Consider the following 134,227-nt stretch of genomic DNA (forward strand, 5'->3'; position numbering starts at 1 on the left):
AGTCATTCCTGCCGTCCGCCATCAGACTCTATAATTCATCCAAACCCTGTCAATAACAATAATTGTGTAATGTTTATGTTGTAATTTTATTTCTATTTTATTCTATATTTATGTATACATGCTTATAATGCTTATAATATGTATATATTATATATATATGCTTATAATATATGCTGTATATATGCTTATAACGTTCTAATCTGTATTTATTCTGTTTCTATACTTTGTATAGGTTGCTACTACAATTCAATTTCCTCACGGGGATGAATAAAGTACTTCTTAATCTAAGCATTTTTTTTAGCTTCAAGTCAAACTTTGCGTTTGTCCTTTGGTGTTCATTTAGTCCATTTTGCTCTAATGTGGACAAAGTAGAACTTTCCATAACATTGGCTTCAATTTGAAATGACCATGCGGTTGAGTATATGACGTCATGGTTGTCTGCTTTTCCTGCGAGTCAGAGATGAGGGAATTCGGCTCCGCGGTGCTTAAATATGACGCAGCACGCTGGCGCAGTGCATTGTGGTCCCAGTGCGTCTGTCTGCACGGAAACACGACTGGATCGAGTCTGTCTCCGCGGTAGTTCCCGCAAAACCCTACAGGTAAGTTGGTTTTTATAGTAGATTAAACACTGCGACCGGTGATTCGGCCTCGGTTTATCAGTACTCATTTAGCATTGTACGGAAACTTTAGTTTAAATACGTAAACAACATTTGGAGCTATGCTAGCTAATGTTGTTTTTATCTGTATTTAATCTTAACCAACGGTGTTGATGATATATCCCAGCATCGCGATGCCAGATAAGTTTCATGTGTACAACTCGGCATTCATTTTAAATCAGACACAAAATGAAATACGGCAAATCGATGTTAATGTAAACGCTAGTCATGCTAATGGATGTTTAGCTTGCGCTAAGTAGCGCTCAAGTGTTCCGCGCGCATTTCAAGTCCGATCAGCGCCGCGTCCGTTTTTCAAAGGTTCTACGAACAATCTAACTTCATTTATTTTGCTTCTCTTCCTTGGAATGCACCTTGCTTATGTCTCCTCGGCACCTGTGCATTTTCAATAATGTCTACTCGCGATTGTTTGGTCATCTGCGGTTATTTTTAGACCAAAAATACCGTCCATTGACCGGACACGCGGACGTCTAACAAGTTGAAACTTTTAGATTCAAAAGTAACAAACTGTTGAAAGAAATCCATTCGCATCATGTTCATATTTGCAAAATATTCTCTTGATCTCTTCTGCAGCAGTGGTTATTATTTTATACAACACGTGAGAAATGGCTACAGGTGAAGGTCCAACAGCACCACCCAGTGGTGTAAAGAGAACCGCAATTAAAGCAACCTTCTATATTATAAAATCTTATATCACTACTACCCTGTCCTATACACTATACCACTGGAACTGATTAACTTGTCACTTTTAAATTCAACAGCCTCCACTGAAACAACAACTCCAGGATCTTGAATGTCTCATCGGAATTGTACTCCATAATCTGCCAGATCAGTCAGCAATCTTTCCCCCCCCCGAGGCTCACCCTTGAACAAAACTGTGCTTATTTCATTTCAGAAAGTGATTTAAAGCAGTCCCTAAAGCAGCCATGTCGTCAACATCCCAGAAACATAAAGATTTTGTGGCTGAGCCCATGGGTGAAAAACCTGTCAATGCTCTTGCAGGCATCGGAGAAGTTCTTGGCAAAAGGCTGGAGGAGAAGGGTTTTGACAAGGTGACTAGATGACACACACTGTTAAAAAGAAAATCTATGTGTCTTCGCCTCATGGCCGAGGAAAATCCATCTTTCTGCATTGATTTCAGTTTCTTTTTATCATTTATCTCCAGGCCTACGTCGTGCTCGGGCAGTTTCTGGTGCTAAAGAAGGACGAGGAGCTCTTCCGGGACTGGCTGAAGGACACTTGCGGGGCTAATGTCAAACAACAAGGTGACTGCTTTGGCTGTCTGAAAGAGTGGTGTGACGCCTTCCTATAAAGCGCCCGGTTATCATTTCACACTTATCACACTCAAGCTTTACATTGCTTTAATTCACGTTCACTAACTAAGTTGACACCATACAAACTGAAATTCAATGTGTTTTTAAATGATACAATAAGATGTTAGAATATTTTGTTGAAATATGGACATTTTGACTTGCCAATATAGTGTGTACACAGTGAGATGAGGTAACTTCAGTGTGGACATTTGCTGCGACCTGTACAGTCACATGACTGCTACAGGTAAATGCAAACACCCATGGTCATGGTTTAAGACCGAATGTGTAATAACTCGTTTCTGGAAGGCATCATTTACAGCCAAGAGCTATATATATATATGTTTGTTTTTTTAATTATTGGAATATTGCTGAAGTGAGGTTTTAATCGGTTCTCATGACTCTTCTAAACGGTTCAGTGTTTCTTGGCCTTTTCTTTCTCAGCTGCCTGATTTTAAACATTTGAGATTTTGCTGACTTTGTAAAAAAAGAAAAAGAAAAAAAAAACCCCAGACCTCACCATAGAATATGAGAATGGTTCTTGCTGCAAAGTTTTTCATCTTTTAAACGACAGAACAACGTTTTACTGTGTGGTTGTATTAATGAAGGCAGTACAGCTGGATGATGTCTGCGCTGCTGAACACTTGTTTGAACCTGAAGTTGGAAGTTGATATCAATAAAGATTCCAATGCAGAACGACTCCTATTGCCTTAAACTTGTCGGTCTATTGTTATTAAATAGGATGCAAGATTTACACTGGATGGGAAGAATGGATGGAGGGAAGGCTGGATTACTAACGGAATAAAAAACAATACTTTACGAGCCGCAACTCATATGAAGCTTAAACCAACTAAACAATGGAGTAGCACATTTTTACTGCAGTGGTTGTTGAAGCTAATGGAAAAATCTGTATATTCATGATTGAAAAGGGATATTCTTATTAAAACATCAGGTTAATGTAAAAAATGCAAACATTTTACCTGCTTTTTATACTCCCCCCCCCCCCCCTTATTAATTGGATAAAACGAGACAGACCTATTGATAAGAGGAGCTTTTATTTCAATGTGTTACGTTTCACAGTAACTGGAATCTCCGACATGGACAGTGTTGAGTTACTGAAATGGACATCTGGAAAAATACATCAGTCAGATTCCAAAAACCATCCCGGGCAGGAAGTTTTTCATGGCACTAATGCCTGACCTTTGTGTGGAGCGATTCAAACTAAAACACTGAATAAAAAGGCTGGTCCTTAGGTCGCGTTAAGTGGATCTGGACCCCTCTGTGCTGGAGAACCTCACACCTGATTGGTCGAAACAACACTTGTTAAAAGCGACAGACGGGGAAACACAGACTATCAGATCTGACACCGATGGCTTACATATTCGACGTCTGGATATAAAACTGATTTAACAGTGATCACATGGTCAGTTGCTTAAAATTCACTGTAGCACCTATGCACACACACACACACACACACACACACACACTCCCTCATTCACAACACAGCAGGCTTATAAGTGAGCGAAATGCTTAAATCTTGAAACATTGAGATAAACACAGGTTTGACCTCCAACTGGCTGCTCCGTACACGCCTGCCGAAACTGAAATGCTTATGAGTACAAAATAGAACAATAATAAATATGACCTGTGAATAAAGAACCCTCCTCCAGCCATTTAGAAGCATATACATATATATATGTAGATTCACCTCCAATAAACAGGAGCTAACTGCTAAAAGATCTCAACTAGTTGAAATGTTACTCTTCTGACGCTCACACTGTTTCCTGTTGACATGTAAATGGGTGATGAAATGTTCCTGTTCTGATATCAGATTCTGCTCAAAATCTTGATCTCTTCACACCGAGACAGACCATAATAGTCAGAAGTTTAGCTGTGACTGGTTGACTAAGGACTGTACATTGGCAGCTTTTTTTTTGTTGTTTTTAAGGTAACTATAGTACACAGATGTCTTGGATTAGAAGTACATGTACACATCTGTACACACATGTACACATCTGTACAGCTGTACTCTCCGATGACGTGGATCCCTGACTGCTCTCAGAGTAGAGCGCAGAAGAACTTCTTCTCCCTGAACGGGTTCTCTGAGGTGGGCACCGGGGTGATGAGGGGGTCGTCGCAGGAGTGTGCGTCACAGTACGCCATCAGGTCGGCTGCTGCCTTCGATACCTGCAGATTGGGGAGGATTTGCCTCAGATTAGATTAGATTACACTCTTCTCTTTGGATGCAGAGGTTGTGGTGCGTTTAGGGACCGTAGGTAATGAAAAACCCGGCCAGCAATGTTATCTCAAAGAAGTCTAGATAATGAGAACATGACACACTTTGTGTGTTTGTTGTTTGCCTCACGTGTCCTGGGACGTGTCCTCACCTTTTAGAGTCTGGTAAATGAGAGGTAACGCTAAAAATACACAATATTTCCTCATAGATTAACTTGAAGAGATAATTAGGAGATCATGTTGTTTGTCTGATGAACTCCTGGACCAAGCAAAGGAACCATCTGGACATTTATATTGAAAATGTCCTATAAATGTAGTTCAATGTAATAGAGGGCTGAAAAATATTGATCAACTGACGTTTGCATCAGCAATAGTGATTACACGACCTGGATATTTAACCAATGACACATTTTTAGGGTTTATCTTGAAAAATCTGGTTAAAATGAGTGAACTTAATGCCCGTTTAAGATGACTGTACGAATTCTATACTGGTTTTCGCACATTCCAGCCTCACAACTTTCCGTTTCCCCCCTTAATTTGGTCATTATGATGGCGTGAAACGCCTTTACCCCGTCTGAATGTGAGGCGAGCGGCTGTGTGTTTCACCTTTATCCTGCAGAAACTGGCCTCTATCTTCAGCTGCTCCACCAGCTTCCTGGCTTGGCCGACGCTCATGGTGCTGTTCACTGGGGTGTCTCCTTTCATCCTGTCCACAACGGCAACGTGTCACAGGTCATTTCACCGTCTGCCTTTCAGGCCGCACAGCCCATCATAATCAGCATGCTGCAATGAGTTACGGCTGATATGGTTCAAGCTGCAGTTATTAAGAAAAAATTAGCTTTCAAAATCAAATACGTGACAGTTAAATCTGATCAAATCAACCAAAATGTCTGAACCAGGTAATATAAAGCCGAGCTGTTTGATATTTGCTCATTTATAGGCTCAGACTGATTTTATTTCTTTACCTTTAGATTTAAGCAGTTGTGGCTACAGTAAATATCTCCATAATTATTATTTATCTGCTACACCAGGTCGGCCTGTGTGACAACATCCAACATCCTGTATAGATTCTATCGAATGTAAACAACTGGCCAAATGTTGGTTTTATTCATCGTGGCCTACAATGAACGAGAGCAGCCACACAAATGTCAAAGGCAGGAAAAAAAGAACCCCCCCCCCCCCCATCACACATATAATTATGAATTTACAGGCGAATAACAAGCACATCAAAGAGACGCGAGGAAAATGGATAAAGACCGACGGAGAACGGCAGAAGAGTGAATCTATTTGGACCCTTTTAGACCTTTTAGCATCGTCTTCTTCCTTCTTCCTCCATCTACCCCCTTCTCTCCTTACCCGTATTACGTTCCACTTCAGGTGCGGTCTTTCCCCCCTCTTCTTGCTCTGTTCTGCCCCTCGTTTCTTTCTGCCCCTCTCTGTTCCCTTATGTCAGCTTGTGTGGTGTCGGTGTAGCTGGACCCCACCCCTCACAGACAACAGCCGTGATGGTACCCTGCTCTGTACAGCCCAGTGCACTGTGATTCTGCCACAGTGAGCACCAGATTTGTGGTGGATGGAGAGGACCCCCCCCTCACTCCACACTGGAGTGGTAATTCCCAGATGGAGGAGGGGGGGAGCTATGAGTGAAGGTGTTCTTAACAGGGTGGACTGTACCATGTGAGGACATGGGAAATTAGGATAATCTGGAATATTTTTCACTCTGTCAGGGCAGAAGATGGTGCATTGTTTTAGATTGTGCTACAGGAAATCCACATTTATATTTCAATCTGGACTCCTCATGGCGGTTTTTGTTAAGCATCCCTGTGTCTTTGTGATTCTATCCTCTCCTCTGTTGCTATGGGGACTGCTGCAGTCCTCTGTAGTGGTTGGCATCACGCTGACAGGGGTTATTGTGCGTTTCCTTTCAAAATTAACTGCATGCTCAGGGTAAATAGAATCCAAAAAAATGCTTCAGTTGTAAAATCAGGGCGGTTGGATTTTTGCCCTTGAATGAAAGGATCCAGAGATGAGATCTCTGTTGGCGTAATGTGACGCGTTAAAGCAATTAAGAGAGAGTGCGCGAAGAGGCAGCTATTTTTATACAGTTGAACTGATAAAGATAAGCAGGTTATCTGTCACCTCAGCCTTATGTCAGCACCGGAGAGACTGGCTAGAAACTAGTAAATGAAGTAAATGCCAGACGCCATATTCGGTGCGTTGATACAGAGGTTGATCAGTCGTGCCGACGACCAATCCGATTGTTTTCTTTTAATAAAACCTTATTTCAAAAATAAAAGCAGATTATTTATTATGCATTTAATAGATACTGTTTCCTTCTCTTTTTTTTATTTTCCAAGCAATGCTTTTGATGTTTCCTTTTAGCAGGTGACGTTCGGCCAAGATGCAAAGCTTTTATTTTAATTACTCTTAAATTAAACTAAAGGAAGTAGTATATTTACCTAAGATCAAATACGGTTTATAATTCTTTGCAAGAACTCAGAATTTGAACGTCTTCATCTTGCAAAGACGGTCGGGACGAGACTCGAGATTTTATTTTGAAAGTCAAAACCTTCTTCCGGGAGACCTTTTTGATCCTTCTTACTTGCCGTCGTTGGCGGACTCAGTACAAGGAATATAATTAATTATATTTATTTACAAAAATAAACATTTAACCAAATATTTGTTTCATGACAAAAAGAATTAAAATAAGATTTTACAATCTATACAACTGAACCTTTTTGGACCCTGAATGCTGGGATAAACCAAGAAATTTACATAAAAATCAAGAGACATATATACAGACCTGCACAAATGACCTCCAAAATATTACTCCAATAGTTTTGTCATTTTATATAAACAGCTACTTTTACAAATATTTTTTAAAAGTACCCTTTAATGCAGCTGCTTGTATGAAATAATACCCCAAAACTATTATTGTCCCAAACCTCCACTTGGCATGGATACCGGGCAGGACAATTTAATCTTTTTATTACTATTTTGGTAGAAACTCCAAAAAGCTGAGACAGCAGGTGGAAACTAGTACAAGAGCGGAAGCAAGAGGAGCAGATGGTCCCTGAGAGCTCCTGATTCACCTCTGCCGCTCGTGCTCGGTTATGATCAGTAGGGGCTCATGGTGCAGCGCAAACATGTCATTTACTGCATTGTTTCTAATTATGTAGTTATTTATTGTACTAAAATTGTCCTGTTATTTCAAAAGTATATTTCCATGTCTAGATATTTAAAGCTCTGACCATACTCCTTTGCATAATTACAGTTATTCTAATTAAGCTGATCTTGATTACTGTGGTGCTTTCTCTCTGGAGCTCTCACAGATCTCACTCATTATGCTGATTTTAGCGCTGCGTTCCTATTTTTCCCTGTACACTCAATGACCCAGTCAATGCTGACATTTGTTTTAAATCCGCACAGCAGACAGTTCCAATCCCTGCCCCAAGGTTCAGCTCAATAAATATTGAAACAATGTTGGTAAATGATTTTTCATTTTAGGCCATTTGGGCCATCGATTCCCACAAATGCCGAGAAGTGTTTCAAGCTGAACTGTATGGCAATAACACTGAAAAACCCCGGATGCTCAACGTCTGTCACCTGTCATCTGTTGAGGTAAATAGGACATTAAAGACATTCATACTGTACAGTTTCCCCAGTATAAGGGAAAAAGGAGGTTGGATATATGTTCGAAATATTGGAAAATGAGGATAAACTGCTCACTGTGTTGAATATGAGGAAGATATTTGCACTGATATGGCTCTGCACTCAACTAAAGATTGTTTTTTCTGCCATGTTTCTCAGCGTTTCTGTCTAATTAGAAGGTCCGACAACAGTTCTCTGCTGCTGAAATTCTCTTGGAAGCCTTTGAAAAGATAAATTTAGTTCCCTGGCAACCACCTTTTCTCTGCCAGAGGACTTTGGACAGGTCAAAGCAGAGTTAAGCGTCGTTTATAAATCAAGTCTGTTTGACAGATTGTGACCTGATGGGGGCGCTGATGTCGAAAAAGAATCGAAAGGTGGGAAATAAATTCGTCCTGAAGGTGGCATTAATGTCAGCACCGCAGTTTGAGGGAGATTTTGGGAACATTTTTAGCAATAGAAGAAAAAGTGTCAAATATAAATCAGCTGCACAAGTCAAGTCATGAAGAACGATGCAGAGCTGGTGCCCAGAGTTGGATGCAGCCAGTGCAGCACTGACCCACCCTCATCTTCAAGCAGAAAGGCAGTGAGCTTTACCCTTTGTCACTGATTGATCGGCCTCGGGGGGCTCGCAGAGCTGTGAGATCAGCTCTTATGCAATGATGAGTAAAGCTGGTCTGGGTGGATCATCGTCCGCCTGACTTATCAATCGCAACCGGCCGCTTGCCTGGATAATAATGTAACTGCTCGATACTTTCCAAACGGACACTTCTGGCTTCGTTCAGAGGGCGGTCACACACGCTCCATGTTCGAGCCGGAGGTTTTTCCTCTTGAAAACTTTCCCCGAACATTTTGTTTCCTTTAAAATAACAGCTACTTCACCTTTAAGCAAAAGTCTTTCTGTTAACACCCGACCTGTCTCAAAAATATTAACTTGACTAAATTGTCCTTGTTAGCGACAGCGTCTCAGAAATCATTTGTATAGGTTTTTTTGTTTGTTTTAACTAAAAATTGACTGGACCCCAGAACCCGTGCACCCCAGAACATCATTTTACATTTGTAGTAATAAGAGCTGTTATTTACAGTACATTTGCCTTTTATTAAAATGTCTGTCCGGTTCTTTTAGGATTAAATACGACTTACACGTTGTCATGCTGACAACACGCGTGTCTGTGCATGCTAAGGAAAAATGAGCCTGTAATATATCTATATAAATAATATCAGCTTCATTTGCTAACAGCCGTGCGGAATATTGTGGAACATAATAAGTCAAATTAGTTGTATGTGTAAAGCAGAACAGAGAACCCGTCAACATTTGTAACGTTGCAATAAAAATCACAGTTTTATTGAACCACAGTGAGAGATGAGATGGGCTTAAATATCTGCAGGTTAGCACGACTGATTTCAGGCATAGGGTATAGTTTCTTATATAACTTTAAATGCAGCTCCTTGCATTTTCTAAGCTGATATTTTCTCGCATTGTTGTGTTCGCTTGTCTCCTTTCTATTTTTTTTTCTTTTGAAAGGAAGACCAGCAGGAAACGGCTACAGATCTGACTGTTGTGCACACTGACATAAACAACGCCGAGCGCGTCTGGTCGCTTGCCAGCGTCGCCGAACGTGGCGACTGAGAGAGAAGTCTTGATAATAGCAGCATTGCAGTATTAGTCACAGTGCATGAAGGTAAAAGGTTGTCTACATACCCGGAGCAGTCACTACAATATGAAAATATTATACTTTTCCAAGGGAGAAAATTCTTTAGGGAGAGGAGGAGGACGAGGGGAAGCATGGATGGATATTCAGAGTCTCTGGAAGAGTCGAGAGGATACAGCACAGCACCAGTGTGTTGTACCTGAAGAGTTCTGACCTCCGTCAGGAAGGGAGGGGGTGATCTAGTTTAGTTCTGTCACTGTCCCATCATCATCATCATCATCATCATCATCAGCATCAGCATCATCATCACTGTTATGAGTCCTTGAATCAATATTGGGTAACAATAAAAAGGTGAACAATTGGCAGTAAATCACAAAAGGGAAGGTGGGGGTGGCGGATTCCCACAAATAAGCAGTGCACAGATACACAAGGTCGTCCAGAGGTTACCACACACACACACATACACTGGCCCTTTATTATTTTTTTATGACTGAAAGAGGAAAGTTCTTTCGTGATGTCTCTCCAGTACAAGCAGTTAAGGACGACATTGACTCTACTATCCACGTAGAATTAGAGAACCTGCAAACACCGACAGGCGCGTTTCAGAGATTAAGACTACACCTACTGAGCTAATCTAAACCAAGTAAACCAGTCAGTCATGCTGAAGTGAAAGGTAAGAAAGGGACGCCGAACCACTGAGGGAAGCCGTAGAACTGCACGCCGGATATTCCTCCCCTGTCCAGGCAGAGATGGAGGACGTCTGACTGTCAGAATGGCTTTTTCATACCAAACAAAAATGTGGTGAAGAGTTTTGACTGTAGAAAAATATATAGCTATCAAAAATCCATTCGCCAGAAAATAAATCCATCACGTTGAGCCAGTTCTGATCTTTTTTGGTTTGTTTTTCCTTTTGTACAAAGTTGACAACAGGAGAGGACCAGATTAAAGGCAATTAGGTTGAGGAAAGAACTGTGACAGGTCGTTTTCTTAATTTGTGGAAAATCTGAAAAACAGGGTGGTTAAAACAGTAAAAATAAAGGAAACAATAAAGGAAAACTCATATGTTTGCTATCGAATTTTAACATCTAATGACTGCAAACAAATGTAAGAAAATATACTGAATTGTTAGGCTGTTTTGGAAATGAGTAAATATCATTTTTCCAGTCGGCCATCGCTGGTTCTAAATTTGAACTTGGCGTTGTGATTCTTTTAATACCTTTGAGTCACGTCTGATTATCTGAATATGTCATCAAAATCCATTTGTAGCCCAAAAACCCATGACCTGCTCAGCACAGAAGGCAATTAAGAAACGATTCATCAGCCGCTCGGGGGGAACATTTTGAACCCGCGTCACAAAAACGTGACCGATTTGTCATTTCCCATATATCTGCTTGCGTTTGCAGCTAAATTTAAAGCATCGGTTTGGTGACCTGGGATTGTAGTTCATGGTGTTCTCATGGCTCCAGACTTCTGTAGTTCAGTCATCAACCTCTCATAATAAGCCCTCATAGGAAAAAGGATGCATAGTCGGAAGGAACAAAGTCAAGGAGGATAATAAGATTAAAAAAAATACATGCCGTTTTTTTTTAACAGGGCAGGATGGTAATTTTGCTTCTTTACTCTTAATGAAGTCTCCAGTCCATCAAATGACATGTATGTGCTCTCTTTAGAAAAAAATGTAGTTAGCATGTCTGCCGGCTCCATGCTAAGCACCTGACAAACATTTTTCATGTGTTAGAATTACAAATTAAAGCTGAAAGGTTATTAAAAAAACCCACAAACAAAAAAACGAAAAACCCCACGACATTATAACAACAGGATATTACCGTCAACCCACACTTCCTGTCAAATACACTGTAATTTAACTGTGAGTGTTTTAGCACTGTCGGTTGGGTTTCCACAAGCTTTAAAATCAGCTTATTTCTGTGCACAGACCGGCACATTTAATTGGAGTTCCATTTTAGTGTAAACAATTTGTAATCATCCTGAAATAAAAGATGACTGCACAGTGTCCTGGTGATAGAAAACCGGTTCCTACACACCAAATGTGGTCAGGTTGAAGGACTGAATTATGGGGCCAAGCAACTCAAACAGGAAGAGCAACTGTTTCCCAGCAACTGTCCAAAGATAAGACAAGACTCTAGGGAAAAACTCCTGAAAATTGAATTGAATGAACTAAAAGCAGGACGTTTGCTTCCCCTGTTTAGTGGGAGATGATGTGTTGAGCATTTGTAAATGGTCTAATATTGTTTGTCCACCAGTTCACATCAAATTGTACTGATTGTGGAGTCCAGTGAGGGTGAACATGAAAGCTCTGAACAGATCAGACCCGTGAATCAGGTGTTTGGGTGCAGGACATATGAATGCAGAGGACAAGCGTCACTGAAAATAAACTATTATTACGCATTTCCAACTTCCTGCTGTGGCTTTCGTGACGTCTCGTGGGTGAAAGTTTGCAGTTTAATGCTACTAAGTGCTGCTCACTAGGTCCAAATGTTGGAAGGTCCACAGTTCTGATCCTTCAAACTAAAAACAGTGGCTGAGGTCTGTTATATTGGTATATATGAACGAAAGGTGAAGTGCTTTGTAATAACCTGTGCTTTGACAACTGTGATCCAGTTGAAGGTGATCATTAGCAAAGAACTCTCTCCCATGGTTTCCACTCTACACAGTTGGCTGTGTTTCCATGTGTGCCTGAACATAAACAGGAGGACCAGTCAAATAAAAAAGAATGATGGTAGGCCTGTACAAAATATTGGCACGTTATTTTTTTACTGGACGACGATCACGTTGCCTAAATAGATGAAGCATCCAGTCTCCCGGTCGCGTTTCACAGTGTGGAAAGTGCACTAATGCCCAACGCACCACCATTGTGTCTCTGCACGCCGCTTTCTCATCCACTCCTCTCGTCCGTTCTCAAACTTGTGTCTCCACACCGTTAAGTTTAGGCATCAGGATACGAGGAGTCACTCCAGAGTTGAGGTCCCTCTCAAACTCCAAAAGCTGGCCCATGAAGTTCAGGTTCGGGGACACCACTGGACGACGGCTCCGCACGTACTTGTAGGCATCCGTCATTGTCATGAGGGTGTGCTTCATAAGGTAGGCGATGACGATGGTTGCGGAACGTGACACCCCTGCCTGGCAGTGCACCAACACTCCCCGTCCACTCTGATATGCCTCTTCTGCAGAAAGGCAGACAGCAAAAAGCTTTAACTAATAATAAACTCTTAGGAACTTCCTGTCTAAGCGTGATTACCATCTTCTAATGCCAGCTAAAATACATTGAACCTGACTAAACTGTTGGAAACACTCACCCAATGCCAGTTTTAAGCTCATGTTAGAAAATAAAACGCAGTGAAAACATTTAGAAAGACAATGAGCTAGCGCGTATGCTGCAGTATCTTCTTAGTATCTTCAGAATACTGAAGGGGATCAGACTTCCACATTGCTCGTCTTGTAGCAAAACACGTCTGCCAAATAAAATGATTAAAACAAAGATTCTTGCCTCAGAGGGATTAGAACCTGCAACCTTCTTGCTGTGAGGTGACAGACCACAGTGCCACTGTGAATTAAATCAATTAAATCATGTGTCAATGACTGTTCTGTTTCTGTAGGGTATGTGCTGCCCTTAAATTAGTATCGGGCTTGTCGTTTGTGCTAATTAGCCAAAGAGTTCTTCTCATATATCGACCTGCAAACCTCTTTATTTCTTGCCTTAGCAGCAGCAGAGGCATGTGACAAAAGCGTCCCCTTTCCCTCGTTCTGCTTCGATTGTCACACTTGTCTTTCCTCCAGATAATCAGCAACCATTAAACATATACACTTACCTATAAACTCAAACACTTCCTCAAAATACTGCCGAAGGTTCTGCTTGCTGTTGTCCGTAGCCGGCAGCCTTTTGTACCGCAGGCCGGAGTTGACGTGGTACAGGGGTAAGTGTGTGGTGACGTTGACCACGTAGCCAATGTTGAGGTGCCGCAGCAGGTCCAGGTCTTGGGCGTCTCTCTCGTTCCCCAAATACAGAAAGGGAAGGATGGGGCTGACCACAGCATTCTCTGCATCGGGAGTCATCACGCTCTCGTCAGACAGGGACGCGGGCAGCGAAGAGGAGAGCGGCAGGGAAAGACGCACTGCAAGGAGACGGAAATTTGGACAGACGTCATCTACAGCGCGTGAGAACGTCGATCTGCTGCGGACACACATTCCCATCAGTGGAGATGTGATAGGTTAGCACAGTTACAAGGGGAACTATGGATTATTCTTACTTCTACTGTTCTCCTCATCTTGCTCTGCATTCAGGGAGTTCAGGTCCAGGTGAAGTGAACGAGCCGACGGCAGAGAATGACCTCCGTCCCTGTCTCTCTGTCTGGGTTTGGGTTTGATGAGCGTGCTGGGCGCAGACGGTGGGGGTGAAAAGGACACGGGCGACGGCGGGGACGTGGAGCGCGGAGAGGGGGAATGCGGATATGCGGTGTCTCCGTCTTGCTCGCGACAGTCTTCCATTCCCACGTCCTCTGTATTCAACAGCCTCTTCAGTGAGTTTTGACCTTCATCATACCCGGATCCGGAGCCGCGACCCATAAAATCGAGGGCAGCCATTTTTCCTTGCTGGAGCCGCCGTCGCCCGGTGTGGTCTGCCATCTGAGCACGACTGTATCCCTGGAGGGTTTGACAGTCCAGAGGGACCAGGTCGGCCTTATTACTGCCGCTGGGGGCAATCCTGCCACAGTAATTTTTTGCGGCTTTAGTATGGGTCATCCTGTCCACTACCTCTTCTGGCCAGATAGTGCGAACACTGTAGTCATCCTCCTCTGTTTGGTACATACCCATGGGATGTGCTGCCCTGATGCTTCTTCCTGGGGGTTTCCCCCGCCGGGGATTGAATGTCACCACTATGGGATCGCTGCTGCAGTAGCTACAGCTGGAGCTGCCTGTTTGCGAGGCCTTGGGGTTGCAGCCAGTGACACAGCTCTGTATCGCTCGGAAAGGGGCGGAGGAGGACAGCGGGGCACAGGGGAGGCATCCCCCGGCAAGTTTTTTGCGAAAGATAGCGGGGCTTTCAAGATTTCCAGCCTCGCCAGAGCAGGAGGCACAACGGAGGGGTTTGAACAGGTTTGCTCGGCAGTCAGACACAGTGCTGTTGGAGGAGGAGGTGTTGGAGGTGGAGGTGGTGGAGAGGCACCCACCGAGATTTCTCAGGCCCATTTCTTTGCTCCTTTTCTTTACTCCAGCATTGTGGGCACCAGAAACTGAGGTGGAGGAGCTTCCTCCACCACCCGGGCAGCTGGCAGCGTGCTCCTTAAAGAATCGACATCTCACCAACCTCCAGCAGCCACAAGTAAATGGGTGGGTGCAGTCAATGGTGCAGGTGTGGTCAGGGCTGGGGAAGCCTCCAGGGCGGGAGGAACAGGGGGAGAGAGGTAGACCATGAAGAATATGGGGGCGGTGATCCCTGCTGAGGTGGGACGCTTTGAACTGCTGAAAGGAGGCTGGGACATGGGCAGGTTGGGAAGGAGGGGAAGAGGAATAGGTGGAGTTCAGGATGGCAGCATGGGGTACAGGAACAGAGCCGTGATGGCGGGGAAGGCTGTGATCGTTATGGGCTTGATGAACAGTTCCCAGTTTGGAATTCTGTCTGCGACCTACACAGGAATACTCGTGGTCATTTAAACTGGCGTTTTCTTTCTCCCTTTCGCTACGGAATTTAAGCTGCTGCGCCTGCGAGGGGATAAACTGCAGGATGCCTCCAGGAGACGTCGACAGCTGATTGTAGCGACTATGTTCAGCTCCGACCTGTCTCCCCGCGCTTCCATTTTTTCTCTCCCATTGTCCTTGATCAAACTGTGAGGAGGCACATTTCCCTTTGCCACCTTTAACACTTTCACTGCGCCCTAATGAGTTGCTAGAGGCCCCTCGCCGCCCTCCTTTGTCCACTGTCACTCTGATATCAATAGTATGTGTGTGGGAGGGCAGCCGTGGGCCAAGAGTTACTGTGCCATTGCTGTGGCAGTGGCTCGGGGTGTGTCTGCCCCCTGACGAGACAACGGGCTGCTCGGCCTTGAATTTCTGTGCCCGGGTGGATCTGCGCTTACATTCCAGAGTCAGAGATTTAGCGTGGGGGGAGTAGAAATGGGACTGAGAAGGGGGGAGATGCGGATGGTGAGCGACTTGTCCATTGGAGGAGCCTGATATCTGAGAAGAATGCTGCTGGAGGTTCTGTGGGGAAGACTGACAAAGGTCTAGGTTTTTGGGCCGCTGGATGACCACTATGCGCTCATCAAGAGGCAGGGGAGGCATCTGGGTTCACGCAAAGCTGCCATGAAAAGGGAGAGAAGAAGAGAGAGAAGTCAGGATGTGCAACTCAGAAAGAGAAGAAAAGTGGGGTGTCCATTACATTCCATCAAATTAGGTAAAAGAGTAGAAGCAGATCCATGATTACGTAACCAATTATTTATATAATACACCCAGCAGTTCTATTCTGTTCTTGTATTAGAATGAAAATATTGGATTTAAAGTTATGTGTGGAATGTAAAGTAAACCCCAACCCCAAAGTATGACATTCAACATTTAAAATTGTATCTTTTGCAGGGTTTTAGGGTATCTTTTTTTTGTTTACCCCAAACAAAAAAATCACAGCTAACCAACAATTTTGTATCCCAGCAATGACCACAAACACATCACACACGGGAATTTCCTTTTACATTCGCTGCAAATGAAAGGAGAATTCAGAGGATACCCGTTCTGGTGCACGCTCGATCGTATTGGAAAACACTCCACCACTTTCCAAATCCATGTCAACATGCACACACGGCCTTTGACCTGCTTATACCAGAGCTCTTGAAGGGAATGCTCATGTTTGTTTATGCAAGCTCGATATCAAACTGTTAACGTGTAACAGAATCCCGATGACCACGGTACATGTGTGCCTGTTAGCTATGTGTGCTAATCCTGATGGTGGTGGGGCCACAGGAGGCAGCGGGCTCCATCCTTCTGATGAGTCCTTGTTCTTAACAAGACGTGTTCAGTCATGTAAAATGATAGGAAAGGTCATGTCAAGGCAAATGTAGGTGAATACACTGTAAAAAATAAAAAAATTAAACCAAAAAAGAAAAATGACAGCGAATGTTCACAGATGTCATTAAAGAATGAAGAAATACAGTATGATGTCAAAGCTTAGAATTTGATTAATGTTAAAAAATGGATTTAAATAAAATGGTTGCCTGTAAAGGGCACACATTTGGCTAGTAAAAGATGGTGGTGGCACAAAGGGATTCTTCATTTTGTTGAAACATTTCCTGCTTCCAGCTACAGTATCTGGCTCTTCATTTAGCCCCCAGAATAAACTTAACTGGATGAATCCTCTGGGCCGAGTAGAAATGAGCACTTGTCCAGGCCATGGTATAAACATGAGGTCACCCCCCCCCCCCCCACACACACATACACAGTCATAATCGAGACTCTTACATTGTCTTTATGATTAATGTTACTAATAACAGGCTATTAGAGTTATTATGGAACATTTTCTGTGGTATTTAATTATTCATTAAAATGCTGCTTTTGTTGTTAAAATAATAATCCATCCTCTGACCCAAAGACATTTGCTTCATAATGCACATGAGGCATTGTGTCCACGACAGATTACATGGAGATTGGTTTTCTGTCTAGGTTTGGTGATTCAGAAGCATACTTGTGTGGTTTTTTTCTGGTAATATGCGTGATTAATTTCTTGAAGGACATTAATATAATGTCATTGTTGGAGAGCCTGTTTGATTAGCTAGTCCTGATAAATGAATACCCACAACTGTCTGCATCACAGCACTTTAGTGGAGATGTTAGCACGCTACGGAAGCAAAGCGGGCGAAAACAGGGCTCTTTTTGATATCTTGACCGTTTTCATCTCCCATCAGGACTGAGGTGGATTCTCATTTTAACCTGGAGCATTTCGGGACATATTCCTTAAATATTTTGGAAGCAGAAAGAGAAAACAAGACTCAAAGGAAAGAACAGGAGTAAAAGGGGGTTTGAGAAAAAATACGGGGGACGGTTCACCGCGAGACACCATCGATCACAGACGACGGGGAAGGAAGGAGCACGTCACAATCATCTGGGCTCGTCTTGCTCCAACACGATACAGATACCGACCCGTAGAGAGAGCAACCCACGCTCCAGCGTCCCCATGCTTATATCCTTGCACACAGTCTGGTGACGGCATCCTCATCCCTCTCCCTCTTTTTTTTCCTTTTTCAGCCTTGCCTGTAGTGGAGGGGGGTGGGGTGGGGGGGTTACATTGACCCAGTTTTGTCATGGTAGAAGTCACTATCGCTCTAATCACTTTTCTCTCACACACTGTAAACTGCAGGCTGGCTAGTGGCCTTTTCACTCACTCGCGTGGTCGTTTTAAAGCAGACAGGGAGCCGCTGAGATGATCATGTAGTCACACTACTTCACAGTTATAAACGCTTCAGTGAAATATTATGGCGACTAGTTAAACTGGCAAACATCCATGACACTGGGTAAGGCTGCACCATACACCCAGTTAGTTCGCTGACACTGTATTACAAAATAAATACTGTATATTAGTTATAGTTACAATGAAATACCAGACCTGACTTGTATACATGCACACGCACTTTATCCCTTCAATGTTGAACTTAAATCTGACGATCGGCACCAGCAAACACCGGCCAAGTTCCGAAATAGCGGCTCAGAAACATGTATTTTGGGCAATCCCAATGTAATTAGCATTATGCTCCTTCACTTGTTCCGTTGAGCGGCCGGCTGGTGTGTGAGGACTCTTCCCGAGGGAGGTGGAGCAAGAGTGCATCAGTGATGCACCACCAGCCCTAAAACAGGTCTCCATTTAATCTAAACCTCCCCCTTCCTGTTCCTGAACACATCTTCCTCTTCGGTAATTCAGTACAAATGTGTCAAATGTGGAAACATGAAGGCTTTTATGTTCCCTATCACTGTGACATTCCTTTTGTATAAAGCGGTATCACACATCCCTTTGGGAGATTAAAGTTTCCCACGTGCACCGCTCAGCCTGTGAGACTGCCTCTCTCTACACACCTGCAAGGATGAAGGTAACATGCATTTAGAATATGAGTCCTTTACTCGAGGAAGAACTCTAAAGACATTTAACGTATTTAAACAACCTTTTAAATAGGCTGTAATAAGGCGGATGGGTGACGGGGTATGATTAAATATGGTTTCATATTTAAGAAATGCACACTAAGCTCTGCAGTCGCTGTAGCAACCTCAGAATACAAGAACGCCCTTGGCTGTGTGCTGGTGCTACCCTGAGCATTTGTAATAATGTTAGCAGCTGCAGAGGTTAAGATTTTCAGCTGTTTGGAGGGTCGTTGTTTGTTTTTGGAAGCATCTTTAACCCAGCTTCTTTATCAAATAGCACCTGAGAGCCAAACCCCAACACGCACAGTAGACAACACAGCAAATGGCAAACACAGATGCTAAATATTGCCATTAAAACCGCTTCATTTTCTGTAAAATAAAGGACTTAAAAAAAAAAGTCGAGAAAATTAGTCATTTGAGTCCCTTGTTTCCGGAGGGTGATGAGCAGGCTGTTTCCATCAGAGGACAATCCACTCGCGCACTTGTGTTTCACTCCGAGTTTCCTCAAAATGACACGAGGCGGTAGTCTTCCCGCTCTGTCCCGTCGTCCTCGCACACAACTAAGGCGACAGATGGAGGGACGGAGCTACAGGCGGCGGGCAAAAGACGGGAGGTTATTCTCCATCGCAGCTAACGGGAGGACTGAACCGTTTCTCAGCTGGTGCTCTTTGTGATCGCTCTGAGCTGAACAGTTTTGAGTTTATGATTAAAAAACTTTAAAATGCTCTCGACTGTAATGAACCCGGCACGCATCGTTGGGTACGCTCGATAATTGTAAGAGAGCAAATATGCGCGTCACCTGAACACTTTAATGAGATATCGAGTTCAAATAAGTGCAAAACTTTGTGATACATGAAAAACACAAAGTGGGACTCAAACTTTTTTGTTAAGGAAAATATAGTGGTAACATAAACATGCAAATATTATGGGATTACTTATTAGATTGCTGTTATTAGCAAAAGGCCAGATATGGTTTCAGCCACACTCTGAATATTTCTGCTGTCTTGCCTGAGCTCACATCGAAACAAAAGACTGGGAGGGAAATCAAAACGATTACATCATCTAACCTCCGCAGCCGGTGGACGAAATGCGGTGGAAGCGACTGCACAATCTGTCCAATGGTGGACGAGCGTGACAGTGAGCGTTCACGGTTCACCACGCCGGTCAATCAAAGTCAACACAGATACGTGTATTTACTGCAGCGTCACAGATGTTTTTGATTGAGTCAAACTGGCAGTTTTCTGGATTCCTGGTTCTCCTCTGTGTTAGACGTGACGGTCATCGAGGCTGTAGGAGAACAAAGCTACTGCTGATCAGTTCTGACCTCTCAAAGTACTAAATATATATATAAAAAAAGTTCTGACTCTTAAAATACAGTGCTATGAATAGAAAGTGAAAAAGCAGCTTTGCCAGGAGGGTTTTATGGATGGGATTTGAGCCCTCTGTCATATTAAGATAAGAGGAACCGTAATACCCTTTGAAAAAGCTCTTTGAAGGATAACGTCCTTAAGAAAGCACACTGTCATTGTTAGGGATTGCTCTGAATGTGCCAGTCAGCCAACTTCAGCAGATCTCAGATACCAACGCTACCGAAATGTGGCCTTGACTTTGAAATGGACCGGATCTGGCCGAGTCACTGGGAGATACCGACGTGTATTAGGTGCAGGGCGAGTGTGCCCTGTGAGAGTATTTGATGGATGTTTGTTCCACGGTGTTTATTGATCTGAAGCTACATCCCGGCAAGACCTTAGATACACAGGAGCTCTTAATGAGGTCTACAAACCATCTGTCTCCTGCAGCATCTAATTCTTTATTCTATCCAGAGGAACATCCATAACTCTGAGCTGCAGTGTGGTCCACAGCACTCTCACATTAATGTGAAGCCATCTTTTCTTCCTCATATCCTCTGAGAAATACAGTGCGCATCAAAACAACAACACAAAACACCTGAAGGCCATCAGAGCTCCTTGCTGGGCGCCAAAGTCAGCCCGCAGCGTCAATATTCAGGAGTGATGGTTTATGAATTGATCATTAATGCTGGGGGTGATGGATGCTTTGATTGGACAATTCCATTATTTTGCTCTGCTGCATCAGCAGCTCTGAATCAGACTTCCTTTATTACGCTGTTTCATGTTTTTCCTGCACTGCGGAGGCTGTTAGAGGGACTTTTAGGAACACACAAAGGCTCAGATCTGCAAGCTGCATCCATTCTTTTGTTTCTGTAAATGTCCTCAGGCCAACTTTTGAAACAGCCAAATTAGCCGAAGACATAAAACTGAGCACTGTTCCTGCATGCAAACTGAGATGCTGCTGTTTCTTTTGACCTCTTGGTAGTGTGTACTTAAAAAAGACTCCCTCTTAGAATTTAAAGACCCCGTGAAGCCTTTATTCACCGGGAAGGGAGTGTGCAGCTAGTTTTGCTGCTAAAGCTTACATATGAGGAGAATAAATCCCAGAAATCCAACAATCGTAGTTCCACAGCACTTTAAACTGATAGTTGCTTCATTACGGACTGACAAATGCGAATAACCCAGAGCACCAAGTATCAAGTAAAAGATTCTTTTTGTAATCTGGTTTCAGATAAAGTAAATTTCCTTTCATTCTGACAACAGTGGCTGTTGTGTGCACCACACTAAAGAATCATCCTCTACTTGTTCAGTCCTATTTAGTCTTGAGAGAAAATCTCAGCATGCACTCCAAACCAGGCAGGGGAACAGAACAGGTCACCGCACGACAACACAAGCAAACAGTCGCATCTTTATGCAGATCCGAGTTTTTAAACTTCTGGATTTCTGCTTGTTTCCTCAGCTTTGATTCCTTGAGTTTGTGTGTTCCCTTTTAATGTCCTCTTCTTGTACAGTACATTTGTTTATCTGTAAACGGAGTCAAATGGCATTGGTGCAGTCATGCACGAGGTAAAATGATACACAACATCCGACTCTCTGGAGATTCAAAATCAATCTCATTATCATTAAAGTGAAACATCACATGTCACCAGTAAAGGCAGCTTGTGTTTGAGGGGAACATTGAGGCACAAATTCAGATCTCTGCACTGCTATAGTACCTGCAGGGTTAGTATAGGGTTAGTATATGTGTCTGACATCCCATTAATCTCTGTGGTGCTGCTGTTCTATTGCCATTTAAGCCCCTGTCTCTCCTGAATGTGGGCAAAACTGCCATGCAAACAAAGACTCGTGGTTTGGTTACAAAATGTGTCAATAAATCACTGAGGATTGTGTGAAGCAGATCTCCAGTGCATCAGCAGGAGGGAAAAAACATGTCTTAATATACGTTTCTTCTGTTGCTGCTCTGCAAAAAAAAACAGCTGTTAAAAAACCACAATAGTTTGTATCTGCACGGCCGCTAGGCGGCGCACCGCTTTGAATTTAGTGTTTTAATCGCGAATTCGTTGCAATGGCTTTAATCATAAAGGTGAAGATAATGAGAGGTTCCACCTATTCGGCCCCTTCCAAGTGATGAGCGCGGATGTGTTTAATTAGGGCTACTTTGACTCCTTCACATGTGCACTTGATGTCCATAAATAATACAGGCCGCTGCTTGTGGCAACAATCAATTACTGACCCGCTTTGGACAGCCGAGTACAACGCTGCTTATTTTGGAGGATGTTGACTGTGAAACCAGACGTGCGGTGGCCAGAATAACAGCGTTCCTTTCAATTGTTACTATTCCTTATTTTCTCCTCTTTTCGGTGACCGAGGCGCACAGCTGTGACAGCGCAGCGGTGGCAGCGAGGCGACAGGCCGAGCGCGACAAAGAAAAGTACCGTCAGGGAAAACAAACGCACTCACGTCAACACGCGCAGACCTGGGCTGCTCGCGCTCGTCACGCGAGTGCAGCGGGGTGACGAGTCCTCATGTCTGCAGCGGCGCCGCCGGACGCGTCGCGATGCGGTAGTGGCTCATCCAGATGTGGGAGACCTTCCTGCCGGCCCATGTAGTCGTTAAAAATGCCACCGTTTCAGAAATAACCTGGCCGGGCTCGGACGGACGCGCGGCTCGCAAGCGCGTGAAAACAGATAGAAAAGAGTGGAGAGCGCGTGGCCAACTCAGCTGCCGTCAGCGTGTGTCACTCCGAGCTGCGCTGCGCGTGAGGGCACACCGAAAAGGGGGGGTGGGGGGTGGACTCTATTGTCTTCGCTGCGGGTGACGTCATTCTGAACCAATGGCGAGTCACACGAGACGAAGGACTCAGGCGCGAGCACGTTTGCACGTGCACACTGAAGAAGCTTGAGGATGGAGCGCGAGGAGGAGGAAGAAGGGGGGCTGAGGTTAATGAGAGAAAGAAGAGAAGAAGATCGGTTTAAATCGAATTTCAAACTGGCTTTATTAGCTTTAAATACAACAGAGTGAGTACCAGATGTGATAAGTAGTAGATTAAATCAATAACAAGGAAGCTACAAACTCGGCATATTATCTTATATTTGCAGGGGTAGTGCGCTTCTTATTTCTTTACAATCAGGCCTGTATACCACCATTAAGTCTAATGAAGGAACTTTATTAAATTCTATTTAATTGACTTTTTCCTAACCTTGATGGTTTCACCCACACAAAGTAGCACTTGTTATTATCCCAAAGTCAGGGATAATTATGGGTCAAAGTTGTACTTGCACACGCACACACACACACACACACACACACACACACACACACACACACACACACACACAACACACACACACACACACACACACACACACACTTTTAAATATGCTTTTCTGGTAAAGAGCTGTCTTGACTCTTCACTTTTCTCACCTCACATTCTGAAACGATGATGGATAATTTTCTTCTCTGAGATCATCAGTGTGATGTGAGCTGTCAGTTCCCGACTAATTTGAGCTGTTAGCAAAATTGTGGCTGTCATGAAAGTTCTTGTGCAAAACTTTTATTCTGGGTATTTTTTAACAGGGTAAAGTAGTCCAGTTTGACTCCTGTGGCCTTCAAAGAAACCTTGGCCATTATGTCCCTCTGCCTCCAGTACCGGCACCCGTGTTTCCACCAGAAGACAGGAAATAACCCTTATATGACATAAAATTGACAATCCTCATAGTTTAAGGTTTCATTATTTTTTTAAATTTAGAGATGGAGATTTGGTTTTGGCAAAATGAAAAAGTCTGCTTTTCTGAAGAGTTGATGCAAAATCTCGGCAGCCGCAACCCAGTTACACAAAAACTGGATGCCTCTATCATTCAAGATGACGTGCTGCTCTGTCTCCAGACGTTTATGTGTTTGTGTAATGTGTAAAATATGAGTGTCATTATGACTCACATGGGCTTGACCACATGTATTAGCATGACATTCAAATCAAATCTTTTCCCCGAAGACATGAGTAATCTCTCTCACATGTGCAATTACAATGTTTTTTTCATTATTTTCTGGCTGTTGAGGAGACAGCCCTCTGCTGATTTCCCAGATGTTACACCTCAGCTTTATTTCAGACTCCAGCTGTGACTGTAATCTATCCAGACGTCCAAATGATACCAGACAATATTGATAATTTAGGCTGAGCAGCTGCTACACTCGGCAACAATCCTGCAATAAAATGCTGCATAATCCAATCCATTAACCCATGTGACACGTTTAGTGTTGAATTCCCCTTCATAACAATCACCCATCTTGCTTCCTCACATATTCCTACTGCTCTGTGTTTTTTCCAATGTTTTACCTTGTCGTAGCACAGCGTGTGCGCCAGAGGTCTCGTTATCACTGGTACATACTGGTGCTCATCCGTCATTTCTCAGCAGCAGGCTTGGAGAGACAAAAGCTGAATTTCAATGGGCTTCTCAAACCTCTGTATCTGATTTGGGGCTTACCTCGCAGTCTGGCTCCAAATGGCTGCTCATTAATCCAACCTCAGGATACAAAAGTGCTCTGTTGCCATTTTACAAACCCACAGGGAGCAAAAATGTTTAGATTTTCTTTTCAAATGAAAGGGAGAGAAGACATCACATGGTGTCATAAATCAGCAACATTTATTTTCACTCTTAGTACATTAAACGTGCATATCAATAAACCCAAATTAATTATAGAAATACCTTTACTGTTACAATAAATATGGCTCTACATTTTCTAGGTTAAATAATAAAAAAACAGACTTCAATATTTACTTTTGTGCACAAAAGAACGACCTCTGGCAGGCATGTACTTCATCACCTCACCTGTCCAATGATTGTACTATAGTTGGGATTTAATATCTGCACTCTGGAAAAATGTGTCTTTCCTTCCCGCTGGGCCTTTTGTGACTTTTACAGTGTCAGAATGACAGATTAAGTCCTGATCTTCCTGTAACTGTGTTCAAATCGACCCGTTTTTTTTTTGTCACAAACAGCTGTAGCAGTGTCAATATTGAGTGTCATATCCAATTTGTGCAGGACAGAATAGTGTTACACACATACACGCACACTCACAGGGACACCCCCCCACCTCCAATACTACGTAGTACAATATTTATTAAGCACTCTGCCTCAGACTTGAGGTCGCCTTTTTTTTTCTTTTTAAAGACGTCTTTAACCCTGGTTATAACCGACATTATGCTGAGTGAGAAAGCAAAATGGAATCAAGATTAAAAGGTTATGATACACCTCATCCACATGTACAGAGACACATCAACACATCAACAACCGTGTCAAAATATCACACACAGCACTTTAAAATAGGTCACCATGAAACTGTTAATTTGATTGCGTGCAAAAATGAACACACCTACTCTTTCACGAAATCCACGCACACGATTGTTCTTTTAAGTCATCTATGTTGAATAATCATTAATGTATAGATTGAATATAAATATGAGCACACTAACACAGTTTTACAGCCCACCTCAGCCTCGCTAACATCTTTCTATGGATGACGACTACAGTCGTGTCCCGTGCAGCAGCTTTATCATCATCAACATCATCGTCATCGTCATCGTCATCATCATCATCATCATCATCATCATCATCATCATCATCATCGTCATCATCATCATCATCATCATCCTGGAAAGCGTCTTGTGCTTTCTTAACACTCAGGAACTAGAAGATCAGTCAGACAGTTGGCCGACTGCAACGAAGAGATAGACGTACAGCTGAAAAGGAAGCGTCGAAAAAGAAGAAACCTGGACTTCCAATTCCGGCGGCTAATTCACAGCTCAGAGAGTGGTAGCAAAATTCTTACTTCTAAATATTCCAAGTGTGTGAGATCTATAATAAATAATGATACAAACGGTTATAAACATTTGTGGAAAATATAGACAAAAACAGAGCGGAAACACATTCTGTAAAAACAAGGAGGGCCTCAGCTTCAGAAGTGGCAGTACGCCTCCAGCGATGCCAGCAGGATGTAGATGAACCACAGCGAGATGAACAGGAAGAAGGTGATGAGCTTGGCTGTCCGTGGTCCCCCCAGCTCTCCGCCAGACACGCTGGGACGCCGGCGGTAGAGCAGCACCAGCACGCACACCACGGCCATGATGGTGAAGACGGTGACGGAGAAGGCCAGGGAGCCCGGGTTCACCTTGAATGGTTTGCCTTTGCTGTGCCAGTAAACGGTGGCGATGGTCCACGCCACGCCGATGCCCAGGAACACGTTCACCGCGTTGCTGCCCGTCACGTTGCCGATGGAGGCGTCGGCGTACTGGTCCTGGATGGCGGCGACCTTGCTGGCGAATGTGTCTGCAGGCAGATGCACAGTGACACAGAAGAGGCATGAATGGAACAGAACAACAGGGCAAAGGTTCCTCTTCAGCTTGGTGGAAACTGATCTAGCTCCCTCTGATTTTCTTTGAATTAAATTCCAGCCTCTGGAAGAGCGTTTGAAGCTCCGTGAATGAAGAACTGGGACACTGATCTTATTCCCGTGTGCCTGTCTGTTGAATATTAAAGACTTGGCAAAATGGGAACAGATGAACACGACCAACGGCAAAAGAAGGCAAACCCTCTGGATTTCTGCCTGAGCAGCTGTATCTGCTGCAGATAAGAAACCCCCACAATAAGCAGAGCTGTGGACACCCACCAGGGACAGAGGTGCCGAGGGCCACGAACACCACGGCGGTGACTGAATCTTTGAGGCCGATGGTGCAGCCGAAATGGGAGGCCAGGTCCCCGGTGACAGCTGTCAGGACGCCAATGAGGGAAATAGACACGAAGAAGCAGGCCCAGCCGTTCCAGTACTCGGTGGGCGGGACGAAAGCGAAAAGGACTTTCCAGAAAACAGTCAGGAAGTGCATGATGTAATCGAAGCAGGACGGCAGGCGCTCTTCGCCGCTCTCCTCCTCATCATCGTCCCCTGAAAAACATAATAGATGGATGACATTTCGTTTTTTAAAAAAATCATGTTTCTTAAAAGAAACAGCCTGCGTGTGAAACTGGATGGAGGCAGCTGGCGGAACCAATCTGTGGGCTGTGTCTCCCCGCCACAGGTGTCCCCAGGGAGGAGGCGGCATCTCAGGGCACCACGGCTCACCTGCGCTGACTGTGACGGCACTGACAAACTGCTCTCGCCAGCTGCTGCTGCCCACCACCAGCGCCAGGTTGGTCTTCTTGATCAGCTTGTCCACCGTGCTCTGCAGACACGAGCACAGGAGGAAAGGTCAGCAGAAGATGCCTCCGAGGGCTCGCGAGTGGGGTGTTAAAACCATCACACGAGACGAGAGATGCTGATGCGGGGAAACAGTGTGCAATTAAGCGTGTCACTTCTCCCATTGTGGCTCACAGTGACTCATCAGAACAGATGCAGGACTGACTACCCCTCAGGAAAACAGGCACAGCACCAGCAGGAAGCTGCTTTGAGTGTGACTGAAACGTCCCACTATAGCCTAAAGTTGGTGTTAACGGAGCACCTGTCTTTCAAGGAGAAACAGCACGAAGAGGAGAGAAAATGCATCACGCCAAGAGCCGACGGCATCCGTCCCCCAAGGCTGCGCATTTTGACCAGCAGACTGCAGAAAGAGTGGACAGAAGCGGGACCGAGGGACTGAAGGGGGGGGCACTTACAGGAGAGGAGTAATTCTCCCCTCATGACAACATGTCCCCCGTCCACAGCGTTTAATGGATGTCCAACCCCTCCCCACTCCGCCCCCCCCAAACTGCATGTCAGCCAGCTACATAACTGATTGAGCACCACTTTAAAAGCTGCATATCGGTTAAATCAAGCAATTTACCCAGAGTGTCTGAGCGCCAATTCCTCAGCTCGGTTCATTCAGGCTGAACGAAACAGCTGCCGAGAGGAGTCATTAGTTAGGTGCACTTTGCAAATATTTCAACATCTACTTCCAGTTAGATTAAATCTTCATTTTCACTCCTTCTACCAAAAAGATTCACATAACTAATAAATGATCGCTAACACCACCGCTTGACCTTACCTGTCCCACAGAAACGTAATCATGAACTGACCTAGTTGATGTCATTTGTTCAAAAAGACATTTATGAGGAAGATTAGCTCTTTCTCTTGAGAGAATTAGGGCAATTCTGACTTTTCCTGACTTATTTTGTGATATTTCTGACTACGAAGAAGAGAAGAAACTGAGTTATTATGTTGAATAGTTTCCCTGCACATTTCTTTTTTAGAGGTTTGCCATCATGTCATAAAACATCTGAAGGTTTGTGTGTGCACGCAGCTGCAAACATCACGATGACAGTAAGAGGCTCTGTTAGAGGGAGATAAAAGGTCATTTATTTTTGCGCTACCTTGAATTCATAGGATTCCTCGATGACCACCTCCAGCTTTGTGTGCTCGCCCAGAGAAGGGCAGCCCATCTTTGACACGTCCTCCGGGCCCACTGTGGCCTTGTTGTCATTAGTGTCTCCTGCAGTGGACACACACACACACACATGGAGAAGTGTTCAGAGGCGTCACACAGGCGTTTTATAACGTGAGACAAAAAGAAGGATGGCTGCACTTCTGCGCCGCTCACCATGTTTCTGTCCCACTTCCAGCAAGATAGGCTCTTCCAACACGATTGTGAACGTTTTATTCTTTTCGTACTCCTCGTCATCAATAATCTTCACATTTAACAGCTTCCTAAGAGAAGGGGAGCCGAGGGGAGAAGATTTTACTGAGCAAATAAGTGCGCCTGTCAGGAAAAACGGCAACGTGCCTTTGCTACCTGTACAAAACGAAACACAGGCAACAGCCGACAAGAGCAGTTTGAGAGAATACAGAATATCTGAAAATAAAAGATACGCTTCCTACACAATGAATCATGAAAGAGTGTTAGATAAGATGCAGACCCGCTTTTTTCCCTCAACCATTTAGTATGCAGCACACAGCAGTGTCTATATATGTGTATGTCTGTGTGTGTGTGTGTGAGAGAGAGAGAGAGAAAGAGAGAGAGAGAGAGAGATTTGCGCCCTCATATCCCACAAGAGGGCAGACTGCTGCTGTCACAACCTTCATTCCATTAGAACGCAAGAGAAATGTAATGAAATGGCCCACACCCCTCCTACACAAAGTTGCATGTCCCGAGAAATTGAATTGTTATCCAGATCTCGGCGGAAATATGCAACACGTATCCGAGGAATCGGAGCGGCTTTATGAAAACTCCATTGCAGATGTCGTCTGCAATGTGCCAGAAAGACATGAGGCTGTGGCATCAAACCATGGCCGGCGTATCTGGCTGCTTCATTCTGCCGTACTGTCACACTGAGTCTTTGTCTCTCCGGCTCCCTAATGATACGTGGGCGGCTGTCTATTTCTGTCTACACTTATACACTCAGGATCCAACATTACACATAAAGAGCTCTTGCTTGCAGAAAGAGAAGATGTTTATTTTAAAAAATGCATCTCACATCAGATGTCTGGGAAAGGCGTTCCTGTGGGGGATGGAGAGCAAGTGCAGCCCCTTCAGCCAGGTCACGGGGGGGTATTTCTTTGCAACTAGTGTGGACTAGAATACAGGAGGTGTTTTTACAGAGTTGGAATTAGACTCAGATTGATCAGTTGTATTTGTGTATTCATAAAGCAGCACTTTTAGAATCCAAGCTGCATCAATAAAGCTAAAAGTGGCTGATCAAAATACATCTAAAGCTCCAGCTAGAGTACAGAGGGGGTCTAGGGATGGAGTAATGCTGGGGTACACGGTCACAACATCAACAAAGCTAACAGTTAGGATACCCAGCTTTACAAGCCCACTTTTCTTTTGTGATGCACTTGATTTCATAAAACAAATTTAAATGTCAAAACGGAACTCAAGTTGCTTCAAATTTGTTTCTAAAAACACAATTAAATCTTTGGATGTCAGAGTGGCTTTAAAAATGTCCCCCTATCCTGCAAAACCATGTCCATGACACTATAATAGCCAACAAACCCTGCACAAACATGAAGACTTTGGCAGTATTAGCTCAAAGCGGTGTAGTATTAAATTGTATTACATGGCTGAAGCTTTGGGCCATCTCATTGTAGAAGCTTCCCTTGCTCCACTTGCTATTGTTCTTATTTCCACTTTTTGTGTATAAATACAGATACAAGAGTCTCCTATCAATATAGCTGCTACTTTTATTTACTGGGCAAACAACGGTAAAATAACCTTACACACCAGGGTGTTGATGCCCCGCCTATCCTCCACATTCTTTATGGCGTGATAAAGATGTTCCATTTTCCTTCTACAGCCATGGAAAAAGGCCACACAGTCAGTCCGGAGGATTCTGGCCTGCCTACAGGTATAAACGTGAGTGATTGTGTGCCTTTATGTGCAGCCCAGAAGAGGATGCTTTGGAAGGATCCAACCTGGTAAAAGTTAATTCGCAGGGGAAAAAAATGCCAACTGGACATATTATAATGGGCTCTATTTCAAATGGAGTCGTATAATTCACATAAGTAATTAGAGATGTGATTTGCATTGTGTTGTTCAGCAACAAAGTGAATTTCAGTACCTGAATGCATCGCAGCAGCAAAATGCTGAAGAGAAATTCCTTTCTCATAACATAGAGTGGACAAAATGTCCACACATTAGTGACCTCATGGTCTTCAAGGGCTGATGTGAGCAGGATCTTTAGATAAAAAACAAAAGATTTTTAACAAAATGAGGTTCTCCTGTCCTGCCAACGCTGATCCAATGTGCGTCTAAACTTTGATTTAGTGCTTCGCCATCATATGTTTTTCTTCTTAAAATGGTGTGAATGGTTCTTTATAGAGGAGCAGGTAATAATGAAATCCATTTCACCATTTCAGTAAAGAAACCAAAAAATGAACTATATTGAGAACACTGATTAGAATAATTACACCTTTAGCTGTCCATGGCTGTAATAATCATACTTTACATAATCACCTGTTCTATTTTTCACTAACCGAAAGGTTTCTACCTGAGATGAACATCAAAACCAAAGAGCTGAAGTTCGGTTCCTCAAAAAAAGAAAAGAAATACCTGTATATAAATAAGCAACAACATTACATGGATGGGTGCACACTGACTCTGTTTTGTTGCTCCCCTTTTTAAAAAACACTGTTTACTGATCAAAACCAGGAAACCTTGCACGAGTTGGTTTAGGGTTGTTTCATTTTGTTCACCATCAATTAAAACCAAAATTGAATTGAGGGGTTATAACTAAAGAAACGTGTGGAAAACACTTGAATAAAAACCATTTCTAGCGCCCGTGGGCCTATTATGATTAATTTAACGGTTTAACCAAGGTGCTGAGTGCCGCGTGTTCAGGCCGCTCTGTTTAGGCCAAAATAGTGGAGGTGCTCTCTAGCAGCATGCACAGCCACCCAATAGTTACAAATATAGACGTAAATATGATCAACAGACGTATCTTCGGGGTGCTTTTACCATGTTATCCTGCACTAACGCTGCAGCTCAGCTGTTGTCCAGTGTCGGTGATCTCGACTACAAGGGGTGTGAGCTGTAACCAGCACAGGATATTGATTTTATCCCTCTGAAGTGATTCCTCAACAGCTCTTTTTATCGTTGCTTATGCAACTGCCCCCATTACCCACCTCAGCCTCAACTAGTGTGGTTAATGCCACTCAGGAGAAAGGAGCACATTCATCATCAAAGGGCTGGTGCGCACTTCTCTGACGAATCCGCGAGCGTTGAAATCTGAAATGCGTCTCTGTGTCAGCCTGTTTACTTTGCCCGTGGTTTGTGTTGGTGTATCATAATCTATTTACTGCAGCAGAATTCTGATGGTACATTTTTATTTGAACCATTCCTCCTTGTCAGAAGCTTACGAACTTGCATTTCGCCTCCTCTGTAGCGGTGATAGGACAAACACACACACACACACACACACACGCGCACACACACACACGCACACACACACACACACGCACACAAAGAGCTGCCAAGTGTCAGCTCTTTGTCCTAAACGCCCAGGGAAACATGCAGACAAGAAAAGCCTGCACCGTTAGAGGGATGAACTTTGGCAGCCTGCTGCGGAGATACACGCTCTCATGTTCAAGCTCCTCCTCAGCTGCTGAGAAGGACGAGCCTGCACGAGCCGGAACGCTTTAGAGACGCAAAGACTGACAAGTGAGGAACCGTAGTTTCACCTCCATCTTTTAACGGGGCCGAGCAAAGACTCCAAATTAAATAACCTCATAAAAAATTCAGTCGAGTCGAGCATCTGAAGAGCATAAGGCAGTAACGGGATCTCATCTTTCGGAAAAGACTTCGGGAATCTCTTTAACAGGGACAATTGTGCTCCATGTCTCCGCACAGACTTTGATAAATAGCTTCATGTAGCAAAGAGAGATGAATGGATTCTTGAAGGAATGACTCTTGATGATACCATCTCCCCAACCTGACAGAAATCATCTTAGATCAAACACCCTGCTAGCTAAGAAGGGGAAAATGCCGCTGTGATTCGAGGGAATTTTGAAAGTTTTACCCAATAACTTTGTGATCAGTGTGCTCCTCTATCATCTCTATCCTTGAATCTTATTACCTGGTTGCACCATAAAGCCTGCTAGAAGAACACACCAGACCACAGAAAGTCTGCAGAACTGTGTGTCACCATCACCGTAAGAGTCGGATGTGGAGCTTCTAGTTACGGAATGCTCTGCCTGTGTTTTAATGCAGATTCAGCCTCCAGCCTCGTCTCTTGCATTGTTGAACATGGCTGCCTAATGAGCTCTCAGCTTTAGTACCTTCCAGCACGAGCTTGGGAGGTTTTAAGACTCCTTCGACCCTTCAGAGATTTTCTTTAATTACACAAGTGCTCAAAACGATCCTTCACTTCCCCTTCGGAGCTGAATTTTGTTAAATGTGGGTGTGGAGCGGGCTTGCTCCCCAGGTTTTAACACGCTATCATAAATGTGCAGATACGTAATGATATGAGCACTGCGAGGGAGAAAAAAAAGAGACAAATCGAAAGATCTGCATCCACCTGCTTCTCCTCCCACTCGTCCATCCTACACAATACACCTCCACACAGACCCTGGAATCCTCTTCACAGACTGATTCATTTGAACATTTTACTCTTTTGTTTTGTTCTGTGGTGAGCTGCAGATCATTTCATGATGAGACTCTGTGGCCGAGGTTATTTTTGCCTCCCGTTTAAAGCAAAATAAAAAATCCCAGCTATGGACAATCGCCAGCTCCTCTTCTCAGCATAGTGAAGCGCCGCAAGTGAAGTCATCATCACAACAAATCTTCACGAGAGGAGCTCAGCTGATCCGTTTTCTAAAAACTGGCTCATTTCTTGGCTGCTTTTGTGCTTTTGTACCATCAAGCCCTGTCACGTGCACGCCCTCCTTCTGCATTAAACACCTGTCTGATTCCTCTCCCTTTGTTTTCTGCAGTGCAGTGTTCAGTGCTTTTCACTGCACTCCCATATAACCTCCAGAGAAATCCCCAAAGACTGCTTGTTAATTCATTCACAGAAAGATCCTTTCAAGCTTCTTCTTCTTCTCTTTTTCCCCCCTTCTTTTACATCAGCCATAAGGTTTCATTAGCTGCCTGACAATTACATCCTTTTACACTCCCACATCAGCTCTGAGAAAGATCTAAACTTTTCTATGACTCATGAAAACAGTCACTTTGTCCTTTATGAGAAGAGACCATTTGCAGTAATCTTACTGCGCAGAAATGTCTGGGCCCTTCAAAGGACCCTCGTTTTAAATTTATAACACTATTATGCACATCAAGGCACAGAGTATCCCGCACATACGTGAAGATTAGTGCTTTTGTCTGCATGTTTCATAAAACTAAACATATCAAGGGCAACTGTGAGGCCAAAAAAAAAACCCAATTCAAATGGGACCTAATGTGAAATATGGATCTAAAGTTGACTTTGAATTCTGAATATTATGGATATCTGTACACATTCTTCAATAAAATTTGCTTCAGCTATAAACTCTTTTACTTGAATTACTAAAAGCAAAATACATAAATAATTATAATTTCCAAATGAAAGTCTCCTGAAAAGATTTATTAGAGTGCGTTCTTAAGTAATGAAATGGGGTGTTTACTTACATGGTTTCATCATTCTGAAACTCCAGTTTCCCCGACACCTCTTCGTAGTCCTCCCCTGCCTTGGCGGTGCCCTCTACTGTGTGGTACGGCACCGCCACCTTCCCCCTCGCCCCAGACGTCCGGTGGACCTTCACCTGCATGTTGCCGATGCTCTCGCTGACCTTCGTGGTGTCACTCTCGAATGTGAAAATGCCAGCGTGGTCGTCGTCGTAGATGGTAACGGTAGCGGTGTGATCTTTTCCCAAGGCTGCCTTGGGGGGGACGTGAGAGGAGGTACCCACCGTGCTGTTGCTGGAGGTGATGGAGTTCGGCTCCAGTACGGAAACCTCAGCTCTGTGGGCAACCCTGGGGTTGCTCAGACGCACGTAAAAGTGCTCATCTTCCTCGAAAATGTCATCGTCGATGATGCCAACGGTGAACTCTTTTGTGGTCTCACCGGGCTTGAACACCAAGGTGCCCTCAGCAAACTCATAGTCGGAGCCGGCGCTGGCAGTGGCGTCCTCTGTGCGGTAATCCACCTGTGGCACAAAGAAAAAGTCTTTAAATATTAATCTGACAAAACAACTATTCTGCGAGATTTAAGGCAGATTTTATATTCAAGAAATGTCCAAATGTTTGTGTGCTGGCTGTTCTCTTCAATATTTACATTCTTGTATCAAAACACTGTTTAGAAAGAGTTTTTTCTCATTTTAAGAAGGGCGGGGCAGAGCTGGGAAAAACACAAACAAACGGGGTTAACGGAGTTTTGGATGGTATTAGGTACGAATGAGTTCGGATTGATTGTGCCAGGATCAATATAGGAAAAACATTGAGCCACACCTGATCCCTGCCTTCACTCCCGACCTCCCACACGCCAGCACATAGACTTGGCACTCATGGATCTGTTGTCTTGCAAACACTCCTTTGTGGAGCGTAAGATAAGGCCCGGGAGATCTATCTGATTCATCAGACAGGAGGTGCAGATAGGCCTTACATAAAGGTCTCACATTTTAAAATAAAACTGACCCAGACGAACCGTAATGATGGAGGTTGCGGCGTGCGGGTACTTTACAGCAAAAGTGCTGAAAAGATCAAACACATTAAGGTTTTTTGTGTTTTCTCTTTAGTGTTTTAGATTGGTTGTTCAAGTCGTGCTTCCACTCAATAACTCCCAAAAATGTGTTTTTAAAACAATCCCACGCTCTTTAAACATTTGATGATTGATGATAATAAAATCCCAGGGAAATCATTCTAACAATAATTCCGTCCTTATTTATTCTAACAATAATTCCGTCCTTATTTATTCTAACAATATTTCCATCCTTATTTACCTTCACTGTGCAGCCACTCTCTCCTCCATGTCTGCTCACCGACAGCTTCAGCGAGCCACAGTTCTCAAAGCACTGGTAGTGAGAGGGATCGAACTGGAGGTAGATCGTGTGGGGATCCTCCTCCTGCCCGGTCGCCTCGTGGCAGCTCACCACCTTCCGGGCCTGGTCGGCGGCGTGCTTCTTCAAGATGTTTCCAGCTCCGATCATCATGCGAGTGGCTTGAATCCGATAGAAGGCCCGACTCTTCTGCTGCTGGATCAGAACTTGGTAGTTGGCCATCTCGATCAGCTGCTCAATGTCCTTCTCTGGGTGCCTCTGTTTTAGCTCTTTCAGAGTGCGAGCCATCTCCCGCCGGGCTTCCTCCTCCTGATCCTGCTCCGAAATCATCCCTGCTCCTTCTTCCAATCCTTCCAGCATCCCGTCCAGAGCCTCTTTTGGGTGCGTGTGGGAGTTTCCACCTTGGCCGTCCATTTCCAAGTCCATTTTAGTGAACATGGCATCTCCCTCTGATTCGATGATGATGCCACGGGTCTTATCAGCGCGGTAACGCTTGTGGACGTACTTGTAGAAGAGCAGACGGCGGTCAGCGATCCAGGCTTGCAGCACGCACAGAGGGAAGAAGCAGAAGGTGAGGACGGCCTCCCATACCTGCACTTCACCAGGGGAGAACACAGACAGGATGAGATACAACCAGATGTAGGCAAAGATGCTCCAGGCGGCCGTGACGAAAAACACCCGCAGGTGCTTTATCTTTCGGGTCTCATTTTCCGGCACCACGTAGACGCAGATCGCAATGATGATGAACATGTTGAATGCAGCGCTGCCCACAATGGTGCTGGGGCCGAGAGAGCCAGCGTCGAAGTTATGGCCGATCACTTCGATGACAGACAGCAAGATCTCCGGCGCTGACGAGCCCAACGCCATCAGGGTGAGGTTGGAAACCGTCTCGTTCCATATGCGCACGGTGGTGGTCGTGGTCTCGCCGTTGGGCTTCTTGATAGTGATCTCCTTCTCCTGAGAGGTGATGACCTCAATAGAAGACATGAAGCGGTCGGCGATGATGGACATGCCCAGAAACATGTATATGAGCGCTGCAAAGTAGACTATGGCGCGCGCCACCTTGTCGCCCACAGCAGGATTTTGTGGGTTCCACAAGGGCAGCACCACGCCCTCTGGGCAGTTGTCTTCAGTGGAGCAGTTACCTGCCGTCCTGCCGGCATCTTCATGACTGACACTACCGTGGGAGAAATGGGTGACTCCTGGGAATAGAATGATAAAGATGGAGATGAGGGTACGCGGCATGATGGACGGGGTAAAATTCAGGACAGGCTTGGGCAGAAACATGGCAGCACGGGAATTCTCAGAGCCTTCTGATGCCGGAATTCAATTCGCGCCACATGTGGAGGTTGACAGAAGCATCTGCAAGACAGAGAAGGATTTGTGTGGAGGATGAGTTTGCCGTCATTCTGACCAAAAATCCTCATCCGGAGTTCTATTTTTACCACAACCTTTACACGCAGAACTTTTGCAACACCAAAGTGCTCACAGTCATGCTCTTTTGTATGCTAATGATGTGGGATAAAACGGTCGGCATGGTCCGAGCTCGGAAAGCCAGAAATATTGGCGCCTACCACTCATTGAGTCATTGCTTCTGAACTACCCTGTCAAACACCTACACACATAATGTGGTCATTTTGTGCGAAGATATTGGAGAAATGTTGCCCTCCAGGCCGGCAGCACTGACAGAAAAAGTGGCCCCGTGTACCGCTACGCTGGGACGAACACCAGGAATATACCTGACTACAATAACAGCAGTTCCAGTTCAGTGAAATGTGATGGAGAAAAAATAGTGTAACTGGAAACGTGTAAGGGACCGACGGTCCCGCACTCTCTGCTGGAAATGTTCCATTGAGCTCCAACTGAAAATTAGATTTGCGGCCTGCAGCAGAATTTGACATCTTGTTGTGTGCAGCACATGTTCTGCTTGTTATGCAGCAGGCGGGGAGGATGCTGTTCTGGCTGTTCCTCTTTTCCATGAAAGTGTAAAAGACGTGATTCAACTCTAAGCTGATTTTGATGAAGCAGCGCTGGCTTTCAAAATGAAGATCTCTTGATTACTGCCCCCCCCTCAGTTCTGAATTAAACTAACACGTGGAACTGTGGAAGTCATAATCTGATTGCTGAACACAAAAATAAGCCATCAGAATAGAATAGAATAGAATAGAATAGAATAGAATAGAATAGAATAGAATAGAATAGAATAGAATAGAATATTTCCTTTGGCACACAAACCTACACTGATTTTGTGTGGGTGATGTTTCTATGGTAAAAGCAGCCTCTCCAACTGGCGTTTCTGAGGCATTTTGGGCAATACTATAGAGGGGAAAAAAGTGTGGGCATATTTACATACTTATTTATTTACATATTTACATGCATATTTCCAATGCTCTAAAGCTGACAGGAAGAAAATTATAAGTAAATGTAATTTCTCTCACAACCTAATTTCTTGGATTGTAACCTCAGCCTGAAATTGATGCTTTTTTTAGGTCAACCAAGACCAATCTTTTCCGTTTCTCAAGGATTGACACATTAAAAATATAATCCGAATCTGATTAAGTTCTCAGATGCATCCCTGTTTGGTAAACAGGGGTCTCACACTTGTATTGCTGTATGAGTCATTCTCGACTGCTGGCACTGGCTTTCTGAGCAACGTTCAAAATAAAAAATAACGGCCATTTCATTTTGGAATAAGAGTCCTTATAAATTACATTTCTGCTGCTGTTTGGGGAATCTAAACTCATAAAACATACAACAGACAGAAATAAATGGCCCATAAATAATGTAATTATCCCCTGACTGATGGGAGAAAGCGTGACTTCTACAAGACTCAAACCTTTATATATATTTATATTTATATATGTATATATTTTTTTGTAAAAGTAAAAGAACGAAGTGCATCACTCACCTGGGTGTAGCAGGAGGTGGCGACCTCAGGAAAGGAACTTATCTTTCATATCACTGTGGGGGAAAATGATACATTAGTAAATGTTACACAGCGCTTTGCCGTCACCATAACCAGCGACGCAGTTATAGCACAGCAGAGTTTGCAAACCAGGTAGGTGGGTCTGTGACAGGTGGGTTGAAAGTAACAACATAATGCATCTTTGTGGCAGACGCGGTGATTCAAAGAGGATAACTTTCAAATGAGCCGACGACATTAAGGAAAAAATCCAGTCAATACGTGGATCGGGCAATTGGTGCGCGTGCCATAGCGGCTCATACTTACGAGAAATCCCCGATTCTCAGCTGGACCCCCTCGCAGTGTGGCTCCCCTGCACCAGATCCACGATAGACCGCAACCCTTGTGCCATCCACACCGCACGCTGGTGTAATGGTGTTGGCTGTTGCGCTGTCTTGGGAATGACGCGTGTAGCTTCCAGCCGAGCTGCCTCGCAATAATTCTGACAGGTACCTCGGAAAACTTAACACTGCGGGGTGGGTGACTCTGTTTTAGATTCACTCCCACAAGGCTAAGTGGGTTTTTTTTTTGTTTTACTCAAAACACCACAATGCGTTTCTGCTGTCTTGGTGATGCGTAAAATAAAATATTAAATTGTCGCCGCTCTCCTCTTTCGTCCCGCTTGAATTTGCCTTAAAAATAATCCTCAAAACTGCAGCTTTCTCTGATGTGTTCAGAGTGTTTAATTGGTCCGTAATGTAAAAGGAATACGGGGGTAAAAGAACCTCTTGGTATTTGCAGTCTGAGCTTGAACGCAAAGAACCAAACAGGACTGCACGTAAGAGTAGGCGTGAATGAATGAAGGACTGAGCGAAGGCACGCCAGCAGGGATCAGCACAAGATGAGATGTCAGGCGGAGGAACGGTGACAGTCCACAAAAGAGGAGAGAGTGGTGGTGTGCAAAACGCAGGTCTTTTCTTACTCTTGGCGCTGGCACGAAAAAAAAAAAAAACGATGAGCGAGAAGGAGGAAAAAAACCAGCGGTAAGACCGCAGAAACAGGGGAGGAGACGTTTGCAAACAGCCAAACAGCGCCGCACGCACGGCTGCTCCTCCTGCGCATCGGGACACCAGGACGAATGACCATTTCACTTCGAACGTCTCATTATTTGCCCATTGTTGCTAACAATCCCCGGCGCAGATGACCTAATGCACAGAATCCTGTGAGACGACGCAGCGGGCTGCCGACCGTCTGCACGTTTACAGACCAGTAATAAAGAAAGAAACTATCATTATAAAACTCTGAGAGCTGAGAAACATCATGCAGACCGCTCTAAAGTATGAGTAAGTAAAACTCTAAAGAGCCGTACTGCCTCATAAAGTTCAATTATGTCAGCAAACAGGAGGGAAAATGAGCCAACTTTCTGGTGTTTATCTTCAGGCAGGTCATGCGGTGATTATGGGTCTGTGCATTAATAAGTGGGCGATGGCCTGTGAAATATCCAACCAGCGCCATCTAATTTTTATCTCCTTGGTTCTAACTCTCACAATCCTATAAATCATAAAAACACAAGTGTTTGTTGTCGCAGGGCATCGCGGAGGGGTTGGCTGCAGCTGGCCAGCTGTCTGACCAGCTTTATGGCATCAGGGCTAAAAATACAGCTTTTATTTGGATAAAATTCATTTAGCTTTTATTTGCCTGTAACAACAAATGTAAACTGCAGATTGCCCACCTGAGGGGGCAATTATGACAAACCTCAGGGAGAAATAAAGGAAATTAGACTGGGATGCGGAGGAGAGTAAAACACTGGGGGGAGGGCAACACACCCAAAACACCTTCAGTATACTGGGAATGCAGTTTAATGAAGGGGGGTGGGGGGGGGGGGGGGGGCTGTGCGGTCTCACCTATGGAGATGTTTTTAATAAGTCCAGAGCTGCATTAATGCCAGCACATTCCTGCACCATGATCAATACCCTCTTCTCTGGACTTCACACAACTATTTGCTACAGAATTGATTAAATCTTAGCTCCACCTTAATTGATATGTGAGAGTGATTCATGTGCTCACCTCCAGAACTAGTAGAGATTTAGGCCGATCCAAAGACGGCTTGAAGCTTCCACGACATTCTCTTCATAAGCAGACATGTCCGTCAATGTCAGGGGTGGACATCGAGGGCCGTATCCAAGCCAGACTCTCTGTCCTACAGGTAAATACGTTCACCCGGGGTTCCCTTTACCTTGGTGAAAGCATTTCCTGCCTGGTAGGATGCAAATCCCGGCTTGAATTCAACCCTGAAATGGATTTGGCCTCCTCTGATGGGCAAGTTTTGCATCCTACCAGGGAGAAACCGCTTTCACCAAGGTAAATGGAACCCCAGGTGAACATATTCACCTGTGGGACAGAAAGTCTGGCTTGGATCCGGCCCTCGAGGACTGGATTTGCCCACCCCGGTCAATGTCAAGGCAGAACAGAGGATGGTAATCAGCACCATGGACAGAACCACAGTCAGGTTCGAAGTCAGCACCATGGACAGAACCACAGTGAGGATCATAGTCAGCACCATGGACAGAACCACTGACGTCACTACAGTCAGGACCATGAACCATCAGCCACCACCAACTGTAGTTTGTAAGTAATTAACCAGTTCTGCTAGATCCACAGGAACGATCTTTTACAGTTATCTCTAAAAATAAAACTTAATATTTCTCATGAATAATTAATATTTGTTTTTTGTATAGTATTTTTAATTCAGTTTATGATGTGTTGTATAGAGAAGACACAATATTACATATATATAATAGATCACCATATGAGTATAAATACAACACTTTTATTGTCGTATCATAGCAGTAGAATCTATGGACACTGTAAAAGTAGATTAAATTGACAAAAATAATTCTAATGAAATATATCAAAATGGGGAATCACTTGGATATAATGTGCCTCCAAATAGTATTTTAAAAAAGTTAATCTAATATGAGAGACATTGCATATTTAATGTATTTGTGTATCTTTTTATTGGAATATTAATTTTCTTTAAGGATCTCACTATTTGTTTTATGAGTATTGAGAAAACATAAAACAAGAATGAAACACACACTGAATGAACCCTATTTTGCAATGATCCTAATCAGCATATCCAAATTTCAAATAAAACAAGCCTCAAACTTAAGGAACACAGCAGGATTCATTTTGTTCCGTAACATCAAATGTTTTTCTTTGGGGTTTTTTTCTTTCCTTGCATGAAAAACCGCCCTTTCTAAATTTGCTTCAGTTACTGTGGAAACCATGTGTATCCATGTATCCATCGCCCGTATGGTCAGAGTCCTGCTCAGACTGGTGAATACTCTGCAGGACCGGAGGTTTGCAGCTACTGTTGCTCCCTTGAGGGAACATTGAGGGAACAGGCAGGCAAGCACAGAAAGATGATACACCTTATTGATCCCACAAGTGAAAACTCGAGTAGCCTGCCCCAGACAGACACATTTGTGTGTGTGTGTGGGGGGGTTCTTCCTTACTCAGGGGTAGCTCGGCAGTGCTCTGATGGTGTGCTCGCACCTCATCCTGACCTCATCCCACTCCTTTATGGCTTCCACCCCCCTTTTTATTTTCTGCAGCGATTCCACTTGTTTTTGGTGACCTAAAGAGGAGCTGAATTGTAATGATGAGGTGGGTTGATGGCTCTCATCTCAGTGACCTGGGTTTTTCTGTGGCCACTTCCTGTCTCTGTGGGACTCAGACTTATATCCTGAGCCTCTGCTATGGTGCCTTCATTTGTGGCCTTGTTGCCACTTATTGAGCCAATTTTATTATATTTATACAGGTTTAACAACATTATGATGTCATTGCTATGAATCCTGTGGCTCTGTGGGGATGAACCACTGGGATTCAGGCTAATGAAAGGTCACAGGGCATCTGATTGGTATACAGTATTCCCCACTCAATGGTAACTTGGCTAACTGACCATCTTCTAGAGCAGTTTTCTCATTGTGCTTCCTGCTGATGGTCCTGTTGAATCTTCTTTAGCCTTGTTGTGGTACTTCTGGACCGGTTGCAGTTTCCTGCTCTGCTGTGATTTCAATAATCACGTTATCACCTCAAAAAACTTCTCTGTCTGTCTCCAAGCTCCCCATCTCAACACCATTAACCTGACAAACATTTTAAAGCAACATTAAGCTGTAAAAATGTCTGTGAGCTGAAATTTATGAGTGAAATATTGAACGTCTGTGTTCATGATCAATAAAGCTTTATTTAAACGAGTAGCTCTTGCACTGACCACACCTCGTTGCCACCGCATTGATGGGTTTACTGTCCATCTGGTCTCACAGGAGGTGTGATTCTGGATGTAGGAGATGTCCCACTGGCCCATTTTATCATCGCACTGGGAAATACTGAGCTTTAATTCCCGCTGATGCTCTTGTGGCTGTGTTTAATGATTCATCCTGCTGTTAATCATTATAGTCCTGCTGCAGATCTAAATATAGATGCGGACGGAATGAGCCGAGCCTTCTTTACTTACAGCCATCAGTGGCGTTTTATCTGCATCACTTGGCTTTAAATGGGGGTTTTATTTAAAGCCATTGGAGAACTTTAAAATTCTGCGTAGAGACGTTTTTTTAATTCAAATGGGACCATCTGTTGCGCTCTCTCTGATGTTGCCACCTCGTGGGAGACTTGTGATAAAACATAAATTATATTTCCAGACATTTACTCTTGATTAAAAATGAATCCCCAACGCCAATACCAAAATACGACAGTATTCAACACATTTACTCATTTATCCTTTATACTGAATTGGTACTTTAAATAATTATACTAGTTGCAAATAAATAAGTGATATTTAAAATAATACTTCATGTATTTTGGCAAGATTTAGATTTACCATATTGTTTCCAATATTTACGATACAGTGATAAATAACCAAATAAATGAATAAGTGAATGGAACTGCAGTTAATTATTATCGTCAGCAGATGGCAGCAGCAGATTGGATCATCATTTCAAATGCTACAGAACATTTTGAACAACGTAAATCCGAAAGAAAGATCATTTCATTGGTAATAATAGAGAAAGTGAGATTAGCAAACATCAAAAGTTGATTACTCTAAAGGTTTGAAGGCCAACCTTTGTGGTTGTTCCGATTTCCTGAGCTTCTGATGAGGCTCTGAGCTGAGGCAGACTTCAGGTCAGTGAGGGTTCAATGATTAGCTCTGGCATAGCTGACATATCACAACTCACCCAGATCAGGTCCCTGTCATCATATATGATGACTTATTGAAATGTGGTCAAATATTAAAGAATACAAATCAGAGCAAATCCCACAAATTTAACTTTCCCTCTCTGTATTCCTCCACTGAGTCACTCTGCATTCAGGTAATAGAAAAGCAGAGCTGTCATGGCTCTGCTGACTGGAATACTTTTAAAAGGTAAGAAACGGCAGACAGTGTTAAACATAGTGATCCAAAGTCACTATGGCGACAGATTTGGTAAATTTGGTAAATTTGGCGACACCTGGTGGTGTGTATGCAGATCACACGGACTGTTCTCAGAGACCCTGCAGTGTTTTTCACATCCACCCCTACACGCATTTCCAATCCAGAGATTTTCTGTTGTTCAAATAATATTTCTACCTACGGACTGATACAGTGGTTAATATGCAACAAAATGCCTCTTTATATTATTGTCACACTTTATTAGATTATACATGATAGTTAAATACAGTTTGTGACACTAGATTCTAAAATCCTCACAAAGGAGAAGAGATACACACAAACATGCAAAGAGCTAAAATACAGAGTAATTCTAAAGATATTTATTATATTCAATCCATTCAACAATTTGTTGGCTTTGTCTTTTCTAGTCATCTTCTTTTTCTAAACGCTTTTCGACAAAGATTAAAACAGAAGAAACGGATATTAAAGTGAGTCTTTTCCACATATATGTGAACAGCTATGACAGAAAGAAAAGAAACAACCTGAGTGAGAATGAAAGCAGCTCAAAATCAGACATTTAACGAAATGATAGATGACTAAAACGCTTTGGTGGAGAAGAAACGATGATGTAGTCGGATGCAGACAGAAGGAGGTGGGAAAAAAGGCATTTTCAGCGTGCCCTGCCCCCTCCTTATTCTCTGGGGAACGAGAGATTATCGAAATGCATAAATGCAAGAGAGAGAGAGGGAGACTGACAGACGAAGAGGAGGAGGAGGAGGAAGAGGAAGAGGAGGAAGAGCGGGCAAATAAGAAAGGGAGGGCGGCGGAGCGACGCCATTGGCTGGCTGGTACAACATCGAGCGTGGCAGAAATATCCCTCTCAGTCTGAGAAACAGAGGAGCCGCAGAGGCTGTAGACTCAGGAAACACCTTCAGGACTTGTTTTAAGACAAAAAAAAGAGGGGAGAAAGGGGCTTTAGAAACAGAGTGAGGACAGACAAACAGGAGGACGGAGAGAACTTAGGATCCCTGAGCACTTAGGGGATGTCTGGAGTCTGGAGCCAGAATAAAAGCTGCTCTACATGTAGAATGCTGTGTTTGGATCTGCCTTAGATCATCCCCCTGAACCGAATACTCCCCCCTGCGCGCTCACAGACAAGAGAGAAAAAAAGGCCACCTAAAATATCTTTTGGAGCCATCTGAGGGATGCAGAGGAGAGCATTCTGGAGAATTCTGACATGGTGCCGACCCAAATAGGCGAGGACAGAGTGGACTGCTCAGTGGCAGAGGCTCCTCGGACCAGACCCAGGTACTCTCTGCTGGATGCTAAGACCAGATGTGTGCTAATCCTCATTCACGCTCCTTTCTCCTCGTTATGGTGATAATCTCTGCTGTGCGCAGCCATAAACTCGGCTCTCCAGATACAAGTGCAGTGACATCGTTTTTAGAGTCCACTAACAAGTTTGTGTAGAGGAATCTGTAACACGTGCGTGTGTGAAGTTTGTGGTCCTTTTAATCTAAAGCAACAGTTGACCCTGAAGCCGCCCGCTGCAGCCTGCTCAGCTCTCGCCAGCCATACCCTCACAGACAGGGGCACCTCGGCGCTGACCTTAGGGTCCACAGGAACCCAGAGCTTCTGCCCCGGGCCCGTCGGGCAGACACTTGCTGCCTCTGCTGCAGAGTGAGAGCAACAACATGTGCAGGCTCATCTGGCTGGAGAGAAACTACAAAGATGTGGAGGAAGAGACGGACATTTTCCCTCCCAGAGGTTGAAACGAGGAGCACCGGGCCAGCAACAGAGATCCCCCCCCTCCCTCACTGTGACACAGAAAGGCAGAGCATGATGAGAAACGGCGCCGCTCCAGCCTCTGCTCACTCAGCCCACTAAACCTGCGCCTCACCTGGACGACGCGCAGACGCAGCAGAGCTCCGAGCTCAGAAGTAAATTAGAAGCTAGGAGGTTAGAGCCAGAACAGGAGGAGGAGGGGAGTGTCGAGGAGGTGTTCTCCTCTTCTCTCTCTCGACCCACCTGGCCTTTAAGCTGGCTGGAACAGCCATGGCGTTCACCTTTGCGGCCTTCTGCTACATGCTAACCTTGGTGCTGTGCGCTGCCCTCATCTTCTTTGTCATATGGCAGGTGAGTCTGACTGAAACGCAGTTACAGCGCTGCAGAATGTTTTTAGACCGGTCTGGTGTCTGAAGTGATGTTGTGATGATTTTTCTAAAAAAAGAAAAATTTGTTCCCCCATATTTAAGGCTAAATATTTACAAAATCGTTTACAAATATTTACATTACTTTGTGTATTATAATGCAGACTTGAAACTCCTGCTTTTTTTTGCCTCAAAAATATTTGTTAGTGTATCTCCCTAAGAGCTGACAAAAGAGCAATATTGTATGTTTATTACAAGTAATATTTTAAAAATGTAACATTCAGAAACACTCCACAGGAATTAATCAAAAACTACGCAAATTTAGTAATTTAAAATACTTTAAAATCCAATTTAAGCAACTTTTGCTTATACTTTTATTTTTAACTGTGTGAGGTTGTCAAGAGGTAAATCTACGATAAAATCTGCATTTTAGCCGTACTTCAACGTGACTGATGTTCTCAAGTCCATCAAAACCGAGCGTCTGACTTTATTCCACAACAAAATCAACAGAAAACAATTCTCTCACCACACAAGAGTCCCAAGTGACGCAGAACTGAGCTGAAATGATTCACGGCTATTCCTAAACAACCATAAAACAACGTGAATCCGGATATTCACACTGTCTGGAGTGAATCCTACTGTGTATCATGATGCTCTGAACACACCGAGCATCTACTAGGCACGTCGGACCTGTATGTATTTGTGTTGATTAATCCAATTGAATATAGTGTTGATAAAAAACATCAACTCATGATGATAATTATTCCCTGAGCTCACAGTGGGAACATCAGGGTTTAACACACAACACACAAGTAATGGAGCCACCTGTGATCCCTAAGAGTTGGAGATAAGCTGCTCCTCAAACACGGTGTGGAGCTTCAGCAAACAGCACACAAACGCGTCCTGAGAGGAGCTGAATCTGGCTGTTTGTGCGTCGCTGCGCTCGCGGCGTTTCTTGGTGGTATTTGCACCTGACAGGCGGCGCTCACCTGAGAGGTCGGAGCGGAACGTTCTGCTGGTGTAAGACTTGAACTGACTAACGTGCCGATTGACTCAGTGGGTGAGACTACACGTGAGTCAGTCAGTGTGTCTGCATGTGAAAGGGAGCCGGCGACGTGCGTCTGTGTGTGTCTGGCTCAGACCCCATGTGATTAAAACGCTTATCAAAGACCCCCCCCCACCCCTCCAGCTGCATTCCACCCACAGACACAGTGCCGTGATTCCATTTCCCCCTCCACCAATCAGACAGTGCGTTCACTGCTACAGTAACCATGGAGCTTGTGGGTGTTGCCATGGAGACTGCATCTGTTTACGGCATTTAGAGGGTGGGGAGAAAAGGTGGATGCGTAGATGCATGTTTGGGAATGACCTGTTATTAGAAGTCAGACATCTGAGGCACTGATCGCTGTGGGTCTGACCTCACTGGCCCTCACAGGCGACCTTTGACCCCACAATTACATTTTTCCTATTAAAAAAAAAACCACATTTACAGAAACATACTTATACGTATATCAACATGGGAGTTGTGCCAGGCTGTATCTGAACATTGTAAATGTGTAACCGTGTTCTGACTGACACACACTCTGTCTCTTTATCTGAAAGCTTCTCCGTTTGTTCCATTTTTAGATTATTGCCTTTGATGAGCTGCGCACAGACTTCAAAAACCCCATCGATCAGAGCAACCCCACCAGAGCGGTAAGAGCCCTGCAGTCACACTGTTCTCATGGATGATCAAACCTGGCCGTGCACGCAGAAAACCCCGTCCTCTTTAAGCTTTGAGAGAATCCTTCTCTGATCACGCAAAGAATTAAAGGGTCTCATTCAGAGAATGTGGAACTCTCGTTACGGCACAATTGAATAAGCAGCTTTAGTTCTTTCATTTAATTTACCGCGGTCAAATATTTGTCCCGCACTGTCATAACAAAACTCTGACTAAAATGTCTGAGTTTCCAGGTGAATCCCAGCAGGATCAGGCGGACCTGTTTGCCTCAAACACTCATTTGTATGCAAATCGAAGGACTCGACCTACAGGAACCGCAGCTCATTGGTTTCATCCCCTAAAGAGAGATGCAAATCGAGTCAGGTGGTCGCTGCGTGACGTTCAGAATTCGCCTCAACATTAAACTAATGTGCGGCTCGTTATGGATACGAGCCGAACATCTGCAGCACCTGTCAATGCTTTTCACAAGCGAACTCGATGTTCCAGCAACTTACCTGCATCAGACCTGTGAAGTGTTGAGAAGTGGGAGAGGAAGCTGTGGGAGGCCTGCCAGCTGTACAGGGGTGTGTGTGTGTGTGTGTGTGTGTGTGTGTGCGGGTGTGTGTGTTCAGTGCAGTGTGAGGCGTTTCACTGGCAAAGAAAGGACATTTTTGTTGGTCACAACTTCTCATGTATTTAAGGCTTTGGTTAGAATTGGGTTGAGCCCTGGGTTTATATGCAACGTTGAGGGTTCAGGTAAAAAGCTGGGGAACGTGCATGAAAGTCCTCACAAAGATAGAAGTTGAAGGGCTGCACTGGTGTGTGTTTTCACTGGATGAAGAACAATCTCAACGTGTTGCTGCGATCATGGTTGGCAAGTGTATGATGATGCCAGTCAATATCAATAATCTGCATGAAAAAAAAAACCCCATTAAGACACAGCATGTTCCAGAACGTTATATTCAGTCACGTATATTCCATCGTTCTGGCATTATGGGCTGTAAAATGACTCAGCTGATGAATAATGTTTCTTTAGTTTAGTTAGTTCTAGAGTGTTGATGGTTTAGGATGGAAGTGATGGAGGATGCGACCCATGTTCTGGAAACACAGCAATGCTACAGGCTGCAAGTGAGCAGCACCACAGTTTCACACATTATACGTGTTCGTCGCATTTCACAACTCATGACATGAAAAGTGTAAATAAATAGAGAGCTAATATCTACATGAGGGGGGCTGCAGCTTCAGGGTAAAAGCTGCTTTCAGGTCAGCGAGGGGAGTTTGAATTTATGTCCACAGAGTGTTAAAAGGCTCCGTCTGCAGCTAATGGACATCATGGGGGTCACAGAGCTGCAGCACAAGACAAATGAGTCAATATGTCAATCCGCCGGAGTCTTTCCTCTGAGGGATTCTTTAAACTGAATGAAAATAAACCGCTGAATGTTTTCCACACGCTAAAATCGCATGAGATACCCTTTGTCCTGAGAATGTTATAACTGTTTCTATTTTATGAAGCCTTTTAGTGTTATATTGTTGCTCTTTTAAAAGTGGGCTGTAGACATGGTTGATGCTTTTCACCTGAAGTGTGTAAGCAACCCCCGTCTCCAATAGAATTTGATGAAAATGGCTTTGATACTTCATACAGACACGTTTATCCTGATTATGATTTTATCCTTTTGTGCTGTTCACAGAGGGAGCGGATCCTCAACATTGAAAGAATCTGCAACCTGCTTCGCAGAGTGAGTAGCGAGCGTTCCTAAAAGAGACGGGTTCTATGATGGGAACCTCTGATGCTGGTGATGCAGTCCACCTCCACTGCCCCCCTAACACACGCACAGAACACTGAAGTGTTTTTCTCACCATGGGAATCTTCTTTTCCTGTTTTAAGCTGGTCACAAAGAGAACATCTCGTCTTCGATCCGGCGTTAGTGATCAAATCGAGAGAAAAAAAAAGTGAGAACTAGCAAATGATACCAGCTGTCTAAAGCTAAGTAGCAAACTGAGGGCTAAAATGCTCTTCAGTATCAACCGCATTCAAAATCTTTGACAGGACGCACGTGAACTAGTTAGTCTGGCCTGGTCGTCACTCTAAGTTACGAATTTTTTCCAAACTGCCATTTCATTCACCACACCCCAGAGGTTACCATGGGAACATATAGCCTCTGTCCATCAGCAGGACTGGTGGATGTAAACTGTATTTTTAACAAAAGAACATTGATAATGGATTCAGTCTCATTGAGGTTTTTGCTGATTGTAGCGGAGGGTTTAAACTGCGCCGCCACCTCTCTGTGTGTTTTCTGGGTAGCTCGTGGTGCCGGAGTACTCCATCCACGGGCTCTTCTGTCTGATGTTCATGTGTGCTGGAGAGTGGGTCACACTTGGCCTGAATACCCCCCTGTTCTTCTACCATCTGTGGAGGTGTGGTCCCATAACAGATGTCTCTTCTGTTGAGATCACTTCAGACGTGAGCCAAGCCTCTCTTCTTTTTCAGGTTTTTCCACCGGCCGGCCGACGGCTCGGAGGTCATGTACGACCCCGTGAGCGTGATGAATGCCGACATTCTCAACTACTGCCAGAAGGAGTCCTGGTGTAAGCTGGGCTTTTATCTGCTCTCTTTCTTCTATTATCTCTACAGGTAGGTTAAAACATGTTAACCTGGTGCCTGGTGAGCTTCCCAGTAAGGTAATCTTTGTTTTTGTCTGCTCCCTGTTGAAGCATGGTCTACGCCTTGGTGAGTTTCTATTAGACCATCGGCGATGAGGAGAAGAAGCAAGAGAAGCTGGCGTATACGTCGACACTCCTTCTCCTCGTGTTTTGCCTTTTACCCACTGTACATAAAAGGGCTGGCGTCCCCCCCACCCCCTCTGCCCCCACCCCTATGCTGCTTATTACAGGTCCAGTCACTGAACTCACTGTGAATCTATCAGACAGAAGTACCAGAGGTGTTTCCGCTATCGATCCACCGAGTGTTACAGACGAAAGTGTCGGAGGGGGACGATACAATTAAAAATATCTGTGTAAAAGTCAGATTTCATACTGCCATCAGACCCACACGTGCGCTCAAAATGGGATGCGTTCAGGTTTCGAAGGGCCTTTTTCCCAGGACGCGCTCGGTTCCAGAGAGCTTCGCGCTCGGACGTGACACCCGGTGCCAAAATATCAGTCCTAAAAAAAACATTGCTGCCACAATGTTTTTGTCTTTCTTTATTTGTTGAATTAACAATTACATAGTTGTGTTGTATTTTTCTAGTAATCAGGGAGCACCTTATACTTGTCACCACATGATCTACACTGTAGTGGTCAATGACCAGAGGTGGAATGTAGAAACTTTGTGTACAAAAAAAAGGCAATGAAATCATAGTTGTGTGATGGAATTCAACCTGATTCTGTTATTTGCTCTGTTGGGATGTTTCTGGTGTCAGGGGTGTGATTTAACAGGCCTCTGCTCACTGCTAGGACTGGTGTTAATGTGTGTTTGTGCATACGTGAAATCTGGACGGTGTGTCTGTGGGCAGGTACCAGTCACCTGATGCATCTGGTACATAAAGTGTGAGAACCAGGAGGGACAGTTGAAGGAGTTTCTAATTCTGTTAAAAAATATGTATTATGGATGAGGTTACTGTGGCATCAGGTGGATGAATGACACACAAAATAATTGTTTTCGATTTAAAACAGCCTCTGGAAATAGAAGTCAATGTTAATAGGTGTAATTTTGTTGTTTATTCCGTGTGCAATCACTAACTAGAATACATTCAGAAGCATAAACCACTAATATTAATCACAGAGCAATACTGTAGGGTCACGCTGTAGTTTGTTGCTGTGGACAACTCTCAGAAAAAGACTCGAGCGACTGAACTCATCTGTATATTTCATGATATTCCAAGCCCGTGTGTTTCGTGAATTTGCTGAAATATTTTGTTAAATATTTATTAAGTTGAGCTAATTTCAATAATCAGGTACGTAGTGGCAGCAGTCAGTATTTACAGCAGCAGGACAGAAGCCAGAGGATAAAAAAATATCACCTGCGAAGGAGCTGTTGCATTTGTTTTAAATCGTTGTGAGGAGAAATCCCAAAAATCTGCAGCTTTATCCGAGCACATCGCTCTGTGCTCGTCACGGTGACTCGCAGTTCTGCTCTCTGTAAGTCACCCAGGACTGGTTTACAAACTGATCGACATTTGTCTCCGGGACAGTTTCAGGGTTCACGACTCCTCTTTAGACCTCAGAAGTGACCGGACTTGTCCCCGTTGCAAACGTTCGAAAAGCCAGACCCCAAACGTGGTTTCAATCTGGACCTAAACGCACCATTTCTGTCAATGTTGATAAAAGCAACACTGTGTTCAGTCTGGACAATCGATATCAAAGCACATGAACTCGCGGAGAGGAGAACCTACCGCTTGTATGAATGTCATGTAGTTGCTGTGAACAAAACTTATAAGGAAACTGTACGTGAGTATTTGTATCTGTCTTTTCTACATTTACCTTCATGCTACTGCAGACTCGGTGGATTACTTTATATCTTTTAGGTTACACCGTGATGTACAGTTAATAATCAGCAGATCTCTCATGCCATTCTGATAAAAAATAAATACTGCAAAAAAAAACAACATCTGTCTGGGTTTCTAATTTCCTTGTATGTTTCATCTGTGAGCAGCCAACACCACACTTTCACTGAAGGAGAACCCTCCGCCTGGATGATGAGGGAATTCATATAGGAGGATGAAGAGCGATGCACTGGGCCGTGTCGATGGAGCAGCTGTCGCCTTTACAAGTGGTTTTGCAGCAGCCTCTTAAACAGCACAGCAAACAAGTGAATTCCCTCAGAACGTGTCAGGGGGATGAAAAGGGCTCCAGGAGAGGCAGCAGAGAGGATAATGGCCTCATTAGAGGCTGGACACATCTACACTAGTGTTAAATAGCAGTGCACAGTGGTCACAGCCAGGATCCCACAACGACGGCGTGTTGAACATGTTTGATCTCAGTGCTGGTTTTCTCTCCTCGCATTGTGAATGTGTGTGTGTGTGTGTGTGTGTGTGTGTCAGGGACTGGTTTATAAGGTGGAGGTGTGAGGCGCATTCTTGTCTAAATAATGATGCAGGTGGAGAACAGAGCAGCAACAGGGCTAACGGCCACGTTTTTACCTCTGTTTGAAAAGAACATATCATTCCCCTGTTGTCACCATGGAAACTGAAATGTATTAGAGATTCCTGTTGACTCACTGCAAGGCTCTCTCTCTCCGACAGATCCATAACACTGTTTCATGCCTGGAAGTGTAATGCAGTTTGATAACATATATTTATAACACACACACACACACACACACACACACACACGTCCTGCCTTGCTGGTCATACTGCCAATCTCCAACTCTTCCCTTTTGCAGCATCCCCCGCCACCATAATTGTCTCAATTCCTTTCTGTGCTCTCATAGAGCCGTTGCCATGGAAACTGGGCACAACTGATGGGCCTGAAATGATTGGCACGCATGACTGGGGAGTGCAGAGTGACACGCACTCGCAGACCACTCTGCCCATTGGTTGTTTGGTTACTGGTAGAGGCGGCTCAGCATCACAACGTGTCACCTTCACTCGGACGTCAGGCTATCAAACACTCAAAACCCAATTATGCTTCCGCTCAGGACAACAACAATTAACAAATCTAGTTTACAGGTAACCCAACTATTTGTCCTCACACATACGGCTTCACTGTCAGTTTAACCGTTTTATAAATATTTTTTGTTGTGTTTGCCTCCCTGCTTTAAAAAAAGATAGCAGCTATTTATGGGGATGTCTCAACAGGGGCTGCTGTCGTGTCCGACAAAGTGTCAAATCTGTGTCACACTCCTCCTTTTCTTTGGCCTGTGGTTCTCCGTCCAGACAGAGACTCCAGCATGAGTCACTCTGTCAGCTTCCGTTTCCTGTGGAATCGAACGCATCCTCTGATTAAACTACGTTCCCTTCCAATAAACATCTGCGTTTTAGACAAATGGAATCTCTAGAATTAGCTTATTGTTATATTGATGGTTCTATTATGTGATAATGTTGCGCTCGATCATGACAAGAACAACAAGGAGGTCGTTGATTTATGTAGAGCTCAAATTAGGATCAAAAGAAGTCAGTTAAAGATGACCTATTAAGATGAAAAAGTTCATAGTTTATGGATGAGGCGCTTCATGTTCACTGAACCCATTTGGTCTTATTGAGCACAACTGATACAGATGAAAATTCACAACACAACACAAAACTCCTCCACATCGACACAAACTGCCAATTGGAAGCATCTGCAGAGGTGCATGATGGGAAAGAATTCAATTCCAAAGACTCTTTTTATTGACAGAAGTAAAAGCACCAGTAGGACAACGTTATTATGTTTCTCTACAGACGTGTTTCATTATGAGCAAACTATTATGTGAAGTAAAAATTCGAGTAAAAATCAATCTAAAAGGTCAAATATTTAAATACAGGAGTCATTAGTATCATGTTTATTACTGTCAAATGCTGATATGATAGAGGTTATTTATTACTCTATGACTTAGTTGCATGAACATGGGTGGCTTTAAAATTAACTGACACCATGACTATTGTTTAGTTCGCCGGTTGCCGTAGCTACAGTCATGCGATCATATCAACATGTGAACTGCTCATACCTGAACATGGCAGTGACGTTACAGTTATTACTTTTCAGAGCGGAGAAATCCGAGACACAATGGAGACAATGTGGTGTTACGCAAGTACTGTCTTAATTAGCACTCAGCATATGAAAAACAACACGAAATAGCTGGAGGGCTGCGTGGGCGAGGGCCGGGGGGGGGGATGACTGTGCTGGAAATGGATTTAAAAAGTGAAAAATAAAGGTGCGCATCAATAGAGTGCTCCGTCATTTGGTCACCCCGCTGCTCGCTGTATGCGAGAGGAGTATTATTTACCGACGCTTCAGAATAGAAAAGGGCAAAGCGGAAGCACAGAACTTTGCACCAGAGCTGCACCAGCCCCCAGGAGTGTGTGTGTGTGTGTGTGTGTGTGTTAGGGGGAGGGGGGTCACTGCTTCCAGAGCGTCTAGCTGCCTGTACTAGAATAAATGCTGGACTGCAAACATCTATTTTACAGGATGGTAATGGCATGAGGGAAAGATGATGATCACCCCGACACGCACACACACACACACGCACACATGCGCACACACACATCCCAGCCTATTATCTGTATTCTTCTGAGCACATTCCGCAGCTGTTCTGGCATTTCAGGAGCTTCTATTTTCCAAACATGCGCACAATTCCTTCCAACGTGACCAGACTGGGTGTCAGCTCATTGTTTTGCTTGATTTTACAGATGAAAACATATTAAACACGATACACACGGTGTCAGAAGGCAGCAAGGTTATTAAGGAAATGTGCTTTTTTTTGGAATGTCTTATTTCATGTCTTTAATTAAAAATTAAAAGATGTCCTGTGTCTCTTCTGAACTGGACACAAGAGAGTGTTACTCAGATTGTCCAAAGCTCTGCTTGAGCTTGAACAAAAACGTAATAAATTAATTTTTGCTGCTTCTGATTGTAGATAAATGATTAAGCTGTGGCAGTTTTGTCCTGTAGTCCCCTTCAGTATATGTAAGGGAAGATCCTGTAGGGGACACGTCGACAGTAGGTGTCCCACGCTAGTCCATACTTGGCTCTGCACTGTCTCTCATCCCGGTCCTCTCGGTGAATCAGCAGGATGGTGAAATAAATGATGTAGAAGTAAGGCAGAAGGTGTGAGAATCCTGGAAAGATGAGAGGCGCATTATTCATAAGATGTAGTAAAAAAACAATGTTCTTCACAAAATAACACATGGAATTTGGAGCAGGTTTGTTTGATAATGTGGCAACAAGGACCCAAAACTAAAGCCAGAGTAAGTTCAAGGTGTCATCTTGAATCTATAAATATATTTAGTCCAATCTGGACATTGCTCAAGGCATGACTGACTCATGGAAGTGGAAAAGAGCAAACTCTTTTGAACTGAAAAAGCTGAAAAAAGTTAAAACCATATCTAATCAGCTCCAGATCAAAAATCTGGCTGCAGGTCAGTGGGTGCTGAAGCCTGTTTCCTCGCTCTCGTATGCAGCTCAAGGTTCTGAATCAAAACTAAAGGAGGATGAAAACATGCACAGGCACTGATAAACGAACCTTGAGAGCTCCATCTCTGTTACCATGACCGTGGTTAAAAAAAAAATCATCCACGATGAGATAGAAAATCTTTTACTATAGGAATAATTATCCATAATGAGGATGACCAGCTGTAATTCATCCTGCTCACTGTGCTTCCCTTAAAATCTGTCAGACGAACGCTGAAGTAAATACCAGAGAGCTCATGATGCATCACGATAAACCTCACGGAGACGACAGAAGGTTTCTCAGCAAATACTCCTAATATTCCTCCTTTGCCGCTCAGCTTCGGCCCAGCTGGGATCTGCCTTTCTGACTCTTTGGAACGTCAGTTCTGTGACTCTGGTGACGGTCGGGTCACGTACAAAGGTACTTATGCAACGACTTCACATCTGAAAAGCAATTTGCAGCGCTGTAACCAAAGAGTGAAACATGCCATTTTAGGAAGGGTGCTTTCAGAGGAATCCGAGGCAGCCGACACAGGAACAAAGGGAGCAGACAGCTGCTACTGTGTCTGTCACCAACACTGAGTGCTTTTGGCTTTTTCTTTGTTCTAATATGGTAAAATCTAAACAACTCAGACTGAGAACTTAGAACTTAAAACAGTAATGAAAGCCTCACTGCCATCCAAACATCACCTCCTCCATGTTAGCATTAAATGTCTTTAACTCTTAATACTTGCATGATTTAAAACTTCTTGTTTTCATTCCACAAACACTCCCGACTCTCCACCAGGACACCAAAGGAGTGATAAAAAGAGCTGATGAAACAGAACTGAAACAGAACTGAGAAAGCTTGTTTCATGTATTCATTCATTCATTTATTAGCTCAGGGACCTGATGTCTTGAATGGTGCAAGTTTAGGCCACAATAAGGTCCCATTTGTCTGCAGAATTGCTTAAAATGACCATATTTTCATCCAAAAATGTTTTGTTTTTGTGCTAATTTTGTGCATGCGTGTATCTTACCACATGGCAGAGACCACGCCAGGGCCATGAGCAGGTCACCGAGGTAATTGGGATGACGAACAAGACCCCACCAGCCTGACACTAGCAGTCGCTTTCCTGTTGCCGTGGCGATGGTCTCCAGTCCTGAGCAGAGGAGTAAATTTAGCACTGCAGACACCTCTTACCCTTTCTATTTTAACACTACAGTTTCCTCCACAGCCCTTAAGCAACCCGGCTTTGCGATTCATTACATTTTCAGAGGAGAGTGACAACTTGCACAGATTTGGTGAATGTATTTAAGAAAGTTCTGAAAAAAAAAGACTGACTTGCTACGCTTGGATGTGAAGGGTCTCGCCTGAACTGGTTCTTCTGTGAGTTGGACTTTCTGAAAATATAATATCCAATACCTGGCGACAAACAGAGACACATGAATTCGCTTCAGCCACTAAACATTTACCACATTTAACATTTTATCATCTATGTTACCATTGAGCGCGATTATACAAGCTGCTCCGAGGAAACTGAGGGTCTGTGGGTGCACCACCAGGAAGGCAGCCTGCAGGCTGTATGTGAAGGGAACCCAGGCCAGGTCCCCAAACACCAGCATGAAGCCAAAACCATCATGCACGATGTCCATGGTTGTTAGAACAGCCTCCTGTTCAAACACAGAGCAGATTATCAGAGAAAGATTAGTCTGGAACACCAAAAGATAAATGTAAGAGCAATTTTAGGTGACATTTTCCTTCTTTTTTTCCCCAGAATTCTACTCAACCAAATGTCAGATGTCAGATTTTAACAAAGATTTTTCATCTCAGTCACAAATGATTCAGATTTCAGATTCCTTTTTACTTTTCAGTAGTGTTCCTTTTTAGCATATCTATTTTCGGTCTTATATCTTTGTTTTAGACCACGTGCGAGTCGACTGATGTGGGAAAGCTGAGGGATCACCTGTACATTTACCTCATTCCACAGGGCATCGGCCACATACAGCAGCTGGAAACTGTTGACCAGAATCATGGCGAGTGACGGGGAACCTCGAAGCTCCACCTCCTTCATCAACATGCCGAGATTTACAACCACCTGTGAAGAAAGAACTGCTTTACACCTGTGTCCTCTTGATTGTGGTTCTTAGAGACATTTAACAGTGACACATCAGTCAACTGGAACACTATCATTTCTATAGAGGTTAATGCATATTTGATTACAGAATACATCTAAACAGGGTCGGCCTCAGTGCTTTGTTTTAGATGCTTACTGGGACAATATAAGCATTTGTAAGATAGTGAACCTTAAAAGTTTTAAAGGTTGAACAGGAAGTGAAAAATCTCCTACACACTGTCTGCAGCCAGTTGGTGGAAGCTTATTTCTGTCCTCTCCTACGCAGCTGTCTTTAAAACACTCCGATTTACAAAGCTTTAATGCTGTTTGTGCTGTCATCACAGAGGAAAATTCAGATAAAGGGTGTTTGCATCAATCCTTGTATGATCCTAATGTTTCCCTGTGATTATAACGGATAATTACGATGTATAGGAGCCTTTTGTGTGATGCTGAGTAGATTCTATATGGTAATATTCATAAATAATAAGACACACTTACATCTACTTCTCAAAAAATCACCTTAATTATACTGTTGTCAAAAAGGACAGAAGTTTATTCATTTTCTTATCGTGTCATAATGGGGGGAAAGCTGTGGAGAGCAACACCGCCACCTGTTGGTCAATTGTGGGTTTCTAACCGGCATTACCAGTAAACAAGTAATTTTAATCAAAACATATTTATAACAGATTTAAATGCATTTAATTAGAAAGTTGTATTTTTTGTTTCGTTTTAAGTCATACTTGATTTTTGTCTTTCTTTATGGTTTTAATAACAAATATGTGAAACGGAGCATCATGTCATTGGTAACTCACCCAGCCAATCAGACCTGGCCTGAGCTCGCAGAAATACTTCAAGTCAAAGTTTCCAACTCTTGGGTTCAGTTCCCGACCAATGAAGAAATCATACAGAGGGTTTCCTAAACAGAGAGGCAGTGCATTACAAAAACACACACAAACATTATACACTCCTCAAAAAATAAGGAAACGGTAAACTATGAGCATGTCATTAAATTACGTTTCAATTCAATAATTCACGTTTCAATTCGGACCTAAACCATGTCACACAAACCTTCTGTGACTTTTTTTTTTAACTTTTACCTCCGCACAAGCAACCACAGCTTGTTCTCAGCTTTCTGCCTCCACATTCAGCAGAAATCACTCTAACTGTTGAAGGGGGTCAGTTAATATAAAAGTGTTGCTGATGCAGCCTGCAGGCTTGTGGAGAGCCTGAGCGTTGAAGAGTACACAGAGGAATAACAGGATCCTTCATAAATGGAAGAAAAAGCCCACAGACGGGTATTTTTGTGCCTGAGATGAACATCCTCACCTGTATTGCCTCCTAAAGCGAGAGCATGAGAAGGAGCCCAGAAGGAACGGATGTAGAGGTAGATGGAGAGCAGGAACGACAGCGCTATTGAGCACATGGCCAGAGGCAACAGCAGGTCGAACACAGACCCCAGCTGGGCACCGAGACCCATCAACAATAGCAACAACGTGCAGCTGATGCATAGGCTGTGGAACCCTGCAGGGCAGAAATAAACCAATCCGCATCGCTGTTGCTTAGGAGACGGAGGAAAGCAGTCTGCCACGGGCTGCTGTGAATAAAGTCTTCAGCTGTTGAAGCCCACTAGACTGAGGCTCAGGGTGGCACATGCAATAGACTGGAACGTTTCAAACATGCGACAGAATCACACGTAAAGTTTGACAAAATACAACCATGAAACATGAAGCAACAATACCATTTATAGGATATTTAAGACGCTTTCCGTCCCTCAGCACTAGTCCTTCAGACACCTGCAGATAAACACACGGTTCATCAATGACATCATAGTTTAAAAAGCAGAGGAAACATTCTGTCTTCGACTACCCCCCAACACGAACACTACATTCATCATACCTTTCCAAGTGGCATGAAATAGAGGACAACATGCAGGCTGATCCAGCCCAGCAGCAGCACAGGGGCCAGAGGGTCCCACAGCTGCTCAGCTGAGGGTAGAGGAGGGGGCCAGCAGAGCACACTGGCCTCGGAGGACCGACTCACAGAGGTCAGGAACAGGACCGTCAAGGGAAGTAAGGTGGGAATGAACAGGGCACCTGAGAGGTGGGTAGGTTAGATCAGAAGGGGTGGTGGTAGGAGATAAAATAAGATATAATCATCATATGAAAACAAACCGTAATCATTCATTCCAATAATTTTAGGAGAAAAACCAAGGACTTTACTCAATGAGCACAAAAAACATGATTGTTGTATTGTCTCACCCAGCGTTCCTCCAAACTCTCTCTGAGCATCATGGGAGGTTTTGTTCTTCAGTGCTTGAATGGTTGGCTTCATTTTTGGTCCTGCAGAAAAATAAAAGAAGGCATATTTTATTTAGACAGATTGAAGTCTTAAAACAAAGCAATTGCATAGTAATGGGTAGTACATATGGTCATAAGTTCCATTCACCTGTGAGATTTAATGACCGAAGCTAGTTTTGTAGGTAAAAAAAAGTTTCATTATATAATTAGTACATGGGTAAAATCTGATAGTAAATATAATTTTGACAATGAATTTATTTGTTGTAAAATTTACAGTTAAACATACTGTGAGTTCATATATGATATAATTAGTGTATGTATTACATTTTTAAAATCTCAATATAACACATTTAATAAATCCACCTATAAATCCACCAATCCAAATAACTAGTATATGGTACAATTTAGGAATTTTATTCCCCTTGTTTATATCAATAAAATCAATGTAATTTCCCTTATCTCTTCCTTTATAACTGAGTTCATTGACATTCGAGGTAGTGAAAACGAACCTGTGATATTTAATTGATCACAAATCAATTCGTTTCCAGGACGACCAACTAGATACCAAAAGAAAAGCTCTTCTACCGGCACTGATGCAACTGTTGTTATAAAGACTGGAGACAAAGTTCAGGTCTGAAGTCCTGTGTGTCCCTGCTGTGACAATATAACGCCGAGGCCTCTTTAGCCTGGGCGTCTTTAAAAACAAGATGATTAAAATATCAAACGCGGTCGATCTCCTGATGCTGTCCGACTTTACCTTACCTGAGAGAGACGCGCAGATGTGAGCCGAAAACGCTTTTAATACCGGAGTGCATCCATCCAAAAAGCTGCTGATAGAAACGCCCCCGGAACACGTCCGCGAGGCACGAAACGCCCTCTCGGCCAATCAGATCGCTCAGCAGGCATCAGAAGAGGGCGGGGACAACTTTCCATAGCCAATCAAATGATCTCATCAGGTGGCGACAGTCGAATGAGCGACAGTGACGGAGGGCTGGCAGATGTTGTGAAATACACCTGTGTTACCATCGACACGTTAGGATTGTTAAGATAAACGTCAATAACGGCATATTTTACTGTTATCAGAGTTTTCTTTTTTAATAGATCACCCTTAGACTATCAAACGAGTAAATTTTATTGTACACACATACATTCAACCATATTCTACATAATTTATCTGAGACATGCACAGCAAAATAGATAATCAGTAGATTAGCTGTAGTGGTTTAGACAGACTTTAAATTATTCAGAGAGAGAAAAAAAAGACCCCTAAAAGCATTTATTAATACGTGACATTTTCACAGGACACATTTGTTCATCATTGTCAATCTGCAGCCCCCAGCAATACACTTATTTTAAGGCAAACGTGTTTAAAAACTTCTGTATCATGTAGCTTACTTTTTTCTATACTGGAAAATAAAAAGAAGTTAAAGGAACCCATTTTCTCTGATCTTTTACATCAAATCCAATCTAATTCTCAAAAAAACAAAAAAAACAATGCCTGAGCCTGGATTAAAATGTAGATCTGCTCCACTTTCCCTCTAAAGTCACTTAAGCAAGCCAAGTGTTTAAAATGTTACACATTTCGCAACACTAAAATATGTAAAACTGAGCTTAAGTCATTAGGCTTCACCTCTTTTTTTGATAGAAACCAACTGAGAATGCATGCACACATTACACAGCATCATCTGAACCTAGATCAGTTTAATATCCATGTGACAGTCTCAGATATCAGTCCTGTTGCACTTTAATCTCAGCCCCTCTCACAGATGACTTCAATCACACTTTGCTCCATTGGAACAGGATCCAGGCAGCGGTGGGCGGAGCTGCCCATTATCTCGTCCAGCAAGAAGTGCACAAGGTTCTCATCAGAGACGAAGCGCCACAGGTACATCTGCAGGTAGTGACAGTCAACCTGGATCTGCTGAAGCCCGTAGCGGCCAAATGTGCGCAGCCGGACGCACTCCAGGAACGTCTTTAAACTGATTTTGATAATTCCTGTCATCACAGAGACCTGGAGAGAGCGGCGTGGGTGTGAGTGACACATTTTTAGTAAGGTTAGACTGCGAGAAGCACATGAACGCACCTTGTTGAACTCCACTGAGCTGAAGATGTCGATCCGTTCTGAAAACAACTTGTGTATATTGCTCAGCAGATTAGTATCCATAGGGGCACTGCAGAGATTCACAAGAAAAAAATGTCAGGTGACATCTCAAACAGGGAACAAAGCTGAGAGTTTACTACTATTCCCCGACCTGGGGGTGTAGCTGGCTGCATAGCGCGCTTGCTGCCTGGAGCTGCTGTAAACAGAGAAAGTCCTTTTGCTGGAGTCACTGCTGTGTGCTTTCCTCACACCTTCTTCATAGAGCAGCCCGACCTGTAGTGAAGCACAGCCCATTCAGAAGATCCTCTCCCCACACATGGTGATGACATATAAAGAGTAGCACTGAGGACTGAACCTCAGATGGTGATTTGAACAGAATGCAAACTGGACCTGCACGTCAATTGAGGTAGTATCCTCCACCACCCGCTTCATCACGGCTCGGACATTTCGTGGCTCGATGGTATTTACCCAGTCGCGTGTTTCCACACTCTTTCTCAACATCTGGGAGATAATCAGTCCCTGCACCTAGAAACACATTAACAGGTTAAAGAAAAGGTCTCTTTGTAGTCTGATGTCTGTTGACTTGTGTGTTGCAGATGAAACCCCACCTTTACATAATGGTTCAGTAGTTTCTGTGCTGCCTCTCTTGCTTCTGCACATAAAGTTGTGACAGGTGTGACTGGGCTGTGGTGCTGGGACAAGAATAGGTGGATGTAAGTTTACCTTCATCAACCGCATGCTTAAACTCTATGTGTGTCTTGTGCTGATTTTTTTCTGTAAGTCTGTTCAACCTGCACTAGGAACTGCTCATCTGTCAGTGTGAGTATATAGGAGATGGTGGAGGTTTCATAGTCCAGGCAGAGACGGGAGAGCAGCAGCAGGAGGGCCGGTGGGGTTGAGCCGCCTTTGTCCCCTGTGCTCTCACAAAACTGGCGGGAAGACTGGCACACAAATTTGATGAAGCTCACCACAAGACTCTCACGTACACCCTGACTGCAGAACTCACCCTGTAAGGAAAAGAATGAAACGGGATTAATAACAAAAATGCTTCACCCTAAAACTTCAGAGAACATTTGCAAAAACCCAAATTATAGTTCATCAAATTATTGAGCCCTGGTAAGAATAAGAAATATTGATATCGTAAATAGAGAAATTATTACTATTTTAACAATATTTAGCTGAGCAACTGTGGCTCATGCCAAAGAAAAATAGAATCCCTTCACCTTGAAGTATGGTTTGTTGGAGAACGTAATGTCTTTAGCTGTGAAAAGATGCACCGACGTCAGCACTGATTTGATCTGATTGAGAATAGAAGCAGACAGTGAGGAGAGCAGCTCAGGCAGGCTGGTGTGAGTGTCTCTGCTGGAGGTAGGCCCTCCCAGAAGAGCACCGCCAGCAGCCATGGAAGTGCCGGTTGCGGAGAGTCGAGGCGTGGCCAGGGCCTGCCTCACGTCTGTCAAGCTGTCCATGTAGAAACTCTGCAGGGCAGTGAGGTACTGTTTGACACGGTCCGTCGCAGCACGGATCACAATTTCAGTCCCCTGGATTGGAACAGTGGAGCCTGGCAGCAGTTTGGCCACAGCCTGAAGTCTGCGGTGGAAGCGGTCGAGTGCGCGGACTAAGAGAGAGTTATCTGCTACTCCCCTCTCTTCTTGTATCCTACGCTCTACAAGTGAGAAATAGCGAGCAGCCAGATCATCCACGAAGGCGTGCAATTTCTCGTTTGCCATTTCGGAAATATTTATAGCGACGAGCTCGCCTTTCTGAGCATGGTTGATGAAGAGTTCTTGATATGATGTAATAACTAGACACAAGCTGCTGACAAATTCGTTGCAGCCTCTGTCGATGAACTCCAGGATGTCGGTGTTAGGGGTGGGAGAAGATACACTGCTGGCATTTGGGGAGTTGACAGATGATGACCTGAGTTCAGAAGCACTTCTTCCTACTGAGGCAGAAGGGTAAGGTCTTATCTCTACTTCCAGACCCTGAAGGTCCAACTCAAGCCGGGACCGTGCGTGGCTCAGGAATTTATCACACAGCTCCTCTGCTGGCTCATCCAACTGTAGCAGCAGGTCCACACATTCTGATAATTCTTTAGAGCTTGACCCGCCATCCCTATGAAACAAAAAAATGACCATGAGGAACAAAATAAAATCATATTTTAGCATTTAGTTCTAACTTTGGGGTCCAGATATTTGACATAAGACTGTCCAATATAAATGATATGTTAAGCCTTTACTGACCTCTCACATAGACATTTGTTCATTTTGCATGAATTATTTTTTAAAGTTCTTCAATGTTTCAATATCAATGCTTCACTGTCATGATCCATCAAAATGTCTCATCTAAAGGCTGACAGACCTGAACTTCTGCCGGAGTTCCTGCGCCAGCTTGTTCATGATGGCGTGACAGTCATCCTGAATTCCTTTAAAGGAGGGCAGGTGGCTGTACTGCTGCAGCACACATCGGGCATGGCGGTAGGACTTCACTGCCTGAGCGTAGGCCTGCAGCTCCAAACATTTGTTTAGTCGTGCGGGCAGTTCAAACAGAAACTGCAGCTTCCTTAAGAGGGTGTGAACCCCTGAAATGGAACACAGCAAACAAGTGTGGGAAATTTGATCTATTTACTATTTCTATAAGTATACAGAACAAGCAAAACAACAACCTCAAAGTCACCTGAGAGTTTTGTAATCTGTGTGTGCTGGTCTTGAAGAGTACCACTAATGCGAGCGCTAAACTCGGTGATGGCCGCCATGTTAGCAGATAGGCAATCCATTTCATCCTCCATCTTTTTGAAGTCATTCTTCATCTTCCTTATGGTGTCTAAAAATTGCAAGAATAGGTTTGATACTATAACTCAAGGACAAATAAAGAGTGAACTTACATGAATATTTTTTTTTTTAAATCAAATTTTGTCCCATCTCGTTGCAGAGATGTCATAGAGAAGGGAGAACGGCAGCAAATATCAAATGTGCCCTCATCTTTGAGTGATGTTGGCTGTCACTGGGGGACAGTTGGTGAAGATATTCTCCAACTGACTGGTGGGTAAGGAGCGTCGTGTATTCGCACATAAAGCTACCATGCAGGAACTTGACAAAAACTAAATTAAGGAAATGTATGCACGCTCAAAGACAAATACAGGATAAAAAACAGCATCTAATAAAAAAATGTAAATGAAGACTGTGAGTCAGATGTTTTCTTTACCTGTTGCTGATATGAATTTGTTGTAGTTTTCATACACCAGCGTCTGCATGTCACTATCCAGTGAGCGGATCTGCTTGACCATGCAGGTCTCATGGTCCATCAATTCAGCAAGAGAACACTCCCTTCTGAGCTGCAGACCAACAGTTACCAAAACCTATTTAGTCTGCATATTACTCTATAACACACATTTACTAATGCAAATATTAGAAACACCCAGTAAAGAAAATAATACAATTTCCTTTTCGGTGTTGCTATGACAATCTCATTACTATGACACTGTGGTGACCATGAGAAACATCATTGGGTTGTACTTTAACCAGACTATCTAAGATTCACGTGGATAAAAGGTGACACTTCAGCTCAGACTAGCACATAATGACAAGATGTGTGTTTAATACCTGCAGACGAAGGTAAAAGCACAGGTCACTTACCTTGTTGAGATAGAGTTCGGGGTCGAAATGCGGCCCGTTGATGTCACAAGGATCCAGGGACCTCGGTTGCTCGTCGGCCTTTCCTTCCTCGTTCAGCCCGTAGTAGAGCTTCAGCATGCCGTGCACCCTGCGTCTCCTGCCGGAATCATCCGACATCTGACTGGCAGCCGAACCGCTAGTCTCTGCATCCATAATGTGCAGAACCCTGCCAGAAAATGGACCAGTGAAATGGCGATAATCGACAATGGTGGGTGTTTACCTGCCGGAAGAAAACAGAACAAACGGCGTCGGAAACTGTAAAGTCGTGCTATTTAGTGACTCAAAAATAGGTAGAAGAACTATTTGATATTAATAAAACGCTTTTTGTTGTAATTAGCTTGTAAAACCGGTCATGTTTCTCCGAAAACATATAAACCTAACATAAGAGACTTTATTGTAGCACCTTGAACACGTTTGTGTTTCCGGGTTTGTGGCCAATCCGGTGCTCGTCGGGTCGTCTGTACGTGATGACGTGATAGATCACGCTGGGCGAGGGTACGTACGTCGGCATTTTTCTATTTACGTTGATTTTATTTCCTTTCCTCGCACCTTAGCAATCAGCAAACAGTTCACATGATTAATAATTTTCCAATTAGTAACAATGTTAACACTTAACTGCGCTATTTTCTTTCTATATACACATAGCTCGGTTTTATTGGCTGAATGTAGACACTGCTAGTAAAGTGTATTTACTATTGATTGATTCCCAATTATCCATTTCCAAGGAATTAAGTCCATTTTGCACATCTTTATTAAAACACATCAAATATATCGTACAGAAGGCAGAATAAGCCTAACACACTGCTCCACACTAGTCCAGTGAGGTATCAGAACATCATAAACTAGGAAGGTGAAATATATGGTCTAGTTAAAATACTGGGAAATACATTACAAAAAATTGTGTCAAAACGAAAAACATAACAACAATGAAAGTATCCAATGTCAAAAACAGTACAAAGAATAGGCACTTAATGCTTCTGCAGTGAATGCTTAGAGGGGAAAAAAGACAACACAAGCAACTTCTCCACTTCATTCTGGTCTACAAACAACTGAATCTCCTGAAAATCAGCAAAATTCTGTCCCAAAAATCTAACAAAATCCTATCTGCAGATTAAGGATCAAAGTAGTAGTGTAAATAGTGCAGTATCAAATGTGTAATCTGCTGGAATGGCTATTCTACAATGTGACATGCATAGTGTGAATATGCAGCAACATACTGGTCTGCTGCACTCAGTTTACAGACATAACAGGTCAGAGCATAAAGATGTAAAAACATTCAGAGGTCTGCATGCTGATCTGACTGAGGAAGAACACAATTGGAGCCACATTTAAAAAATGAAAGGATTTGTTAAAGATTCTGAATGTGCAGAGAAGACAAAAACAACCTCCAATTTGTGTGAATTGCACCCCAATATTACAGTAATATTCTGAGTTTTGGGTGAATGTAGCTTCCCTAAAGAGATGCTGTGAAATGCTGAGATGCTTGACATTAGTCGCGTGATTCTAGTTTGGAAAAGTGTTACAACAGCAAATATCAAACATGTCAATTCAATAAAAAGCCAAATGTACACAGCACAGAAAATGTGCTCACATGAGTTTTTTTAAGATCAGTAACAAACTGTTTTATGTTTCTACCACAATTTTCTTTTTTGTCACGGTTCATTAGAATAAGGCACAGGCAGATTGAGATGCAGAATAGTGGTAACGAGTCCTTAGATCACCCCGGAAATGGTGGGTTGGCCGACTATAAAGAGTTGGCGCCAACGCTTTGGAGAGGCAGATACAGTATATTTATTAATAGTGACTACTGACGGGTTCAATCCCTAGGTATTAAAGTTAAAAGGTGAAAATGTTTAGTAATTTTGAGTCACAGCAGAAAAAACAAAAAGGTGATGTAAACTGAACAGTTCTCTGTAGGAGTGTTTCTCTAAGGCTTGTCTTTGTCTTATTGATCAAATGTCATTCAATGAAATATTGTTTTTGCATCGCTAAACTGTCTTTATGTACAAAAAGATAAATATTGTAACACTTGAATGACTTCCTTGGTCCTCTTGGGTGTTTACATGGTAAATTAGTCGAACGTCTCATCTGTCAAGTCTTTGAATATCAGTGTAAAATGATCAAGTTTGGTCTATGCTGCTGAGGGTTGGAGCTGTTTAACCCTGTTCCAGACTCTCTGACACTTGTACAGCCGAGTACGCGGGTGCCTGCCGGGTAAAAAAGGATGCAGCTCTCTTGGGCTTCAAGCGCTTGATTTCTTTTCCTGAGAGAACACAACAGACATATGGTCACGACGGAAGTAGAAATCATTTACAAGCCAACGTCCTGTAATACACTCACCAGTGTCCACGTAGCTGATGGTGTTTAGCGTGTGGACTCGACTGCATACCACGCTGTTTTGTCTGTGCAGCATCCCGCGCCGTCCTCCGCGTCCATTCTTGTGCCTGCCTTCCTGATTGGCGGACTGTGGGACGTCCTCCCTGTCAGTTTCACCTGCAGCCCCTCCCTCAGATGCAGAATTGAGCTCCACACAGAATTCAATGAAGCCGCTCATTAGCTCAGCCTGTTCAACAAATAAAGCAGTTTTTGAAAAGACAGGATAAAACAGCTGAACTGCAGGATTAAAGCTTGAAGAGGATCTGCTGTCCTCAGGTTATGTAACGCCTCATCACCATCTGGTGGCCCACACTGGTCTTTTTAACATTTCAGCGATGACACCGTGTTTTGCTCTTTTGAGAACAAAGCTCAAGCAGCACCATTCATAAACCTCCTCAAAAACATCAGCAGCAATGAGCTCTCCGGAGACCTTCAGCAGAAGTGAGACACAATCGTAACCACATCTGTCACCTCGCTCTGGCAACAGTTAAATAATTCGCCACAGATCTGAGGCAAGCAGCAACCACAACATAATGACTGGCTGATGACATTTTTCTTACTTGTTTCGAGTAGATCTTCAGTAGCTTGTTGACAGCAGTGCCGTCTTCCTCACCATCAAACTCCAGCCAAAGAATGTGTGAGTCCCCCTCCTCTTCAGGGTAGCTGTGGTCCCAGGAAAGCTCGCTGAATTGCAAGCCAAGCAGCACATGCTGCGACACATTCAGTGCAGCAGAGATGAGGATGATACCCAACTAAGGTGTTATGCCCAAGCAAAGTGAAAAACATGTCACCTTTTCTTTGGCGTCCATCACATAAACCCCCTCCAGGCAGATTCCCACATTCACAGTTTTACGCTTTCCTCTTTGGAGAATCCCTTGTGACGGTTTGTCAATCTCGCCGAGAAATAAAGCGCACCTGAAGTTGAGAAAAATTAAATGACAGCAAAGGATATTGACTTTAAATGAAGTCATGTGAGGATGAGTAAGAAGCACAGATTACTCACCCATAATAAGGCAAAGTGTGACAGGTGTGCAGGTACTGGTGCAGGAGCTGTGTGGGCTCAGGAGAGTCTCCAACAGATGTGCAGAGTTTTCTATATGCTGCCAAAAGGTTCTGCTCCACACCTGCCTGACGGCTTGACTTCCCTCTCAGAGTGGAGAACAAACCCCCACTCCCTATGGCAACATGTGCAGGCACGTAGGAAGACACTTTCTTCTCTCTGTTTTAAAGCAATCAAGACCACCAGTAAAAAAATAAAATAAAAAATCTGACTATTTGTAAAATCAAAGGGGATATATCACCATATCACTGGTACATTACATAGATATACATCAAAAATTCAGTTTTAAATCTGTTTCTAAGCAAGTTCTTTAACTTACTTTAAAACAGTAGCAAATTGTTGGTCATCAAGGCCAGTGCCCTCATCAAGAGCAAAAGACAAGGCTCCGAGATCTGTCCAGTGTTCGGGGTCACAGGGGTATCGACCAGCAAGAATGTTGCTCTTGGCCTCATCGTACAACAGCCTCAGCACAGCTTCATCCTCAATCTGTTGGACAATCAGAGATTAATATGCTTGTGTGTTATTTCTTCAAAATCTACTCATCTAATAAGAGTTGTTGTTTAGCTGGAGCGAAGCGTTGTGAAGAACCAGTACCTGCTGCTCTTTAGATTTAGGATAAAACACATTGCGTCGGAACTGGAGATACGGTTCATCTGTAGAAAAAAAAAAACCATGGACATAAAGACAAAAGTCAGCGTGTCGCTGATTCTCAAACCAAAACTGCATTAACCTAGAGACGTTGCTGCCTGTGCTTAGCAATTATTATAACGTTATTCAACAGTAGCGATTCATTTCCTTTTTGCTTGTATTACTAAGTTGTCACTACTGTACCCCCCGTTTTTGGCAACGCAAGCTACAGCCGTTTCACCAGTTCTTTGAAAAAGGCACAAAATGAACTAACACGTGTGGAATTTTCTAGTTAAAGTGTTAAACCATTAACAAACTCCAGACTTCCAACACCTCATTTGCAAACTCAACCCAAACTTATTTGACTGTATTCAGCTTTATGGAACCCTATTGATAAAATAGCAGACAACTTCAGACAGCTAGTATTTTACTTTTCAATGGCAGCCCAGAGCACCAGCAAAGTCCCGTCTCTCACCTTGTGAAATGTCTTCTTCTGAGGCATCGGTGAAGCGGTACAATAGGTCCTGCCACTGACGGCACAGCTTGTATGGTTGATGCCTCAGCTTTAACTGCAAATCTAAAAGGTGATGAGGCAGAAAATTTAAGATTTAAGGTGCACATGTTAAAATAAGGTGCAACAAATGGTAATTGGGCCATGTCTAAGGTACATACTTCAGGAGCCGGACCATTGTTTTGTATTAACAGTTGAATAAATACAATTCTATAAAGTATTCAACTCTGCCATTTTACTTCATGCAATGCTGTATAAGGCCAACTTGTTGAGGCCTACATAGGCAACCACATTAAAACCCTGCTGAATTGTCTGATCAAATACCAGCGTGTAATATTCTTAAAGGCCAAAAAATTATCATATTGATTGTGTGCTCTCACCAAGCAGTGGAGAACAAAGCCAGAAGGCAAACACTTCCCGAGCAGAATCCGGTATATGGAGAGCCTCACGAACACTTTGTCCCAGCTCCTGTACGGTCACTGTCCCAAGGCCTTCTAACGTGAGGTGAACGGCACTCTCACCGAACAGATAAACAAGGACATCTTGAGCTGCACAAACATAAGAACAAGATTCTAAATGGAATGTCATCCAGAACAAATTCTTCTATCACAGAGCATTAATTGTGCTTGTAATTGTGGCACACACCACGGGAAAGCGTTGCAGAGGAGGCGACACTTCCCCTTTGCGAATGATCGCCTGATGAATCAGGAAAACTGCAATCATCTCCTTCCATTTCTAATCTGTAACACAGAAGGCACTCACAGTTACATCACATCCTTTCAGAATGCATTCTAGCACAGTATAATATGCTTAGTAACCATAATAATCAGTAGGTGGAATATTTAATGTGACCCACAGGAACTAGAGGAATTAATCTGTGTTCACCAAAATCTTTGTGGTGCTCATATTGACCATATAGCCATAAACTGAAACTAAATAAAGACATCATCATGCTAGACGATGTCTCATTAACACCATGTGCTAAAACCAGAGGATCCCAACCAACTACACTTGATCTCCACTGCCTTTCATTTTGGTTCCAGTCTATTTGGTATTTAGTGAGAAGGAATCTTGAAAAAAGTTAACTGATATGGGGAAACACAGAAGCTCAGACTTAGTAGACGGTGGTGTGGCGAATCTATGCTCGCCAGAATCACAACAAGAAACAAACAATGGTGGAATTAGCCAAGAGAAATGTCAACTGACACTGGATTCCATTAGCTAAAGCCCAAGCTAGCTTAGCTGCAGGCGAACTGGTAATGTCACAAATCACTGCTAACAGTAAGTTTGGGAACAAATTGTGTCTGTCCACCTACCTGTCAAGTCTGGAAAATCTGGCTCCACTTGCAGCCGATAGTCTCACTGGAATCCTTCTGCTAGTGTAAATATTCCCTAACCTCCTGTGGCTTTAGGCATAAACACATTGGAGATTTGAATAATTGCCTGCTTGTTTTTGCCCGGGCTACAGCTAACCAACACTTGTCCTGAACTAGCTTTCCGGGCAGCTGCAACAGTTTCAGTGGGCATTTCCCAGATGAGCCGTGTTATGTGAACCACATATCACGGGCGTGACTTCACTCCGGGGGCTGAAAATGTCCACATTATTATTATTATTATTATACTGCGAGGCCAACAGCTCAACGAAAACACCACAAAGTGTCTGAAATAACAGCCCTTGCGCGACAATACAGATCACATATGTAAAATTCCAAATCTTTCCGACAGAGAGTCGGTTCAAATTGTCTGATCCTGAAAATGATCCCCAAATCTACGTCACAGAGTGCGTCCTTGCCGGGCTGTCACGTGACCAGATGTTTCTCAAAAAATGAGAGGAAAGATTGTTTAAACTTTAAAGTAATGTTGTTTTTTTCCATAAAATAAAAAAAGAAATACGCTGATATTGTACGGTTTCGCCACTAATCTACAATAGTTATATTATATTATTATTATTATTATTATTATTATTGATACTACGTACTACTATTATTAGTCGTATCTAGGTCGTCTGTCAGAAGAGGGCGCTCTACTACAAAAAAACACTCAACAATCTGTTTTCAAAAGGACCTTTAATAAATCTATACATATTCTTTGACATTACCAATTGATCCCATACTTTACACTTTGTTTCTTCTGATAGACATTTGACATTATGGAGGGTGTGGTAGGTGAACTGACCAAGGAGTGTGGATTTTGACAATAAATGTTAATGTTTTGTCGGAATTAAGACAAGCAAACAAAGCCCTGGCGTTGCTGGACAACATTCACCTGACACAGGTGTCTATAACTGCAAGGGCAGCAGGTTGAGTATTAATAAATGAGATTAAAAGCTTTTACAAAGATGTCAGGGGAGAGGACACACTTGATGGCTTTCACTGCATTACTGACATCAATTAATCCAACCTCATAATCCTCCCATTCTATCACCTCCCAGGAAGAGCATGAGATTGTGTGGTGGTTATGAACAGTAATATGGTATGGATTCATTTTTTCTGTCATCTGATTATAGAAAAAAAAGTATCCCCTAAATTTGTGTCATGGAATTTGCTCTCTTTTCAAATCGAAGCATTCCGTCATAAATTGACCACTTGGTGCAAAAAAAATATATTTACATGTGTCTGTATACATAATGTGTGTTTTAGGTAGTGGCTGGAACATCAGCTGGAGCAGGGCCGGAGGAATCCTCCTCCACCTGGTTTTTCAGCAGCAGGAACTTCAGCACGGGGTCAGTGTACTCCTTGATGGTCTCTTTCACTCCTTTCTCCAGTAGATAGCCTTCTGTTTCTATCTCTGTGTTCTCATTCCCTGCCACTGCTTCCATGGAGGTCTGCAGGAAGCGAAGGCTTACCAGCACGGAACCCTGTCAAAGAGGTGTAACGGGAGAATACTTCAATTAAAAGGCATCGCCAAAGGACAACATGGAAGTAAATAAAGTACACTTCTAAAACAGCGAATTAAGAGCTTCTTATAGTGAAAAGAATTCCCAAATTGCTTTAGGAATACCTGTAAAAGGAAAACTGACAGCACTCCTCCCCCAATGGTGTTCATCAGGCCCATGTAGTAGTTGAGCAGGGCTTCTCTGCAACCTCGCAGGTAAATGTTGAGCTCCTCAGTTTGGTATTCATAGTTGTAGTGAGCCGAGTTGTTGGTGATTTGATACTGGATGCATGGCCGTGGGGAGCTGGGGTTGCAGCAGCTGAATGGCACGCCATCAACCAGGTAGCGGCCATCGACGTTGCTCTTTACACGGCTACAGGAAAGAGGAAAATTTGTGTTTCGAGTTTATTAGCAAGCAACAGATGTGTACGTAATATCATCTCAGATAAAACAGCATTGGGTGGTGCAATTTACTGTTATCGTGTTACCTTCAAAGTAAAAGCATGAAGCATGAAAATGTTTGCCTTGAATCAAATGATGGTGATTCAGTTAAAAAAAACAACTATGTGTACAGGTTTGTCAATACCATCCATGCGCTAACTTTAGTCATATTCAATCACGTTTCACCTCCACAATCATGATCTTACTCTTTCACTTCCTTGGAGCTGAAGTCGAGGTAACGATTGCTGATCCACTGCACCTCAAACCAGTCCTTGAAGTCGCTGTTTCCGCAGCACTGAAACTCCATCTGCAGGCGATCTATGTTCTGTTTCTGGAAGCAGCGGCCCGGGGTGTCTGTGTCCTTGTAGAAGCGAAGGCCGTTCCTCAGGCCCACCTTCAGAGAAGACTCCAGGCTGCCCTTCATCACATAGCTCATAATGACAGCCAGCAGCATGAGGACAGTGAAGAAGGAGGAGATGGCAAAATATGGCTTCAAGAAGGTTTTCCAACGAGGAAATCGGCCTGCATCCAGGGCATCCTGACAGATCTTTGACGCAAAGTAGTTGATGCCCAAAGAGGCCACACCGACAATCATGAGAGTGTTGGGAACAATGTGTATGTCAGAGTTATCCATCACCTACAAGGAAGCAACATGATAATCTCAGAAAACATCTTTTAACTACACAGATTTTATTTCACTGTTGGAGCCAACAATTAGAATCACGACAGTGATGTAGGCTAAAAGATTCAAAATATTCAGCTTTCATATACACACGCTTATATTAAAGCATGTGTAGCTGTGACTTGCATTATGATCCCTTTCCTCATAATTTAGCAGTGCAGGTTTAATGAGACAACTGCCCCTAAACCACCAACAACTACAGCTGCACTTTCTGAGACGAGAGCAGGCGGCCTCGGCCCTCTCCCAGCAGGATCCAAAATCATTCATCAGCATCGCACAATCGGGACGAACCCATCTTTTATTCATCAGCCCTTATGTCGTCCACAGCAATTATGCAAAGGATAATTTTAGAGTTTTTTAGAAGCACTAAACATTTCCTAAAAATCTAGCTTACACCAACTATTTGTGTCCTTTATGTGCCCCTTTTTGCCCTCCATTCATGAAAGATGAACAGAACAGAGCTCTGAGGGTTTCTTTTATTTGTATTGTATTAATATTATTACGTGATGCAATTTCCCTGTTTTCATGAAACACATTCAAAAGAAAGTGTAAATCTAAAACAGTGGGTTTGCTCGTGAACCAGTGCAGCGATTAAAGCCTTATGAAGCAGCGATTAGACAGACTAAGACCGTCAGAGCCTCGTTTATGAAATGATGATTCAGGAGGCAAAGTGGGTCACAGGTCTGTCTGTCTTGCTTCCAGGATTTATTACTGAGCGTATCAGCTCTCAATGATGCTCCCAAAAAAGTTTGCAGATAAATATAAAGCACACTAAACACTAGTATAAGTAAAAATTAGATTTACGCCTCATTGTATCCATTTGTAATCAGATGTTTTAATATATATTTTATTTACTGTGATCGTGTTCAAAGACAAGAGCCAATCTGCGTAGTAGTAATAATAATAATAATAATAACAGCAACAACAACAACTTGGACGGTACCTCTGCCCTCCTGCGGAGCTCTGTCTTCAGGATGCATCCCAGACTAAAGGTTAGTGCTCCGGCCACTGTGGCACCCCAGGAGAGCAGCCACAGTCCCTGAGCCAGCTTCACCCTTTTCTGAAAGGGGAACTTCATCTTCATCACCACCATGGCTGCAGCGAGGTAACCAGAGCCTTACCGGGGGAATAGGGGAAGGAGAGGGACGAGGCGACGAGGGATGATGCTGTGCTTTATCTGCAAGTAGAAGGTGACAAAACGCAAATGTGACTTTGAAAAATAAACCAAACTGCCACGCTTGTTGTTGTGTATTCTTTTCTTTTTTTTTTCAAAAATTAACATAGGTCATAAAAGTCCATTGCTAACAAACATATTTGATGTTGGAGTACTTCAAGATATAAACTTCAGAGTGCAAAATCATGTGTTTGCATGCGTGTGTGTGCGCTCAGATTTTACCTTTGTGCCTCTTCAGAAAGTGCAAGGAAAAAAGTCCAGTTATATCCTCTGACCAGTATGTAACATCCAGTGTGCCACACACTGGATATGGCACACTGGATTTGGCAAACCTGGATGCTGCTGTAGGAGCGTCTTACCACTAATGCCTACCTATCCTCTTACTGGTTTGTGAAATCCAGGCCATTGTCTGCTCAGCACCCATCGCTCAATGGAGACTCACAAATAACTGAACAAATTAAACCTGACAGGAGGATGATGCTGTTATGGAGCATAAACTGAGTGACACAAGCTCAAAAGAAAACATCAGCAGGATGCATGAAAGCAATAAATAGTATGTCTGTTTATTTTTCATTTAGCTGACAAGTCTGGGAACAGATCTATGATTGAATATCGGCTCTGCTCATCCAGGTCAGCTCAGGTTCACAGCAGAGATGGAGCTCATGTCACCAGAGTCAGAACCCAAACCGCTTCAATAGTTAACCGAGTTTCAGACACACAGCATACAGGATTTCTTTGTCACCCCATTTGATCTTCCAGAACTTCTCCTGTGTGACACATATTGACTGGGAAAAGACAACAATAATACAGTGAAATTGTAGTTTGTTGCTATTTATTAGATTAGAGCAGGGATACAATTTGCTTAGTTCAACATTGTAACAAGAGGAGAGTGATGTTTACCTATCATAAGACACTACACCATTTAAAAGGCAATTCAAGGCTACAGCTCTACTAAATGTTATTAATAATACAGTATTAATAAGCTGAGACTGCTGTTAAAGAACAAATACAGGCAGAAAACCTTTCAATAACTACAACATATAATGACTGCTACCCAAGAATTTTCTTTATTTCCATGCACGAAACCAAAAAAGAGTAAAAGTAAAAGGCAGGAAAAGTCTATCTGTATGTAACAGATATAGGGACATTAAATGAGAGCAGGAAAAGGTAGAAACTACAGAAAAGCCTGTTTAAATACATATACTGTACTTACAAATAAAAGTTTAGGTAACTAAATGGAAATCAATACAACATAATTATATTAGTTACGATATACATGGGGTTTTTTTTTTCTTTAAATTGAGAGACTAAGGAAAGCGCCAAATTCAGTTTGGAAAGGGAAAATGTTAACTAAACAAGCTGCCAGTCTAATACTAGTGAGGTGAACTCGTCTCAGACTGGATGATCAGGCCAGGGGCAGAACCAATGAAACAGTTGGGTTCTAGATCATTTCAGTTCTATATCAATACTCTGGGGTCTTTTTACAGTTGTGTTCGGTCGTCTTTCAGCCCTTCCTCTGGTATTCCTCCTGTCCAGCCGTGGACCTCGGCCCCACACTGACTGGTTCCTTTGTTCTGGGGCTCATGTATGAAGTGGCTGAGCATCCTCTCCGCTGACTGCAGACTCGCCATGCTGCCGCTTCCTGCGTCCGACATTCTGCCATCCGTCGGCAGCCCGACGGTGTTCATTTCACCGCTTCCCCTCCAGTGATGGATGATGTCACTGTCTAAGTCCTCGTCGGATTTGTCCCCTCGGTGATGGAGGTCGATCATGGCCTCGGCGTCTCTCAGCTCCTTTTGCGTGTGATGGCGTGCCAGGGGCAGGTCCTCCAAGCTCGCTGAGCGGATGAGTATGGTGGAGCTGAGGTTCGAACTGGTGGTGATCCTGTAGGTGGCCTCTCCTGTCAGGTCATCGGAGAGGCTCTCATTGTGGATGGTGAACTGGAGATGGGGTATCTGGTGTGGGCGCGGGGAATGCGGTCGTATGAATTCATCGCCTCCTGACTCGCTGTCTTTGTCCAGGTCTCCTTCCCTGAATCTCCACGGTTGCCGGTTTGACCCTGACAGTATAAAGCGAGGGGTCTCCTCTCCCATCTCTGACCAGTCAGATTCCTCTTCCTCTGGAACTGAACCCAGCGATTGCTCCTGCTGGCTGATGTTGGCCTTTCCGTAGTCGTCACCGTCCATGAACTGAGCCGGAGGGGGAGTCATGGGGAGAACCATTCGGTTAATGCCATCATCTGACTGAAAATTGTCATCAGTGTTGTGCAGCAGTGATGTGACCTAGAGTAAGTAGAGTGTACAAACTGATCAGATTAATGACTAAGTTGGGTAGAATCATAAAACTGGATCTATTTTATGTGTATCTGTGCATCTGTTCATGTCACTGCGACTAACAGAAAAATAAAACAAAGGACTTCAGACATCTTTCAACCATCGCTCTGTATCAATTTAAAGAGGTAAGTAGAGATCTCACATCAAATGCTTCCACGTGGCTGGAAAACTTTGCATCAGCGAGCTTTCCCGTTAGCGCCGAGATACGCCGATTGAGCCGCTCGCGTTCTCCCTCCATTCTCTGAGTCTGGCAAATAGATCACATGACATTACCAGAGCTCTGGAGTTCCACATCAAATGCAGCCAAGTTTCCGATCTTACCACTGAATGGAGCTTCTGCTCGAGGAGGTGGTTGTTCTGTTGGGTGGTGGAGCAGTTGTCGTGCAGCCTGAAGAACAGACACCAGGGTGGTGTACGACTGTTACTGTATACGAACCCCCACTAAAGTCAAAACTCTGCTGTATTCAGATGCCATTAGCCTTTTAAACATACCTCTTGAATCGTTCCGCCAGGTTGCTGAGCTCCAAACGCGTCCTCTGAAGCTCTGCCTCCAGAAGCTTTTGGCTGCTGACAAACTCCTCTCCCAAACACTCCATCCTCACCGCTGTCTTCATCAGACTCTGATGCAGACCAACATTCTGCTCCTGCAGCGTCCTGTCACAGGTATAAAACAGCGCTTGGTTTCACCTGCAGGTCAGGGTTCACTATGGAATCCTCATGGGATTGTAAAAAGTAAAGATTCTTTCAATCATGACTACTGTCATTTGGATTTCGGGTTTTTAAAAAAAACTAGAAGAAAATAAAGGATTCAAGCATTCTTTTTCGTCATCCAGAGCTAAATTTGGTACCCAGGTCCCAGTTAAACCCCAACAAAGAAGAAATTAAATTATATAAAATATTAAAATTACTAAATAGACATAGATTACACAATATAGAAGGGCTATACTAACCTAAATTTTTAAAATTAATTATAGAATTTTAAAAATGTATGTACTCAATATTTACTAAAATTGGACACTTACAATGTTGTGCCCCGCTCTTCTGTGTTTTCCTGTATCAAAACAAACAATATTTTAAAGGGTGAATTGAATATTATGCGTACATGAACACTAATGTAAACACTGACAAGAGGTGATCATTTGGCTAACACTAAAAAATATCAATTTGGGACTGTCAATTGGATTACCACGAGTGCCAGACAACTAATCAATTGTTCAGTAATAACTAATCTAATGTACCGCAGGCAGTGACATGAACTCTGCTGCACAAATCAATATGCAAGAAAATGAGTGGAACATCATTACGCAACCAGTTCATCATGCATGCGTAACAGGGACGAGTATCGACTTTCCAATAATCACTTTAAAGACAAACTGTAATAAGGTGTTCCATAAATGAGTTTGGAGTCAATTCCAAGAGAACTGTCATACCTTATGTAATGATGAGCCACTAAAGCTTGTTCGTTCCTCCTCCAGTCTCGGGGGGCTGCTTGTATTCCTGGACGAATCTAACTTCCTAGGTGAATGCTGACTGTCGGCAGGGAGCCCTGCAAGGTCATCAGCCTTGTTCCTGGAGACAAGCTGAGGGGCCACAGAGTCAAGGTGGCCCTTATTATGACTGTTGTCATCTTCAGGTTGATACTGATGACTGTGGTCCTGACCATGGCCTTCAATTTGGTTGTCATGGTGATGCGGAAGTCGAGAGTTGTGGTGGTCGTCATGGTGATGCTGATGGACTGTACTTTGGTGGGCGTCATGGTAATGCTGATGGCTTATACAGGAGTGGTTGTCATGGTGATGCTGGTGGCTTGATATTTGGCAGTCTTCATGGTGACGCTGATGGCCTGTACATTGGTGTTCTTCATGGTGTTGTTGATGGCCTGTACTCTGGGGGTCACCATGGTGATGCTGATGGCCTGAAGTGTGGTGGTCTTCATGGTGTTGTTGATGGCCTGTACTCTGGTGGTTGTCATGGTGATGCTGATGGCCTGAAGTGTGGTGGTCTTCATGGTGTTGTTGATGGCCTGTACTCTGGTGGTTGTCATGGTGATGATGATGGCCTGAGGTGTGGTGGTCTTCATGGTGATGTTGATGGCCTGTACTCTGTCGGTCGTCACGGTGATGCCGAGGGCCTGAGTTGTGGCGGTCTTCATGGTGATGTTGATGGCCTGTACTCTGGTGGTCGTCATGGTGATGATGATGGCCTGAAGTGTGGCGGTCGTCATGGTGATGTTGATGGTCTGTACTCTGATGGTCGTCATGGTGATGCTGATGGACTGAGCTGTGGTGTTCTTCATGGTGGTGATGATGGCCTGAAGGGTGGCGGTCTTCATGGTGATGTTGATGGACTGTATTTTGGTGGTCGTCATGGTGATGCTGATGGCCTGCGATGAAGCGTTCTTTATGGTGATGCTGATGGTCTGTACTCAGATGGTCTTCATGGTGATGCTGATGGCCCAATTTGTGTTGATCTCCATGTTGATACTGACAGTCTGAACTGTGGTTCTCTTCATGGGGACGGTGATGGTCTGAACTATGGTCATCTTCATGGTGATGATCGCTTGGAATATGGTGGCCTTCGTGGTGAAGGTGATCGCTTGAACTCTGATGGTCCCTACGATGAGAATGATGATGACCAGAAGTTTCATGGTGGTGCCGGTTGCCAATACTGTGGTGGTCTTCATGGTGCCCTGAAATATTGTCTTCACGGTGACGATGGTGAACTTGAGCGTGTCGGTCTCCATAGTTCCGATGATGATGATGACTTTGAACTGAGCTTTGATCATCCTCATAATAATGCAGGTGGCCCCGGCCATGGTCTTCATGGTGATGATGATTGCCTGGACTGTGGTGGTCTTTGTGGTGCCATGAGCTATGGTGGTCTTCATGATGGCCTAGATTGTTGTGGTCTTTATTCTGATGACAATGACCTTGACTATGTTGGTCATCATGTTGATCATGTTGGTCTTCATGATGACCATGATGGCCTGGATTGTGATGGTCTTCTTGGTGGTGATGATGATGACCTTGTCTGTGGTGGTCTTCATGATGTCCATGATGGTGGTCTTTATGATGATGCTGCCCTGGTCCTTGGTGGTCTTTATGATGACCATGATGGCCTGGACTGTGGTGGTCTTCATGATGCCCACAATGGTCTGAACGGTGATGGGCTTTATGTTTAACATGATGATGATGACCTGAACTGTATTGGTCTCCATGGTGATGGTAGCGATTTAAACAATGATGTTCTTCATGATGACCACAATGACCTGGAATGTTATGGTCCCTATGATGGTGACCATGACCTGGACTGTGGTGGTCTCCATGATAATGGCGATGCTCTGGACTGTGGTGGCCTTCTGTGCAGTAGTGATGATGATGGTCTCTGTGGTAAGGATCGTGAAGATGAGTTGCATGGGGATGATCTCTGTAGTGACAGTTCGGACTGTGGTGTCTACTCCTAGTGCGATGGCCAGTGTTATGGTGATCCCTGTGGTGGTGATGATGATGACCAAAAGTGTGATGATCATCATCCTGGTGGTGATAGTGGTGTTCAACAGAGGGCGAATGAGAACGGTGATGAAGACTTTGAGACCACGAGTGGCGTCTCTTCATGCTGCCTTCCTCAGCAGAGCCTCTGTCCTGGTGATGGAAAGAGTCTGCAGTTCGATGGCCATGGTGGAAGGATTGGGAATGGGATGGTTGGGTGGAGTGGGAGCACCTGCTGGACTGCTTTCTAGCGTGGGAATATTTGCTGGAGCCGCTTGAGTCTGCGCAAGCTGGAAGACCTTTCTGCTGTCTGGTCTTCTCCGTTCTCCCGGTTGATCTGGTAGATCCCACAGAGGCCCTTTGAGCATCGGTAACCCCGAGAGTAGTGAGCCTCATGGGGCTGAGCACCTGTCGGGTAATCTCATTAAGAAAGGCTGAGAACTTCTTTTTCTCCTTCATTACATTTGTCACAGCTTCACCCTTCTTCTTCTCTTCTCCACTTTCATCTTCATCAGTTGGCCAGTCTCTCTCCTTCGGTCTGGACAGAGCCTCCATGGATTTAGCTTTGCGGAAGCTGCCATTTTTTCCAGAACCTCTTGCTATCTTTTTTGTGTTTTTCAGAGTACCTTGAGGAGAACCACCATGAGACTTAGCTTTCCTCTGGTCCTCCTTGTCTGGGAGCCTGTTTGGACAACTATTTTGATCTATTAGGGGAGCTGTGTCATCCCCCTCTTCAGAGTATTTGTGTTTCCTGGAGATGTCCGTGCAGGACCGTGAGTGCCTTGACTTCTTTACTGAATATGGATCTACATAGTTGCTGCTGGTGTCAGATGACAGGCTAGAAGAAGAGGAGGAAGAGGAGGAGGAGAAAGAGGAAGCGGAGGAGGACACTGAGGAAGAGGATGAGGAGGAACCAGTGGAGGAACTGGATAAAGTCTCTGCACGTGAAGCGTGCCGGTGGTTTTGCCTTTGCTGGTAATGATGAGAGTGTTCGCGATGATGAACGTCCTCACACTTCTGCTGATGAACGGGACGATCGCTGAAAATGCTGTCATCTGCTGTGGAGTTTGTGCTATTTAAACAGAAAACATGCCAGATATAACGGTCCTTTTTATTTGATTTATCACTTTTTTGAAAATTCCATTCCTAATGCACAAATGTCCTGGGTCAAAAGCCATTGATCCCTGATCAACTGATAAAAATGAGATCTCTGGTTCTTGTGTGTTTCTCACTATTATAACTTTAAACGTGAATGAAGTGATATTGACGATATTCTGTTATTGAGAGTATGTCCTAGGGTCAGGGTTAGCCAGCTGATTAACAGAAACAGAAAGAAATAGACATTTTGGCGTGTGTAATGCGGTGGTATTTTCAGCCCCTGGGAAAACTTTCCATGTAGGTTTAACACTATTTAAAGTTCCCATTTTAAGCAGGAAGACAGTTAAGTGTCACATGAAAACTGAGCCCAAGTATAAACATACAATAAAAAACAAACTCCAAGCATGTAAACGTACTCGTGACTTTCGCTGCCGTCTGAATTGTGCCGTATCCGTTGGTCACGGTGCCGATGGTGGCCTGGATTTTGGTGATGCTGCTTCATTTGTTGCAGTCTTGGGTCAGCGATCCTCCCGTGGCTGTGTTCCTTCAGCTGCTGGTCACACATTTGCTGCTTTTTGACTCCTCTGGAGGTCTGGACAAGCTTCCCGGCAAGTGTTGCTGCAGACTGGGAGTCGCCCACAGAGAACTGGTAACGAGGGAACACAAAAAGTTCTTAAAATACCATTGTGAACTGCACAAGTAAGATCACTGTTACAAATGCTGCTATAAATAACACATAAAAAGTTTACATTTCAAGCTCGGCACTCACCAACAGCAATGCCCATTTAACCAGTTGCGCTGGATTGCGGCATCTGTGATTCACCTTCTGACTGGACTGTGAAGCAGATGCTGAAACTCACCAACACATCAATATATACTGCTGTCCCACCCAATCACAGAGAGGCCCCGAGGTCACGTAGAACACAGCACGCAGATGTAAAGACCGAGTGGTGTGAGTTGTACTGGACTGTGATATTTTGGCAAATATGTTGATAATTTAAGCACATTTAACTCAACATATTAAACAGGATCAGAATAACCTTATTGGTAAAGAGCTGCTGAAGTGTTTCCTGTGGATGCGGCATCAACTGTAAACCTAAATCTCTTTTTTTCCCCCTTTGTAAAACTGTAATTTACTTTACTTTAATGTAGATGAATTCAGTGGTTCATTATCAAGTCACTGTTCACTTACATGAATTCAGACCACTTTAATTACACAGCGTTAATTTACTGATCATAAATTGCCCTCACAGCACTGGATAACCTCATATGAATAATAGTTTAATGATTAAATCTATCATCTGGGATCATTAGAATATATTGTCAGACTATATAAGAGCTGCTGTTGGTCTTTCTGGTCTTTCATACTAACAATGCTGTAACACGTGACGTCATTGCTGCTGGCAGCATTCCCTAAATCGATGTAATGTGTTCCAGATCCAATAACAATCAATGGTGCAACAACCCTGCAGTGACAGTTTGGCAAATGCAATGGAAAGATAGATGAGGCAGCACATACGGGCACGTGTTGATTCACATGACACTTAATGACAAAGTTGCATCACGCAAGGTTTCACTGTCACCACTAACTGTTGTATTGTTACTGGAATTGTTTACTGAAAACCTTTGAAATGTGCAAAGGTTTGGCTTTTATTGAACATTGATAAACAGATGAATTGTAAATGCACATTAGCAGACAACAGTTAACAGCAGATTTTTGCCCCCTAATGTTTATCTCCAGATATCACAGCAGGGTGATTAGGATCATTCAAGGTCAAAACATGCTATTAACCCCTGAAATTGTGAGATTTTAAATCCCATCTGTCAAGAACTTTTATCTAATAAAGAAAAAACAAATGGTGGCTTTTACGATTTCAAACCAAATAAAGACAAACTGAAGGAATTTGTTTTATTTTAAAAAGTAGTTTGAGTTTCCTTATAATGATCACTGGCTTTGAAACTGAGGGTCTTATTAACTACTGATTTATAATGAAAAGTCTGTTAATTCCAAAGACCCAGATTGTCAGGTAGCTTGATGCTCCACTAGGGGGAGCCAAAGGTCAATGGAGAAATGACTAAGAACCATTTAGTTTCTTCATAAGGCTTCATCCTCGATGTCATAAAAGAACATTTTCAGTTTAAGGATCGATGCCATTCCCAAAAGAACTAAAGCCGTTGTGTTATTTGTCAAGTCAAAAATTCAACTGGTTTAAACGTAATAATAATGACACCTGTTAATATTCCCATTTAATAAGCAATCAACAAACACCAACAGAATGTACATACAGTGTTGCAAATCTAAAAGCAAAGCACTCAGTTTTAGATTTGTCCATAAAGCACTACTGTATGAGTTGGTTACATCTGATTCCAGTTCTGAGCTTCTCTACAAAGAGAAGCAAAATGCCTTCAAATCTGTTCAAGAATTGTTATCAATTCAGGCATTATTTTAGATCTCCACATAATTTACAGTTCAATTATTTTTCTGCCAGCAAAAGATTCCCCCCCCCCCCCCCCCCCCCCCCCCCCCCCCCCCCCCGATATAGCCAGTGTTTTATTCTCAAACAAACCTAAAGAAAAAAAAGTCACAAATACTAGCTGTAACTGAAAATATAAATAATACCCCTCTCAATCATTCGTCTCGACAAAGCAACAGTTACAGAATGTTTGGCGGTATGAACCGTCTTGGTCACCTTTGTTTGTATCACAACTAAAATTTGTGATTCCATAAATTGATAGTCTGTTCCTGCAGCCGGGCATAAATGAATAAAACCAACAAATGCACATTTTGGGCTGCAGTGTCTCTCTGTTCCATTGTGTTTCGGATAAACAGCGCCCCCAGCTGGGATAATAATATACAGCACAGCACAAGTGCCGCTCAGGGTTGTAGTGTGTAACAGAGTGAAAGTACTAATGCTTGTTTTCAGTTTTTGCCCACACGGATGTTGGGGTTGAGAAGAGGATCCAAATTTGGATCTGAGCCAGCAGAGGCTCGTCCAAGTTTCGCCATGATGATTATCAAAGTAAAGAATCCCAAAACTCCCACAAGAAGAAGCATGAAGACCCTCTGTTTCCATGACAAAGAACTCCGCTTTCCACCAGTGCGATTTCTGGAAATACATAAATAAATAATCAGAGCTGCTACGAGATTTGTATGAAGATTAAGATATAAAACAGAACACTTACTTCAGGATCTGAGCAAACCAACCTAAAGCTGGTCGTCGTCTGTATTTGTCGTCGTCAAAATCAATCTGTGTGACAGAGCTGTGACTGTTGTCCCGAGTGTCGTAAATCTTTCTTGGCGATGATGCTGAACAACAAGAAAAAGTTAATTTTTTTTTTTTTCCACACAAGTCAACTAAAATCTACATGTGAAGGAAGACAATGAGACAAATTTAGATTTTAAAGTTAAAGCACATCTACAGTTTTTCTTAGCTTTACCTGAGTGTATTGTAATTGTGTCACTAGTGCCAGTGGGAAAGTTGACCACAGATTGCTCCTGGGTCCCGTTATTACGAGAACCTGCATGATCTTCCTGTTTCTGCGCGGTAACAGGTGGTGCTGGGCTGCTGTTGGCGTTATAAGAATGGCTGGGGTAAATGCTGCTTTGTTCTTGTGCTGCAGGAACAAAAAGACATTCTTAATAGCACTTAACATTGATACAAAATCCTTAAAATAGAACAGTAAATACTAAAATTCACCTTCATAAGCTGACCAGTCAGTATAATCTGTGACGTCATTCGCTGTGGTCTCCTCATGGACCCCAATGGATTCCTCAACCTGTTATTGATCACAATATATCTAATGTATCAAACAAAACTGCATCCAGGTATCATTTAGACACAACCAATATTTGATAGATAGATAGATAGATAGATAGATAGATAGATAGATAGATAGATAGATAGATAGATAGATAGATAGATAGATAGATAGATTTTTTACCTGATTTCATCAAGTTATTCTGTCATCCATAGTAAAAAAAACATTTAATTCAACAGATTCTTACCAAAGGCAGCCCTAAACCGGCTCTTGCCCAGTTGACAGATGACAGCTGCTCTCTCAGCTGATCAGCAACTGGACTGGCCAGGTTAGGAGGGGGGAACACTGGACCCTGACAGACAGGACATTGGTATCCTGCTGGAGCCGTATGGAGGGGCAGTCGAGATGCCAAATTGTTTAGACAGTGCCAGTGAAAAACATCTGGACAGGGAAGAACATGTTTCATGACAGGGTTACAGATGGGCACAGCAATTTTTCATCACATTAACTGTGGACATTACACATTCGCATTCAATAAAAAGTAACTGGATGATCTCACCATAGCAGACCAGTCTGACAGTGTCTTGAGCTGTCAGTGGATCATTGCACAGAGAACAATTTGGGTTGTAATCACTGTCCTGAAGCCATTGCAGATAAGACTGGACTATACACTGAAGGACAACAGGCAGAAATGCACAAATCAACATCATTAAAACACAAAATAACAGCAAAGCAGAAACTAAGGCAAATATCAACTGGACAACATGAGAGCTCTATAAATATGAAGCCACGTTTAATATGTTCCTAATGGCTTTGTGTAGTGTGGTTCTAAATCCAAACCCTTAATGATATAGACAGGACCAGCATAAAACTACATAAAACTACAAAAACTGAGGCATGCACTGACCTTGTTATGGTTGGAGACGAGGCAATGCTCGCACACATTAACACGATGTTCAAAGCAGAATAAATTGGTCACTTTTCTCTTCGGACACTTGCAGAGACCCATCGCCGCCTGTGTTGGTTGACAACAAGCATTGGATAACACTGTCGTGTGACCAATAATGGGTGTACAGTCCGACACCGTGGTTAAATAGTGGATAAAAAACAAGGAAAGCAAATCAACCTGATTGTCACAATCAAGATAATATAGGCTCAGTTTGTTGCTTACCAAGTGGGTATGAGTGGAACCAGCAGGACACGCTGAATAATATTGTCGTGATATATACGTTCTGCGCGTACCCTTTAAACTATTCTCGTAGGAAATTTATAGTGTCATAGTATCGAACAAATCACAGCGGTGTTGAGCAGAATTTACCCCAAACTAACTTTATTGACAACGTCTCCTGTAAAAGGCAACACGTTTGACAGGTTATATGAGCTAACATTAGCCGCTCACTTAGCCGGAAGTTATTAAGGAATAGCACTAGCGTGCTAATTTAGCTAGAGGAGTTGAGGAAGTTCAAATGAAAACGAACGGTTATAGGTTATACCTTTCACATGGACTTTATTTAAGGTCCTTCCGTCTCAGGCAGTGTTGTGTGTTCATTTATAAGTCGTTATCAAATTAATTCAGAGGTTCTCGAACGAGCTGTCACTGGAAAAGTTAGCTGCTTACTTCCTCTCTGTGTTTATGTGCCACGTCTCTTCCGCTTGTCTCTGTTCTTCTTCGTGCGTATTTTAAATCAGTTACGTCATTCTGCCATCTACAGGGCTGGAGTGTTCTCAGCACCCTGCCGATAACGGCACCTTTATTTTAAAAAGATAATATAATAAATCGTTTCGCATATAGCTCACTATTCATCCATTTATGCACATTCTCAAGAAGGAAAAGCGCTGTTTATTATCCCAAACACTACTATGTACATCACTTTCTTTTAATTTTACAAGCAAGACAAAGCAAGACAAATTATCAAATAAGTGCTCAAAACACCTATTCAAACGGTATTAGTCTTCTAGGTGAGCGTTTGATATACGTGAGTAAGGATACTGACCAGTGCAGCATAATAACTGATGCACAGTAAATGTCAGGCTATTTTTATGAAACCTCTTTTACCCTCTGCAGACAAAATGACTGATGATATGTCTTCAGAAAGTTTCCTTGTATTCTGTCGTCCTATCCATTCCCTGTGTAATTTTCTGTTAATGTTTATGGTGAATGCCCTGGGCTCTAACAATTTCATCTAACATATTTACTTGTTTCCTTACAAAACATCAGCAGAAACAGCTGCTGGTTTAGCTCTCGGCTCCTTTAATGGGTTTGCATCAGTCTGCAGTTAATGTGTTTAGTCAGCAGAGGGGGTGCTGCATATCATAGCTGATATGAGGTATCAGCTATAATTGATGCTGAAGTCTGTTACAAACCCAGAGCTCGGTCCCTCATCAGCAGGAGAGAAAACGATGTGATTTAGGAAACAAGAAAAAAAGAAAAATCAATAACTGCAATTGTCAATCATGACTTTACAAATAGGAAATGTCGCAAAAGAACAGATGTTTGTGAAAGTGGTGCAGCCTTTGTTTTCATGCTCGGATGCCTGTGCCCATATTTTCACTGTGAGAAAAATCATTGGGTCTGACTTGAGTGGATCCTGCAGCAAATGAATTAAGTATGAAAACAAATGGCTGTCAAGCATTTGAGAGGACCTGTAAATACAGCAGATGATCATTAAACCTAAAATTTTACTGCTGTTGCGAGATAAGAAATGCTCACTGCTGCAAACACAAGCAGTTTTTTTTATTTTTTAATGCATAGCAATGACATCGACATGGGCATGTTGCTGCCTGTTCATCCATAATAATGACTTTTTGTCTTTGCGGTAGGCTTGCATGCTTATGTGTGTAAATGTCCGTGCATAGATTTCAGAATGAGGGTACACTTTTTTCCCCGTTCACAGTTCAGTGCACCTGGGAATTGCCTGTGGAGGAAACAAATGATAGTCAAATGAGAAATTGGAAAAGCAGAAAAAGAAAAAAAATGGCTGCAGTCCAACATTTTCTGTACATCTGACCAGCTCTAATGCATGAATAAAATTATGCAGCAGGGATGAAAAGTTCTTCAAGGCTACATCCTTCAAAATTTAAAATGCACTGAATTAATTTGGCCACAAATCCCCCCCCTGCATATGTATTCCTGATCCTAAAACCCAAAGAACACAGAACATTTCAGACAGAAGAGCTTCAGATCGCTGCCTGCCTCTAAATGAGGATGAACTTTGGTGATGAGCATGGACAGGTATAAATCACAGAGGGGGGTAAGGACGCGAGAAAAGGGCATCTGAAACGCACCAGAGCCATCAGATAGTCGGGAAATGCAAAGACAAATGACAGAGACACTGGAGGACAAATCAGCCCTGGAGTTGATGCAGCTATAGGTCTGAAGCGAGGTTAGCAGGGGGTGGGCAGTGATTGATTGAGTCTGGCGGCTATCGATCAGCTATCAGCTCTATCTGTGAGGCAGAGCGTTAAGATTCAGGCACGACTTGTTAAATGAGTCTGTTCTCTGATGTTCCTGCTGGGGATTGACTCTAAATCAGGGGCACTGAGGATATATCTTTTAAGCAGGCTGCCTTTAATATACTGTAGCAGAAGCTCTCGAAAATGCTACAACCTGTACTTCGGATTCATCATGGAAGCTGCAGCTCTGTCAATCTGGAGGGAGAAGCAGCATTTCTCTGCACTGGCAGGGCATCATCTGTTTCCAAAGATCTCATTGCAAGTTGCACGTTGCCTGATTTTCACAGCAGTCATGCACACATCAATCTTAATTTTGCAGTGCATAAAATAATTGGATTTCGGCTCAATCCAACCATAACAGCTACAGACCCTGTTGCTAAATAATTATTTTGTGAGAAATAAAACTTGATAAAAGTCGGGTTTGGATGTCTCAGGCATCCATCTTATCTATTTTTTCTTTTTAACATAAAACCATTTGCTGGGATGGGGATGCATTAACCAAGAAGAATCCAAAAAGGTTTTTAAGGTTTTCCTTCACCACTCTGAGGTTGGGTAATTGTCTTAAGGTTGAGGCTGAGGTTAACTGACAACAGCAGCACAATATAAAGCACAAGGCAGTCGTGATACCTGGTTGCAGAATGTGGCTAAATCAATCTGGCGCCTCAGTAGGGGTCCGGCTCCCCAAGATGAAAAGTATTTTCTACATTTCAGAGTCAACTCAGGCAACCAAATGATCTCTATTTGTGCTTGTTTGTTTCTCTTTTACATTTGCGCGTTCCCCGGGAAAATCAAGCGAAATCAAATCGACAGTCATCACCACGTCATCCAATTTGAAATGTAATTACACTGTTGCGTTATCAGGACGGCGGCTCAGAAGCAAATCCATCAGGCCCTGAATGAAACGGGACCGACTGATTGATTTATGTATGTCAAGTGAAGGGCAAACGAGAGGGACAAAAAGAAACGCACAGAGTGCGAGAGTGGGTCAGGCACTGGCGGCGGTGGTGGGGGGGAGTCACAGATCTGTGGGTGAAGCATGGCCCCCTGATGGGGGAAGGAGAGTATTGAATCAGACAGAGACAAATGGAGTGTGAGAGACAGAGAGAAAGAAATTCAGACGTATGCCTGCTGACCTCAACCCTTTTTCCCAACTAATCAATACGGGGAAATGTATGTGGGGGCTCCTGTGTGTGTGTGTGTGTGTGTGTGTGTGTGTGTGTTTAGAGGGATGCTCTCATCCATGTTGCTCCCAATAAAGGTCAGAAACAGCGATATCACCCCAACCTCCTCTAAATCCTCGGTTTTCCTCCCAAGCGTTGCACGTGCCTGTATTTAATTTTGGAGGCTGTAATCCAGTAAAAGCCTGAGAGGTCTGGAGCACTCAGACGGTCTCCATCAGACAGCAGAGGGACGGATGACATGAAAGATCACCAGTGACACATGAAAAACATGCAACGCGCATACAGGGCTTTTCATTCAAAGTAATGAAAGGGGGGAAAGGTCAAATTTTGACACCTGTATCCACACTTTATTATTATTATTATTATTATTATATTATTATTATTATTAGTAGTAGTAGTAGTAGTAGTAGTAGTAGTAGTAGTAGTAGTAGCAGCAGCAGTAGCAGCAGCAGCAACAGTAGCAGTAGTAGTAGTAGTAGTAGTAGCAGCAGCAGCAGCAGCAGTAGTAGTAGTAGTAGTAACAGTAGTAGTCGCAGCAGCAGCAGCAACAGTAGCAGTAGTAGTAGCAGCAGCAGTAGTAGCAGTAGTAGTAGTTGCAGCAGTAGTAGCAGTAGCAGTAGTAGCAGTAGTAGTAGTAGTCGCAGCAGTAGCAGCAGCAGCAACAGTAGCAGTAGTAGTAGTAGTAGCAGCAGCAGTAGTAGCAGTAGCAGTAGCAGTAGTAGCAGTAGTCGCAGCAGCAGCAACAGTAGCAGCAGTAGTAGTAGTAGTAGCAGCAGCAGTAGCAGCAGTAGTAGCAGTAGTAGTCGCAGCAGCAGCAACAGCAGCAGTAGTAGTAGTAGTAGTCGCAGTAGTAGCAGCAGCAGCAGCAGCAGCAACAGCAGCAGCAGTAGCAGTAGCAGCAGCAGCAGTAGTAGCAGTAGCAGTAGTAGTAGCAGCAGCAGCAACAGCAGCAGTAGTAGTAGCAGCAGCAGCAGTAGTAGTCGCAGCAGCAGCAACAGCAGCAGCAGTAGCAGCAGCAGCAGTAGTAGTCGCAGCAGCAGCAGCAGCAACAGCAGCAGTAGTAGTAGCAGCAGTAGTAGCAGTAGCAGTAGTAGTAGTTGCAGCAGTAGTAGCAGTAGCAGTAGCAGTAGCAGTAGTAGTAGTAGTAGTAGTCGCAGCAGCAGCAGCAACAGTAGCAGCAGTAGTAGTCGCAGCAGCAGCAACAGCAGTAGCAGTAGCAGTAGTAGTCGCAGCAGTAGTAGCAGTAGCAGTAGTAGTCGCAGCAGTAGTAGCAGTAGCAGTAGCAGTCGCAGCAACAGTAGCAGTAGCAGTGAGAGGAGGAGGAGTTTTTGTAATATTCCACATTGCGTCAAATAAGCCATGCAGAGGAGTGAAACCATGCAGAGGGAAGATCTCCTCCCTATGCCAGCACTCCATTCTTATTGGTTATCTGGATGGTCTACAATCACCATTAAAATCTCCAAGGGCCTTGCTTTATGAGACACTAAATTAAATTGACACTCTCTGGCGGTGGTTTCTCGGCGAGTACAAGATAAAGCTCTCATGAAGATCCTATGATGAAATATTAGAAACCCTGTAAAAAGCATCAGAGAGCGGGCTCCACCCCGGCTCGGATTGATTGCCAACAGTATGTAACCTCGATAAAAGACAACGGCTGATGCTGTGGGGTATCATCAGTTAATCTCTAACGATCTTCATCTTTTAATTAGAGCGACGTGGAGAATGCAGCCATAGCTGAGGCTGGTTTAAGCTGCATGTTTACAGGCCAGCGGGGTTGAACATTTGACATTAGCATTTAACAGATTCAAGGCATATTAGATTTTTAGCTACAAATGCCGGTTGGAAAATTGTATCATTATTTTATTTAATTCTTTTTGTTCTCTATTATTAATGTAAACATCACCTTGTAAAATGTGGATAGTATAGAATTGCTCTCATTAAATCATCCATCCATCCATCCATTTTCTGTTAACCGCATTAGTTTGAGCTAATTAGGGTCAATCTGTAGTCGATCCCAGCAGCCACAGTGTGAGTGGAAAGATCCCTGGCCGGGTCACCAGTCCGGCACTGGAGAACGCGGTTCTGGTTCTGCACTGTGGGAGGAAACTGGGGTGCCTGCAAAAGCCGCTCATTTGTCAGTTAATGAATGAAATCAGGTCTGTCATGGTGCTGTTTTACACTGGAGGTGAACTCTTCTTTATGCCCAGAAAGCATAAAAGTCACCGAAGCTCCTTAAAAAGAAGGCGAGCCGTGTAATTGTTGCTGTGAGCATTAATTAAGCCAAATGAGCCTGAGATTTAACTCTGCATCTTGCAGCCGAGCGCAGAGCACGAGCGATTTTGATCTTAAGGAGAGTCTCTTCTGCTCCATCTTCTCCTGGTCCTCTTGTTCTTGGGAATCGTGTTGATGACTGGGTTCTCATGATCTGGAATCTAACATTCCTTACAATCTATCAGCGATCTGATGACAAGTTGATCCTCCGATCGGTGAAAATAAACCATTCCTACCTCATTATCTGGGATTACGTTTCTTTTGTGGAGGGAGGATGGAGTCTTTTGATCCAGAAGGAGGAAGCCGCAGGACAACGCTCGATCCGATCGCAGCGTACAGCAGCTGTGCGAGTTAGCGAGCCATCTGTGATCCGGCAGCTCTGGCTAGTTCGGGTTAACCGAGCTCAAATTGTTCTTGACCTTTCAATGTCAGTCCAGCAGGCAGGTAGCAGCCAGCTGCTGGTTTAATACCTGCTCCAGGTTCCAGCATTCCCACCACACTGTTGAGAGCGGGAGCTAAAAACCGAGCTGCTTAAGAGTTCCGCCGGAGCGGAGGGAGATGAGCCATTAAAGGGACGTGTCAGTGCCACCTACCTGCGAGGTGTTTGATCAGAGCTGCTTTGTCGACAATATCACAGCACCACTCGTGTCTCAGATGATTAAACGCGCTGCCAGATCTGCGGCGCGGACAGAATAACCCTTGAGATTAAGACGACTAGACGCTGCAAATTTTCCATAACAATGCACGTGTCACAGCCTGGTAGCAGCTCGGGTTTGAAGATAAAAAGCGGAGAAAATTAGAAGACAAATTCTGCCAAAGACACACATTTGGTTTAAAAGTAACAGGTGAGACTTACGAGTCTTCCAGGCCCTCCAGGCATGCCTGGTGATCGATAACGCTGCAGCTTCATCATCAGTGATGAGTGATGTTGTTTCTGCTGGGCCAGATGTGGAGAACATAAGAGCTCATTTCACAGCTGTTTGCAGCTCAAACGTTGGCAAAGACTCACTTTCCTGTTAGTGTTTTAGCATTGATGCTAACACCAAATACATCACTTATCTTAGATGTTTTATTGTTAGAGGTTTGTAAAACACGTTAATTATGCATAAATACAAATGTTTGCTCACATTAAAGGTTGGCAGATAGAAAATAGGGAAGATTGTGTGGATTATGGAAATATTTATAAAGGTGAGTCCAAAGGTCTTTGTAGTGTTGGTTAGAGTTAATTAGCTTTATCAGATTACTGCTGTTATCTGATAAAGCCTATTACATAATCTGCGAATAATCTGATAACTCCAGAAATGGGATAATGAGTGGATTTCATGGTCCGCGCCTGCTGTTTTTGCAGTGTTTCTTTTACCACCCTGTGCTGCTCACCTGCGTCTACTTGGCTCCGCCCCTTCCTCGTGCACATTTCTGGTCTTTGTTTGGAATCTGCTCCACCTCGCCTCAAACCTCAGCAGGACCAGCAGTGATAAACACATATAGAGAAATCAAATTTGCATTTTACAGAACGTTTCCGTCGGAGCCAGAGTGTGTGAAATCAGAGGCCACGAAGAAAAAGCACGAAAGTTGAACCTGGTTCTTGGAACAGACCCCAGCAACATGATTGATTTACGCCCATTGTTATTTCTTACAATAACACAAGTGGTTGCGTTGCACACAATCCAGTCAGCATGCAACTTCTCAGAGTGACATTAGCTTATTGTTGGGGTGGGGGCGGTTGACGTGACCGTGCGGTGCGTTTAGCATCCCAGCCCATTCTGAACAAATGCAACAGTCATTTCTTCTGATCTAATTGTGAAACATCCTGGCTACAAATGCGATTTAGTTCCTTCTTAGAGCACCACCTCAGTAATTTGAGCCACATCAGAGTGATTACATCCACTTCAGAATGAATAGAGCACTCCCCACAGATGCCGAGCTACCTATGTCTGTAAATGACTGCGGCAACAGTAATTCACTAACATTTCTCCTGGGAGAAATTCTGAAACACCTCTGGAGTAAATTGCTCCTGCATTCAATAGAGCAGGAATGCACACGCACCACAAACACACAATGCAGCAGTGCCCCTGAGAACCTGGGACGGACGGATCTCTGGACACAGTGACAGCAGCACCACTTATCAGAGAATTGAAGAGTTCTAAAACAGAGTTCTAACAGCTGAGGCGGGCTTTCGATTCCTACTGTTTCAGGACATGTTGTGCACGTGCCTACTGCAGATGAGGCCCAGCGATGCAGAACGCTGCTCTGCAGCCGCAGCCGGACCAGTGGGCTTTAGCTAACAAGCTCAGCTAGTGCCCTCAAGGGCAGGGATTATGTCTGACTCCAGAGTGGCCTCTTTTTTCATGGGCTGCATCAGGAGGAAAATGGCCGACCAAAAGAACATTTTCTGCTCTCCGGTGGCATCATGACAGAACAGTAACGCAGCGGTGCTCCATCATAGAAGGTTCCCATGATGCACCGAGCACTCCTCTTCCCCTTCCATTTGTGCCTCCCTTTAGTCAGGGCGAAGTGCCCCCAAGACTGAGGAGGGTATTTTTGTGAAGTTACACCACGTTCTTGATCCAATCACAACAGAGTTCTGAGGTCACCAGATGAACGAACAGGAAACGACCCCAGATATTTATGATGCTTTTTGGACATCCCATTAGGGCCAAAGATGACTGTGATTTGACAGCGTGATAAAGAAAACCTTAATAGACATTTGGGATTATTATGGGCTTTAATCCTGCAGGCGATGTTAAACTGTAAAGGATCTGATCTGTGCACGTGTGAGAAATGTGTTCGTTTTCATTTTCTGCATCATGCAAATTTCCATATCATTAATGTCTATAGAACAAATTTACTGGGGTAAAAGTTCGGTCCTTGTCTCCAAACTGTATGTGAAAGTAAAAAAGAAGTTCATGTAATGTACTTGAAGGTGAACTTTTTGTGATGATTACAACAGTAGGTGGCCAACTTTATATGACGTTTATACAAAAATCGTTGTTTTTTGATCGTCTTGCTCTCATTTTGTGACGATATATTTAGGGTTTAAATGAGCTGTAAGCCTTAGTCATCAGAATTCAAAGAATAAACATTACAAATCTATAAGACTGTCTTTAATGAATCTATAAAATATATGAGTTTTACTCATTTAAAGTTTTACTTTATGCACAGCCTGTGCAGTTTCACAGCTAGTACAGTTAATTAAGTTGCTTTAAAGCTTCAGCATGCTGAGGACGTGATAATCCCGTCACCTTCTGTTGCTGGAGAATTGGTCGCCGTTACACACTTGACTCTGAATTTCCACTCAATCAAGGTTCCTCGTAATGACAATGCAAAATGTTCTGTGATGGAGCCTTTTGGCTGGTCTTTGGGCTACACACTGTCATATTTATCACGCCTTATTTGGACTGAAGAGGAAGTAAAACAAGTGAAAATCTGGCTTTTGCAGTCAACAAATGATGCATTTGTATTGCCCACAGTTGTTGTCGCCTCTGCAGGCTGAGATGGTTGTCGAGCGCCGGCGCTCACGTGATGGCGGCACCTTTCAGTGACATTGTGATGAGAAGTGACCTATGCTGTTTCTCATTTGCCTTATTTCCATTTCCTCACTCCTTGCTTGATTGAACTGTGGGCTGTTTGCTGCTCACCATTTCCCCTGGCTCATTTTTGCTGTGAAGGTGGACCTTTGATTAATTTCTGCGTAAGCAATGATAAATTAGAGCCTTTTAACAGAGGTCTTCCTGCTGCCTGATATGCCCCACCTCCGATAATACTCTCAATTTCTCTTAGAACATTTTCCTCATTTCCTCTCTCCTCTCTTGCTGCCCTCACATCACTCCATTAATCCTCAGTAGGAGCCACCAGGAAAGGACTTTGGTGAAGGAAAGTGAAAGAAAAGGTAAATAATAAGGAAAATAAAAAAACACCTCAAAACTTCGGAGTCATTTTGCTGTTTGGTTGTTTAAAAGCGTTTTACTTCACTACGACTTTCATTTTCCTATTTGTTTTGTCATAGGGAGTGAAGCAGCCTCTTGATTCTTCTGTATATCCCCGTCTTTGTGGGAAAAATTGACAATAAACATCCTTTGACACTCGAATCCTTTGACTGCTCCAATTGTCTTATCTTTTTAGTTCACGTCCTTGCCCTTGGATGTCCTTGCAGTCTGCTGACGTCACCGAACCGCCCTGTTGCCTCAAAGCAAGATGGATCTGCATGTTCCAGCCCATACACACAGACATTGGGCCGATTAAAGCGGTGTGTGTGGAAGTGAAAGGTGTGTGTGTGTGTGTGTGTGTGCCCTGTGATGGGCGGCTGAGCTGAACGTAGCCGTGCTTCTTGTCTAATCACTGCTGGGATGTTCTCCAGCACTCCCCAACACCCTGATCAGAAATTAGTGGCAGTTAAAAAAGATGGATGGCCGCTGCAAGGAGTAAACAAATTGTCTCTCAGATGGGAGCTTTGTTTGCAGCTGACCCATCACTACTAAACTTTCATCTTGCGAGTGCTGCCCAGGCTGTTAGGGCACGATCTCGATATCACTCATCTTAAGACTCACAGGCTAATTCAGACGTTTCATCCGAACTATCAAGTTTCCCATCTGGACTCTCCGGCTTCATGTCAACATAATGTCAGACACTGCAGCTCCTGCATGTCTTTGCTCGTTAGGGACCCCAGGCTGGATTTGGCAGTTTTAATCCCTTTGCTTCCCAGGGATTCGGTGAAATGAAAACAGCGCGCACGTACTTGTTGTTTTTGCTCAAGCAAGTTTCTGGAGCTGAGTTTTCATCCCCTGCCAATACCTCCGTCACTTATAAAAATGTTCTCGTCTGGCGTCATGTGAAATGAGAGCTTTCAGTAATAACAAGATTATAAAACGTTTATTGATCCCCTCTGAAGATGAACTCATAAAGGAATTTCCACACATATCTCAGGTTCACATCATTTTTGTACGCAAAATTATGGCACCATTAGCTTCTATAATTTCACCAGGAAAAAAAAAATATTCACGTGGCTGTTGCCATGTTTTTATTTATACAAATGATGAGCATGGACGTGTCTTCAATAGAGCCTCTGTAAAATAGTAATTACACTATGTGAACACTCTCCCAAAAACAGACTTAGCGAGTCAAGTTGTTGGGTTGACCCAGTCATTCTTAAGTTGCGAGAGAAAATATACATTCCACTGACATTTCGCCTGACACCATTGTAAAACTCTAGCAGACAAAACGGTCAAGGAAGCAGAACTGGTTTCCCCTTCGGAGGCAAACAGCAGTAAACAACTGATGGAAAATATGAAACCCAAGGGAAGAAGCAGGATATGACAAATAGATTTATGCATGGGTGAACACGACCGCACCACAGCCATCAATTCTCTTTTCTTCATCAAGTCAGTCCCACAGCCTGGAGATGTTTTTGTCTCCTCCAGCTCTGCATACCTGTCATTTATCCCTGCGCGCTGCTAAGTGCTAATACATTTACATTTTTAGTACTGCTCAGTAATAAAAGAGGTGGAATGAGGGGAGACCTTTTAACATTGCTAAAACAAACATCATGAACTCCCTCCGCTGAGGAACCACCCCCACCTTCTCTGCCCCCAGCAGTCAATTCAGCCAACCGCGCTCAGATGCTGCTCCACAGTGCACGTCAACAGTGTCGCGGTTTCGTCCCGGGTTACATCTTATTTACCAGTTCACTTCAAAGGCGTCCTCCTGACCCAGGAGTGTCCACAAATGGGTCTCATCCAGTCTGGTGTCCTCACTGATGCCGTTATCAGCTTATCGGTAAAGGAATTGTTTAGCAACGTAAAGTTAGCGACAGAAGTCCCGGGTTCAGGGTGAGATTTTTTCCACTTTTTCCACCAAAACAATGGACAGGCTAGCCTTTAATGTGGAGGCTGATCATAAAAACACATGTAATTAAGAGTGCCCTCTGCTGAATTTAAGAAAATGTGAACCTGAAGACAGCCAAAGGGATATTTTCTTCAATTCTCATCATTTCGTCAGTAAGCATCAACAAATCCTTTATCAAAACCAGGCATCAACAGCAATGACAAACAACCTCAGAGACAAAGGACATCACATAAGGAAGAAAATAAATAGATAAAGATAGCTGTGCAGGATTGCAATACTAAACAAACCACTGATAAAGAAAACAGCAAAGAATTTTCCAAACACAGCCCAGTCGGTATCTAAGTAAAGTATCTACATTACACACTTGTGCTGCCTCGTGTCTGACGCCGCACGACAATACCAGTCGCATGTGAATGAACTTGAGAGGTATAAACCATGGCTCGCCAGCCCCGATAAGATCTTCACCCTTCCAGCTACTGAATAAGGTAATAACAAGCCTACTTTAAGACATGTGGTTATTGGGTTGTATGAAAGAGAACAATTCACAGCATTACAAAGCCCTTTCCTTTGATAGCTGGCAGGGCACATCAATATAGCGTAATTGAGGCATTTATAACGATGACTTGATGAGACTACACTTGATGTATGGATAGCAAGCAGGGAACAGTACCAGAAATCCCAGTTTCTCATTATGTCTTCATCTCTTTGAAATTGGTTGTAGTTTCTGTTGGGGGTAAGAAAACCTCTGCACTCGTGTCTCTAGCTTGACCTTTTTTTTGTGAATACATTCTCAGTTTGCCTGTCACAGGGAAAGTACTGAAACAAAAACATACACAGGCCATTACTAAGACGGTGGAGGAAACAGTCAGCTGTGCGTTTACACCTGGGGCACTGCCACTGATTCCTGCAGTGAACTTTTCCCACCCGGTTTCAGTTCCACTCAATCACAGGATACGTTCAGTGCACTGAACAGCAAGTCGTTTGGAATGGGAGACCAGAAGAGGAAGAAGGCACAGAGGGGTGCTTCAGAAGTGTCCATGCGAAGGGAAATTGTGCATCTATACAGTTTAGCAATAACACCGTGGGCCGGACCTGCTACACTACATCATGTGTAACAGTAGTCTATATCTGGGATTCCTCCTTCTCTGTATCCACGGTTGGTGCTGTGTCCAGCATTAGAGACCTGGTGGGCACCTTTGTACAGGCCTGTGCCGTTGGACGGGAATATGGTGTGAATGATGTAATCCTCTCGTAAAGGTTTAGGCTGCATGGGCTGGCAAGCTGCCATAGGTGTCATCTGGAAGCCTGGGCCACGGATCTCCAAAATGCTATTGTCCTTCTTTGTACCTGATTCTATGTAATCATCGTAGTTCTTGCTTTTGCGAGAGCTGCTGCGGGTATAGTGGTCACGGGGGCACAAGTGTCCAGTCCTATGGCCGTACCAGCAGAATACGCAGAAAATAAGAGTCAATGATACAATGGCAGTTGCTCCCCCTATAATTCCTGCCAGAGGCAACACTGTCAAGTGCTTTGACTCGTCTCCATCTTCCTCCTCCGATGGGGTGACGTCTGACGTTTCAGCTTTTGCACAGACCTGAGCTTCATCAGAGTCCGCATCTCCAGAAATTGCCCCTTTGCTTTCTGAATTGGCAGACAGGGGCACCATGCAGATGATATAGCTGGAACGTGGTTGCAGGGAGGTAAGCAAGTACTCTCGACGATCCCCCCGGACCAGAGTTTCTGTAATTGACCCCATAGCATTCCCAGTGCCGAGACGGAGCCAGCTAAGCCTGAAGGAGGAGCTGGGCTGAGCCACACTCCAGGTAACACGAACGCTGTTGTGAGAGAGGGGCTTCACACTGAGAGCCAGACTTTTGCCCACGCCGCTGCTGCTGAGAGTGTAGTCTAAGCCAGAGTCAGGAAGCCCTGAGCCAGGTCGCTTTGAACGCAGGGTGAACAGAGAGCCCTGTGGTGGCGTTTGGGTGGTAGAACTATCAGTCCCCCCTCCGCCTATTCTATCTCTATTCCCTGCCGTCCTCACGACATCACATTCCTCCATCTCACTGGCAAGGTCTAACAAAGCCATATCTCGGACCCTGTCAGGTCCATGACAGTTGAGGCCTCTGACAGTTATGGTGTTACCGCGGCCATGCAGCCAGTCATACAGCCAACGCAGATTGCACCCGCAGTGCCAGGGATTACCTCGCACCAACAGCTGGCCAAGGCCATCCAGGTCTTTAAACAGTCCTTTTGGGAGGGTGGTCAGGTTGTTTCCTGACAGGTCCAGCCTCTGCAACCTACGCATGCCATCCAAAGAACCACGCGGCATGTGAGTCAGGGCATTCTCCTGTAGAGACAGCCGCTGCAGATGGGCACTGGGCAAGTTAATGGGCGGGGTCTGGAGGGAGTTCCGTACTAGGGACAGTTCAGTCAAGTTGGAAAGGCGGGAAAATGTGTCATCCGCAATTCGCTGGTTTGCCAGAAGGTTCCCATCCAGGACCAGGCATCTAAGTGAGGTTAGGCCTCGAAAGGCATGGGTCGGGATGGTGGAAATTCTGTTATCATCCAACCGGAGTTCTTCCAGTGATGCTGGCAATCCCGAGGGAATGCTAGACAAGTGATTGCGTGACAGGAAGAGTAGGCGCAACCGTGGGTTGTCAGCAAAGGCCTGGTCCTCAATGCTGACGGTAGAAATGGAGTTGTCGTCCAAATGAAGCTTCTCTAATAACGGCATTCGGGCCAGTGCGCTGCGAGGAATTGTGCGGATGTTGTTGTCCTGCAAATGCAGCTCGCGGACGGACGGAGGCAAGTGCAGGGGGAATTCATCCAGTTCATTGTCATAGAGGTAGACCACACGGACGGCGAGGTGGTGCTCCAAGGATGTGGGCAAGCCGGGGTTGTTTATTTGATTGTTCTGAAGGTAGAGGACGGACGCAGAAGGAGGCAGCGATGGGATGGAGCTCAAGCCACGATCATTGCAGTAGATAAAGTCCTCGTCGCACCTGCACACAGACGGGCACAACATGTCGCTCTCTCCGATGTACCCTTGTATCGTGGCAGCAGCAAACTGGAATACTCCAGCACGACGTGTCAGGCAAAGAAATGACAGAAGGAGCAAAGCCCTCAGTTTAGCTGCAGCTTCAGGCTCCATTGTGGTAAATAGGATCTCAGTCTTAGTTTTCTCGGTCCGTTGCTAATCCTCCAATCAATGCACTGAGCTGGAATTCTGTGACCTCCACCCTGGAAGAGAAAGAGGAATATCATCAGCACTGACGCACTAGTGGGTGGAGACAGAAGGTGAAATGGAGGTAAAATTACACAAGCTCTCACAACAGCTTACTTGTCTTACATCATTTTGTCATCGTCAAGCTACACTGACAATGTGTAAATAGTTCAGGCGTCCTTTATTTCGTCATAATGTTTTTTTTTCTAAATAATTAATAGGTGTTAGGGAGATGTACAACACGGATGGATCTGTAAGGATCCCTGTCACCGCCCCTAAAGCATCCTGCCACTGCAACTGTGCAGCCAACAGGATGTGAGATCACAGCCAGGACTTGAGTTCACCCTGGTAGGTACCAGATTTTTCAAAGCACAGTGGATATTATGCTTAGAAAAAAAAGCAACTTTAGAACAAATGAATCCAGTCATACATTAACAATTGAGGTCTTTGCAAAAAAAAAAAAAACAGTCTTCTTCACTTCTAAATTATTCAGGAGCTCTTGAGAGGCTCCATAACTCCTGCAGCAGTTACCAGCAGATGGCTGCATTGGCCATACAGAGCCCAAGAAACATTTCAACAAGGAACATTGTTTCTAAAAAGAGAAAGAAATTCTTTAACTTGTCATTTTAGCCCTCATCTCCGTGAGCTTAAAAACCCTTTGAACGTCCTCACATATCACATCACCCTCTTTTAGATTCATCCAACTGAATAAAGCACTTTAAACAGTTTTGCAAAAAAAACAACCAAACAAACCCAAAACTGTTAGTATAGTAGAAAGAAAATGACAGCTGATGAATTATTAGCAGTGACTCCAATCGTGCTGCTAACGTGCTAAACTCGACCAGACCGGCAGCACCTTTTGTTACCCATCAGAGGAGGGACACCACGACAGTGAGTGCAGTATTGACTGCAGGGATTTGGGAAATATAAAGGCACAAGTTGAGCCTATCACAGTCCTCAATAACCAGAGCCATTAGTCAGAGCATTAAGGCCCACACGGCTGCAAACATAGTTAGGCTGTACTATTGATTTTCCTCACAAATCCGAGGTGATCTGCCGGAGCCAGTTGGATCTTATGCAGATTGCAAGACTCCCGGGAGAGTTGCTAACACCACAGAATACATTCCAAATAAAGGACAACTCTGCCGGGAGTGTACTTATATACGTGCTTACAATAATTTCCGTGAGGTCATTATAGAAACAATGAAAAAACTACTTATAAACTAAATAGGCTAAGCCACAAAGCATTCCCATCTCAAATGCTGTTACATTCATTCTTTATTCAGTATTCATTGTCATGATTTATAAAGTACACAAGCCATAGACTCTCTACTTTGTTTATGATTTAGGGCAACCTTTTAGAAAGAGAATCCACTGAGTAAAAGCTCACATCGGTCATTTCACCAGCATCCTAAACACGGAGGCTGTGTCCATTACACCCGCCTTTCAGTGATATGTGTAAGCTGTGTGTTCCGAGACAACTATTTCATTTTTTATGACAGCGAAAGTGAAATCATGATGTCTGAATGTGCACGAAAGTCTCAACAGCATGACATGAGAATAAGAATTGCGTATTTTACCCTGAACATCATTTATTTGGGGTTGTTTTTTGCTTTAATGAAAAACACGACACCTTACAAAAGACACATCTTGGTGATTGGCGACATGTTTTAGAGTATAAAGTGTTCATTTATGTTAACATACGACACAAATGTGTCTCAGTTTGGAGCTGCTAGGAACGTTTTTTTGGAGTTATTGAAAATTAAGTGCTTGTACAGTTGGATGTGGCCACAACCTATGAGCCGGCTGAACTGAGAGGGCACTTTACTATCACTGTTTGTATGTAAGGCTGAGTGGTGCTAAAGAATGGATGATTCTGAATCCCAGGGGCAGCCACATTGACTCTGAACACTGGGGTATTTGGGTCAGCACTTCAAAAACAACATACAGTAGATGTGGTGTGAGATTGAAGTGCTGTGGGGAGCCACAGGGATTAATAGAGCATATTGAGCTGCAATTCTCCGGATTAAGCAGGTGCTCTGAAGACTCACAGGCAGTCATTTCAGGACCTTTGTTGGCCTCGTGGTTGCTCATTTTTCTGACAAAGGCCATCAGACTGCTCTTTACATAGATATTTCTGCATCTGAATGTGTTTGTTTACCCATGCACAATGACATTGGGAGCATTAACCCATATGGGGACGATCTATCCAGCGCTAGACTTCTATTCAGTTATCTGTCAAGGGCAGTAAAGCAGACATGTGGGCTAATGTGTTAGCCAGACAGCCAGTCGCCTCAGGCAGAGTACAGGACGGCAACAACCCCAATTTAATGCTGGAGCCCAAGACTGGATCGATTTACATGAAAAAAAAAGGCCAAACCAGAGAGGTAGAGAACGACAGAAAGAAGCTCTGAGCAAGATCTTTGAATTTCACCCCCACAGAGAGATTGGACTGGGAAATGTGGATAACGGGATTTTGGCTGACTAACGGGGCTGCAGATGTTTGAGAAAATCCACTTTAATGATGATAGAGAAGAGACGATAGTGCCCCAGAGCTTACCAAGGTTTCTCTGCCTGTTTTAGTGGAACAAACTGGACACGAGGATGATGTGGCACATGATGCTAATGGTGATGACAGAAGCACGACCAGGGACCCAAAGTAACACCGAACACAAAAAGGGAAGCCAGAAAAGCCTGATTTCATTATTGTGGTTAATCACTGATGTCACTGCGGTTTCATTTGTGTGTACTTCTTGTCACTAAGAGACGGTTTTTGTAATAATGTACTATAATCTTCAATCCATTAAAACACGAGGATAAAAAGTGGGCTATAATCTCCTAAAAAAAAGAACAGAGCAATTCATTTTTAAACAAGATGTTCCACAATTACTCTTTCCACCTAAAAAAATGATGCTCTTCATTTCCAGTTGTCTGTAATATAACATCTGCTGTGTTTTGATTTGAAACAAAAGTATTTTCAGGAAAGGTCAATCAAAATTTCCAAATAGAATTAAAATAAACTATTACTGCCCATTTCTATGTTGCCTCAAAGTGGACAACAGCTGGGAGACGGTGGAGATGGGAGAGCTGTAGCCTGGTGGCACTCGAAGTCTTCATTTAAGGGTTTTATTCATATTTTCTACACACATGGCATGCTGTTGCAGCAACCTTTGACCTCCATAAATCTAATTTGACAATTTGTTGCAAATGCAAATACAAATCTGAAGGCATTGCTCCTGGGGCTGAACGAAATGCTGCTATGGCCTTCACCTTTGACCTCTTGAAATCCAGTTAATGTTCGAGTCAGAACATAATTTTGTTTAACGTCTGACATAGAGCCTTTAAAGCCTTCTTGACATAACGGGCAACCCACAAATGCACCCTGGGTAGCACACGATTAAACTATTGATTTACGTCAACAGGCTGTTTATTTAATCAGAATTAAGGACTTTTAGCATTTATCTGACAGCGATGCCGTGTGTAGCCTCACAAAGCTGTTAGCATGAGTGTCTTTATTTTCAATGACTGGAACACAATACACAATTTCTGACTGCGTTCTTTGCTGATTAATGTAACATCTGCTCTGTGTGCTTTCATATTTGTAAGCATGGTTGTTCTGTCACCTTCTCACAGGGATCCAGTGAGGTAGCAGCAGCTTTGGCAGGCTGGTTAAATGAACTTCAGAGGTGTCGAGCGGTGTCAGCGGTCATAATACAGTCTTTGATCAAAACCTCTGGCTTCTCCAATCAACTGAACTGCTTTCACTGCTGTAGGTTTATCATGTCGGAGCAAATTAATAAAACGGAAGCGAAAAGTTTGCGGGACATCTGTATTTGAGAAAACCGATTTGATGCCTTTACAGACGACTTACAAAGGCAAATGTATCTCCTGCCTTTGAGGCGGGAGTCAGGTTGTGGTTGTCACGCATCAGTTGGGGCTCTGATTGGATTTTTATTATTATTATTATTTGAGGGAGAGGAAGAGGGAGCAATTTTTTTTTAGCTTAATTGGTTAAATTTGAATTTATCCCCGACAAGTTGCTATATAAACAGAAGGCTGAGGCCCCGGGAGCTGAGTCACATGACTACGCTGTGCTTTCAGGGTGAAAATTAACCTCCACATCAGGGAGAAATAGAAGAAAACAGCCGAGGAAATAGTCCAACATCAATAGAGTATCTGTCAGGGGGCTGTCTGGCAGCCACCCAGGAGATCCAACACCTCTGAAAAACTGAGAATGTCCACCTTCTCAGCGCTAACACTGTGAGAAAGATATGTGCTTCTGGGTGTCTGATCTTTTCCCTTCACACGCGTGATAAACTCCCCCATCCGCACCTCTTCTTCTGTTGTTCTGGGACCGTGGTTACATTTTACGTTCATGTCAGCAGAAAATTGACGACCGTAATAGCATAAAAACGGAAGTTGGAGGTCTTCCACTTGACGCCCAAGACAGCAAACACAGAACGAATGTCGAAAAGACACGACTGGTACCTGTGTTTATTGTTGTCTCTTAGATGGACAATGAATTATTCCAGCTTACTGTCATCTTGTCTTGTTTATACCCCTTCGTGGTTTATCGTTGTCAGCCATTTTCCCACTACTTGAAATCTCCATGCTACTGTTTTAGATGGAAGAAGTAGGACGATGTGTTAATAATTCAGCTAAACTGTGAGGTGTTTTTTCATCACTCAGTGTTCCACTGGTTATCAAGTCTGGAATCCTTTAGCGGTAGATTGTAGATTATGTGTTCTAGATTATGCCGATGAAACGTATTTAAACTGTAGCCTGACTTCATGGGTGAGATCCGCACCAGAGGAGAGTGAAGGCGTGGAGTGGAGATTGAGGTCAGCGTGAGCTGTTCTGTCCTCATATAGATGTCCACACATTTAAATTGATTCAAACATTCTTCTTCAAGTTTGGCTGTGGTGATGTCAGCCTGCAATATTACTCATCTCTGTGTCAGCTCCTTGGATCGCCGTGTTCTCAACAACAACCTCCACACACCAATTTTTACATCGGATCACTAACTCTGGAACCAAAACATGCTTCAGCTCGCCTTCTAACAGGACGCCTAAAAGACGTCTGCTGATTCAACAAAGCACCTCAGCATTCATGGTTGGCAGAGCTCTCATCTAAATCCCAGTTTTCATTGTTGCTGCTACATCATAATCATGATCTAGTGCCCAAATTGAATCAAAAGGAAACGAAATCTTGCTCAATTCACTTTATGCTAACCTCCTCTAAAGGAAACGTCAACCCTGAGCTGTTAAACATTCAGTTTAGTGAATTGTGGGGGATTGGTTTTCTTTTTCTTTTCTTTTTTTTCTGCATTTTGCCGTCTGTATTTCTTTTCAACACGGCAGATTAAACAGATGCAGTCCTCAGAGACGACGCTGCACACTGTGCACGCCTGACTCTGACTTCAACCGTGCGGGTTCCTGCAGCCTGACGTGCTGTTGTCTGGAGACGTCTAAAGCACGTCAGGAAAATGCAGCCCAGAACTCTTCCCTCCCGTCTTCCCTCCCCAGCTCGCTCCCTCCTCATAAACTGCTCAGACCGGGGCCGTCGTGAATGCTGCTTTGCTACCAAACGTGTCCTTGTCTTTGAATCCTGTGGAATAACGAATGTCAATAAGACGACGAGCAGCACAGACAAATACTGACAGAAAATTGATTAAACAATCTGCTCGGTCATAACTTCATAAAACTCATCCAACGCACAGCATTTCATTAGGCTTTTATTACCATTTCTAATTGCTTTTCGGTGCAATATTTCATTTCATTGCCAGCGGTTTTATTGCTGTTTTTCATCTTCGGATTTTTACCTCATTGCTTTTTAAGCAGCCACTATTTGCTATAACTGTTTTCGTGCCACTCTGCAATTGAAATATATTCCTATACACTTCAGATATGTTTTTCTTTCTTGTCTCCCACCAATAATTTTGTAAGATGCCTTAAATGTATTTTTTCACCCATATAAATATAATAATAAATGTTAACTGTGAAATAGGAAAGTAATAAAGAATGAAAGTGTACTTGTTGAAGTGGGGCTGCTGGGGAAGGAAACAACCATCTGTGCTGTTCAGGACTCCTTCGGCATCTGTGAACCGTCTCCTTTGGCTCTTTTCAGTCCATAAACTGTGGATCTGAGGCAGGAGGGGGTGTGCAGGTCTGTTCTTCTGTTCTCCTGCTAATAAAGTGGCCTCAGATCGGTCGTCTGTGAAGAAAGGGAGCAGATCAGCTGTTTTATCATGTTGCAAAAGTGTGATTTCATTTTTTTTTAAACTCTATAAAACATCCGTTGTATTACTTTTCTCTCCACTCTTGATTTGGGCGTTGGAGGATTTAGTCTTTCTTCATCAAACTTCAATAAAACATGAGCTATTTAAAAGAATTCTTATGATACTAACTCCGGTCCACATTAAGAACAATTGTTCAAGCGCCAGGTTTGAAAGCACAAAGACAGCAGCGGATTAAACGCTTTCCTCTCCTTCTATTGACTGCGACCATCATTAAGTTGTTAAATCAAATTTGAAAAATTGCTCTGTGTCAGGTAAAATATCATTTTCACCACAGGACTCGTGGACTTCCGTCTCCAACAGCTGAGCCCTGCACAGATGTATGCAGGGAGGTGAGACTTGTATCTGAGCAACAACACCTTCATCATCCACGAAGTCAGACGCATTATTGGTGTTTTCCTCCCTAAAAACCTTCAAGTCTTTGAATCCCAACATCTCTGACCAAACACAGACACGAACATGGGTACGAGCACTCCTACAGGAACGGTGGGATTTGTTTTGCAGGTTTCAGCCTTTCACCAGTCGATTATTCGGCAGCGTTTTCTTCACAGCCATCTCTGCTCGGCTCCTTTAATCTGACTAGAGAGGGTGTAAAATATGCTCAACCCTCTTTTGAATATGATTACCTGAATCATCTTATTATGTGAATCGAATATTGTCTCAATTGGGATGACGTACCAGCGCTCAAGTTAGGACAAGAATAATGTGACGACGCCCGTGAGACCTTTGATGTTGTCGCTATCCCGAGATCAAAGAGATCTCTGCTGCAATTTTTAAGAGAAGAAAATAATAACAGCTTCATCGCGAGCTTCCTCCTTCACAATTCAACACTCAACAGGGGACATCAAGGTTTCAAGGCAGTGGGAGGGTGTGTGTTTGTGGGATGGGGGGTCACGGCTACTTCAGCGGTTTATTTTAGAATTCAGGCGGCGTTCTCCGTGCACAGGGGGACCGTGCACTGGCACACAAAGACACATCCACCCACAGGCCCACTGTTACCATCCCAAAACAACACCTCACGTCGGTGAGAATCGTCATGTTCTTCAAGAAAATAGCTGAACCCTCCATCTGGATCCAACCACCAGGAGCCACTGACTCGCTTTTAATGCTCAGCCACCCTCCTCCTCTTCCTCCTCTTCCTCCTTCACATGGGTGCTGCTCCCGTCTCTTTCTCACGGCTGCCTGTCGGCACCAGACAGCACAGCATCGTCCTTGTGGTTGCTTCCACTCGCTCGTGTCATGAAACCCAAACTCATCTGAAGGGACGTCTATAGCCTTTTACATCTTTGGATGTGCGTCAAGTGATCTTCGCAAAGGTTAATTTGCAGCCAGGCTCTTCCGTTTCTTTTATCGCTCCCTCTCGGCGTTTTCTGGGTTTCGCAAACTCGATATTAATTGATTTGAATTCCGCAAACCGCACCACCAAAATATTTGTCATTCTCCCCAAATTTCGCCGCGCACTTTTCCACCTCACACACCGCTGTTGTCACGGCAGCCTCGCCTGGAGGAATTAAAAACCCGTGGTGCAGAGAGATCATTAAAACAGCCCTGAAAGGACGCAACGGCGTTCTGGTGAATGCAAAAGTTGATAGCTATGTAGCCGTTTGGCCTCCGCTGCTCCGCATTTATGACTAAATAACGGAGTTCTACAGACGGATCATTATAGTTTTAACAAGCATTTGAGGCGGTGCAGAATCTCCTCACTGTGTGTGCAATGAAATATGAATACTAATGAATTATTGTGCTTGTTTGTGCCTGTTGCCTTGTTCCGTGTTTGCTTGTTGCCTGTCTTCTTCTTTGAATCCTTAAGCTTATTTCTTTTATTTTGGGCGGAACTACAGGATCTGTGGAGTTTGGAGACTTTCTAGTTACTGGGAATAAGACAACTGTCGTCACGACTGCCGCTGTCACGTCCTGAGTTTCACCTGAAGAGCTCGTCCACGAAGGGACCCAGTCCAAGTCAACTCATCCACATGGACAACGGCGCACGTCTCCTAATTCCTCCTATCGCTGATATGACACTCAGCCGACCTTTCCCATTCCCGGCTGTGGCGTGCAAGTTGGCTAGCACAGCTTTGAATTTCTCAAAGAAATCTCCACCTGGATCAGCGCCAAGTGCCTCGCAATTGACCTTGACAGGCCTGAGCTGCTGTTCTGCTCTCAGAAATCCTGCCCCTAACAAGAGCTGTCAATCACTGTGACACCAGCGCGCTTGCCTCTGCCCACACCGGCGTTTAAAGCGATCTAAGAGCACAGAGCACCGCTTCTCTAGCGGACTTTCCTTTGTTGGTGGAATCTGCCGAATCAGCACAGTTGTTTGTTTAATGTGGCCGGCTGTTGTCCGGGTCTGACTGACCGAATGGAACCGCAACAGGACAGCTGGGAAACTGGAAGCTAAAAATGCACCTTTGTCTCTTTAGAGCTTACACGTCTCATTTAAGGTAAGGAAACAGGATAACGACACCAAAGTCGTCACCAGTACACGACGGCAGTGCTGGTATCTCAGCCATCCAGGGCTTCTGAGGTTTGAATCAGCCACAATGTGCTCGAATTATCAAGCGTTCATACCGAGATTCAGGGTTTCTGTTGCTATGGCGCATCACAATTATACTGTTTCCACATGGGTGTGCAGAGATTAAAAATGAGCGTGTGTGTTTGTTTAACGTTGTGATTTAGGGGTGATAAACAGCAAAGGTGCAGAACCTGGAACTGGATGAGTCACACACACACACACACACACAGACACACACACACACACACAGACAGCCTTAGATGTGATCAGACTTTCAATGCGGCTGCAACATAATGTCTATTCAGTGACGGGGAGGTGGCAGAAAGCCTTCCAGACAAAGACGACACATAAGTGAGACCCAACGAGAAAAGAAGACACGAGCGCACATGAGCGATTAGCTCAGACTTTCCTTTATTATCGTCCCCAGCTTGTCCCGACCATTCTCTATTCGGCACTTTGCCGATTCACAATTTTTTTGCCGAGAGCCACACGTCAGCCGAGGGAGCGTTCTGTCTCCTCTCGTTAACCAGGGAACACATCACCCCTAATAAGAAGGCTTTTACACGCTTAATTAAGGGTGATTGTTATGCAGTATATAATGCTTAATTTACTCATCTCATTCTCCCTCCCATTCTCTTTAATTCCATTCATCTGTCTGACAGACGAACATATTTGTGGACATCGACGGTACATTTTGGACGTCTTCTGAGTGTCTTCTATGCTGGCTCAAATCATTGCCGCCGTTGTTGCTAAAGGGTGGCCACAGGAGGATGGATGGAGAGGAAGAAACAAATGCAAGAAAATAAATGAGCTGTTTGGGAGAAATGTAAGGGTGACAGAAGCTGGGAATAGAGGGCAACAGTCACGTCTGCACAAATATTGATGTCGGCTGAGCTTGGAGGGCGGGTTAATGTAAACATGGCGGGGACGCAGAGGGCTGCAAAAGAATGATGTTTTTGTAGCGGACACATGAACACGGAAATGCTCAAAGTCTAAAATAAGAGCTTTAGCCTGAGCTGAGGCGGCCGTTGCAAAGGGCTGCATGTTTACATTAATTAAAAGGTTTCTACTGATGAATCGCCCCCTGATAAATTGTTTCCCTATGCATGAAAATGGCGTATGCACACCAGAGGGATGGAGGGATAGAGGCCACTAAATCTGTCATCCGTGTTTTTCATGCTCTCTGCCTTTGACGGTAATGAGCCCGGCCAGTTTGATTGGCTGCTCAGTGGCTGATTAAAAGCATTTTCCTCTAATACATGGATTTGCTTTGACATTTCTTACACAGGAAAAGCAAATGGAAGTACGTTCAATAGCAATTCTTCTGTAAGTTACTCTTATTAAATGACCTGGTTTTGTCATATATCATGTAAAGACATAATAGGAAAATGCAACTGGGGGTACGTATCACCACAAAGGTGTCTAGATCATTGATCATGTTAGCAGGATTGGGATTATGTGGAGATTGTTAAACAACTCCCAAAAATGTCGTCTGATTGTTTGATTTATCTTTGTGACTTTGAGTTGCGTTAAACACAGTAATTATGATGTCAGTTTTCTTAAGCTGATCAGTATCAAACGCCGAGGTTAACGGCTGATCTGAGCTTTCAACGCACACAATGTCACAGCTCCTCTGTCATGTAGTGTTGAGAAAAAAGGAAAAGCCTCTCGCTATCTTCGCCTTTATCCTCAGGCTTTAACTCAGGCAAATGTTTGAAAAACAAATCCCATTACCTGGAAGGTATTAGTTCAAGCTGTGATGCCTTTTCAGAATTTATCTCTCCACTAATCCACGAGAGTTCTTAACGCGCAGTCCGTTTTGCAAAATAGTCAAAGCTGCTTTTCTCTATTTGTTAAAAAAAGAAAGAAAAGTTACAAAACAGTCAAATCCAGGGACTTCAATCAGGGCATGCTATTTACGACAAATAGAGGGGCAGTTTTCAATATTTTTCTCCCCTCGGCAACGTTAAAGAATCAAAACAATACCCCGAATTCACCTCTTCGCCACAAAGCCCGGCAGAATTTAATGGTGTCTGGCTCATGTGGATAACAATCAAACAAACACAGAATATAAAACACAAGGTAATGTGGGGAGGTTGATCCAGGAGGAAACTGAGACCTTATATCTGCGGGATGTTGAGCTGAATTTCACGCCACTTACATTTTAAAATTGCTTTGATGGTGAACACTTGTGCAAAAGATGCGTCCATCCTACCTGACTGAGTTTAGTCATTTAAAAGATCAGGTTGATTAACCTGCAAACATTTAGCTCGTCACATGATCCACTTTATTGGGGGTTTCTCACATACAGCAGGTTAGTGCATCTTGTACAGCGTCTTTAATGCGAGCATCAAATTTGATGAGGGTGTCCACGCTGGTCTGCAGGACACCTCATCAGGCTTTAATCATTTTATGACATTTAATGAAGATGATTCATTGATGACTCACTGGCTGGGAAAACAAAGGGCTGATTGATCACTGATGAAAATAGTCTTTAGTCGCTGCTATCATTAAATAACCAATTAACTACAGTCTTTTTAAATCCTGTTTGATAGAGACGGAAGCAAAGCAGTCGCGTATTGTGTGATTGATCCTCTGCCGTACTCCTGTGAATGAAATGAATTGTCATGCACACAAACATGCGACGGAGAGTTAAAATACGGCTCGCTGCAGGAGGTGAAATGCATGAGGCGAGACAATCGCAGATGTGCAAAGGCACACCGCAACGAGGCTGTTTTATGTGGTGAAGTGGGAGACAAATTGCAGAGTTGCGAGCTGAAATGGTTCATGGCCTCGGCTAAGGGTGATAAATTCACTCCGCTGTGCTCCACTAATCACTGCAGCCGGATGGTCACACTCCTGGCGGCAGGGCAGCCAGTGGCCACGAGCCACACCCATGCTGACCAGAGTGGACTCGCAGAGTGTGAAACATATTGGAAGGAAAATACAGCTGGGGGTTTGGTGCCTGCAACAGAACAAAGAAATGGATCCCTTATTCTGTCCCCTGTGTGCTACTGGGAGCAAAAACACACACAAAAGCAGAATAATTTCCACATCAACCAGTCGTAATTATGCCTGTCTTCATCCTCAACCTCGAGGGTTCAGTCAAACACACGCATGCACTTGTTTTTAAGCATCGTCGGTGTAATTGCTGCAAAAAAAACAGGTCATCTATGTGCCGGACACGTCACTGCTTCCACGCCCACCTCTGTGTTTCATCGTTATGGAGTATCGCACAACGGACCAAGGTGGAGTAAGGGACAAGGTCAGCATGGGTGGTGAGGGAAAATGTGTGAGACAAATAGGAAATTAGAAAGGATAAGAATAGAGAGGGATAGGGGGCAAATGCTAACACGCTAATCTCACAGATGACTCATTTCTGGGTGGCCTGTTTAAGGACAAATTGCCTGCTTCATGTGTGTGTGTGTGTGTGTGTGAGAGAGAGAGAGAGACAGACAGACAGAGAGAGAGAGAAAGAGCAAGTTCTTCTTTTGCTGTTTACCAGTTTTGGCTGCATTGAGCGCAGCAGAGGCCTGCGGCTCACAGGAGGTCCAGTCCAGTGAGCACTTTCACCTCTGAAAACGTTTCCCCTACAGAGCCCTACCTGGTCACATGACGAGTTCGCTCTCTCTCTCCACCACTTGGCTGAACAGACAGTGGGTCCAACCTCTCCTGCCTCCAGCATGTATGGACTTTTTTTTTTTTTAAAGCAAAAAGCAGAAACAGCAGATTGAAGTGCCCTTGTCAGCTGGAGCAGAATACAGGAGGGAAAAATATGCAGACCTAAACTCACAGCCTGGACTAAAATCTTTGATGTGTGCCTGTGGTTATATATGGCATAAAGTACATTATTTCTGCATCTCCATGCAGACCAGCCTCAGCGCTAATTATTTAAAAGCTACATGACCAGATTTGTCCGTCTTCCTCCTCATGGACATGTGCCTTCATTAATTTGATCCCACATCACCCTGTTAGCATGAGCTGGAGACAACCACGCCGCATGAATATTAAAATGGCTGCCGCCGCTACTGTACACCGCGGAACCTACAATAAATGTGGTGAAATAATTTAATGGCTTTCTGTGTTGACGAACCCCCCCGGGATACGTCACTGCCTGTACATGAAAGAAAGGCGTGTGTAAAAGCACAGAGAAGGTCCTGACAACTGAGGAGCAGCAAAAAGGATGCAAACAAGAGGAGCCACTCTCTCCACGCTGCCTTCATTTGTGGTAGGAAGCAAGTGTCTCCTATGGTTCATCACCAGCAGCCTTTCAACAGAAGTGCACAGCGTGAATCAACATGTCTGAGTCAACAGAGCAATCAACGCAACCATACGTGTCTCATTGTGAATCTCATCGACCGTCCTCTGACCACGGCGCTGCCGCGGGGCCGTATTTTCAAGTGACTATGACATCTGTGCCCGTGCTAAGAAAAAACTCCAAAACCATACAGTTGTCATCTTCTGAGCGGCATGGCCGGGCTCGCGGAGGAGCTGAACCCTGAACATTATGCCGGCAGCATTCAACAGAAGTGAATGAACGCTCCCTTTATTCAGAAGAACTGAATCACCAGCTGCAGAAATGTGAGAGAGCGACGGCTGCACAATCATGCACAACGTGAACTGTGACTAAGGTCCAAAGCGTTTGAATATTGTACAAAATGTGATTTTTCTTTTAGTTCAATTTCTTAGTGTGTTTAACTCCAAATGGCAGCAGACCGGCTAATGCATGGTTAGCCAGCTCGCTGATGCTTGTTTACCCAGCAGTTACTCTGCAGCACTTGTATCTCTCGGCCACCCGATGGGTGCAATATCTGGCTCTTCAACTGCTAAATGCTCCGCTGTGATCCCACTTAATGATTCTGTCTGCTAAACAGGTTGTGTAGATTTGGAATTTTTTTTATTTTTTTAGAAAAACAACACTCTGCTGCGGGTGGTAGCAGCAGAACGACGAGTAAATGTAGGCCTGAGAGGAGCTTTGGAAGGTACCCCTGCCGGACGTGTCCGGGCTGTCCTGTGGTATTTCAGAATTGAAATGAAGCATCGGTGACTGAACAAAAAGTCAGTGAAATAAGTCCCTCGGTGTGCAGCGGCTGACGTTCCCCATCATAAACACGTGGTCCCATAGATGAATTATTCTCAGCAAGTTGTTTTTGTGCCACTAAAGCCTCTTCTCTCCTCTTTTCTTTTCTTCTCTTCTCTCCTCTCTCTCTCCTCTCCTCTCCTCTCCTCTCCTCTCCTCTCCTCTTCTCTCCTCTCCTCTCCTCTTCTTCTCTTCCTGACACTTCAGCTCATTATTCCTTGGAAGACTTGACTTCTAGATGACAGCATTATCACCGCCACCTCCTGGCAAACAAACCCCCCCATCCCCCCCGCCCCTTTCACAACAAAGCAGAGACACGCATTCACTCCAAATACACACACACACACACACACACACACACACACTGTGTATACTCGCTCCACCTCATTGACCACAGTATAATCCTTCATTAGCTATACAGCAGATTTTACTGTTCTAAGTGAAATTAGCTTCCTTTGTCTCTTAAAAAACTCTGAAGAATCCTCCGGCCATAAAGAATGTCAGCAGTTGCAATAACCTCAATGTCAAGACACTTTATGTATTCCTGCCTTATTTTAATTATTTTTGCTGCCGTAGTCTCAGAGGATGAAGCCTGGAAAAGATCTACCACCACGTAACCGATTTTCTAAAAATCTGATGCTGCAGAGCTTCACGTTAACGACTGCCGGAGGGTCAGAAGCTCTTCTTCGTTGGTTAAAATGGAGGAAAACCAGGATCTTTAAAAAGACACAATTTTCTAAAAAGCCGATATATCATAAAATGTGCTTTAATGTGTTTATATTGTATCTTTAACAGCTCTCTTCAGTAGCATTAAACAATCAAACTGCTTAAGGCTGTTCCATATAAAGGGAGCTATTCGTCATTCCGAGCAGCACAAAGTTTAAAAATTCAGGAGGCAAGCTGGGGCCACACAACTCCATTTTAAACCTTCTGAGAAATTTGCAGCGCAATTGATCATCGCACTTCATTTCACAGAAGCACAAAGCTCGAAGTGGGAAAAGACGACTGCTCGGAGGCAGGAGGAGGGAAGGAAATCAGAAAAGGGTAAACCCGTCCATCTGGGCCCCGTCTGTGTGGGCTGCTGGTTATTGCACCCTGACTGGGCGCCCGCGCTGCAAGCGGCTGATGTGTCGTGGTAATCTGACCGAGTGTGGGCCGTGCAACAGATTGCTCTGATTACTTCTGTATTCTGGTCTTCTACTGCTACAGAAAAAGCTAATTTCTCTCTGTGCTTTAGCATCCGCCACCACCGACCGTATCGCTGTTGACCTGTGACCTAAAGTAAAACTGTGGTTTGTCTCCACGCAGTGCTGATTCCCCCCCCCCCCATACAGAGCAGGTATGTTCATGGGACAGAGGGCGGTGCACAGTGTCTGCGGCTGAACGTGCAAAAAAAGGCGAGTGAGCGAGTACGATGGGGTGCAGAGGCAGAGACAGTGTTAATAACCTGCCTTGTTATGCCTGATAATTAATAAAGCCCCCGACTCTGCAGGAGGTGAGTGCTACTTCACCTGATGTCACAGGTCCAAATTTGGCCCCCCCAAGGTAGATAAATCTGTGCTCCTCAACTGCAGGCTGAGAGCTGGAGCCGGAACGGCGTCAACAGAAATATCTGGTGATAATTCACTAGATTCCATTAGTCTGAGGCTGAAATTCGAACAAAGCAAGGCCAAATTTGTGTCCCCCCACGACTGCATTATATCACTGTTGCAATACATTTAATGCAACACTGCAATGGATGTTGGGAAATGTTAACAGGCTGCAGTTTCTGTTATTTATTCTCAAGTTTAATCAATAAGAATACAGTCAGGGGATCCTGATTTATCCTGCTTTATACAAGAAGAAAAATAACAGAGTTAGTTCTGACTTGAACCTATTTACATAAAATAAAATAGAATTTTGGCTTCATACACACAAACATCCATAATTCCACCAGAACCTCTCGGTCTGATGTTGTGGCTGTCAGTTAGAAGCTGGAGACAATTTCATGCCAGCAAATGTTTTCTTTTGCCAAACGAGTTCGGACCAGCTAAATCTCGGAGTATTTCGCAGCGCGCTGCTCTTCCTGCACCGCTGCAGAACAATAGGTTTAACAAAGATGGATTTTCTGGAGCGGGAGACAACCACGCCGTGATCGAGGAGCTTTCAGGCTAAGCTACAGGCTGCACGAGGAAGGAGGCTGGAAAAGATGGTGCCTGAACGGCGAGCGCGTTGTGAGGGTGTTTACGTGCTGGAGATCTAGCGGATTTGTGAGCAACCCCCCCACCCCACCCCCACCCCCCACTGGTGGCTTCGCTGCAGTTAGGAGGACAGTGTTCATAATAAAGAGCTGAGAGTTTTCAGGCCTCTAACCTGCTTATGCTCCCGTTAGACAGTAAATCTCTGAATCGGCGGGTTGACACGACAACAAGGGTTCAGCAGCCGGTTCAGAGAATTCCGGCCGACTGTAATCAGCTTCCCGTCTGCTCCTCGCCATCATGTGTTCAGTCCGACTGTTCACAATCACTGCCTTTGGTCCCAACGCCAACTTATCCCCATTTATTCTGCACCGTCTCCATCCGGGCCTCTGCGGCGTAACTGCGGCCCGTCGGCCATTTCGCCCGGCTTTCTGTGATGGTTTGTGAATAATTCATTTAAACATGATTGACCGGTGGATTGGATTGCAGGATCGATTGATCACTGCGCTCGTAAAAAGGAATTCCAACGACCACTGAAACCTAAGTGTGACTTAAATGATTGAGGGGTGGAGCAGAGCGAGGAGCTGCAGATGCATCAGCCTGTTGTGGTTGATGATGAATGTACATCTGCTGTGGATATAAAGGAGGGAGCGGTTTTTGGAAAAATACAGAAAGAAGAGGAACCACTGCAATGTTTTGATTTGCTAAAGAAGCTCCAGATTACAAGCAAACGTTGGTATATTAGGGGATTACGCAGTGATACTCCGCAGCCGGCAGTTATTTGTCCAACTGTGGCGGAGCAAATGTTGAAAAACGCTCTTTGGAATCGTCGTCAGCCTCATCAACAACAAAACACATATTGACACGTCAGAAGCTGGAGGCTGCTCAGTTTTTTTTTCCCCCTTGAAAAATGTCTTAAGCGATTAATCTGCTATCAAAATGGCTGCCAAATAATTTCCTGGCCATCTATCATTGACTGAGTTATTGCAGCGGCGCTGGTGAAGATGCCAGGCCTAATCTTGGCAGGAGCGGCGCTCTCCTCTTGTCCTGTGCCCCCGACCGAGCCCCTCCCTCTTGATGTCACAAAGCTCAGCATCCTGATGTAAATCAGGGGAGACTTTATCTGCAGTGGCGACCTTCTGGCCCCCAGTGTTTGGATGCTGGATGCTAACTCGTTTCTCTTGTGCGAGCGTGGGAGCGTTTGTGTTTACGGGAGATTATTGTTGCATGCTTGTCCCTCTGTCCTTCCATGTTGCTGTCCGTCTGCAGCGCTCAGATCACGTCCACAAATCTCTGTCTCCATGATTTTTTCCATCACTTCGTTCGTGTGCGAGCCTTGTGTTTTCTTTATTTGGCAGCCATGATTGTCCTCTGAACCTGAATAATCCCAGATTACACATAGATATTGAATCAGCCTAGGGTGCGTCTTCATTTCATTTCGCTCTGCCTATCGTCTAATCTCTGTCTTTTCGTTTCCTTGTTGCCCTCGCCGACCACGCGGACCTTTGAAATTGTTGAATTGTGTCAGGCTGCAAAATAAATAAATAAAACACCGCAGTCAAGTTACAGAGCGGCTGTCAAGTAGAAAATCTGACCCCGGGATTTGAAGTAAAGCTGTCTGCCATTGAAAGATTCATGAAAATGAACAAACTGTATTAATAATCATGGGAAGTGTCACAACATGAAGGCTCCTATGGGGGCTCAGAGTGCAACCTAATATATTAATGTATGTTCTTCTGTTGACAGGCGGCCATTTGTATAGTAAAAGATGGAGTCTGTGGAGTCATTAGAGGAGACGTTTTCCTTTGGCTACGTTCTGTGAAGCTCCACCATTTAAAGGCTAAATTAGCAGCCTCTGAAAATGGAGGAAAGAAAAGGCTACAGGAGCACCATGGTGGAACATAATTATTTCTCCAGTTAAGACAGAAAAAACCCAGAACATAATTGTAGCTGTCTTCCAGAGCCAACGATGATCTTCATCATGGGACGTAAAAGCAGAGCTCTAACCATTGATTAAACCGTTGAAATCTCATTTTTGTTCATGAATTACTTATTTTCTTTTGCTTTAAACTATAAACAATGAAGGATTTGGGGTGAATTTGGTGTTTTTGTGTGATAAAGGGATCTATTTTTAGCCTGAACCTGCATTCTCACAGCTGGAGCCTGACCTCTTTTGTCCTTCCCAGCTTTGATTTTAAGTAAAGTAATTTCAAAGAGTCCCAAAAAGACATCGTTTTACAGTTAATTAATCTGCGCTTTGCATTACTGCTTAAACCTACTGAGGTGAGTTCCTGCGGATCTTTGATGTTTATGAAACCGACTGACTGCGGAGCAACAAAGCAGGTGCCAAAACTGAGGCCGCGCCATTTTTATCCGTCTTTATCTTTCTAATTGGAAAAGTTCATCAAAATTTACTATCAGTCCACATGTAATTGTTTTTTAATGATCGGCTGAATGGGCCCCGGCTTAAATGTTTGATTTTATGGTGTGGCCTCGTCCCCGAGTGTGTCCCACTGGATTAATTTTCTGTGGACGTACTGTTGCATGTTTTAATGGCCGCCATGCTCCATGGGCAGTAATGAGAGCTCCGTGAGGCCACAGCCACCCGAATATAGCAATGCCACACGCACGAGGATGTGTTTTCGCAAGTCCGTTGGCAAATGTATACAGCGAGGGATGCTGGCGTGCCCACTGTACCCTACCGGCTGCCAGCTGTCACTCAGGAAGACGGAAAGATGGAGGGCAGAGATCGGGAGGGGACGAATGGAGGGAGTGGTGAGGATGTGAGGACACCAGCCCCGAGGCTTTCTCCCTCGCCCTCTTGTTTCTCATTTGTCCCCCTGATGGTAGCAAAATAAAACAAAACATGGCAGCTCGGAGGAGGAGAGGGTGACATCAGAGAGAGAAAACACAAAATAATGCTGAGGGAGGAGAGAGCGGGAGCACAAGACGGATGACAAACCATCCCTCATGTTTTGGCTAAATTATTTAGCATGTATAGTGTTGTCGTGGCCGGGGTTATCTAATCTCTCAGCGGCTCTGAATATTTCTTTCCTGTCACAATCTTGTAAGTTAAAAAAAACAAGGAAGAAAATCGTGGAGCAAATAAATATCCAACTTCATTATCATTTGCATAATACTGGTGGTTATTCTCCTAATCCCACCGTTATTATCAGAAAATTAAACTTGTGGTTTGCTAAAACTTCAGAAATGCTGGAGATTTATGCTAAAATTAGAGAAACTGGTCTAATATAAGAAGATTAACCACTTCAAAACAAAGGCAGACTCTGGTTAATTTAATAATTAGTGATCATTCAATATTTAAATGAAAATCATGGTTGGAGGCGATGCACAATAAAGATATGGTATCTCACTGAGATATTACAGAGATATTCTTGGTTTTCCTTACAGGAAACAGGGCGACTGAAGTTGGCCGTCTGTGAGGCAACGTTGTATGATGAATGGTGAGGTAGAGGAGCCCTAATGGAGTCTGCTGGACTTTATTAAACAGGCTGTAGAAAAGTTGCTGTCATGACTACATCCATCAGCTGACAGTCACAGACGGGGTCGGAAGACGGCGAGCGGCCTGCGCGCCAACATCTGGCCTGGAATCAGCCTCAGCCCGGCCAGAGTAGCCAGCGTGACACAAACTCAGTGGCATATCTGCAGATTTATAGATTCATCGATGCCTTTTTACGTCACAGCGCCCGACTCGCTGCACTCCCAGGGAATGCTAAGATTAAACCCTTTTGGCCGGTGCTCTGGGTCCCCGTGTGCAGCTGTGGCCAATTTGACAGCTTTGGAATTTGTGTGTATCTTTTTTCAGCAGGCGTCAGACGCAGCTCCAACACTAGCAGACTCCTTTTCGAAAGACACTCATTTGTGTGATTTACAGCCAACAAAACAGGCTTGACGGAGCATTAAATCAGAAGGACGCACATTCGGTGACTTTTGCAGGTCGTAATCAGTCAGTGTTTACAAAAGACTTGTCTCCATTTGAAACTTTAACATGCAAACGAAAGGAAAGGCACCATTTTATGAATGCCAGCCTCAGATCTTTATCTCTCAGCTCGTCAATCTCACCTTAGACCTAAGCTGAGGAAAGGGGCTTTCTGTTCTACGGATAATATTTATAATATTTATGAAAGAGCAACATGTGAAATATCTAAAATAATCCACCCAAGCAGCTCTTCTCTGGCTGGCAACCATATTCTGATTATCTTCAGACATGTTTTTATATGGAAGATGGGGTGTGTGATAAGCAGGTAAAGAGCTTCCAGCATGTGCAGAAGGCTGTAAATAGAGCTGATGTCTGGAGAAGATAAAAGAAGGAAACTTCAGCACCTAGAAGACGACAGAAGGTTCGATTTAAAACAAATACAGCTCCGAGTGAGCTCCGCTGCATCTCCACCTACTGCGTGCACCCAGAGCCGTAAAATCAAGGACAAATGAAAATTGAGCGGGGTCTTGTTTGCTTTTCGCCTCCCTCAACAGGCCTGTGAAGGAGGAAATGATATTGCCTGTAGTAGAACAACACAGCATCTATTGAGTCAGAAGAATTGTGATCTTATTCCAGCTCAGTGCACCCTCATAAGCAGCTTCAAGCTATTGATGTTTTTTTGTTTGTTTGTTTTGTTGTTGTTGCTGTTGTTGCACAAATGCTGTTGTTGTCCGGGGGTCTCAGGGAGCCCCCCCCCTTTTCAAAAACACACACGCGTCTCAGACAGCACCGCTCACGCCACAGCAGGGCTCAAGGAGTCAGGTGGACGGAAACATGGAACCGTGCAGCTCTGCGCACACGGCGAGACAGGAGGCACCGTAGCAAGCGGAGGGTGTGTGTATGTGTGTGTGTGTGTGTGTGTGTGGGGGGGGGGGGGTAGCTGCCGTTCGGCCTGTTTTAGTGGTTTCAGGACATCTTTGGATCGGTGCTCAGCTCAGAGGAGAGTGGAACTGCCAAAACCCTGCAGTGTGACAGAGGAATTGACACAAACTGACAGCGGCGTAATTAAGAATAATATCAATTTGATCTGATAGCATAAATTGGCTGCTCGGGCTCCATAAGCTAAACAGCTTCCCTCAAAGACGCATCAGTTATTTACAGATCTGATCTACTCCTGTAAAGCACTTTCAGCTGGTTGTCAAAGCCTGTAGAAAAGCACAGGAAGCGTCGCATCGAAGGCAACGTCAGCGGCGCGCACGCCAGCCTCCACCACCGGGGTGTGAAAGTGTTTATGAGCACCTCGATGAGTCTCGACTAGAAAACTGACGTACGAACGCGCGTGCAATTAGATTTCGCTTTTCCCGTTTTAACACCTCTGGATGTGCTTCCGGCCTCTTGGGGCTCGTTGTCGAATCAGTCTCTGCTTTTGGAAAATCGAGCGGCGCTCTTTTCGAGTACATGCTAATCTTTTCATGTCAAAACAGATGAAAAACTATGAATAATAATGAACAGCAGGAAGCAGGTTCCTACTCATTTTCGCTGGGCTCCACGTGTGGGCGGTGAGTGCTTGACCTGATTAGACTTTGATTATTGGAATCTAGCGATTTGAAATGACACGTCTGAATGTCCATTTCACACCTCGCTGCACCTGAAAATGATTGTTTTTCTGGTTGTTCATTAATCTGCGGCAATAGGTAAGACGGCAACTTTGATGAGTTGACGGTGACACTGTTGTGAAATCCTTTCTAATCAGATCATGTGTCGTGTAAATTATCTCCCACTAAATGAACGGAGAGCGCAGACCGTTGAAAGCTTTTCAAACTTTCGAGTGATATCACATTTCACGCTGATTTGAGGCCGACGTTACGACAATCAGTGGGATTTAGTTAACAATTGGAGCAGATTTCACGTCCATTTCTATTTTTGTTCGGCTCAGAAGGAGTTTTCTTCTGGAATGACACTAGCCCAGTTTTCCACTCTGCCAAATAAACAGCGGTCGGAAAATCAGATGCGGGATGGAAGGAGGTTCGCGATAAATGTCTCAACTGCAGGGTTGCCAACGATTAGCCAATCAAATCCACTGACAGCTGCGAGAGAAATCACACAAAGACGGTGAGGCCATCTTCTCCGCAGGCACAAAGGTGCTCATCACTTAAAAAGAAAGACAACTAAATGAGGTAAAAGTGGATGTTGTGGGACTGAAACTAGAAGGACGCGTCTCAATGGAGCTGGGCTACTTGTTTGAAGCGTTTCTGCCAAATATTGGCTGGTTCTTGAACGCACCGCTTTGTCTGTTTCTTCAACGCTCTTTTTTTTTTTTTTTTAAATTCTGAATTAAACCACCGCTGGAGTTATTGAGGAAGTAAAGTGCTGGGACGTCTGATGATGAAGATAACGGTGAGTGGCAGGTCTAGATGCACGCTGCTCCTCTCCGGTCCCCCAGCCTGCGCGCTAACGCTGATCCGGGGAGGCTCGGCCTTGTAAGCAGGGGGTTCAACGTGCTGTTTACCCTGCAAAATGTACCACTAATTAATTTGTGTTCATGTCCAAAGATAGAGGATGTCCAGCTCAGCACAGGCCTGTGGCAAGGGTATGACACCAAGGGCTCATCTAGACAGCCCTCCCTTCTCTCCCCTTAAAAACGCACACACACACACACACTCCAGAGCAGCGACCTTTCTGCTGCAGAACCAGCTGCAAAGAGAACTAGTTTAATTCTAACGTTAACAAACAGCTGTAACTAATAACAACTGTGTTTTAATTAAATTGCACTGTGTAGCACAGGTTAGCCTGCAGCTGTCGATCTCCAACGAGCTGCTTTTTCTGTTTAAATCGCTGTGAGCTGGGTTTTTTTTTAATGTGATTAAAGTCTCGTCTACTCTGTTCGCCATCAAGTTTTCAGCCGTGACAATGGCGACAATGGCGAGCAGGAAGGCTGCCGTTCCCATAATGACCGTGCTGTCACAACCATAATGGCCGCTCTGATATGTGTTTGTAGAAAGGAAGCTCTGAGAATGAGCATTAAGCACTGGGAGGCAGCTGACTTTGTCACGCGGAAATTGTTGCTGTTGCTCTGCGTCGACACCGAGCGCGCCTTCGCCATAATGGACCAAACCAGGCCTTCAGCTTTGATCCAGACACTTTGATGTTTCTGCACATGAGTCCTCCACAAATGGGCCTGCACATTTCTTTTATTTTCCTGATTTTGGACGAAAACTTTTGGACGAAATGTTTTTCTAATATTTCTCTTTGTCGGACAGCAGGAAGCAGAGCTCGAGGAGGGTGATGATGTCATAGGAAGTAGATTTTTAAGACCTACAAACAAAAACAACAAAAGGAATAATTGCTAAGGAACAACGGAGTCCTAATGAAGGTTGACATCGGTGTCGTTCCGGCTTTCTGTGCGTGACGACACCATGTCTCGCCATTTATCCGAGAAAGTGAGAACACTCTGGGGGTCTCTTTTTAAACGGTGGGGGAAATTCTCTTTGCTTCTCTTTGCTCCAGCGCCTGTGTTGTGTGACACGTTAAAGCGAATCTGTCAGAGATCCAGACGAACCGATCCAGGCGTCAGTCAAACATCAATAGCGTCAATGTGGCGGGTGTCAGTCAGCGACGGAACCTCGCGGGCGGACGGCAGAATCCGGCGGCGGCGACTTGTGATCTGCCACAGGTTTGGGAGCGAGGCGCAGTCACAGCAGCCGGTCATTATCCAACATAAGCCTCAAGGTGAAACGCAGTAATGAATGGCTCACCATATATTATCCTGCTTAGCAGCGGCTTACCAGAGACATCAGTCATCTGACACGATGTTTCGATTTTAAATGTTTGTCTTAAACGCGGAGGAGTGATTAGCACCGACGCTCTGCAGCGCAGCCCCCGCTGACGTCTGTGACCAGCATCCTCAGCTGCATCCTGAAAGCCCAGGTTTTAGCTTAGCATCCTGGGAGCGAGGAGTCCCTTGCCCAGCTCCACATCCGTCTCCAGTCTGATGAAGCCGTGTATGCAAATCAACCCGTCAGCACAGCTTAAGCCCGAAGGTGGCGTTTTCTTCTGAGCCTCCAAGACCAACAGACGCAGTCAACACGGCCTTCCCCCCCCCCGCCAGTGCCAGACGAGGGGCCTGGCTGCCAGCGAGTCAGAGGGTAGTCCTTCCAAGAATACCGCTTCCAACTTTCAGGAGATGAAATCCTTTGGAGATGCCATCTGTTTGTCTATCGCCCATGTTGCTCCGGCTCAAAGGAATCCTTCCACTCGGGTTAATATCGGGGATTATTTGTCGAGATGGATGGAAACAGGAGCTGAATACATTGTGCCGTGGAGATGTTCTGTTTTTTCTTCTGCGGTTGATAAGGCGGTCAGCACGCTTGCATGAAAACTTTTATTTCTGTGCTGTCAAGAGTCTAAATGTGGCTTCTGTAAATAAACTGTCGTTCGCCGAACCTCTGACCATAAACATCCAGCGTGGATTTCACACGCCTGACTGTTCCAGGCAGTAAATGCCAGGATAGAGGGTGGAAGGGTGGTACGCATGCATGATGGGAGCCGCTGCTGCAGTGGGAATACATATGCATTCATTCTGACCACAAGTCAAATAAGTCTGGCAAACTGAGAGGCTAATCAGGCCAACAGCGTCCGCCTGACGGCAACTTTACAGTCCTTCCCATCCAAAAGAGGAGTGAGCAAGATTTCATTTTAAAAGATTTTAGTGGTCACCTTTAGTCGTGACCAAATCGAATGTTTTGGAAATAGTTGAACTTACATTTGATCGCTTCCCTTCTTCCGCTCTCTTCTGTCCCACATGGAGGCATGAACCTCTAATCTGGACCTTTTGTGTTTTCCTTTGTTTCAATTTGTATCGAGCCTGGGCCTCCCAAACTGAATCCACCGCTCTCTCGCTCTCTCTCCCTCGCTTTCTCTTTCTCGCTCTCTCTATCTCACACACACACACACACTCTCTATCTCTCTCTTACACACACACACGCACACACACAAAATCTCAATCAAAGTGCGTTTTGGCATTGGCACCCAGGCGGTTCAACGATTGCACACAAATCCTTCTTATTTCTTAACACAAACACCAATAAGAATACTTGTTGGAGTCGGAATAAACCCCAGATTAGCGATTTTCTTTCTTTCCTGTCAAATGGGATGATGGAGAGAATGCTGGCAGCCCGCGCACATCAATCATTCCCACCTACCGGATGATGCTCGCTCGCTCCGCTGTGGACCCTCGGATGCTCCGGTGTCCTCCACAAGCAGGTGTGACCACAATCCCGCTTTGTTGTATTCCCATATGTTGTGGCCAGCGTGATCGCGGAGGCTCCGGCTGATGGGTGACTGGATAGCCCGTGTGATCATGCACCGCCGGCTCCTTTCTCTCTCCCTGTAACTGCTCCCTCCGCCCGATTATCTCCCGCTGCGGCACTGGCTACATGGTAATACGGAGAAACAAAACGTGCCTGACTCGATGGACAACTTGTGCGTCTTATTATGGCAATTAGCCGCCAGACCGCTCCGTGCGGGCTCATGCGGGCGCCCCGGTGCAGAGCAATTCGCCGTCTCCTCTGCAGCCGCTAATTTTGCTCTGAATAAATAATCCACCGAGACGCCGAAAGCAGTTCTTCTTCTTCTTCTTCTTTTTTTCTGAAAGCGAAGGGTGAAGAAAATCACTCCACTCTGCCGGCTGAGGCTGGAGAAGAGAGAGGACTGAGGCGTAAATGGATGGAGGGGATTAAAGAGGAGGAGGAGGAGGTGGAGGAAGAGGCTGGAGCCCAATTTTTGAAAGCATTTTTTCTCTCAATGTGGATTTTGAATAACAGCGAAGCATCATCTATCTATCTATCTATCTATCTATCTATCTATCTATCTATCTATCTGTCTGTCTGTCTGTCTGTCTGTCTGTCTGTCTGTCTGTCTGTCTGTCTGTCTGTCTGTCTGTCTATCTATCTATCTATCTATCTATCTATCTATCTACTATCTATCTATCTATCTATCTATCTATCTATCTATCTACCTGTTCTGATATATTATATCATTACATGTGGTAACAACATATGCTACTTTTTGTGAGCTATTGTTATTGATCCGATAAATCTATTTTCAATCCATCTCCACTTCTCTCCTCCAGTAGAAGCTTTATCTCATTTACCAGAGTGTGAATGTTATTGTGAAGTAGCCTCAAACCCTACAGACTACATCAGGAGATGTCTTTTATCATATCTTGATGAACTTGTGTGTATGTGTGTGTGTGGGAGAGAGAGACAGAGGGGGGAGGGAGACCTGAGCATCAATAATGTAAAAATGTCAAATTCCAACAATAGAATAGTTGAAACAGGTTTGAAGCAAACACAAGAGGATCTCATTGTGCGTGTTGATGGCCCTCGATCTCATCAACACGTTCACTGGCACTTTCAGCTTTAACAATATTAATCCCCAGACCGATGAGGGCGGATGATTGGTTCCACTTTCTGGATGTTATATTTTGTGCCGTGTGGCCTTTCTGCGTCCGTCAGTCCTCAGAAGCTTGTTTGAGAGCTTGTTTTGGCCACGATGGCATAACAACATCACTCTCACCTGTTAACTGCAGGAAAACCGCATTTTCTCCGGCTGATCTGTGTCCCCCTCCCTCGTTGACAGAGTGATGGATGCTGTTTTTTTTGGCTGATTTTAATTACAGCGCCAATCTGAATGTATGTAGCAGGTTGGACAGCGCACGTGTCTGTTAGCATGAACCTTCACACTTCCGAGTGCTTCCGTCCTGGTCCCCAAACTGCTAAGACATCTGTTCAAATCCCCCGTGAGTGGCAACCGCAGGCTCATGTGTCGCGGATCCCCTCCCTCCTCCCCGCCTCCTACGTGGCTGAGCGCAGACCAGCTGCCTACATTTCTGATGCACATCAGAAAGCAACACTTATGGGCTTTGGGAGCGTCACCATGAATCAGTCGGTGTGATTAGCTTCAGCACAGCTTTGGCCCGTCCTGCCAGACCTTCGTCTGTACAAAATGTGCTGCTTCAATGATGTGCCTCTACTCTGATGGCATTCAATAATAAAAAAAAGTCCACGCTTGTGATTTCTGTTAAAAAAGAAAAAAGAAAAGCAGATTCTTCTACTTAAAAGGCAAAACTGGAGATCAGTGGCTCCTGTAATTACGATTCAGAGCGTCACCGTGAAACATAAATGATTCAGTGGGACCTTGAAAAATGAAAAATGCAGATCTTTCTGTTCCAGCGCGCACTCCTGCGCCGGCATTGATGTCACTTTGTGAGTTTATATCCGTGTTTCTCAGGGAAACAATTACTGTAACCTCTGAGAGTATATCACGGACCTCGGTGGGGACCTTTGCTCCACGAAGGGTCGGAACAAAGACTTAATATCCGCAATAACGGTGAATTAAAATCCACGATAAAAGTTAGATTCACATCCTTGGCGCCGGTAGCTAAAATCGCTCCCTTAAACGGACCCGAAATCTTCAGTGGGAATGAAAAGGAAGTGTAAACAACAGCAGCTACTGTGACGCGAGAGGCTCTGGAACTGAAGCTGTCTGAGCTGCGTCTTTCCTCGCCACTGAGACAGGTCGTGTCTGGGAGCTCGACGCCTACAGTATCTGGTGAGCAGGCAAGTGTGCAGCCTAATAATCCAAAGTTTGAGTGATGCGGAGTCACAAAAGTGCGGCGCTTTCATCAGGCTGCCACAGTTTCACACGATTCCCATTCAGGCATGAATGTAGGTGACAGAGGATTTCATCAAACCCACGGCGCCCCCGGCAAACCGTGTAACGCCGATGTCGGGTTAAACGTGCACGCTCCTCAGACACGTGCATCGTCAAGCATCAAACACACCTGCTGAGCGCTGTCAGTGTGTATACTCGGGCCTTCCATAAGTCAAATCACAGCTTCATCCGTGCTGGCAGGTCCAGCTGTTCCAGCAGCTAACCTTTATGGAGCTATAGCTAATGTGCGTGACTTACTGTTAGCACTTAGAGGACACAAGTGTGCATGTTTCCAAATGTGTTAATTATATTTGCCTGGCTCTCATTAAGCTTGACTCTACGGCCTGCTGGATGGTGGCTGCTGTGCTCCTCGAGGGCACTTTGTATCTGTTTCCTGTTTATTGCCAGATGCTCAGATCTTTTATGATAAGCCGCTCACTTTCTGTCATCAGTGCGCCGCGCCATAAAACAGCGGTGCTCTGCTAATATAGACTGAATGAAAACCCATGAAAAGGTTAATGGAATGTTTTTGTATATAGCACCTCCTGTTTAGCTTCAGCTGCATGTGTTCTGAATGTGTCTGGTCCCCCCCCCCCCCCCCCCTCTCCTATCTCCTCCTCCTTTACCCAGTTGGCCAGCAGCAGGAGGGTCCACCCCCTCCCCTCACCACGCAGTTGAGCCTGGTCCTGCTAGAGGTTTCTTCCTATTAAATGAGAGTTCTTGTGTATTCAGGCTGTGGGTTGAGCCCCGAGACAATATTGATTGTTATACACTGTATAAATAAGGTAGAATTGAGGTGAACTGCTGGGTCGGTGCCCCCAGCACGTGGCCACAGGTGAGGGTGGGAACATAGATTCACAATAATGACGCGTCGCGAGTGTTTTTCCAGTCCGGGCCAGCACAGATGTCCCAGCACTCCACCCACCGCTCCACTATGAACTCACACATGCAGGAACAATTAGCTTCCGTTGCTTTATTTTGATGCGGTATGCAGTATTTTGATTTACATCATTAAGATGTAATTACCCAAACGCCGAATGGCATCATTATGTTCAAAGTCACCTTTCCCCTTCAATAATCTGCGGAAGGGCCAAGGACTCCGCAGCTTATACCTGACCCTCTTTTTGTCTCCACATTATGTCCCACAATTCCCCCTTATCCGTTCTCTCAGTAGCATCTCAGTGGGAGTGGGAGTGTAATTACACAGTCAGACGGTGTTTACAGACGCAAAAGGGGCCTTAATTTATTCCAACAGTTAGCAGTAATTCCCCACTTTAATTTATAGCTCCTCCACCCAGTGGGAAAATGAGAGACGCAGCCAGAGAGAATGAGTGGGTAGAGAGAAACAGAGCATATGTACGTTAAATCCCGGGCGCACGTGCACACGCGTTCAGCGTTCACGCTCACTTGGGTTTGTTTTCCAATCATTCTTGCTCGCTCTTTGATAGGGGGGATTGTGAACGGCGTCATTACGATGCTGCAAATCTGGCCGGAGGCCATGAATGTAAGAGAATAGGAAGCAGCACCAACAGTGATCCATCTGTCATGTAAGTATTGTGATTACCAGAACTGAGCTCACCACTGTGCTTTCCTGACTTGAAAAGGCCTCCAGAGCTGCAATCACGTGAAATTGACTGCAGGCATAACCACAACCCAGCTACAACGGCTCATATTTACTTTTAGAAACCTATTTCAGCCGAGGTGCAAAGGTCCTTAATGACGGCATCCCGAGAGTTCTGTCAAAGGACTTGAGGAAAAACTGGTGGAAACGCACCTCCACCTGCACAGAGGAGGGAGCGCAGGTCACCTCTGCACTTCTGATCTGCCCTTTGACTTGGGAGAGCTGGTGAAGTTAATACTACGTCTTTATTAAGGTGGAGCGCTCTGATGACCCAACACATGCAGAAAACACCACTGATTCCAGGCATGGTTGGTACGCAAAGGATGAGTCCAGGATGAGCAACAGCATCCAGGAATGTCATAAATAATCAAAAACAAGGTTAGAGGCGAGGTAAAATCGAACTCAAATACCATGCAGGCTAAAAAGAGGCCCAAAACACAATTAACGGAATGTGGGAAATGACACAATACTGACAGGAGGCCTTTAACAGAAGCCCGAAGGAGACAAAACCACAAGTTTCCAGACAATCAATGAAGAAAACAGATCGAATAAACCTCAAGGTTTCTCCAAATTGTCCTCTAAACTCATAACAGCCATCTGTATTCATAGCAGTGATGTAACCAGTAAGTATACCAAAACTTTCCTTTTGATTATATCAGCCTGACAAAACAGGTTTGAGGAGGAATATTTGTCGCCATTGGAAGCTTAAAGTGTTAGAATATAATGTACACTCAACCGCAGTGCTAGAATCAGTTTACATGTCTGCAGGCCTTCCTTGAAACATTTATTAAAGATAAACTGGTGGAATCTGGGCTCCTGTTGCTGCGTCGTCTCCACCAGGGGTCGATTTCTGTCACCACAGCAACAAGAGAGCGGCCAGATCACAACACCCCCTCCATTAAATGACCCACCACAGTTCACGGAGACCTCACAGGAGGAGCCGCGTTCAAAGTCCTGGAAACTTTCAAAGCGTCCTCGTTCTCCTCAGAAACAGCCCCTGCGTCGCTCCAAGTGAGGAAGACTTGGTTCTTTAGGCCGTAAAACAGCGTTGTCACTTCCACGCGACGCTTCCGCGCCTCACTCAAATCTCACTGCGCGTTAGAGACATTTGAGACGTGAAATATGGGCGGCGACGCGCTCGCGTTCCCATTTCATCTCTTCCTGCCTTTGCAGATGCTAAATCATTGGAGCAAATTTGCATAACAACCATCAAGACGATTCGTCATAAAACACAATCAGGAGGCCGTTTGTGGATGATAAACTCAACGTAAACCTCTTGCAGCTTCGCGTCGCTTCAGTCGGATTTTAAACATCTCACAGCCAGAATCTGAAAAAAAATTAGTTGCTTTAAAAAAAGAAGTCAATTAATTTCAATTGTTCAAAAAAGCGACTTCCTTGTCATCTGCTTGTCATTTGCATATCAGTTTATGCCAGAATTGCTCCCTTTGCTTCTTTTGAAGGCATAAAACGAGCCGTCGGAGGGCTATATGTTTCAATTAGCGCCGTGGCAGGAGGGGAGAGAGGTTTTACTGTTGGATAATAAAACACAGGAAAGAGTTAAAATGTTCATTTCAGACTTTAACGGCCTTTTTTTTTCTGTTCGCGCAATCAACAGCCCATCTGAGCGTGCTGTAAAGGGTAGTGATCCTTTACTACACGATAACAGTCATTTTGACTAGATGAACTGAGTCAGACCGCTCGGCTAAAACTGCAGCAGCTGTCAAATTCAGCTTAAAACACCAAATTAAATAACTAATAGGTTTTAAGGGCTTAGTATATTCTGTTTGTCCTTGTGGGTAATTTAATCACACGAGTCATGTCGGTCTCGTCCGTCCTTGTTTCTGCTTCTTCGCTAAAGACTCCTGGGAGCTTCTTCCTGCTGCTGCCGCCCGGTGAGGAGAATTACTGTCAGGCTCGCCTCCCTCGGATAGCAGTCGGGGTTATTTGCTGCGTGGAGTGGTGCCCCCCCCCGAGACTCACCTGAGTATAACCAAAGGTTTGCGTGGGCCCTTGTTTGTAGCTCCCAGATGTGTTGGCGGTTCGTGACTGCATGAAGAGGAGGAGATGACGAAGGCTCGGGGGTTAAAGGGCCGCCTGGAGTGACCCATGTAGGAAGGCCGTTGGGGGGTGGGGGATCACAGAAATCAACACACTTGATGTTTATGATCTGTTTTGTTCAGCAGGACTGTTTTAAGGACCTTCACTTGTCTGGGATCAGTTTTATTAGGTTCTTTACTTTCAGGTTCCATGATGAAACTCATAAACATTTTAGAGTCTGATCTCAAACATCTCTTAAATTTAATGGAAGCTCCCGACCAGCTCGAGTAATTTGATTTTATGCAAATCATCATCCATTAGTTTCTCCATAAAGTCCCTAACAACAAACAAGCTAGCGGAGGCTCAACCCTGATGGGTGTGACGGTGTTTTGGTTTGATCCTTTTAAGGAGGCTTTTTTAAAAGAGACAAATTAAAGATCTACTCTGCTCCTCATTAGCAGCACAAAACTCATCCTCCCCAAACAGTTACAAGCTAAAAAAAACAGTCCTTTTTGGCCCAAAATGTTATTTTTCTTCACTGATGAGCTCCTTTGTTCCAAAATCATACGGGATTACAACAGAAGAGGCAGAGGATG

At 44.1% G+C, this 134,227-nt stretch overlaps 12 protein-coding genes and 1 long non-coding RNA gene across 22 annotated transcripts; 3 read left to right on the forward strand and 10 right to left on the reverse strand.

Moving 5' to 3' along the window:
* The first annotated feature begins 471 nt into the window (after nt 1-471).
* On the forward strand, nt 472-2,683 carry banf1 (BAF nuclear assembly factor 1). The gene is made up of 3 exons (XM_057054507.1): nt 472-599; nt 1,570-1,726; nt 1,840-2,683. The coding sequence occupies exons 2-3, from the start codon at nt 1,601-1,603 to the stop codon at nt 1,984-1,986; spliced, it is 273 nt and encodes a 90-aa protein (XP_056910487.1). The 5' UTR covers nt 472-599; nt 1,570-1,600; the 3' UTR covers nt 1,987-2,683.
* A 337-nt stretch (nt 2,684-3,020) lies between these two features.
* On the reverse strand, nt 3,021-5,831 carry gng3 (guanine nucleotide binding protein (G protein), gamma 3). 2 transcript variants are annotated; one of them, XM_057054510.1, is made up of 3 exons: nt 5,576-5,831; nt 4,826-5,002; nt 3,021-4,171 (listed from the first exon to the last, which is right to left on the reverse strand). In XM_057054510.1, exons 2-3 carry the CDS (start codon nt 4,922-4,924, stop codon nt 4,043-4,045), a joined length of 228 nt encoding a protein of 75 aa, XP_056910490.1. In that variant the 5' UTR covers nt 4,925-5,002; nt 5,576-5,831; the 3' UTR covers nt 3,021-4,042. The 2 variants fall into 2 exon arrangements, with proteins under 2 accessions (XP_056910490.1, XP_056910489.1); XM_057054509.1 differs by having other exon boundaries at nt 4,826-4,925; nt 5,576-5,827.
* A 3,350-nt stretch (nt 5,832-9,181) lies between these two features.
* On the reverse strand, nt 9,182-22,763 carry si:dkey-175m17.7 (uncharacterized). 2 transcript variants are annotated; one of them, XM_057054428.1, is made up of 5 exons: nt 22,461-22,763; nt 17,662-17,772; nt 13,785-15,832; nt 13,347-13,649; nt 9,182-12,701 (listed from the first exon to the last, which is right to left on the reverse strand). In XM_057054428.1, the coding sequence occupies exons 3-5, from the start codon at nt 15,814-15,816 to the stop codon at nt 12,436-12,438; spliced, it is 2,601 nt and encodes an 866-aa protein (XP_056910408.1). In that variant the 5' UTR covers nt 15,817-15,832; nt 17,662-17,772; nt 22,461-22,763; the 3' UTR covers nt 9,182-12,435. The 2 variants fall into 2 exon arrangements, with proteins under 2 accessions (XP_056910408.1, XP_056910407.1); XM_057054427.1 differs by lacking the exon at nt 17,662-17,772.
* Nucleotides 22,764-24,618: 1,855 nt separating this feature from the next.
* On the reverse strand, nt 24,619-39,541 carry slc8a4a (solute carrier family 8 member 4a). Its single transcript, XM_057054426.1, has 9 exons — nt 38,659-39,541; nt 38,338-38,390; nt 35,373-36,791; nt 34,063-34,580; nt 28,564-28,670; nt 28,337-28,455; nt 27,114-27,213; nt 26,664-26,936; nt 24,619-26,323 (listed from the first exon to the last, which is right to left on the reverse strand). The coding sequence occupies exons 3-9, from the start codon at nt 36,714-36,716 to the stop codon at nt 25,953-25,955; spliced, it is 2,832 nt and encodes a 943-aa protein (XP_056910406.1). The 5' UTR covers nt 36,717-36,791; nt 38,338-38,390; nt 38,659-39,541; the 3' UTR covers nt 24,619-25,952.
* Nucleotides 39,542-44,577: 5,036 nt separating this feature from the next.
* cnih2 (cornichon family AMPA receptor auxiliary protein 2) lies at nt 44,578-52,215 on the forward strand. Its single transcript, XM_057054505.1, has 6 exons — nt 44,578-45,898; nt 47,539-47,607; nt 49,300-49,347; nt 49,914-50,026; nt 50,100-50,243; nt 50,324-52,215. The coding sequence occupies exons 1-6, from the start codon at nt 45,818-45,820 to the stop codon at nt 50,352-50,354; spliced, it is 486 nt and encodes a 161-aa protein (XP_056910485.1). The 5' UTR covers nt 44,578-45,817; the 3' UTR covers nt 50,355-52,215.
* Nucleotides 52,216-53,914: 1,699 nt separating this feature from the next.
* Nucleotides 53,915-60,942, reverse strand: tm7sf2 (transmembrane 7 superfamily member 2). 2 transcript variants are annotated; one of them, XM_057054472.1, is made up of 11 exons: nt 60,852-60,942; nt 60,051-60,131; nt 59,689-59,885; nt 59,531-59,585; nt 59,119-59,313; nt 58,605-58,708; nt 57,655-57,774; nt 57,181-57,349; nt 57,021-57,101; nt 56,716-56,838; nt 53,915-55,365 (listed from the first exon to the last, which is right to left on the reverse strand). In XM_057054472.1, the coding sequence occupies exons 2-11, from the start codon at nt 60,121-60,123 to the stop codon at nt 55,205-55,207; spliced, it is 1,278 nt and encodes a 425-aa protein (XP_056910452.1). In that variant the 5' UTR covers nt 60,124-60,131; nt 60,852-60,942; the 3' UTR covers nt 53,915-55,204. The 2 variants fall into 2 exon arrangements, with proteins under 2 accessions (XP_056910452.1, XP_056910453.1); XM_057054473.1 differs by lacking the exon at nt 60,852-60,942 and adding an exon at nt 60,599-60,840.
* A 255-nt stretch (nt 60,943-61,197) lies between these two features.
* On the reverse strand, nt 61,198-66,311 carry vps51 (VPS51 subunit of GARP complex). Of its 2 annotated transcripts, none has more exons than XM_057054432.1 (12): nt 66,268-66,311; nt 65,826-66,030; nt 65,395-65,524; nt 64,867-65,013; nt 64,552-64,771; nt 63,414-64,305; nt 62,982-63,197; nt 62,799-62,882; nt 62,581-62,715; nt 62,342-62,463; nt 62,173-62,260; nt 61,198-62,100 (listed from the first exon to the last, which is right to left on the reverse strand). In XM_057054432.1, the coding sequence occupies exons 2-12, from the start codon at nt 66,015-66,017 to the stop codon at nt 61,840-61,842; spliced, it is 2,487 nt and encodes an 828-aa protein (XP_056910412.1). In that variant the 5' UTR covers nt 66,018-66,030; nt 66,268-66,311; the 3' UTR covers nt 61,198-61,839. The 2 variants fall into 2 exon arrangements, with proteins under 2 accessions (XP_056910412.1, XP_056910411.1); XM_057054431.1 differs by having other exon boundaries at nt 65,826-66,084; nt 66,268-66,308.
* A 281-nt stretch (nt 66,312-66,592) lies between these two features.
* frmd8 (FERM domain containing 8) lies at nt 66,593-72,165 on the reverse strand. Its single transcript, XM_057054464.1, has 11 exons — nt 71,755-72,165; nt 71,084-71,178; nt 70,819-70,986; nt 70,403-70,504; nt 69,895-69,953; nt 69,620-69,786; nt 69,244-69,459; nt 69,032-69,155; nt 68,801-68,950; nt 68,205-68,427; nt 66,593-68,127 (listed from the first exon to the last, which is right to left on the reverse strand). Exons 2-11 carry the CDS (start codon nt 71,169-71,171, stop codon nt 68,021-68,023), a joined length of 1,404 nt encoding a protein of 467 aa, XP_056910444.1. The 5' UTR covers nt 71,172-71,178; nt 71,755-72,165; the 3' UTR covers nt 66,593-68,020.
* Nucleotides 72,166-72,485: 320 nt separating this feature from the next.
* Nucleotides 72,486-75,988, reverse strand: rom1a (retinal outer segment membrane protein 1a). The gene is made up of 5 exons (XM_057054480.1): nt 75,832-75,988; nt 75,379-75,612; nt 73,960-74,390; nt 73,439-73,685; nt 72,486-73,295 (listed from the first exon to the last, which is right to left on the reverse strand). Exons 2-5 carry the CDS (start codon nt 75,526-75,528, stop codon nt 73,074-73,076), a joined length of 1,050 nt encoding a protein of 349 aa, XP_056910460.1. The 5' UTR covers nt 75,529-75,612; nt 75,832-75,988; the 3' UTR covers nt 72,486-73,073.
* Nucleotides 75,989-76,424: 436 nt separating this feature from the next.
* si:dkey-273o13.3 (filaggrin-2) lies at nt 76,425-83,360 on the reverse strand. Of its 3 annotated transcripts, XM_057054418.1 has the most exons (9): nt 83,298-83,360; nt 82,945-83,174; nt 80,532-82,502; nt 79,373-80,495; nt 78,965-78,993; nt 78,435-78,596; nt 78,264-78,330; nt 78,085-78,189; nt 76,425-77,891 (listed from the first exon to the last, which is right to left on the reverse strand). In XM_057054418.1, the coding sequence occupies exons 2-9, from the start codon at nt 83,091-83,093 to the stop codon at nt 77,091-77,093; spliced, it is 4,407 nt and encodes a 1,468-aa protein (XP_056910398.1). In that variant the 5' UTR covers nt 83,094-83,174; nt 83,298-83,360; the 3' UTR covers nt 76,425-77,090. The 3 variants fall into 3 exon arrangements, with proteins under 3 accessions (XP_056910398.1, XP_056910399.1, XP_056910397.1); XM_057054419.1 differs by having other exon boundaries at nt 76,425-77,798; nt 79,373-82,502; XM_057054417.1 differs by having other exon boundaries at nt 79,373-82,502.
* Nucleotides 83,361-85,055: 1,695 nt separating this feature from the next.
* Nucleotides 85,056-87,960, reverse strand: zfpl1 (zinc finger protein-like 1). Of its 2 annotated transcripts, none has more exons than XM_057054482.1 (8): nt 87,781-87,960; nt 87,195-87,302; nt 86,847-86,958; nt 86,535-86,728; nt 86,227-86,305; nt 85,967-86,143; nt 85,712-85,835; nt 85,056-85,635 (listed from the first exon to the last, which is right to left on the reverse strand). In XM_057054482.1, the coding sequence occupies exons 2-8, from the start codon at nt 87,294-87,296 to the stop codon at nt 85,449-85,451; spliced, it is 975 nt and encodes a 324-aa protein (XP_056910462.1). In that variant the 5' UTR covers nt 87,297-87,302; nt 87,781-87,960; the 3' UTR covers nt 85,056-85,448. The 2 variants fall into 2 exon arrangements, with proteins under 2 accessions (XP_056910462.1, XP_056910463.1); XM_057054483.1 differs by lacking the exon at nt 87,781-87,960 and adding an exon at nt 87,459-87,759.
* Nucleotides 87,961-98,042: 10,082 nt separating this feature from the next.
* Nucleotides 98,043-127,974, reverse strand: flrt1a (fibronectin leucine rich transmembrane protein 1a). 3 transcript variants are annotated; one of them, XM_057054447.1, is made up of 3 exons: nt 127,462-127,972; nt 108,289-108,469; nt 98,043-102,273 (listed from the first exon to the last, which is right to left on the reverse strand). In XM_057054447.1, the coding sequence occupies exon 3, from the start codon at nt 102,182-102,184 to the stop codon at nt 100,139-100,141; it is 2,046 nt and encodes a 681-aa protein (XP_056910427.1). In that variant the 5' UTR covers nt 102,185-102,273; nt 108,289-108,469; nt 127,462-127,972; the 3' UTR covers nt 98,043-100,138. The 3 variants fall into 3 exon arrangements, with proteins under 3 accessions (XP_056910427.1, XP_056910428.1, XP_056910429.1); XM_057054448.1 differs by lacking the exon at nt 127,462-127,972 and adding an exon at nt 127,023-127,235; XM_057054449.1 differs by lacking the exon at nt 108,289-108,469 and having other exon boundaries at nt 127,462-127,974.
* On the forward strand, nt 127,383-128,376 carry LOC130537597 (uncharacterized). The gene is made up of 2 exons (XR_008953656.1): nt 127,383-127,522; nt 127,914-128,376. It is a non-coding gene; the product is annotated as an uncharacterized LOC130537597 (long non-coding RNA).
* Nucleotides 128,377-134,227: the final 5,851 nt, after the last annotated feature.

This window comes from Takifugu flavidus, chromosome 14 (assembly GCF_003711565.1).
Source record: "Takifugu flavidus isolate HTHZ2018 chromosome 14, ASM371156v2, whole genome shotgun sequence".
NCBI classification, from domain to species: Eukaryota; Metazoa; Chordata; class Actinopteri; order Tetraodontiformes; family Tetraodontidae; genus Takifugu; species Takifugu flavidus.

Bases quoted from the DNA above. Each gene is read 5' to 3' on its own strand.
- banf1 (XM_057054507.1), top strand. From the start codon at position 1,601: ATGTCGTCAACATCCCAGAAACATAAAGATTTTGTGGCTGAGCCCATG. The intron at 1,727-1,839 runs GTGACTAGATGA...ATTTATCTCCAG, and splicing joins AGGAGAAGGGTTTTGACAAG to GCCTACGTCGTGCTCGGGCA.
- gng3 (XM_057054510.1), bottom strand. From the start codon at position 4,924: ATGAAAGGAGACACCCCAGTGAACAGCACCATGAGCGTCGGCCAAGCC. The intron at 4,172-4,825 runs GTGAAACACACA...CCCAATCTGCAG, and splicing joins CCAGTTTCTGCAGGATAAAG to GTATCGAAGGCAGCAGCCGA.
- si:dkey-175m17.7 (XM_057054427.1), bottom strand. From the start codon at position 15,816: ATGCCTCCCCTGCCTCTTGATGAGCGCATAGTGGTCATCCAGCGGCCC. The intron at 13,650-13,784 runs GTAAGAATAATC...GTCTCCTTGCAG, and splicing joins AGATGAGGAGAACAGTAGAA to TGCGTCTTTCCCTGCCGCTC. The intron at 12,702-13,346 runs GTAAGTGTATAT...GCCTTTCTGCAG, and splicing joins GGAAGTGTTTGAGTTTATAG to AAGAGGCATATCAGAGTGGA.
- slc8a4a (XM_057054426.1), bottom strand. From the start codon at position 36,716: ATGTTTCTGCCCAAGCCTGTCCTGAATTTTACCCCGTCCATCATGCCG. The intron at 34,581-35,372 runs GTAAATAAGGAT...TTTGTGCCACAG, and splicing joins AGAGTGGCTGCACAGTGAAG to GTGGATTACCGCACAGAGGA. The intron at 26,324-26,663 runs GTGGGTGTCCAC...ATCTGCCTGCAG, and splicing joins CCTCGGCACCTCTGTCCCTG to ACACATTCGCCAGCAAGGTC.
- cnih2 (XM_057054505.1), top strand. From the start codon at position 45,818: ATGGCGTTCACCTTTGCGGCCTTCTGCTACATGCTAACCTTGGTGCTG. The intron at 47,608-49,299 runs GTAAGAGCCCTG...TGCTGTTCACAG, and splicing joins AGAGCAACCCCACCAGAGCG to AGGGAGCGGATCCTCAACAT. The intron at 50,244-50,323 runs GTAGGTTAAAAC...TCCCTGTTGAAG, and splicing joins TTCTTCTATTATCTCTACAG to CATGGTCTACGCCTTGGTGA.
- tm7sf2 (XM_057054472.1), bottom strand. From the start codon at position 60,123: ATGAAGCCAACCATTCAAGCACTGAAGAACAAAACCTCCCATGATGCT. The intron at 59,586-59,688 runs GTATGATGAATG...GTTTATCTGCAG, and splicing joins ATTTCATGCCACTTGGAAAG to GTGTCTGAAGGACTAGTGCT. The intron at 55,366-56,715 runs GTAAGATACACG...TCATCTTTCCAG, and splicing joins GGCGTGGTCTCTGCCATGTG to GATTCTCACACCTTCTGCCT.
- vps51 (XM_057054432.1), bottom strand. From the start codon at position 66,017: ATGGATGCAGAGACTAGCGGTTCGGCTGCCAGTCAGATGTCGGATGAT. The intron at 62,883-62,981 runs GTTGAACAGACT...TTCTTGTCCCAG, and splicing joins ATGAGCAGTTCCTAGTGCAG to CACCACAGCCCAGTCACACC. The intron at 62,101-62,172 runs GTGCGTTCATGT...CGCTCTCTCCAG, and splicing joins GCTCAGTGGAGTTCAACAAG to GTCTCTGTGATGACAGGAAT.
- frmd8 (XM_057054464.1), bottom strand. From the start codon at position 71,171: ATGGAAGGAGATGATTGCAGTTTTCCTGATTCATCAGGCGATCATTCG. The intron at 68,951-69,031 runs GTGACATGTTTT...AATGTGTCGCAG, and splicing joins TGATGGACGCCAAAGAAAAG to CATGTGCTGCTTGGCTTGCA. The intron at 68,128-68,204 runs GTGAGTGTATTA...GTGTTCTCTCAG, and splicing joins CATCAGCTACGTGGACACTG to GAAAAGAAATCAAGCGCTTG.
- rom1a (XM_057054480.1), bottom strand. From the start codon at position 75,528: ATGGTGGTGATGAAGATGAAGTTCCCCTTTCAGAAAAGGGTGAAGCTG. The intron at 74,391-75,378 runs GTACCGTCCAAG...GCTTCCTTGTAG, and splicing joins AGCTCCGCAGGAGGGCAGAG to GTGATGGATAACTCTGACAT. The intron at 73,686-73,959 runs GTAAGATCATGA...TCTTTCCTGTAG, and splicing joins AGCTCCAAGGAAGTGAAAGA to CCGTGTAAAGAGCAACGTCG.
- si:dkey-273o13.3 (XM_057054417.1), bottom strand. From the start codon at position 83,093: ATGTGTGACCAGCAGCTGAAGGAACACAGCCACGGGAGGATCGCTGAC. The intron at 78,994-79,372 runs GTATGACAGTTC...GTTTTGATACAG, and splicing joins GTGGCTCATCATTACATAAG to GAAAACACAGAAGAGCGGGG. The intron at 78,190-78,263 runs GTAAGATCGGAA...TCTATTTGCCAG, and splicing joins AGCAGAAGCTCCATTCAGTG to ACTCAGAGAATGGAGGGAGA.
- zfpl1 (XM_057054482.1), bottom strand. From the start codon at position 87,296: ATGGGTCTCTGCAAGTGTCCGAAGAGAAAAGTGACCAATTTATTCTGC. The intron at 86,729-86,846 runs GTGAGATCATCC...TTCCCTGTCCAG, and splicing joins TGTCAGACTGGTCTGCTATG to ATGTTTTTCACTGGCACTGT. The intron at 85,836-85,966 runs GTAAAGCTAAGA...CTTGTTGTTCAG, and splicing joins CACAATTACAATACACTCAG to CATCATCGCCAAGAAAGATT.
- flrt1a (XM_057054449.1), bottom strand. From the start codon at position 102,184: ATGGAGCCTGAAGCTGCAGCTAAACTGAGGGCTTTGCTCCTTCTGTCA.